The sequence below is a fragment of the Lithobates pipiens genome, unplaced genomic scaffold (genome assembly GCF_037356315.1).
Source record: "Lithobates pipiens isolate NorthernLeopardFrog02 unplaced genomic scaffold, aLitPip1_a1.2 Scaffold_18, whole genome shotgun sequence".
Taxonomy (NCBI): Eukaryota; Metazoa; Chordata; class Amphibia; order Anura; family Ranidae; genus Lithobates; species Lithobates pipiens.
Genome location: NW_027507758.1, coordinates 110,709,284 through 110,852,767, shown reverse-complemented (window position 1 = coordinate 110,852,767; position 143,484 = coordinate 110,709,284). Strand labels below are relative to the sequence as shown.

The 143,484-nt window shown below is 45.1% G+C and overlaps 2 protein-coding genes across 3 annotated transcripts; both read right to left on the bottom strand.

Annotated features, from left to right (window-relative positions):
- Window positions 1-33,412: 33,412 nt before the first annotated feature.
- Window positions 33,413-89,919, bottom strand: KAT14 (lysine acetyltransferase 14). 2 transcript variants are annotated; one of them, XM_077486003.1, is made up of 10 exons: window positions 89,667-89,919; window positions 82,645-82,766; window positions 79,250-79,371; window positions 77,073-77,218; window positions 69,676-70,095; window positions 67,875-68,422; window positions 57,172-57,308; window positions 41,639-41,814; window positions 40,884-41,074; window positions 33,413-35,431 (listed from the first exon to the last, which is right to left on the bottom strand). In XM_077486003.1, exons 1-10 carry the CDS (start codon window positions 89,917-89,919, stop codon window positions 35,258-35,260), a joined length of 2,289 nt encoding a protein of 762 aa, XP_077342129.1. In that variant the 3' UTR covers window positions 33,413-35,257. The 2 variants fall into 2 exon arrangements, with proteins under 2 accessions (XP_077342129.1, XP_077342130.1); XM_077486004.1 differs by lacking the exon at window positions 69,676-70,095.
- Window positions 89,920-90,039: 120 nt separating this feature from the next.
- On the bottom strand, window positions 90,040-92,242 carry PET117 (PET117 cytochrome c oxidase chaperone). The gene is made up of 2 exons (XM_077486005.1): window positions 92,017-92,242; window positions 90,040-90,355 (listed from the first exon to the last, which is right to left on the bottom strand). The coding sequence occupies exons 1-2, from the start codon at window positions 92,110-92,112 to the stop codon at window positions 90,230-90,232; spliced, it is 222 nt and encodes a 73-aa protein (XP_077342131.1). The 5' UTR covers window positions 92,113-92,242; the 3' UTR covers window positions 90,040-90,229.
- Window positions 92,243-143,484: the final 51,242 nt, after the last annotated feature.

Here is a 143,484-nt window from a genome sequence, read left to right as displayed (position 1 = left end):
CCAAATAAAATTCGTAAGTTCAAAGACTCATCTCTTGTATCCAATGCATTACCTCTGAAAAGATCTATTCATATAGCTGTTCCCCTTTCCTTACAGCTTCCAGGAGAGACACTCCAGGTTCAAGCTATAATTGACTCGGGTGCCTGTAGCTGCTTCATTGACCATACCCTCGTTCTGCAACACAACATTCCATTGACACTCAAGCAACGCTAACTTTCCATACGGTTAGCAGATGGATCCAACATCAGTTCAGGCCCCATTACCCATGAGACACAACCACTGTTCGCCAACATTCTATCCGATCACCAAGAATTAATCCGCCTGGATGTCATCTCTTCACCACTCTTCCCAATCATTCTGGGAATGCCATGGTTACAAGCCCATAATCCCCAAATATACTGGATAACTGGTGAGGTAGTGTTTCGGTCCACTTACTGCCTCCAAAATTGTATCAAGATTTCAAACCACCTGGTCCCGGTCATTGCCTGTTCGGGCCCCACATCGGAGCTCCAGAGGTTGGTCCCACCCACATACCATAAATTCCTGGACGTATTTGACAAACGAAAGGTGGACACACTTCCCCCTCATCGGGTCTACGATTGCCCAATCGAGTTATTGCCTGGAGCCGAAATTCCATTCGGGAGGATATTCCCTCTATCGGAACCTGAACTCCTGGTCCTCAAAGAATACATCGATGAGAACCTCAAGAAAGGATTTATCCGACATTCCTCTTCTCCAGCTGGTGCTGGAATATTCTTCGTTGAAAAAAAAGACTGTTCGCTCCGCCCATGTGTGGATTACAGGGATTTAAATAAAGTGACGATTAAGAACCGCTATCCCCTTCCATTGATCCCAGAATTATTCCAGAGACTTCGATCAGCCAAAATATTTACAAAGCTGGATTTACGAGGGGCCTATAACCTAATCAGAATCCGTAAGGGGGATGAATGGAAAACGGCTTTTCGGACACGTTTTGGCCACTTTGAGTATCTGGTCATGCCATTCGGACTCTGCAACGCTCCAGCTACTTTTCAACATTTTGTTAATGACATTTTCAGGGACTTTTTGGATTTATTCGTAATTGTTTATTTGGATGACATTTTGGTATTTTCAAACTCTCTAGAAACCCATCGTGACCATGTAAAGTTCTCCTGAGATTAAGGCAAAATGGGCTTTACGCCAAGGCCGAGAAGTGCGAGTTCAAACGGCAGACCATTCATTTCCTTGGTCTGGTGATATCAACAGAGGGAATAGAGATGGATCCCCAAAAGGTGTCAGCCATTTTATCCTGGCCACCTCCAACTGATAAAAAAGGGGTACAGCGCTTCATTGGATTCTCTAATTTTTACAGGAAATTTATCAAAAACTTTTCCAGTGTTATAGCTCCCATCACGCAACTCACCAGCAAACAAAACCGTTTTCAATGGTCTATCGAGGCCCAAGCTGCGTTCGATAAACTAAAAGGACTATTCACATCGGCCCCAATTCTCAAACACCCTGACCCTGCTCTACCCTACACTCTGGAAGTGGACGCTTCAGAGAACGCTGTAGGCGCTATTCTGTCCCAACGCCAAGGGCTTAAATCATTAATGCATCCTGTAGCGTTCTTTTCCAAAAAACTAAATACGTCAGAAAGGAACTACGATGTGGGAGATCGGGAACTTCTGGCAATCAAACTGGCTTTAGAAGAATGGCGGTACCTTCTGGAAGGGGCAACACATCCAATATTGATCTTTACAGATCATAAAAATTTGGAATATCTCAGAACAGCCAAGCGCCTCAGGCCCCGGCAGGCAAGATGGGCTCTTTTCTTCTCCCGTTTTAATTTTCACATAACCTACAGACCAGGATCCAAGAACAGTAAACCTGACGCATTATCCCGTATGTTCTCTGAAACTGAAGCCTCATCCCCTCCAGACACTATTCTGCAAGCTGGGAACTTTCTATTAACACAAACCAGTTTTCTATCACAGGTTCGGCAGTCGTCTCGAGGTGCAGCAGTCCCTCCAGATATTAACCTCCAAGAAAAGGATGGTCTTCTCTGGCGAGGAAGTAAACTATTCATTCCTCAAAACCTTCGCACCTCCGTCCTACAGGCTTGTCATGACTATCCCCTGGCGGGTCACTTTGGGGGTCACAAGACGATAAATTTAGTTCAAAGGCATTTCTGGTGGCCAAACCTCACATAAGACTGTAGGAACTATGTTAGCTCTTGTTCAACCTGTCTCCGGAATAAGAATAGAAAAAACAAGGCCTGGGGATTGTTGAGGCCATTACCTATCCCTGAAAGACCATGGGATAAGATCGCAATGGACTTTATTGTTGAGCTTCCTCCAACTGAAGGATTCTCCTCTATTTTCGTGGTGGTGGATCGCTTTTCCAAGATGGCACACTTCATCCCCATGAAAGGAACTCTGCAACTGAGACAGCCAGAGTATTCATTAGAGAAATTGTCAGACTCCATGGAATTCCCGGTGATATTGTCTCTGATCGTGGAGTCCAATTTACGTCAAAATTTTGGAAATCATTGTGTGAAGCTCTGGGTATCAAGTTAAATTTCTCTTCAGCCTACCATCCCCAAACAAACGGGCAGACCGAACGCACTAATCAAACGTTGGAACAATATTTACGTTGTTTTACTTCTTTTTCTCAGGAAGATTGGGCCTCGTTACTACCTTTGGCAGAATTTGCATTCAATAACTCTACTCACTCTGCCACAAACCAGTCACCATTTTATTCTAACTATGGTTTTCATCCCTCCTTCCTGCCAACATCCCTACCGGATTCTCCTGTACCAGCCGTCCAGGATAGGCTGAATTTCTTTGTTATCAACAATCAGGTACTTAAAGAAACCCTCTCTAAGGCACAGGAGGACGATAAAAATTTTTTCGACAGGAAGAGAAGGGGAGAATTGGATTTAAAAATCGGTGATCGTGTATGGCTTTCAACCGCAAACCTGAAACTGGCGTGTCCCTCTAAAAAATTGGGACCCAGATATTTGGGACCTTTTCCTATTAAGAAGAAAATTAATTCAGTGGCCTATGAACTTGAACTTCCCGGCTCATTCAAGATCCATCCTGTATTTCACACTTCTCTACTTAAGCCTGATGTACCTAATTCTTTTCCAGGTCGAGAGTTGGGCTCTCCAGAAGCTATATTGGTAGATGGAGAGGAGGAGTTCGAGATCGAAGCCATTCTGGACTTCAGGAAGCGGCAAGGACAAAATCAATACTTGATTAAGTGGAAAGGCTTTGGCCCTGAAGAGAATTCCTGGGAACCCGAAGCAAATCTTCATGCCCAGAGGCTTATACGGGCTTTTCACCGCTCTCAAAGGTCGGTTCAAAGGGGCACCCGGAGGCTGCCTTTAAGGGGGGGCACTGTCAGGGAACTCACCGTACGTATGCCCGTCCCCGTATAGCTGCAGTTCCCCTTCGTTCCAGGCGCCATGCGCGGTGTCCCCGTCAGAGGCGTACGAGTTCCAGGACGAACGGACGTATGCTAATCCGAACACGTGGACGTACGCCAATCCGAACACGCGGAGACACCCGCGCAAACTGAACGGATGTACGTATTCACGCACGGACGGCCACTTCCACCAATCCTGGCTCACTTCCCTCTATATAAACAGGATCCTGGCCTGACACCAGTGCTGGATCGTCTTCAGCTATTCCTGCAAGACCTGATCGTTGCTCCTGTGACCTTGTTCCTGTGAACCTTGTTCTGTGACCTTGTTCCTGTGAACCTTGTTCCGTGACCTTGCTCCTGTGATCCTTGTTCCTGTGACCCGTTCCTGATACCCTCTCCTTGGATACCCCGTGTTACTATCTCCCGGACTACCTTTGACCTCGGCTTGGACTTTCGACTTTGGCTTGCCTCCTGATTCTGTACCTCATTTGCTTACACGTTACCAGACCCCTGCTCGTCCTTGATTACGCACCTGCCTCTTGTTATTGTACCGCATCGCCCGCCAGTTGCCGACCTTGCCTGTTACAGACACGTAGTGCTTCCTGCACACCTGCTGGACTTCCGCTGCCTACCTCCGTGACCAGTCAACACCTCTTCTACCGTGAGGACCCAGCGTCTCCAAGGTCTTCAACTTCCACCTGCAGGCACCTGCACCCTTTCGTTGTCCTCACGCTCCCTGTTCCCATTTCCAGGGGCGTGGAGACCGGAAGCATGCGAGAGGCCACCCTCAGCAGTCTGACTCCGCTGTAAGGTACGTGACACACTCCTTTGTTGCCTTGGTGGTATGTTTTGGGTCATTGTCATGCTGAAAGACTTATCCACAACCCATCTTCAGTGTTCTGGTTGAGGGAGGAAGGTTCTCATTCAAGATTTTACAATACATGGCTCCGTCTATTGGCCCCTCAATGTGGCAAAGTCAGCCTGTACCTTTAGCAGAGAAACCGACCCAAAGCATAATATTTCCACCTCAATGCTTGACTGTATGGATGGTGTTCTAAGCCCTTGTACACACGATTGGAGATTCCGAAGACCAAATCCGTCGGAGTTATTCCGATGGATTAATTCCGGACGAGTTCCGGAAGTGATGTTGCATACACGCGCTCGGACCAAGTTGTCGGAATTTCCGGTTGCCAAGAACCCGGTGACGTAAGCAGCGTACGGCGGGACTAGAAAAGGGAAGTTAATCACCACGTCCGACACCCTTTGGGCTCCTTCTGCTGATCTCGTGTGTATCGCGTGTTAGTAGAAGTTTGGTGAGAGACGATTCGCGCTTTTCAGATTAGTGATTCAGATCGCTACTGTTCTTCAGTTTCTGCTTGTCTTTGCGTATCTGATAATCAGTGCGTGCAGTCAGTAAGTATTTGTTTCTCTTTGTGGACTATATCTTGGTATAGTACACTTTGATTTGCATTTCTTATTGTCTGCTTGCTTCTGCTATTCAGTTCGTTCTTTTAGGCATTGCTGTTTATCGGTGCTTTCTGTTGTCCGTTCTGACCAGCCGACCGTTTTTAAACAATGTTTCGTCTACGTACTCGTCGTAGAGTTTGTGCTGTGCAGGGGCTTCGTGTTGGGGTTCTTACTTTGACACAAGCCTGGTCCATGAACAGGGAGGGGAGGCGTTTGTGGACCAAGAATTGGTTGCATCAGCGTGACCAGTTCTCGCACATGCCTTTGCTCCGTGAGATCCGGGAGAATAATCCTGATGATTTCAGGAATTATCTCCGGATGACGGACCCCGTTTTTCACAGTCTGCTGGCTTTGCTGACCCCTTATATCAGCAGGCAGGATACCTGCATGCGGCAAACCATCACTCTGGAGCAGAGGCTTATCGCCACGTTGTGCTACTTGGCAACAGGGAGAAGCCTTCAGGACCTCAAGTTCTCTACAGGCATCTCCCCCCAGGCTCTGGGGATCATTATTCCAGAGACCTGTTCTGCCATCATTCAGGTCCTGCAGAAGGACTATATGAAGGTAAGTTTTATCCTTTAACATCACATTCTATGTATTTCATGATTGCTAATGTCTTGCATTTCTTTCCTCATTCCTTAATTACCATCGTTGCAATATGCTCTAATTCATATGCTCTGCCCCTTTGTCCTCATGCATATTTGCCTCACTAACTTCCCCACCATGCTCTTCTTGGCCCATGAAACTATAGTCTAGTCACTTACCAATGTCTTTTGTCAGCTCCATAGTATTGCTTTCCCCTAAAATGTCTACAAATGTGATGTGTGTGCTTCAATTCATGCAGAGTGAAGTTTTTTTTTTGTGGTTGTGCCAAACTCATTAGGAACCCCCCTCCCCCCAACTGCTAGCTCAGCTGATAGCAATCCTCTATCTGCTGACTTTACCAAACCCAATACACACTATATCTACCTTTTTGATGCTCACATTTATGGATGAATTCACCAAAGCATGTAGTGCAAGGGCCTGCCTCAATACATTCAAATGCTATCATTTTTTTCCCCCCCATTATTATCTTGATATGTAATAGCAGAATCTCAAAATGTGCTTCCATTTTGGTTTCTTTTTGGGATTATGACACTTCTCACCTGTCCGGTGGGCTGCCAATAGTGTAAGTAAGGAGGGGCATCCCAAAGTATCACACATTATTTAGGCATTCACCTCTCAATCAAGTGGAGAGGGTTACCTGTCCAAAACATCCCCCCCTCATTTTTTAGCAAGGGCCCATCAGATGGGGGGGGGGGGGGGGGGGTGGGGGGGTGATGACTCTGATAAAGGGACCTTATACTTTAGGCTTTAAATACTCAGTTCCCAAAATGTTATACTAATCTTGGCCAAAAATGTTTGTGTCTAATCTGCTTGCAATGTTGATTTTTAAAATTAATAATTTTTGGTCTTGTTTCACTCCACAGTGTCCTTCAACGCCACAGGAATGGCAGACTGTGGCCTCCCACTTTGCCAGTCGTTGGGACTTTCCCAATTGTGGAAGAGCAATTGATGGGAAGCACGTCCGCATCATCCCACCACCCAACTCGGGGTCGTACTATTATAATTATAAGGGGTTTCATAGTATCGTGATGTTGGCGGTGGTGTCTGCAACCTATGAGTTTTTGTATGTGGACGTGGGGCAAAATGGACGGATGTCGGATGGTGGAGTGTTCTCCCGGATGGAGTTCTACTGGCGTCTCCAGAGTGGCAGTCTGGGCTTGCCACCTCCAGAGGAGAATCAGGAAGGACTCCCGTTCGTCTTCGTCGCGGATGAGGCGTTTGCCCTGGCGAACCATCTGATGCAGCCTTTCCCAATGAGGACCCTCACCCCAGACCAGAGGATTTTTAATTTCCGCCTGTCCAGAGCCCGAAGAGTGGTGGAGAACACCTTTGGAATACTAGCCAGCCGGTTCCGCCTTTTTTTTAACGCCTATCCACATGGCGGAATACAAACTCAATCACATAGTGCTGGCCTGCTGTGTTCTACACAATTTTCTAAAAAGACTTTCTGCGAACTATGCGGTCTCAGTTGTCCAACAAGAAGCAGACTTGCTGGAAAATGATAACCTCACGGGCCTTGAACCTGCTCATCCTGGCTTGCCCCCCCAAAGCGCCCGTGAGGTTAGAACCCAATACATGGACTACTTTGTGGGTAGGGGGGCCATTGATATGCCAGACAATGTCTGAGCGGCATTTTCAGAATACATTTTTCTTTGAAACTCCTTCATTTACTGCTTGGCTTGCTTTTAGGTGTCTCCTATGTAAATTTATGTATTTTCTTGTTGTGCCTTTTTCACCAACAGTGTAAACCCAAGTTCAGAGCGAGATGAGGGGACAGTCTCTTCTTTAGATAAGCTTATTATGTTGTGGGTCTGCTACACACACACCTTGTTTTTGGTAACTAATGTATGTAGTGCATTACTGACCAAAATCGTGCTGATTTTCAGCACCATGGCAGGAAAATGGCATGATTGTCCAAATTAACACATCACTGTGGGTGTTTTTTACTAAAGGCACATCCATTATGCACTACAAGTGCACTGCAGAAGTACACCTGAAACTGCACTTGGAGTGCAAAGTGGAGTTACCTTTAGTAAATAACACCCATTCTCACCGCAAACAAAAATTTTACTCCAAATACATCTTTTGGCACAATGAAAAAGGAAGCCACACATTGTTGATAATTTAACTTTTTAATCCAAGCACATTTACATGTGCGTTAAGAAAAGGGTTTTACAACAAACCAACAAATTGTGTGTATCAAAAACAGTCTTTCAGGTAATTTTTTATACACTTTGCGTTTTTGTGTAAACAGGAATGTATCAAAGCGTAACATACAGAACACAGGAACTTACAAAGTTCAACTTTTAAAACTGAGGACAATATCAGACATGAGTATGTACAAACTGGGCTGATATTTCCTTCATCACATGGGGTGTCACCCCTGGAAAATCCAAATTTGGAAGATGCACACAGTGTGTCAACATGTGCTATCTCCCATCATGGGGGATCAATGTACATGTTTTGGGGCTGCAACCCCTTCATCTCAGCCACTTTCCACAAAACACATACATTGATCCCCCATGATGGGAGATAGCGCATGTTTACACACTCTGTGCATCTTCCAAATTTGGATTTTGTAAAAATACAAAAGTTGTGGTTTAAAATACAAAAAATAAAACCCTAGCTAGTTTGGGCTGTTTCACACTCTCCCCAAAACATCAATGATGTTCTTCATTTTATTTTTAACATCATTGATGTTTTGCTGTATATTTTCCAAATCCCGATTGCACCCCATTATCTCCCCAATCAGGATCTGGGCACTTTCACTGGTAAAATGGGATTCTTCTTCCACATCACCTACAAAACAAATCAAAAAAACACACCATGTGTTAAAAATATGGTGATATACATTGATGAGCTTACCGGAAGCTGTGTTCTCCGACACTCACCTGTTGTGGTGACAATTTGTCCAACTTCCATGATCTCTACTTCCTCCTCCTCCTTCCCCTCCTGCTCCTCTGCTTCTGGTTTTGGAATTTTGCCTTCTTTGGGAGGGGTGTGGTCCCTGGTGTCCTGATACTTGCCGAGTCTTCTCTCCACTATGAGAATGTAAAAAAAGAATAATTAGCACACAGAGGGCAGAATTAGGAATATGAAACATTGCTTGAAAGTGTTGTACACTTGTGTTTTTTGGCCTGAGTTCAACGGTGAGAACATTATTGTGGACACTTTGTTAAGCTGGAATAATTACCTGCAGAATGATGTTTCTTACGAACGCATGAAACCATGAACTTGAAAGTGGCCATTTTAAAATGCACAACATGAAATCAAAGGACATGGAGCATGTATGCAAGCAAGAATAATCATATGAACACACAACTACTTACTTTTTTGAAGAACACGCTTGATCCTTCTGTACTGATCGTGCTCCCTCAGTTTCAGGTCTGACCAGCGTTTTTTCAGTTGATCCTTGGATCGGCGTACCCCAAAATTCTCACAACTTTAGTCATGATCTTGGCCTTTCTGATATTTGGGTTTGCGTAAGGTCCATACTTCCCATCATAGTCGGTCCTGTTCAATATGTCCACCATCTCAAACATCTCTCCAAAAGACATATTTGAGGCCTTAAATCTTCTCTTCCTGGATCGGGACGTTTCAGGTTCCGGGCTTTCCTCACCCTCCTCCTCGTTAGTGGAACTGTGATTGCGCACCTGCGTTCTCTCCGCCATGTGCTCTCCCCACTGCGCCGAAAGTGAAGGGGCGGGGAATAGTCTAAAAAAGAACGTCAGGGGCGGGCGGAGTTTCACGCATGCGCACTGTATATAAAACGCGTGTGTCGTCCGTACGATCTAGGAACTGAGGGAGGAGCTGATGCGACGATCGTGCAAACGAAGGTAAAATTTTGAACTTGGTACATCACTAGACTAGACTGCTTCTATCTAGGCCGATGTTGGGACAAGATTAGTAGGGCTTTTCATGGCATTATTAGTATTTTAGGGTTTGTCTTGTGTTGTGTCTTGCAGAGAAGATGGATCCATTCCAAAACCCCAATTTTATGGGTCTATTCCTAGAACTGTACAGGGAGATGCCCTGCCTGTGGCAGATCAACAACCAGTTTTATTACGACAGAAGAAAGAGGAACGCAGCGCTGGAGAAACTTCTTTCTTTGGTGCGGATCATGGTCCCCACGGCAGACATGGCCTATGTGACTAGGAAAATTGGTGTAATGAAGAGTACATATCTCAGGGAGAGAAAGAAGCACCTGGAGTCCTTGCGATCAGGAGATCCAGATGCTGTTTATTACCCCAGGATGGTTTACTTCCAGAGGCTGCATTTTCTGGTAGACCAGGGGGTACCCAGGCCACCACTCTCTAGTCTTCCTTCAAGGCTTCCTTCACCCCCAGCTGAGGCTTCCAACGTCCAACCTGGGCCTTCCAGGCAGCAACATGTGGTGGGGCCCAGCTTGAGACAGGTATTGCATTGTTGAACATATTTCTTGTGTTGAATTTATTGATGTTAACTAGATGTTATTATTGATCAGTAAGTTGTGATTTAACAAAGTGGTTTACATATCAATAGACAGTAGTGACCAAAAATGATTGGGACGAGAATGAAAAATGCTGGGCTCAGAATGATAGTCTGTTCTATTTGGTAACATTCAATTTGCAACAGTCATGAGCTAAAAATGGTGTGATTGATGAGCAAAAAACTAAAAATTATGTCCCATTTTCATACACAGGAAGACCTCAGTCGGGGGGAGGCTGTGGCAAGTGGCAGCCAGGAGGTCGACCAACGTCCTCCTTCTCCTCCTCCTGCCACAACTACAGGAGCCCAGCCACAGCCTGGAAGGATGCCTGGTGGGAAGTGCCTAAGGAAGACGAGAGAGTGATGGCCTGGGTTCAGTCTGGTCTGCCAGAAGATGCAGCCTCTTGAAGAACCACATCCTGGGGACATAGACGGCATCTGATTTTCCTGATCTCTAGGACTTCTGGACCAGACTTCTCTCCCTGAGATATGTACTCCTCAGGCCACCAATTTTTCTTATTCTAATTTGTTCATGTCTGCCCTGGGGGACAAAGGCTGCACCAAAGTAACAAGTTTCTCCAGCGCTGCCTTCCTCTTTTTATTTTATTGAGACCTAAATAAAGGTTTTTTTGTTTGAAGAAATACTTGCATATGTGTTTTCCTTCCAAAAGGCCAGTTTATTTGTGAGCAGGCAGGTACATTTCAAAAATACAAAGTGAAATGAATAACAAGGGGTACCAACACTAAACAACCTCCTGTAGATTAAAAAGAAAATATAAAAAATATAATAATGTTGTTGTGGTAAGTTTACACACAAAACATATCCCAAAAAATGGAAAGATGAGCAAACTGTCAAAAAAGGAGATGTTTATGAAAAAAAAAAATGCAGCCAAAAAAGAATAAACAAAATATACATTTGTGTAGATGTGACGAATTCAAAAATTGTATTGCCGAAATGAGTAAAAAAGAGTCAGGAAATACGTTCTTCTTACAGCATTGTAAAGAACAAGAGAATGCGCTTCATGAAAGAACTTTTAACATTGCAGCGTGACGAATGTGCTATATCGATTGCGAGCAGTAGTTTTACCTGAGTGAGCGCTTCCGTGTCGGAATTTGATTGTGAGCATGCGTGGCACCTTGTCCGTCGGAGTAGGCTACACATGATCGGAGTATGTCCGATCGGAGCATTTTGTCTGAAAATATTTCCGGCAAGTTAGAAAAGTTGGTCCGACGGATATTCCGATGGAAACAGTCCGATGCAGACCACACACAGTCAGAATATCCGACAAAACGCTCCGATCTGACACATTCCGATGGAATCTCCAACCGTGTGTACAAGGGCTTAGGGTCAAAGTCAGCATTTTTCTTCCTCCAAACACAGCGATTCAAGTGCTAAAGAGCTCAATTTTGGTCTTATCTAACCACAGCACTTTCTCCCAATCCTTACCTGAATCATTTCGATTTTCATTGGCAAAGTTTAGATGGGGCTGTACATGTGCTTTATTGAGGAGGGGGACCTGCGGACATTGCAGGATTTCAATCTATGGCGGCGTATTGTGTTACCAATGGTTTGTCTAGTGACTGTGGTCCCAACTGCCTTGAGATCAGTCACAAGCTCACTTTTCCCATGATCATTCTTACCCCAGGAGGCAAAATGTTGCATGGAGTTCCAGACAGAGGGCGGTTATTTTGAAGGGGCCACCACTGAGAAAAATGAGAGGCTACTTCAGTGACAACTGAAAGGTCTGCTTTACTGACAACAGAAATCTTAAGGGTGCCACTTACTGGCCACTGATTGATATGGGGAAGGGTCAGGGGAGCTTACTTTAGCCATCTCCTGGAAACTGGGCTGGGGGTGTGCTTCAATGGTTACCAACAGAAATCGGTGAAAAACTTCACTGACCACCATAGGAAATGGGGTGGAAGTTGATTCACTGATTGTGAATAGAAATCGGAGGCCACATTAATACCCATCTGAGGAAACAAGAGGGGACGTCCTTTGCAACAAATAGAAACAGTGGCCATGTCATTGGTTACTGATGAAATTGAGGCAGGACTGCTTCCAAAGTCACTGATAGGAATAAAAGCTGGCCTTATTGGCCACCATCTAAAATGGTCAGGTGCGGCTTAACTGGCCACTGAGGGAAATGTTGCAGGGGCCGCTTTGATGCCCATTGCCAGAAATGGTGAAGACATTCCTGCGTCTGTGGGGTGCTACACTAGCTACAAATGAAACAGAACTACTACTGTATCCTCTGTGGAAACTAATATTCTACCTTGGGGCTCATGCACTTGGATCATGCAAGGGGTCATACAGCGCCCAGAGCCTGTGTAAATACTTTCCCAGAGCCTGAAGCTGCTGCAAACATCCACTCTTAATTAATTATAAAATGCGACTGTACGCCGTTATGAGATGGGGGTTGTGTAAAGGACCTGCGCATGCACAGATTTATGCCCTGAACTAAAGTAATGTGCATTTAGAGCATATGTATGTGTAGCACCCTCTAGTGTGCTAGAAGTGTAGTGGTTAGGTTTTTGTTAGTGTAGGTAAATTTACAGGCTTGGCTGGCAGCCAAGTCTGTCTGTTTGTTTTAATCTGGGTTGGGAGTAACTCAGGCAGAGCTGAGTGACTCACAGGCAGCATCAGTGAGACATCCAACTTCTTTCCAGGACATTCTGGAAAGGAAGGAGGAGAGGGGAGGTGGTGCTGCCTGGAGTATTATGAGGAGCCCTGACCAATCCTGGATTGGCAGGGGGTCAGCCAAGCTGGGGGAGGAGCAGTTTGGGTGGAAGCTGGAGTGCTAGGTTGTCGTGGCCTTTAAGGGAGCTCCCCAGTCTGGGTGGGTGACCTTGGGCCTGGGCTCAGGTGCGGACAGGACCCTCTCAAGACACAAGGAGGTGTCTTGGACAGGTGGCATGATGATATGGTTATAGCTATCTCATGTGTTCTAGATCAGGAGAAATTTGGGGGATTGCGCCCCCCCCCCCCCCACACTGCCTAGAGTCACCCTTATGGGCTATGGTACGGATATGTATCTCCTGTTTTTATTTGTAAATTGTTTTATCGTTTATTGAACACCTAGTTCACGGTCTCCCTTTTGTTTCTGTTCTTTTCTTTGTTTACAGTGATTGTATACAGTCATCTTGGGGTTGATTTACTAAAATTGGAACACTCAGAATCTGGTGTAGCTTTGCATGATAGCCAATACGCTTCTAACTTCAGCTTGTTCAGTTAAGCTTTGACAATGAAACCTGGAGGCTGATTGGTTTCTATGCAGACCGGCACTACATGTTGCACTTCCCAGTTTTAGTAAATCCCCCCCATTGTTTTTTTTTTTTTTCTCTTTTTTGCATCATACGTTGCAATTTTTGTACTTTCCTGTAATTACTTAAAAACATTAATAAAATGTTATGGGGGGGGGGGGGGGGGACGGACAAATAGCTCTGCAAATCTTTTATAAATATCCTCCTAGGTGTACATATTCTATTTAATAACTGACCAAAGAATAGGGCAGCTTGATACAAATCATTAGCTAGCAGTGCCACTGTTCGCATTTAACTGCTCATTCCAATGGTTACATGCAAATAGAGCCTCTGACCCAAGGTTCAGACAGTGTGCAATCAGGTACAGCATTTCTACTGTAAATGCCAATTAACCGGATTGTATGTGGCCAGACCACAGAGTGCAACTGCGTCCAGAGGCGGCATGTAGCCACCTCTGACCGCAGCAAACTATCTGCCTCTGGTCACCTGTGTGAATGTAGCGTAAGACTTGTCCACCTACACATTTTAGGAAGCAAATACTTCCACTAACCGTTCTTACTTGTTATGCCACGTACACACGATCAAAATTTTGGTCAGAAAAAAACTCTGAGGCCGCGTACACACGGGCGGACTGTTCGCCCAACTTTGTCCGCTGAACAGTGTTTGGGCGGACAGTCCGCTCGTGTGTGGGCTTTCAGCGGACAGTTTCAGCGGACAGTTGGACGGACAAGGTTTTTCGGAATTTCCGAAAAACTGTCCGCTGAAACCTTGTTTCAGCGAACAGCCCGCTCGTGTGTAGGCTTGTTCGTCAAACAAAGTTGCGCGCATGCTCAGAAAGGATTTTCACGCCGAAAGCTATAATGCAGTGTATAGGACGTCGTATTTTTCGTCCCGTCGTACGTGCTGTTCACGTCATCGCGCACGGTTTCAGCAAACTGTTCGTTCGTCGTGTGTGGGCATGTCCGTCCATGCTAATTTTGAGCGGACTGTTTGCTGAAACTGTTGGACGGACAAAGTTGGGCGAACAGTCCGCGCGTGTGTACGCGGCCTGATGGTTTTCCCGACGGGATTTCGCTCAAGCTGTCTTGCATACACGTGGTCACACCAAATTCTGACCGCCAAGAACGCGGTGACGTACAACATGCACGACATGACTAGAAAAAGGAAGTTCAATACCCAGTAGCCAATAGCTTCCATCTAGTAGTTGAATCTGAGTTTTTTGTCGGAATTGCATACACATGATCAAAATTTCCGATAGAAAGTTTTTCCATCGGGAAAATTGAGAACATGCTCTCGAATTTGTGCTGGCAGGAATTCGGCCAGCTAAGGCTGGATTCACACCTATGCACCTATGCAGCTATGCAGCTTTAGTGCTTTTTGCAGATTTGCACTACAGTCCATTTAAAATGGTTTCCTATGGAACACGTTCTGTAGTGCAAATCTGCAAAATGCATTAAAAATGCATAAGTGTGAATCCAGCCTAAATTCCAATGGAGCATACACACGGTCGCATTTTCCGTTCTCATCTGTCTTTTGCTGGCCGAAATTCCGATCGTGTGTACGTGGCATTAGTCTAGTTTGGTCACATGCATGCTTTATGCCAACAACAGGTGTGATACTGGGAAATTTTCAGAAAAACATGATATCTTTTAGACTTGTGCACAAAGGAATATTTTGTTTAGTTTAGTTTTAATTCATAAAATACATAATTTTGTTCTGTTATATTTGTCATGTTACGTTAATTCGTTATTTCTGTAGAGTGTCGATATTCGTTATACTGAATCTCAAATCATGTCAAATTCATTTGTTATATCCGCTATAATTTCTTTCGTATTAGTTGAAATTCATTATTTATGTATGTATTATTCATGATAATGATTCAATGAACACACACAATGACAATATCTCTTCTCCTCTACTCAAATACAATACATCACCCTTCTCACTCAGTTCTCAGGAATGCACTTTGCCAGTAATCCAACCTGCAGCACAAAATTACCGTAATAAGCTGATTGGACTGTAAGATTTACTTTGAGTTGACCTTTTGTTTCATTTTTAACGAATAACCGAATCATGTCAAATTCATTCGTTATATCCGCTATAATTTATTTTTATTTTGTATTAGTTGAAATTCGTTTTATTTTTATTCAGACATTCAGATGCATCTGAATGGCCGAAAGATGCAAAATTTGTCTGAATTTCGATTCATTACGAAACAGATTGCACATGTCTAATATCTTTAAAACAGCAATGTTGTCTAAATGGAAAGTGACAAATTTTACACTGGGTGGCGTTCTGACACCCAAGGACGAATAAGACCAAACTCATGTCCCCCTCCTCCTGTACACCACTTTGTGGGTTATACAGTGAGGGAAAAAAGTATTTGATCCCCTGCTGATTTTTTACGTGCCCACTGACAAAGAAATGATTAGTCTATAACTTGAATGGTCAGTTTATTTTAACAGTGAGAGATAGAATAACAACAGAAATATACTGAAACACGAATTTCAAAAAAAGTTTTAAATTGATTTGCATTTTAATGAGTGAAATACGTTTTTGATCCTCTATCAATCAGCAAGATTTCTGGTTCCCAGGTGTCTTCTATAAAGGCAACTAGCAGAGATTAGGAGCACTCCTTTAACCAGTTGCCGACCGCCGCACGACGATGTACGTCGATAGCATGGCACGGGCAGGCATATTGGCGTACATGTACGTCCCTTGCCTCCCGCGGGTCGGGGGCCCGATCGGGCCCCCGCCCGGTGCCTGCGGCGGTCGGTATTCGTGCGGGAGCGATCCCGGACGAGGGGACAGCCATTCGTTCATGGCCACCCCCTCGCGATCGCTCCCGACGAATAGGAATCCCCCGTGACATCACTTCCTCTCCTGTAATGTAAACACAGGAGAGGAAGTGATGTATTCTCTCCTCCGTGTCGGTATTTTTCGTTCCGACACGGAGGAGAGCGGATCGGTGAGTTGCACCAACACTCTACACACACAGTAGAACATGCCAGGCACACTCACACCCCCCCTTTACCCCCCGATCACCCCCCCAATTACCCCTGCCCCCCAGTCACAGTGACACCAATGTCATTTTTTTTTTTTTTTTTTTTTTTTGCATTGGTGTCATTTGTGACTGTAATAACTGTTAGGGCAGTTAGAGTTAGCCCCCTTTAGTTCTAATGTACCCCCCTAACCCCCCCAATAAAGGTTTAACCCCATGATCACCCCCCGTCGCCAGTGTCACTAAGGCTGGGTTCACATTGCAGCGGTTTATGAGAACGAATGTGATTCGCACCGCACTGCAGTGCAAATCACATCCGATCTCTGTGCGATTCGAGTTCAGCCATTCGCCGCACCCGCCACACCCGCCGCACCCACCGCAAATTCGCACGGGACCCTTTTTTTGGCCCGCAGCAGAATCGGATCGCATGGGTGTTCACACCATGCGATCCAAGTTTGCAGATCGCACTGCGATATGCGAACTGATCTGGGGGTGTCAGTAACATTTCACTGACACTCCCAGCAGTTCGCATAGGGCAGTGTGAACTGCCGCCGGGAGGCATGCGATGCGGGAACCCGCCGCGGATTTGCGGCGTTTCCGCATCGCTCCAGTGTGAACCCAGCCTAATAAGCGATCATTTTTCTGATCGCCGTATTAGTGTCACAGGTGACGCTAGTTAGGCAGGTAGGTATTTAGGTTCGCCGCAGCTTTTTATAGCGCCAGGGACCCCCATATACTACCGCATAAAGCCCCCTGATTGCCCCCTAGTTAACCCTTTCACCAGTGATCACCATATAACTGTTACAGGTGACGCTGGTTGGTTAGTTATTTTTTATAGTTTCAGGGCACCCGCCATTTATTACCTAATAAAGGTTTAACCCCCTGATCACCCGGCGGGTGTCATTTGTGACTAATAACTGTTAGGGCAGTTAGGGTTAGCCCCCTTTAGTTCTAAGGTACCCCCCTAACCCCCCCAATAAAGGTTTAACCCCGTGATCACCCCCCGTCGCCAGTGTCACTAAGGCTGGGTTCACATTGCAGCGGTTTATGAGAACGGATGTGATTCGCACCGCACTGCAGTGCAAATCACATCCGATCTCTGTGCGATTCGAGTTCAGCCATTCGCCGCACCCGCCACACCCGCCGCACCCGCCGCAAATTCGCACGGGACCCTTTTTTTGGCCCGCAGCAGAATCGGATCGCATGGGTGTTCACACCATGCGATCCGAGTTTGCAGATCGCACTGCGATATGCGAACTGATCTGGGGGTGTCAGTAACATTTCACTGACACTCCCAGCAGTTCGCATAGGGCAGTGTGAACTGCCGCCGGGAGGCATGCGATGCGGGAACCCGCCGCGCATTCGTGGCGTTCCCGCATCGCTCCAGTGTGAACCCACCCTAATAAGCGATCGTTTTTCTGATCGCTGTATTAGTGTCACAGGTGACGCTAGTTAGGCAGGTAGGTATTTAGGTTCGCCGCAGCTTTTTATAGCGCCAGGGACCCCCATATACTACCGCATAAAGCCCCCTGATTGCCCCCTAGTTAACCCTTTCACCAGTGATCACCATATAACTGTTACAGGTGACGCTGGTTGGTTAGTTATTTTTTTATAGTTTCAGGGCACCCGCCATTTATTACCTAGTCTCACTAGTGTACCCTTAAATTTAGGGGTGTCTACTTTCCAAAATGGGGTCATTTGGGGGGGGTTTGTGCCATCTTGGCATTTTATGGCCTTCAAAACTGTAACGCCCTTAGAAAGCCTGAAGGCGGTGCTTGGTTTTCGGGGCCCCGTACGCGGCTAGGCTCCCAAAAAGTCCCACATATGTGGTATCCCCGTACTCAGGAGAAGCAGCAGAATTTATTTTGGGGTGTCATTTCACATATGCCCATGGCATGCGTGAGCAATATATCATTTAGTGACAACTTTGTGAAAAAAAAAAAAAAAAAAAAAAAGTTTGTAATTTTCCCGCAACTTGTGGCAAAATATAAAATATTCCATGGACTCAACATGCCTCTCAGCAAATAGCTTGGGGTGTCTACTTTCTAAAATGGGGTCATTTGTGGGGGTTTTGTGCCATCTTGGCATTTTATGGCCTTCAAAACTGTAATAGGTAGTGAGAAGTGAACTCAAAAATTTACGCCCTTAGAAAGCCTGAAGGCGGTGCTTGGTTTTCGGGGCCCCGTACGCGGCTAGGCTCCCAAAAAGTCCCACATATGTGGTATCCCCGTACTCAGGAGAAGCAGCAGAATTTATTTTGGGGTGTCATTTCACATATGCCCATGGCATGCATGAGCAATATATCATTTAGTGACAACTTTGTGAAAAAAAAAAAAAAAAGTTTGTAATTTTCCCGCAACTTGTGGCAAAATATAAAATATTCCATGAACTCAACATGCCTCTCAGCAAATAGCTTGGGGTGTCTACTTTCTAAAATGGGGTCATTTGTGGGGGTTTTGTGCCATCTTGGCATTTTATGGCCTTCAAAACTGTAATAGGTAGTGAGAAGTGAACTCAAAAATTTACGCCCTTAGAAAGCCTGAAGGCGGTGCTTGGATTTCGGGGCCCCGTACGCGGCTAGGCTCCCAAAAAGTCCCACATATGTGGTATCCTCGTACTCAGGAGAAGCAGCAGAATTTATTTTGGGGTGTTATTTCACATACGCCCATAGCATGTGTGAGCAATATATCATTTAGTGACAACTGTGTAAAAAAAAAAAAAAATTTTTTTTTTTGTCATTATTCAATCGCTTGAATAACGAGATCTCACCTCGTGTAGTTTAAATGATCATGAGAATGGTGAGGAATCAGCCCAGAACTACATGGGAGAATTTGGTCAATGATCTCAAGGCAGCTGGGACCATAGGCACCAAGAAACCAATTGGTAACACACTACACCGGGAAGGACTGAAATCCTGCAGTGCCCGCAAGGTCCCCCCTGCTCAAGAAAGCACATGTACACTACAGGCCCGTATGAAATTTGCTAATGAACATTTTAACGATTTAGAGCAGGGGTCTCCAACCCCCGGGCCACAGCCCACTGCCATGCCGTAGCCTGTTTGCAGCCAGGCCACAAAGGCTGCACTTTCAGAGGTTCAGCAGGAGCAGGCGATTAGAGAGATGACATCACCTCTCGCATCCCGCCCTGCATCACAGCTGTTCCACCCACACAGCCGGCCACGAACACAACACTGTCTGAGGTGTTGTGAGAGAGCAGAGAGATGATGTCATCTCTCACTGCCCGCCCCACCACAGTCCAATCCTTAGAGGTGGTGAGCTGCGGCGGACAAGAGATGAAATCTCTCACTGCCCGACCCACATCGCCGCATGTTCCACCCTCATTTGGCAAGTGACAATTCGCATCTGGAAAGTGACAGTCCCCTTCTGACAAGTGACAGTCCCCTTCTGACAAGTGACAGTCCCCTTCTGGCAAGTGACAGTCCCCACCTGGCAAGTGACAGTCCCCACCTGGCAAGTGACAGTCCCCACCTGGCAAGTGACAGTCCCCACCTGGCAAGTGACAGTCCCCACCTGGCAAGTGACAGTCCCCACCTGGCAAGTGACAGTCCCCACCTGGCAAGTGCCTAATTTTACAATGAGTGAATAGCATCATTGAAAAAAAACTGAACAGGTCACATTCTTATCCTTGTGCTGCAAATATTGTAATTATTCACGGGACAATACTGTAACAGCAGTAGAATAAACACGAGTATCTCAGTAGTACAGCCCTAAAGGGAAATGCATGATGCAAAGTCAGCAGCAACCAATCAAATTTCATTTTCCAACTGTAAATATCTGTCATTAGTACTGCACTTTGTACATTTGCTCTTTTTTAAATGCTTATTCAGCAAAACAGTGCAAGGAACTTGAAACATACAGTATCCCTACATTCTGGGCACATAGCCATCAATCAGAATCCATTCAATACTGATATGGCTTAAATTGTATGTCCAGCCAAAACCTTTTGTCTTAGTTTTGAATAGAATTGGAAAGGGTTAGAACTTCTTTCATTTGTTTCCTGCTGTTTGTGGCTCCGTTAGGGAGATTTACCATCACTTCTTACTGATGTTTTTACTAATCTGAAAGTAGGAATGAGGTTCAAGTTTGTGGCTTCCATGGGTCTGAGGCAAATCTTGTAGGTTTCAGATTTGTGATTCCAGCAAATTGTTGTGTAGATTCACCTTAGATCATTTTTTTTTTGGATTCTGAGCTAGCAGGCTAAGGCTGGGTTCACCCAGACGCGGTGCAAGAACCACAGCGATACCTGTGCGGGTTGGTGCACTGCATCAGATTCCGAGGCAGTTTATACTGCGCTCTGCGAACCACTGCAGGTGTCAATATAAAGTTAATTAAACCTCCAAATTGGTTCGCAGAACGCAGTGCGAACTGTGGAATTGGATGGAATCAATCTCATGGGTCTGAACGCGATCCGATTCCAGTGAAAACAAAAAAAAAAGGGTCCTGCACCATTTTGATGCGGATGCAATGCAATTTGGCTGAATTTGCAACGCACAGACATTGCATGTGATAGAAATACAGAAATGCAGTGCAACTCTAATTTGGCCTATTCCTGCTGAATCAGGTGAAATTTATGACCCTGTTGGCAACACCCTGATCATCCAAAGTGGACCCACCCGGAAGCCTAACCAGTTGAGGTCCGGGCCATAGCCGAATGCAGGACGTGCGGGGAGCGCGCTGTGATCACTGAGTCATGGAGACTCGGCTGATCACCGATCCTAGTAAGGGGCCGATTCCGGCCCCTTACCATGTGATCAGCTGTCAGCCAATGACAGCTGAGCACATGATATAAACAAAAGCTCGGTGAGCCGATCACTGGCTTATGTTAAAGGGACATCGGTCCCGAAGAGGAAGGAGGTAAAGATGCCTCCTCTGTGCCATCCAGTACCCCCTGCCAGTGCCACCTATTGTCACGTGCCAGTGCCCACAGTTCCCACCAGTGCCACCTATCAATGCCCACAAGTGCCACCTATCAATGCCCACCAGTGGTGCTAATCAGTGCCACCTAGCAGTGCTGCCTGTCAGTGTAAGCAATCAGTACCCATCACTGCCACCCATCAGTGCCCCTTACTGCCACCTATCGGTGCCCATCACTGCCGCCCCATCAGCGTACATCAATGAAGGAGAAAAATTACCCGTTTACACCTTTTTATAACAAAATATAAAAAAAAAAAATTAAAAAGTTTGGACTTTCAATTTTTTTTAACAAAAAATAGAAACTGCAGAGGTGATCAAATACCACCAAAAGAAAGCTCTATTTGTGGGAAAAAAAATGATAAATTCAAATTCATTTGGGTACAGTGTTGTATGGCCGCACAATTGTCATTCAAATTGTGACAGTGCTGAAAGCGAAAATAGGTCTGGACAGGAGGGGGGTTTAAGTTCCCAGTAAGCAAGTGGCCAGATTGCCCCCTTCACAAACCAGCGCTCCAGTGAGCATTGTAGGGGCAGATCAGAACACTCTCTGCTCAGAGCAGAGGGGAGGAGAACTGAGTGATGACTGCAGAGCGGGGGACGGACCGACAGATGGGATTCATGATGCATCCGCCTAGGTGAGTATAAATCTTTTTTTTTTTTTGTTCAAAAGCCATACTTCTCTTTTAAATATCCATTTTTTCAATACAAGTAAAAGTAATTTCTGAAATACTTTAGATCCTCTTGATGGGAACCATTTTATGGAAGTAATGTGGACTGCTATTGTCAACCTGCTGAAAATGCTAGTTGCCTGGCTATACATAGAAAAAAAAAAGTCAGAATTCAGCATCTGCTTGGTGACTCAGAAGCTATTGAAACCAGAGAGTCAGAGCATTACAGTTATGTTTTCAGCAGGCATTCAACAATGGCAGCTTCCATATTTTTCTAATTTCAATTTTTCTTCCTTTAAAGGAAACTTGTAATGGGAAATATGGAGGCCACCATTGCTGATGTCTGCCTAATACTTTTTTTTAAAGCGGGAGTCCGCCGGGACTCCGCGTTTTTTTTTTTTTTTTCAAAAGCCAGCAGCTACAAATACTGCAGCTGCTGACTTTTAAAATAGTAAAACTTACCTGTCCAGCGCGCCCGCGATGTCGGCACCCGAAGCCGATCTCTCGATCGTCTCTCGGGTGCTGCCGCCGCCATCTTGGGTATGGGAATCAGGAAGTGGAGCCTTTCGGCTTCATTTCCCGGTTCCCTACTGCGCATGCGCGAGTCGCGCTGCGCAATAAGGTCGGACCCGCTGCCTCTGGGATCTGTATGTTTCCCAGCAGGCGGACTTTCGGAAAGGGGCGTAATCTATGCCCTTTTCCGCAGAGAGCTATCCCGGAAGTGGGTGCAGATACCTGTACCCCCTGAAAGGTGCCAATTGTGGCGCCGGAGGGGGGGAGGGTTCCGATGAGCGGAAGGTCCACTTTAACCTTCAGCAGTATTCAGAATAATTTCCGCTGTGTCCTGTAGAGGGCAGCAAAGAACATCTGCAAACATGTACAAGACTTTTAAACCCTTACAGAGCTAAATTTAGTAACACCGAAGGCGCAAGGTGCTGTTTAATGGCATTATGGCACGTAGGGGGTCAGATGAGCATGCACTAAATAAAGGAAGCCTTTACCACAGATATACAGTACTATGCAAAAATGTTAGTCAGGTGTGAACAAATGCTGAAAAATAAGGAATACTTTAGAAAAATAGAAGTGTTAATAGTTTATTTTTATCAATTAACAAAATGGAGAGTATATGGACAGAAGAGAAAATTAAATCAATATTTGGTGTGACCACCCTTTGCCTTCAAAACAGCATCAATTCTTCCATTCTTCTAGGTACACTTGCACACAGTTTTTGAAGGAACTCAGCAGGTAGGTTGTTCCAAACATCTTGCCGAACTAGTCACATCTTCTATGGATGTAGGCTGCCTCAAATCCTTCGGTCTCTTCATATAATCCCAGACAGACTCGATGATGTTGAGATCAGGGCTCCGGGGGGGGGGGCAAACTATCACTTCCAGGATTCCTTGTTCTTCTTTGCACTAAAGATAGTTCTTAATGGCATTGGCTGTATGTTTAAGTTCATTGTCCTTCTGCAGAATCCATTTGGGGCCAATCACACGCATCGCTGATGGTACGGCTTGATGGAAAGGTGTCTTCCTGTATTTCTCTGCAGTGAAGACATCATTGATCCTGACCAAACCTACAACTCTATCTGCAGAAATGCAGCCCCAAACTTGCAATGAACCTCCACCATGCCAGCGGCGACCAACCTGCCTAATGCTACAGGCAAATATTTTAGATTTTGATTTATCAGTCTAGAGCACCTGCTGACCTTTTTCTGCATTCCAGTTCCCATGCTAAACGACTCAACTATGCGCAAAAACATAGGAACTGGGTTGTATAAAAATGGCAGCAGGTGCTCTGGACTGATTAGTTAAAATTTGAAATATTTGGCTGTAGCAGTGTTAATTTTGGTGACAAAAATATTTGTCAGCTGCATGTTTTAGTGACGAAAACTAAATGAAAAATAAAATTTCAACTGACAATTCAAATTCTCCTCCTTCAACAAGTGGTGGTGAAATCCTCCTTGGAGGCCATCCAGTCTCTTTGCTTTCAGGGAGCCAGGGCCTCTTACTCTGACACCGTCCATGCTCACCACCCTTAAGGTCTGGAGAGTGAGCTTAACCACTTGACCACTGGGCACTTAAACACCCTTAACCACTTGCCGCCCGCCCTATTACAAATAGACGGCGGCAAAGTGGTTTCATAATCCTAACCGGACGTCATATGACGTGATCAGGATTATGAGCCGCTGCGCGCCCCCGGGGGCGCGCATCGCGGCGATCGTTGTTGCGGGGTGTCAGTCTGACACCCGGCAACTACGATCTCGGTAAAGAGTCTCCGACGGAGACTCTTTACCATGTGATCAGCCGTGTCCAATCACGGCTGATCACAGTGTAAATGGGAAGAGCCGGTGATCGACTTTTCCTCACTCGCGTCTGTCAGACGCGAGTAGAGGAGAGCCGATCGGCTGCTCCTCTGACAGGGGGGGTCTGTGCTGATCGATTATCAGCACAGCCCCCCCGAGGATGCCCACACTGGACCACCAGGAACGCCACTAGACCACCAGGGATGCCCAGCAGAGGTAATCCTCCAGGGATGCCAGTCAGGCACAATGGATGCCAATCAGTGCCCATAATGGATGGCAATCAGTGCCCACAATGGGCATCACTGATTGGCATGCATTATTGTTTGGCACTGATTGGCATCCATTAGTACAGTATAACACCTGTGTTGCTAATGAGTGCCCACCTGTGCTGCTAATGAGTGCCCACCTGTGCCGCTAATGAGTGCCCACCTGTGCCGCTAATGAGTGCCCACCTGTGCCGCCTATCAGTGCCCACCCATGCCCATCTGTGCCGCCTACCCATGGCCATCTGTGCCGCCTACCCATGCCCATCTGTGCCGCCTACCCATGCCCATCTGTGCCGCCCATCCATGCCAATCCGTGCCAGCTATCAGTGCCAATTTGTGCCACCTATCAGTGTCCATCCGTGTCGCCCATCCGTGTCGCCTATCAGTGTCGCCTATCAGTGTCCATCAATGCCACCTCATCAGTGCCACTTCATTGATGCCCATCAGTGCCGCCTTATCAGTGCCCATCAGTGTAGCCCCATCGGTGCCCATCCGTGAAGGAGAAAACGTACTTATTTACAAAGTTTTGAAACTGAAACAAAAAAAAAAACATTTTTCTTTTAAAATTTTCGGTAATTTTTTATTTGTAGCACAAAAAATAAAAACCGCAGAGGTGATCAAATACCACCAAAAGAAAGCTCTATTTGTGGGAAAAAAATGATAAAAATTTCATTTGGGTACAGTGTAGCATGACCGCGCAATTGTCATTCAAAGTGCGACAGCGCTGAAAGCTCAAAATTGGTCTGGGCAGGAAGGTGTTTAAGTGCCCTGTATTGAAGTGGTTAATAACCAGACCAATTTTCAGCTTTCGGTGCTCTCACATTTTGAATGACAATTACTCAGTCATGCAACACTGGACCTATATGAAATTTTTGTCCTTTTTTTCACACAAATGGAGCTTTCTTTTGGTGGTATTTAATCACCGCTGGGTTTTTTATTTTTTGTGCTATAAAAGATAAAATACAGAAAATTCTGTAAAAAAATGAATTTTTCTTTGTTTCTGTTATAAAATTTAGCAGATTAGTAATTTTTTTCTTCATAAATTTTGGCCAAAATTTATACTACTCCATATCTTTGGTAAAAATAAGTACAAATTGGTGGATATTATTTGGTCTTTGTGAAAGTTAGGCTGCTTTCACACTGGGGCGGTATTCAGGCGTTACAGCGCTAAAAATAGCGCCTGTGTAACGCCTGAAAAAAACCGGCCCCTTTAACTCCAGTGTGAAAGCCGGAGGACTTTCACACTGGAGCGATGCGCTGGCAGGATGGTGAAAAAAGTCCTGCTAGCCGCATCTTTGCAGCGGTGAAGGAGCGGTGTATTCACCGCTCCTAAACCACTCCTACCCATTGAAATCAATGGGACACCGCGGCAATACCGCCGGCAAAGCGCCGCTGCAGCGGCGCTTTGCGGGCGTGTTTAACCCCTTTTCGGCCGCTAGCGGGGGTTAAAACCACCCCGCTAGCGCCCGCACACCGCCGCTAAAACGACGGTAAAGCGCCGCTAAAAATAGCGGCACTTTACCGCCGACGCCGCTCCCGCTGCAGTGTGAAAGCAGCCTTATAGAGTGCCAATATCTGAAAATTGATCACACCTGAAGTACTGACGGCCTATTTGAATTCTTGAGACCCTAACATGCCAGAAAAGTACAAATACCCCCCAAATGACCCCTTTTTGGAAAGAAGACATTCCAAGGTATTTAGTAAGAGGCATGATGAGTTTTTTGAAGTTGTCATTTTTTCCCACAATTCTTTGCAAAATCAAGATTTTTTTTACTTTTTTTTTTCACAAAATTGTCATATTATCAGTTTATTTCTCACACAGCATATGTATACCACAAATTACACCCCAAAACACATTCTGCTATTACTCCCGAGTACGGCGATACCACATGTGTGAGACTTTTACACAGTGTGGCCACATAAAGAGGCCCAACATGCAGGGAGCACCATCAGGCGTTCTGGAGCACCCAGGACAATTCTGACATTTCTCTCCTACATGTAAAAATCATCATTTATTTGCTAGAAAATTACATAGAATCCCAAAACATTATATATGTTTTTTTAGCAAACACCCTGTAGAATACAATTGTGGTCGTTGCAACTTTTTATCTCGCACGGTATTTGCGCAGCAATTTTTCGAATGCTTTTTTTTGGAAAAAAAACTGTTTTGTGCTTAAAAAAAAAAAAACACAGTAAAGTTAGCCCAATTTTTGCATAATGTGAAAGATGAAGTTACACCGAGTAAATCGATACCTAACATGTCACTCTTCAAAATTGCACAGGCTCGTGGAATGGCGCCAAACGTTGCTACTTAAAAATCCCCATAGGCGACGATTGAATTTTTTTTTTACTGGTTATATGTTTTGAGTTACAGAGGAGGTCTAGGGCTAGAATTATTGCTTTCGCTCTAACGTTCGCAGCGATACCTCACATGTGTGGTTTGAACACCGTTTTCATATGTGGGCGGGACTTACGTATGCGTTCGCTTCTGCATGCGAGCACATGGGGACAGGGGCGCTTTAAAAAAAAAAAAAAAAGTATTGTTCATTTTGTTGCAGGGTAATGCAGAGTAATGGCAGGGTATTGGCAGGGAATTGAGGGGTTAATTTTTGGTGAGCAGCGATGTGGGCACTGCAGATGCAGCCCACATCGCTGCTGACACCGATCTCTTCCCCCTCCGCTGTTCCGATCGGTACAGAGAGGGGGAGGGAGGAACCGGCGTTATAACATGACGCCGGTTTGTTTACAAGTGATCACTCCGTCATTTGACGGAGCGATCACGTGGTAAACGGCCGCTATGAGCGGGCGTTTACCGTGATGCGCCGGGTCCTGTGGACCCGGCGGTCACGGATGCTCTCGAGTGCGCGCCCCAGGGGGCGCGCGAGAGCGGAATTCTGGGAGGACGTCATATGACGGCCTCCCAGAGTTAAGAAACCGCCCTGTAGCCGTCATTTGGCTATAGGGCGGTTGTTTGGTTAAATTTTAAATCCCACAACTCACAACAGTTCTCCCTAAATATCCCACTATGGCTGAACCCCACTTTGCCTCATCTATATTCCCTACTGGACCCTCAGGCCTGGGCTAAAAATGTGATCTTAAATACGTCAGACCTTGAGGAAGTACTGAGATCAGAATGTTCTGTCAAACCCATGTCCATTCTGTATGATCATCTATGTATGGTTACTCTTACAGACTTGGCCTCCCTCTGGCATAGGTGGCTGGCTGACATACCAGACCTTGATGGAGACGACTGGTGGGATATCGGGGACTTGTCCTTTAAATAAATTGTCTCCCATAGAGACAGACTTATTTAATTTAAAATAGTACACATGGTCTAATTGACCCCCTACAGGGCTCACAAAATGGGTCCGAACTCTCCTCTGAATTGCAGAAGACATCGGGTGGTTTCACTCAAATTTTTTTGGACTTTCTCTGCTATCGCCCAATATTGGGAGTCTGTTGTCCGCATTATTAACTCTGTCTCTGGAATTGCATTTCCCCCCACTCGGCGCATATGCTTGTTGGGCTTAGTTGAAGATCTAGCGCCTATGATAGCTGAGTCGACTCTGAAAAGGGTTCTTCTGGAACTACTGATGACATAGGTGTGTCCTTCCCTGTAGTGTTAGACCTGCTCCTCTTTTTTTTTGTTGACATTTACCCGCCACAAAAAGAGTACTTAGGTGTAGTATTAAAACACCTCAGAAGGGAGACCCTTTAATAGGGCTCACCAAGCCCCTATGTAACAATCCTGCTAAGCACCTTTAGCCTGCCAAGAAACACTTGGCAACTCGCGTGACCCGGTAAGGAAAGAATTAACCGCTGCAAGTGTCTGTTCAGAGCCTGCTCTATGTCCCACAGCTGCCTTCTGGAAGCACTGCATGCTTGGCCTATACAGCATACATAAGCTGGGTGTGCGCCGGAACATTCTGTGCGTGCATGTGCAAGTGCGTGGTCCCAGTGAACGGGCGTGGTTATATTCGCGTATGATGCGAATCCTTGTGCGCCCAGATAAAGGCTACTGCACATGTGCGGCATGGCCACCAGACAGACAACCGTTTAGTCCAGCAGCACTTTTGTAAATGCACATGCGCAATGGGCACCAAACAACTACGGAAAACAGCGGCACTCTTCCGAACACAAATGCGCCATGGTAAACCAAGGCAAAATGGTGCACCGTCGTGCGCCTTCATAAACATAAGAAACAGCCAGACACAAGCAAAAAAAAGGTACACTTTGGAAACACCCACAGCTAGCCCAAAAACTCCCCCGTATGGTCACAGCACACAGGTGCCCAGCCTCTAGCTAGCTTGACTGATTGTTACAATGACTGGGACACCCCACAATAATAGTAAAGGGGTTTCACTTACCCGTCTAGGCGCAAGGCAGCTTAGAAACTAAGAGCCCAATCTTCAGCCATCACAGTGGGTTCCTGTCACGTGAGTACCTTCAAGGACTGGGTACCCTTTTCATGTTTAGGGTCCACTCCCTTGAACCTGTACAGCACCCTGCAGGAATGCCTTAGCACTGGTGTGTCCAGCATTCCACTTCACAGGGTCCAGCACCCAGAGGCCACATTGCAGGCAAAACCTTGCAGGATCTAGAGTCTTCTTGGCGAGGCTTGGGTACCATTTAACTAAGCCTATAAAGCCTGTGTCAAATCAATCCAATTGGTCAATCCCTTGATTAATTTAAGAACCGTTTGTGAGACTAGAGACCTGGAGCTCAGATAGCTCGAACAAACCGTCCAATCCACCTTGCAGACACTGGTAAAAAACTGAAGTGCTTCCTGTGTGGGAGGGGTTATATATATATATAGGGAATCACTTCCTGTCTGTAGACTTTTGGTAGACCAGTGTCCATTAACCTGGAGATAGAGCATGTCCCAGTAGGTAATGAATAGCCTGACTTTGATTTTTGTTTAGTTTTCCTTTAATTTTGCGAATGGCAATTCTATAGGTGCCATCTATTGGAGGGTATATAGACTACTGCAAATGTAAGACACGACAGACAGTACTAAAAGATGTGCGTTCACACTTTGCATTCACAATTTTGAAAGCACCCAGGATTGGATTGGATTGGAGGTCCATACCCGCAAAAAGCCTTTGTGGGCAATATAGAATTCTGAGCAGTAAAGCTCATATCTCCAGGAGTCACCACCTGGAATCAAACCATATCAAAATTAAAAGTATTGGGACTTCCGTTACAATACAAAAAAAGGAAAAAAAAAAAAAGAAGAAGGGCAGCACAGTGGTGTAGTGGTTAGCACTCTCGCCTAGCAGTAAAAAGGGTCGCTGGTTCGAATTCCAACCACAACTCTACCTGCCTGGAGTTTGCATGTTCTCCCTGTGCCTGCGTGGGTTTCCTCCGGGTACTCCGGTTTCCTCCCACAATCCAAAGACATGCAGGTAGGGTAATTGGCTTTTATCCAAAATTGGCCCTAGTATATGAATGGGGACCTTGGATTGTGGGCTCCTTGAGGGTAGGGACCGATGTGAGTGTGCAATGTACAGGGATAGGGACAATTGTAGACACTCACTCAGGTTGAACTGGAAGGACTGGTGTCTTTATTCAACCTTACTAACTATGCAATTATGTAAAAACAAAAACAAACAGATCAGGCAACCTGCCACCAGCAGTAATCATTTTGCAATTCTGATTAAGCCCCCGTTCACATCAGTGTGATTTGACATGCAATTTAGCATGCCAAATTGCAGCCCATTGCCGGCAACAGCATTGTCACAATCGGTGTGACGCCGACTTTACGGCACTGCACAGAATTCCAAAAGTAGTTCCTGCTCTACTTTTGGCAACTTCAGGGGCAATTTCAATAGATATCTGTGCATGAACCTGCACAGATGTATTTCACATCGCCCCCAAACTTATGCTGTGTACATACGATCGGAATTCTCGTCAGAAAAAGCTCTGATGATTTTCCCATCGGAATTCCACTCAAATGGTCTTGCCTACACACATTCACACCAAATTCCGACCACTAAGAACGCAGTGACGTACAACACGTACGACAGGACTAGAATAAGGATTCAATACCTAGTAGCCAATAGCTTCCATCTCGTAGTTGAATCTGAGCATGCGTGAGTTTTTTCATGTTGGAATGGCATACACACGATCGGAATTTCCAATAGAAAGTTTTCCATCTGGAAAATTGAGAACATGCTCTCAAATTTTTGCTGGTGGGAATTTGGCCAGCTAAATTCCGATGGAGCATACATGGTTGCATTTTCCAGTGAAAAGCTCTCATCGGTCTTTTGCTGGGCGAAATTCCGTTCGTGTGTACGCGGCATTAGTGAAATGCGGGTTTGAAATCGTACATGCTCAGGTGAACGTGCAAGATTTCAAACCTGTGTTCAGTGTGAAGGAGGGCTAGGTCCCTTTTCAAACTTATGCGATGCGGGACTTATGTGATGCGGATCTGCTGAGGGTGTCAATGTAATCTTAAGGCAGGGCTCGACAAAACGCATTTGCGACTAGAAATGGCGGCCTCGCGCCTGGGGCATCACAGCTGGGGGTATCCTGTCACCGCGGACCCTCCCGGCGTGATCGCGTCGGGCCGCGCCGCCGGCGGCCGGTAATTGAGCCCCCGGCTTTGAGGCCTTCTACGATCCTATGGTTCCTTCTGGAATCTGGCGCCCTCTTGTGGTGGCCGTTGGAATTACAACCAGCAATGCTAATAGGCTGGCAGGCCTATTAGCATTCATCTCCTTCCCTTTACTCAGAACCCACTAAACATTATATATATATATATTATTCTAACACCCTAGAGAATAAAATGGTGGTCGTTGCAATACTGTCTGTCACACTGTATTTGCACAGCGGACTTACAAGCGCACTTTTTTGGGGAAAATGTATTTATTAACAAAAAAAATAAGAAAACAGTAAAGTTAGCCCAATTTTTTTTTATATTGTGAAAGATAATGTTACGTCGAGTAAATCGATACCCAACATGACATACTTTAAAATTGCGCCCGCTCATGGAATGGCGACAAACTTTTACCCTTAAAAATCTCCTTAAAAATTCTACAGGTTGCACGTTTTAAGTTACAGAGGAGGTCTGTGGCTAGAATTATTGCTCTCACTCTACCGATCGCAGCGATACCTCACGTGTGGTTTGAACACCGCTTTTATATATGCGTTCGCTTCTGCACGCAAGCTTGGCGGGACAGGGTGCGTTTAAAATTATTTTATTTTTTTTCTTATTTTAACTTTTATTTTTATTTTTTTCACTGTTCTTTTAAAAAAAAAATGTGTGTCACTTTTATTCCTATTACAAGGAATGTAAAAATCCCTTGTAATAGAAAAAAGCATGACAGGTCCTCTTGTATATGAGATCTGGGGTCAGAGAGACCTCACATCTCATATTTACACTAAAATGCAATAAAAAAAAAAAAATTGTCATTTGAAAAAAATAAAAAAATAAAATGTCCCTCTAAGAGTTATGGGCAATGACTTGGAGACAGGTGGGGGGCTGGGGGTTATCTTCTCCTCACTCGTCTCCATGTCAGGCCAGGGACAGGTCCGGATCGCCGTCACGGACCTGGCTCCTAACTTTTTTAGCTGGCTCCTAGATTCCAAGCAAATTTGTCAACCCCTGTCTTAAGGACACCCCGAAACATTGCAAAACGCAGTGCGATTGCCAGAATCCCCATGCAATGTGATTCAGGTGTGAAAGAAAAAAAAGGGGTTCTGCACCATTTTGGTGCAGGTGCGATTTCAGCCATACAAACCGTATTGGCTGAAATCGCAGAGCAAAGACATCGCATGTGATGTGCATAGGAATCCGGTGCAAATCACGTGATGTCTTCACATCAGTATGAACCTGGCCTGAAAATGCAGGTTGTAGGTTGCTTTGTTTTTTTTTTCCCCCAAAGTTTGTTTGTTTTGACAGTTGAAATAAGGTAGCTGACACTGAAAAGTTTGAGTATATGGCCTGAATTAAATGTGAGCTAAACTCACATTTTAAAAAAAATAAAAAAAAGGAAGCAATGTTTAAATATAAGTAGACTGTATCTTCTCTTTCTTAATTTCATCTCTCAAATGTCAGTTTTTTTTTACTATGCTCAAACTTCCTGTTCTAGGGTGGCCAACCCCCAAGGCCACACAGTGGGAGATGAGCGGCGACTGGGGTCTGCACAGGCTAGAGGCGATTCAGTTCGCATTGTGCGCTATACAAGTATTTCATTCATTCATTATCACAGACTGCGGTAGCCGTTCACCTCCTGCTGTGCAACTATGCCCGTGTGTCCTCTTCCGGCTCCCTGGCCACCCGGTCGACAATCTCATCCTATCAGCAGGGCAGGGGATGGGAGGAGCTGCAGATCGTAATGGAGAGCTCCTCCTGCCCTGCTGATAGGATGACATTGTTGGCTGGGCTGGCGGATGAAGGAGCTGGAAGAGGACGCACAGACTGTTAACAGCCTCTTCCCTGCAGGTAGGAGTCCTAAGCAGGAGAAGGGGCAGACTGCAGGGGCACTGTAATATTAAAGGGGACTACACTGTTACAGTGCCTCCTTTGCAGCACAGTCCCCTTTATATCACAGTGCATCCCTTACAGAGCAGTCCCAGTTACATTAAAGGGGACTGCATTATTAATGGGCACTGTAATGTAAAGGGAACCGAGGACTGCTTTAAAGGGGGAACTGTGATGTAAAAGGGGGACTGTGAACACTAATATAAAGCTCTAAAGGGTGGACTATGCTGTAAAGGGGGGTTGTGGTGTGAAGGGGGCACAAGGACTGACTTTGTGAATATCCCCCCCCCCCCCGTCTACCTTAACCGCCATCCTCCCCTAACATGTGCACCCCCGTTCCCTAGGAAAATTGGCCACCATGAAACCGGACCCTGGTGTCAAAAATGTTGGGGACCACTGTATTAATGGATCGTGCACAGGAAAAAAACAGAAGTCTGAAAACAATAGTAAGACTATTGAGCCATGGTATAGTTGATACGATAATTTGAGTTTAGTGTCAAGCTACTACGGAAGGATACAGATGGACAGAAGAGCTTACACTCTCTTATGTTGGCTACACACATTTAATATGGATCAATGCACCCCAAATGTGGTTCACACATGCAGCTGTGCCTTGTCTCCCAACACGACAAGGGGGGTGACCAACAGACCTGTGTGTACAGCTTCACATACAAAATGTGGTTATTTATACAGATTTAAAAAAGACAATGTTCCCTTTTTTTTTTTAAATAAAAAAATAATAAAAATGTACATGTTATTGCAGGTAACAAAAAAAAAAAAGGATTTATTTTTTTCTTAAGAGCGGACATTGCACCCGTGATTAACAGATCATGGGTGCAATGTCAGGCTCCTTTCTTGTAGTTTATTCATTGAATGAATGACTCAGCTGTGTGGGCAGAGCCCTGCTGTTTTTAAAGTGTGTAGAAATCAAGGACTGGTGCATTGTAACATGTTACACTCTAACTATGGGTGGAACATGTGACATGTTACTAAAGGTGAACCTATCCTTTAAATCTTTTAAAGAAAGATAGTCTGTTGAATTACATTTTTGAAAATAACTATTTATTAATACAACTCTAGAAAACAAACACTATTTAATCATCCTACAATGAGGGTAATAGTACTTTACATTCTAATGAAAGCGGTAGCACAGCCCGCTTTGTGATTCTTACCTATAGGTAAGCCTATAATAAGGCTTACCTGTAGGTAAAATGAATATCTCCTAAACATGCACGGTTTAGGAGATTCTTCACCCTGGATGCAGCCAGTGACCTCACCAGTGCATGCGCTCGGAAAGGTCCGGACCTTCAGAGCTTCATGCTGAAACCGATGGATCCTGCGTGCATGCGTGGGAGGGACGTTATCACGGCTCCAGCCACTTACTTACAGCGCCTGAGCCTGTGAACCCGGGAGAAAAACGTCAGCCCTCCTAGCTGTGCCTGCGTGCCACTTTGTTCTAAGGAAAGTATTTCATAATGTGCTAGCATGCGATGCATACTAGCATGTGTTTTAAAAAAAAAAAAAAATGTAAACTCTGTTGCAGTTTACTACCACTTGAAGCTAGGTAGATGCTCACAAAATTATTCAAGGGCACCTTCTGCTTCATGTGTCCTCCAGCAATGGTTTATTATATATTCTGTAGACCCCACACAGTAATGTAAAAAGGGCCACACACTCACTTACCCTTGCTGTGAGGCCCCTTTCACACGGGCCTGAATCTGCTTTCCTCAGCAAGGGATCTGTCCGCTGATCCCCCGCTGGGCAGAGCAGAGCGGGTGGGCAGGCGACAGGACCGTGTCTGCTCAATTTATGCAGAGCAAACAAGGACACAGTTGGCTCTGAGCTATGGGTGGTCGAGTGTAACCCGTTGGTTACAAACAATACCTGCATGTGTATACCCAGCTTTAGATCACTGCAGATATACTGATATGGGGATAAATGCACAGGTGTGCTTAGGCACCCTCATATACCAAGTGCACTACTGTTTTTTTCAATAGGAATTTCAGACAAATAACATAGCAAATCTTCCCTTATTTGAGTTCAGGTCCACTGCACAGTCCGAGCTGTAGTTATGAAAGTCTTCCTATTGCCACATGGATATCCATTTCCTCCTACAGTCTTCCAAATGTAACAGAAACAGTTCATGAAAACATGTAAAAACTGCAATCCCAGCTTCGCCGAGGACTTTTTACTGTTCCCACAGTTTAACACAAGTAGCTGTAGTGAAAAGTCATTTTTAGATTTTTTACCCTATCCATACAGACAAAAATATAATATAGTTATCACCATGTACTGTTTGGATGGGCAGCTGGTTTTAAAAAAAAAAAAAAAAAAAAAAAAAAAAAGGAGTTCACAAAGGTCTCTTCAAAAAAACATAATCCATGTATCATCACCTCCGTAGGCGCAGGAAGAAGGCATGTTTGCACTCTTTGCTGTCTATGGGGTAGTACTTGTCATAGAAATCAAGGATGTACTCTTCTGTCTTGAATCCAAACTTCTGGTAGAGCAACATTGCTGGATTGTTTGCAGACACATGTAGAGTAACGTCCTTCCCCATACAGGTCTGTCAGGAAAAGTGTAATAAAGAACAGATTATGAAAAAGTAGCCCAGAGCGCTGGAACACAAAGACAATAAGAGTACACAACACTCACACAACACTCACACAACATATTTCAACACAATTCTTCACTAATAACTGATTACAAAATTTTGTTCTATTCTGCAGCAACTCTCTTATGACACATTTTTCCATCTGTAAAATTACAGAAAGGTCCCACTTTAAGGGCCCGTTCAGATTTAGGCAGTGCATTAAAACGCAGTGAAGTTAATTTACCAAAATATGGTACAGCTGTGCATAATAGCCAATCAGCTTCTAACTGCAGCTTGTAAAATTAGGCTTTGACAAAAAAAAAAAAAAAAACTGTAAGCTGCTTGGTTTCTATGCAGAGCTGCACCAGATTTTGCACTCTCCAGTTTTAGTAAGTCAACCCCATTATGTCTCATATTTAACATGAGTTGCATAAAAGGTAGCGGTTGGAAGTAGGGTTGCCACCTCATCCTTTTAAAACCAAACACATAAGAAGTACACAGGTTCTGTGGCTGATTCAAGGTGGTAATTAAACTCACTTGGTACCTTATCTGCCTTAAATAAGCCTCAGAACCTGTGTAATTCAGATGTGTTCGGGTTTAAAGGGTCTGAGGTGGCAACCATAGTTGGAGGGCAACGCATTTTATTTTTCCTAATGTAAGATGTTTCTGAACCATGAAATCTGATTATACCCTAGCCTTGACACTGTTGGGGGCAGCCTGGAATGCCGTTACAGCAGGTTTATTCATTAGGGCTATGTAACTGAAGAATGCATATCAGAACCTTCATCTGGAAGAAAGGGTCACGCATACCCCCTGACGGGGGGAGTATGGGTTATGAGAGCTTGGCTTCAAACCACCTGGTGTAATGAAGAATGAAATGCCTTATTACTATGACTGCAAAAAAAAGCTTCAAGGGTCAGCTTCTGTTAAAAGGACTGATTTCCTGAGTTACACCAACATCAGAGGCCAGCTGTTACTGAAAGCGGAGGTCCACCCTAAAGTGGACCTTCCGCTCATTGGAATCCTCCCCCCCCCTCCGGCACCACAATTGGCACCTTTCAGGGGGAAGGGGGGTGCAGGTACCTGTACAGTACAGGTATCTGCACCCACTTCCGGGATAGCTCTCTGTGGAAAGGGGCGTAGATTACGCCCCTTTCCGAAAGTCCCCCGCTGCCTGCTGGGAAACACACAGATCCCAGAGGCAGCGGGTCCATCCTTATTGCGCAGCGCGACTCGCGCATGCTCAGTAGGGAACCGGGAAATGAAGCCGAAAGGCTCCACTTCCTGATTCGCATACCCAAGATGGCGGCGGCAGCACCCGAGAGACGATCGAGAGATCGGCTTCGGGTGCCGACATCGCGGGCGCGCTGGACAGGTAAGTGTCACTATTTTAAAAGTCAGCAGCTGCAGTGTTTGTAGCTGCTGGCTTTTAAAAAAAAAAAAAATAAAAATAAAAAACGCGGACTCCCGCTTTAAGGATGACCCGGGTCAAATAGCAGTGATTTGTGGATGAATGCTGCCCCTAGTGGACACCACAGCATGCTTCTTGGAGGATGGGCAGAAGGAGGACCGCTTCTCATCGGTTTTCGTTTGTCAGAACGCTGAGATAGGCTGTCAGCGGGTGTTGTGCGGGTAATGTCTGAGTGCAGTTTAAAAATCCTGGCCGGCTTGAATAACTTCCTCAAGCCCATTGAGCCCTGCTGAAGATACTGAATACAGAGGATGCCCTTACGCAAAGTATCATCTATGTTCTTTTGTTTTATTTGCTCTGAAGTCTACTTTTAGTGTTTTTATGTTAGCATTTCCACTTTCTTTATAATAAATGAGATCCTTGCTTATTTAAACAGTGTATTTATTTTTATAGCTAGTATTGTTGTTATATCATCTCCGTTCACTTTATCAGAGCTTTTCTAGATTAGCCAATTATAGGAATAGACAAGTCAATACATATCTATATTAAATAGGGTGAATACAAAACCAACCCATATTTATTTCAGTAGCCCATTCATTTTAACAGACTGCCTAATGTACCACACACAAAAAAGTGCATGCACCATTTTTACCAATGCAGCACACCACGACACACTGTAGTGTAATAATGCTGCAGCACTGGTCCATTGGGGTACCAATCATAATGAATGGCACTACAGTGTGTTGTGGTAACTTCTAATACTGCAACACAACAGTGTGAATCACTACAAAGAAACTTGTATTGATTGACACAATCAATCAATCAATGAGAGAAATATGTATGCGCTACTGTACTCATGACCATGCTATTTGCTTGCTTTGAGGCTGACCCCCTGGATTCAATGCTTTAGGCCAGGGGTCTCCAAAGGGCCAGTTCACTGTTCTTCAGTCTTTAAGGGGGCTGGACTGTTGCCAGTGTGAATAGAAAATGTCCTGGCATCAGAGGGAGTAAACACTGCCCCATCCGTGGTTTTTGCAGGAGGAATAGCGGCCTATTGATGGTGTCAGTGAGAGAAATAGTGGCCTATTGATGGTGCCAGTGGGAGAAATAGTGGCCCATTGTCAGTGAGAGGAATAGTGGCCTATTGATGGTGTCAGTGAGAGGAATAGTGAACCATTTATGGTGCCAGTGAGAGGAACAGTGGCCTATTGATGGTGCCAGTGAGAGGAATAGTGCTTCATCACCAATGTCAGTTGAAAAAAGTGTCCCAAGGGCCGAATAGAGGCAAGCAGTTTGAAGATCACTGCTTTAGGCCAATGACCTGGAAAGAAATGCAGATCAAGGGTTTCACTTCCCTGGCTTTACACTTGTTCTGGGCCAGTGACTTAATTTAAAATTTAAAATTTTCTGAATGGTACAATATCAAGAAATATCCACAACTTGCATCTCAATTGCTCTTGCATTATGATACTTAACCATTCTTAGTAACATAAATATAAAAAGGCATAATGGTTAACATATGCAAAGTTTATTACAAATACCAAAAGTTATAAAATATATAAAAGCAAAATATCTACAAACAAATGTAACCAATAATCTTTATCCACACTGAAGTTAATGACTTCAAAAAGGCAGCGACAGTCAGGCAGTTAGCATTTTCACAAGAAGGTCAAATCAGCATGGTAAATAATTGCAAAGTTAGTAATTCTTTCACTATTGTTTTCCTTTGCCTTTTTTAGAAACAGGTGTTTGTTTTGATGTGGTAGGACTATTAAATCAAACCAGCCGAACAAGTGCTTGGGAAGGAGGAGAACGCTCTTGATCCTGTGGACACAACTGGTCATTGCACAGAAAGTATTCGGATTCTGTGATAAACTTTACATTATCTCAAATGTCCAGATGGTGCATCTGGGAACTTATTTTCAACCTTTAACAGACTGAGGCTGGGTTCACACCATCGCCACATGTGGCTCCCAGCAGTGGTCCGGAGTGTCCTGGTTCACAGTTTCAGGTCCGATTTCAGCTCAAATTTTTGGCTGAATTCGGACCTGAAATGGACCAAGGGCTCCTGTGCAAATTCGGACCGAAGCCGCAGCAACATACGTGAACCGGTGTTCTGTCGAGAAGTGCTCCTCATCGAATAGTGCCCGTGCATGCACAGGACAGAGCCGCACTTCAGCTGATTTACGCACATCGTAGGAGACATCTCTTGATGGGAGATAACATTTCACGGCCACAATTGAAGCCTATACAAACAGCGGATAGAGACCATAGTTCTCCCATAGAACCTTGCTGTTGTGGGTCGTCTTTACAATATGATGATGGTCCGGTTTTGTCTGTGTTGCAGGGTGGGTTTTCTATGTTGAAGGGCCGGTTTTGCCTGTGTGAAAGGGCGGGTTTCAACACAGACAAAACTAGCTCTTCAACACAACCACTAGCTGCCCTCCAGCAGCAGCGATGCACAATCTGATGGTCTCCCCCGCTGTTTGTATAGGTTTAAATTGTGCCTGCGAAATAGTATCTCCCATCGAGAGAGACCTCCTACGATGTGCCCATGCGCCCTGGTTATGTCAGCCCAGCTGGTTGGCAAATCAGCTGTTGAGCTGTTCCATACAGTGCATGCACTTCTCAACAGAACACCGGCTCCATAGAGAGCCGGTCAAAATCTCCTGCTATTGAGAATTGGATGCGAGGAACCTGCATCCAATTTGCAATGTGGAGAACCCAGCCTAAATGAAAGTGACAATGTCCCTTCTCCAGAAGTTATCATTATCAATCCATGGTCCGTCAGAGCCTTTGGCCCATTGTCCTAATAGAGCAGGGCTTCAAAGTATGGTGGAGACTGTGACCTCCCCTGTGTGACAGTGCTCAGGCATGAACGGCCAATCACCAACCCCGAACACTATAACGTGGGGACAGTGGTGTCATCCACACTGGTCAGCTCCGACGCCATCCTTCATGGGATCTCACACTGGGTGGACTCCAGCAGTGGGAAGGTGGTGAGGGAGTGTGGCTTGGTGAGTTTACTTTGCTGTATGGGCAGGTGACCGAACCCCCTTCAAATTCATGACCTTCTGCAGCTCACAATCAAAAGAAAATACATAAAGCACATTTCCGGACAATATGTAGCTATTTTTGGAGCACACCTGTACTGTATTATAGTACAGATATATGGCGGCTCTCCTGCACTGGATCACGTACCTAGTACATGATCCAGCACTTCCAGGTTTGGGGTGTGGGCCGCTAGCGGTACACAGGCAGAATGGCAGTCTACCTATGTAAACAAGGAATATAGCCATTCTGTCACTATAGAAGACATGAATCTGCTAAGCAGGGGCACTGGTCCATGTCTTCTAGTACAAGCACCTCCCCCATAGTAAAAGCACTGGACAGGCAAACATTTAACCCTTTGATCACCCCTGATGTTAACCCCTTCCCAGCCAGTGTCATTAGAACAGTGACCATGCATATTTTTTTAGCACTGATCACTGTATTCGTGTCACTGGTCCCCAAAACGTGTCCCGACTGTCCACTGCAATATTGACATCCCACTATAAGTCACTGATCGCCGCCATTACTAGTTAAAAAAATCAAAATAAAATCCCAAAGTTTGTAGACGCTATAACTTTTGCGCAAACAAATCAATATATGCTTTTTGGGATTTTTTTAACCAAAAATATGTAGCAGAATACATATTGGCATAAATTGAAGAAGAAATTAGATTTTTTACAATTTTTTTTATTGAATGTGTTTTATAGCAGAAAGTAAAAAATTTTTTTTATCTATCTATCTATCTATATATATCCCCCCCCCCCCCCCCAATTTTTTTTCGTTTTTTTTGTTTATAACGCAGAAAAAATGGCCTGGTCATGAAGGGGGGTAAACCTTCCACAGCTGAAGTGTTTAAATTTGGTTGAGCTAACAAGATGGTTTCTTCCACTTGAACAAAGAATCCAACATGACAACCGTAAAAGGTCTATGGAATTGTAAGTTAGCCCCCTCAATGCTGGTTACCTGAATGAGATGGTAAATCATAAATGTGGCAATTCCAGATCGCCTCCACTCTGGATGGACAAACAGAAATGAAATGTATGCCTCGTTATACTTCACATCGGGCACCATAAAGCCAAAGGCAACAACGACCTTCTTGTACAGAACCACCACACTGAAATCCGGATACTGGAGACATTCAGAGACATCAATGCCTGGAAACAAGAAAAAGAGAAAAAAAGAATTTACATTGTCATTAACTTCAACAGACAAAAACAAACATGTCACTCTTTACATATCCATACAAGTCTGAGATTTCCTGTGAACCAGCACTTTGTACAATGTTAATCTTTCAAATACAGACTTATCAAGCAGAACAGAAGAATGCTCCTTCTCCTGCACATGAAAGATCATGGCAAGAGCTATCACACTAAACTGAATGCTATCACTCCTCTGGTATCTACAGACCACACCTGTGTTTTCTGGCAACTGGGCAAACCTTTAACAATACAGACCATTACTTTGTTTATCAACAGAGGGACCCTGTGCAAAGCTTCTTTAATGGACACAAGTCATTACAAAAATTGCATTGTACTAAAAAAAAACAACAGGGGTTCTAATCCTTTGCCACTCTTCCCAAACCCCAAAAAATAAAAATATAAATAAAAAGCTGTCTTGACATACACCTCAACCACCATATTTCTTCATCATGTAAGATGTGCACATTCAAGATGGTGTATTGGAAAACTAAAAACAGACACACTAACTTGACGTCTTACCTGGCCAGAAAAATTGCTGACATATGGCATTGATGGTGGGGATGTGGGCAGGACGGACATAGCAATAGTCTATGGGCGATTCAGGTTCTGGTACCCAGTCAGGATCATTTCTATGGCCGTGTGCTCGGATCTGAGACAACAGCTGCAGCCTGTAGGGTCTGGTCTCATAGTCACGCCTAGCAAACAAAAGAATAACGACCTGTTAGTAGAGACTCTCGCCACCTGAATGAGTCAGAAGCAGCCCAGACTGCTGGATTATTTGTAGAAGATGGAGCTGCGCTAAAGGCTGATATATACCCTTATGTGTGCAAATAAAACCACGTTATATATGAAGGAATATAAACACTATACCCCCAAAACCCTGTGACAGAATAATTAACATTAAGTGAAAGAATGAAAATGGGCATAACATGTACAAATATATACGAATGCAAAAATACATAGATAAATAAAAAGTCCTTTCAGTGAAAGAAGGTGTGCTCATGAAGAAAATCACCCAGGTGTCAGGTCTTCATATAATTCACTGTGCGTGCATCCACCACCAGCTAAATTCAAGGCTTACCAGACAGCCAACATATAAGGCATATCCCCCGATGGGATTATTACCGAAGCCCAAGGCGTACCACTTCAAAGAGGAGAAATTATGTCTTTCGTACACCTCCCAGCAAGGAACCACAATGAGGGAGTCCCGCTCTACATTGCTGCTCTGTCAGCGCCGTACCACTCGATCATACGAGTGTATGTATGTGAGTGAAACAATCAGAAGTTCGGAGCCAAAAAAGAAAAAATTGGAAAAACCAACATCGGTAAAATCCGAGGTTTTATTGCACAGATAGAACAAATACAGCAATCAATATGTTAAAATCGTGCTTAAAAAGCATAAAAAACAGGCGGCCAGCTCAAACAATTTGCTCGCTCGTTTATTTTGTTTATTTTCCCATGCAGTGGGGCTGTGCATGGGTCAAATGCTTTGGGTTATACTGCCACTCATTTACATGAGGATTGCATACTGGCAAAAAATAAAAATGTAGACCAGCCCAAAGCAACTCCTCCCACTATCAGCATGCCTCAGTTTTGTAGCAAACCAGTCCCGAGAGTGGGACTTGTGACACTCAATAAACTTCAAGAAAAGGATTTTACAGCGAGTACAAAAATCCTAATTTTCTCTCTCGTCTATTGAGGGACACAGGAAGTCTTTAACCTTTGGGAGGTCCAAAAGCAATCCAGCAACACAGCAAACAAACATGAACAGGCCCAGCAAAACAGCAGAGAATTAGGGACTGCCTACAGTTCCAAGAGCTGTCTGAAGGACCTTAAGGCCTAATCTGGCATCAGATGAGATGCAACATCAACCTAGTACAACTTCGAAGAACGTGTGAACATAAAACCAGATGGCAGCCTTGCAAATCTGGGAAACCGTTGTTACCAAAAAGCCTAAAAATCACTTACAGATCTAGTAGGGTACACAATAGGTGAAAACCAATAATTTAGACTAAAACTTGGATGATGGTCTAGGTAAGCCAACTAAAGATGTTAGAACGAGCCCCTTGTGGGGGTTATAGTAGGGGAGGACCCCGCCAAGCTTATTTCAAATATATACACCTTACTTAGATCGCGCACGGTAACTGGGATTGCGGAGGTAGCTAAACATAGGTGGGAGGTGGATGTGGGCCCATTAGACACTGAAGACTGGGAGGACATCCTCACCAATGTTGGACTGGTTTCCCCTAGACTGTCTGACCGGCTAACCCAACTCTATATTATACACAAGGCTTACCTCACCCCACTAAGACTGAGCAAGTTCCGCACGGCATATGACCCAGGGTGTCCGCGTTGTGGGGATCACCCGTGCACATTTTATCATCTACTATGGGCCTGCCCGGACGTTCAAGCCTTTTGGTTGCAAGTCATCCGCTTTCTGCATGACCACATGGGTTCTCCGTTACAGGCTGACCCCAAACTTTGCCTACTAGGCCTTCTTCCTGATGCTCAGACCAACCGCTGTCATGCTGCCTTTCTACACGAGACCCTGTTCAGTGCTAGAAAGCTGATCGCTAAGCTGTGGTTACGCACAGTACCACTCACAGTTAGAGCGTGGATACTTGAGGTGAATCTGTCACTGCCTTTGAAGAAGGTCATATATGCGCATAGGGGCTGCCCCAATAAATATAATCGGATATGGGATAGGTGGCTTGCCAATCCAGACACATGTGTGGAGCCTGATTAATGTTGTACGGTAGGCACCCTGCTTACAATTGAAATCTAGAAATTATGTGGGCTCTACGTTCCCAGTCTATTGGCGAAACTGACCGGTGGGTGGTGGGTGGGTTGGTGGGGTGGTTTTTGAAGAGAGTTTGACCAACGTAGCTGTAAAGTTTCTCGTTGCTATGTATGACATCTGTATCTGTACACTGATAGCCATGTTACTTTTAAATGTTTTGTATGCTGTATGACTTGCTGATCTTGTCCACCAATAAACTTGTTGTTTTTTGAAAAAAAAAAAAAAAAGATGTTAGAACGAGAAACTGGTCCATCAGGGATTAAAAGAGGGAATCAGTCTTCCTCAAAAAAAAAAAAAAAAAAAACAGTGGCTGAACCACAATCCAGACAGTGGAGGGAAATTTCCTTTTTGTGAACTGGAAGTGGACAGAAGGATGGAACAACAATGTCCTCATTGAAATGAAAAGACTACCCTAATCAAGTAGGAAGTCCTACGTCTCAAGAACACCTTGTCCTTATGCAGAACCATAGAGGGTTCCCCACAGGATAAGGCCACCTGTACAGACACTCGCATCACAGAGGTAATGGCTACAAAACCCACTACCCGGTGAGAGAAAATAATGTCACTGATGGGTTCAAACAGTTGTTTCTGAAGTGCAGAGAGAACCAGATTCAGATCCCATGGAGCCACATAGAGCTATTTGGGAGATCTCCTCTACAAAAGGTCTTAAAGTGTGAGAGACCAACTAGCTATGAAACAAAATGGAAAGGACAGAAACCTAACCCTGATAGTGTTGACAGCCAGGGAAGGACTGAGACTCGCACCAAGTGAAGTATGTACACCCAAGACCATGACGCAGAATAGCAAATTGGTCCTGGGGCATAAGATTCAAACGATCTTGTAGAGCCCACGGAGCATCTGCCAGGAGTCATACCAATCCAGCCTACCACATCTACCTTGTCCTGTCCGAAGCAAATACGATCACTGGAATGCCCTCCATCTTGATTCTATGTAGGAGATGGGTAAGAAGTTTTGGGGGAAGAAAGACATAGATCAGGATCTACTGATCCCATGGAGCCACCTAGCAATACTGCTTCCAATAGAGGAAACCTGTACCTGGAGATAAATCTGTCCAGATTGTTGTTAAACCTGGGGGCCAGAAGGTCAGCATCCAGTGTGCCCAGTACAACTCAGGTTCTAGAACACCTCCGTGGGTAGGATCCTCTCCCCTGGATCCAGATGCTGCCTTGTGAGGACATGTGCCTGATTAACAGCCACGCCTAGAATGTATTTGGTGGCAGACGAGGCTGAAACGTGAAGTTCTGCCCAGTACAAGATCCAATCTACCTATCTTGCCAAAGCGAGGCTTCTGGTTCCTCCCTGAGAATTGATGTACACCACTGCAATGTCCATCCAAATCTGGATTGGTTGGTCCAGTGATGTAGAGACAGCCAGGGACAAGCTGGTCCTCATGATCAATGAATTAGTCTGTGCAGTGATCAGATAAACTTGCCCCAAACTAACAGAATGTTGCATTGTAGTGAAAAGTGAAGTGAAAATGCGCAAATCGTACTGCCTCAAAAGAGGCTATCAGACTTATGACTCTCATGCAAAAGTGACGAGACGGACATCTACTGGAATACAAAAAGGAATAGGATACTGGAGTGTCAAAAGTTTTCCCTCTTGAAAGAACAAGATTAGACCCAGATATCGGAGCTTCAACAAGATCCTAAACATATATAACTCTGCGCTTAGAAGTGGGCCCAAACACGGTTCTTGCCTAAACTCTCATCCTGGTTTATTTGGATAAGTCATGCCTTGCTGCCCCCAAGAGATCAGGGAAGTCTGAATGCACTGAAAACACAAAATAGAACAGAGGGCACATAGGCCTAGTGCATCATCTTCAATTTAAATCTTTAACCACTTCCCTACCCACCCATAGTAATATAACGCCCACAGATGGGATCTCCCATCCTGGGCGGGTGTCATATGACGTCCTCCCATTCTCTGCCACCTGGGGGGGCGCGCTGCGTTGCTTGGGACCCGATGCACGTGCCCGCGATGTCCGCCGGGCACCAGCTATTGCCCGGGAACACAGCAGGACCGTGGATCTGTGTATATAAACACACAGATCCACGTCCTTTCAGAGGAGAGGAGACCGATGGTGTGTTCCCAGTACAGATGAACAAAAATCGGTCTCCTCCCCTTGTGAGTCCCCTCCCCCCACAGTTAGGCCGCGTACACACGCGCGGACTGTTGGCCCAACTTTGTCCGTCCAACAGTTTGAGCGAACAGTCCGCTCAAACTTAGCATGGACGGACATGGCCACACACGACGGACGAACAGTTTGCTGAAACCGTGCGCGATGACGTGAACGGCACGTACGACGGGACGAAAAATACGACGTCCTATACACTGCAATGCAACCTTCCGACGTGGAAATCCTTTCTGAGCATGCGCGAGACTTAGTTGGCCGAACAAGCCTACACACGAGCGAACAGTCCGCTGAAACCTTGTTTCAGCGGACAGTTTTTCGGAATTTCCGTAAGACCTTGTTCGGCCAACTGTCCGCTGAAACTGTCCGCTGAAGCCCCACACACGAGCGGACTGTCCGCCCAAACACTGTTCAGCGGACAAGGTTGGGCGAACAGTCCGCGCGTGTGTACGCGGCCTTAGAATCACTCCCAGGGAACATAATTAACCCCTTTACAGCCAGTCACATTTACACAGTAATCAGTGCAATTTTATAGCACCGGTCGCTGTGTACATGTGAATGGTCCCAAAAATGTGTCAAAAGGGTCCGATATGTCCGTCACAATGTCGCAGTCATGAAGAAAAAATAAATAAATAAATAAAATCGCAGATCGCCCCCATTACTAGTAGATAAAAAAAAAAAGCCATAGATCTATCCCCTATTTTGTACACGCTAAAAACGTTTGCGCAAACCAATCAATATAAGCTTATTGCGATTTTTTTTTACCAAAAATATGTAGAAGAATACGTATTGGCCTAAACTGAGTGGAAAAATGTTTTTTTGTTTTTTTTTAAATGGGATATTTCTTATAGCAAAAAGTAAAAAAAATTTGTGTTTTTTTTCAAAATTGTCACTCTTCTTTTGTTTATAGCGCAAAAAATAAAAAAAACGCAGAGGTGATCAAATACCACCAAAAGAAAGCTCTATTTGTGGGAAAAAAATTACATCAATTTTGTTTGGGTGCAACGTCGCACGACCGCACAATTGTCAGTTAAAGCGACGCAGTGTCGAATCGCAAAAAGTGCTCTGGTAAGGAAGGGGGTAAACAGACGAAAAACAAGCTCTGGACTGCCACACTCTTCAGAAGACCACTTTCTTTTATTGGAAAAATCACATCACAGCTCAACAAACACGAAACGTCAGCAATTTTTCCTTGTTCGCTGTGTTTGTTGAGCTGTGATGTGATTTTCCAATAAAAAAAAAAAGTGGTCTTCTGAAGAGTGCGGCAGTCCAGAGCTTGTTTTTCATCTGTTGCTAGTGGTAATAGCCAACACCCCAGCCGTAGAGACAGTTTACAGCCTGCATGTGTGCTCCTGGAGCGGTGAGATCCCTTCTCCTTCATATTACAAGGAAGGGGGTAAAATCGTCCGGGGCTGAAGTGGTTAATAAGTAAAAGGATAAGTATTATACTCACAAACAGTACAGTACAGCATCCTAAGGCATTTCAAGGTCTCGTCTCTTCCTCAGCTGTACTGATGGACATTTTATCTGTTATGCGCTATTGTCTCATTGCGGACCTAAAGCTGCTGCTGTTATAAGCTATGATATATTTTCAAATAGTCAAAAATGTATCTTCATTAAAAAATGTCTGTAAACAAAACGCAGTTAAACGCGAGTTATTGTGATTACAAGCGGTTACAGGCATTTGGCGTTTCAAATGGCTCTGAATACATTTTTTTGCTTTAGAAAAAAATGCTTCTAAACTCAACTGCCTAGAAATGGCTATAAATGACCCTGTGTATATGTACTGATATGACAACAGAAGAGAGTTCAGGGGCAACTGAAAAAAAAAAAAAAACGGCCAACTTCACCTAAACATCTGTTTACCAGCAGCAGTGTACATGAAGTCTTAACGAGGAAGTAAACCCTGCAAAGGTAAAGCATAATGGACTTCTATGTTTCGAATAGTAGTCCATTATGTGTCACTTACCTGACACAGGAGCCAGCGAAGTCACCGCTGTCCCCTGTAGTCCGGAGCCTCCATCTTCTTGGTGTGTCTCGCTGCTCCGGCGCTGTCATTCGTCAGAGCCGCGATTACATCACTCCCGCGCATGCACACGGGAGCCGCCACTCGCGGCATATCGGCGTTAACTGCGGCGCGCTCAGCATGTGCCATAGACAGCGGTGCCTGTCTTTCGGCAAATATCTTCTAAACCGTGTAGGTTTAGGAGATATTTCTTGGACCTACAGGTAAGCCTTAATCTAGGCTTACCTGAAGGTCAAAGTGGTTTGTAAGGGTTTACAAGGGATTTTCACTATTCAGACAGTTTCACGATAAAGCCACGGCTATGCTCAGACAAAGGGCAGGACCCACCAGCGAGAACAGAGAGCTCTAGAAGGGGCTTCCAACTGCTTATCAATTGGGTTCTTAAAGACTGGCACGTCTATCGAAATTGTAAGTGCCCTTTTAAGGTGGGTCACCGCTTGATTCACAGATGCACAAAATCCTCCTCAAATGAGTGCATCACTAATAACTGTTTAGGGGGAACAAACAGCTTATTAGAAGGTTTACAATTCCCATAGAAAAAAAAAAAAGATGAAAAAGCAGGTGCAGATAGAAAGCCTAAGGCCTTAAAACGACCCATGACTGGAAAAAACTACAAGCAAACAGGCTGATCTCTTAATTTCTGACTTGTGTGCACTGAATCAATAATAAGCCAAAAATGTTTCCATTATCTTGGGAGAGATAGCAACAGACTGTGACTCCTTGGGGGTAAGCTCATCAATAAAGGAATGGAGCAACTCTGAAGAAGAACAGAGACCCTGTTCATGAATCGGATATAAAATATCCAGGAGAGGATGTGCAGTCAGAAAATAACTGGGCTTATTTGGGTCAAAAAATCTTGCAAGACCTTGGTTAAAAAAAACATCAGCCAAAGGAGGGGAGAGGGCCCAACTACATCCAACGAAGCAAAAGACGACTCCAAGGACTAAACAGACTCTAAAAGGCAGATGATAACATGATTTCAGGCTGGAGACGTCAGCACCATCAGTAGGTGCGCTGCAAGCAGCCCCCAAACAGTTAGCAGAATGTAAGCTAATGTATGGGCAACCAGTACAGGAGGACAAGGAAATAAAGGCGCTCCCACTGCTCAGCCTACCTAGCCTACTCATTGAGTCTTAAGACACGAGGCAAGCACTAAGACAGGGGTGCCCAACCTTTTAAAGTGTGAGGGCCACTTAAGCGACTTGGTAACCGGTCGCAGGTCACAATGAGCAGAGCAGGTGGATGACAGGTCCGTGCAGAGCAAACTCTACTTTTTTTTTTAGCGAATCAGATTGGAGGTAGGCGGGTGTAAAAGGACACAAATCTGTTTAAATTTGCCTTTTCATAGAGGTGAATGGAGGGTCCGATTGAGTTGGACTGATTGTGTGAAAGGGGCCTTTCACACTAATGCAGCACAGTGCACCTGTGTCTTTCCTGTGGGTTAGCTACACTTTGCTATAGACTTCTATTACATCCGGCAGGTATGAAGCACTTTCTGAAAGCTCACCAAACCCGCAGGTAATAACAGAAGTCTTTGCCTGAAGGTGCACTGCACCTGCGGATCAGTTTGAAAGAAGCCCAGTACCCACTGCGCAGATATGCCCATATATACACTGCAATTTTAGTAATAAACTGACCTTTAATAAGTCTTCCATTCAGTTATCGCCTGCTGTTGCTGTCCCTGGCAGAGTGTATTTGGTATCACTGCGCCTGTGGCAAGAGACGGTGCTATACAGGAAGCATCAGCTTATACAGCTCTGCTCCACAGTTGCTTGCTTTGCCAGTTACATTAACAACACATATGTTCTGGGATCGCAGGTCTGCAACCCATGATCTGGGCTTGCCAATCTGCCATCCCACAGAAGGAGCTCGCGGGCCACATTAGAGGGCTCCGCAGGCCATTGGTTGAGCACCCCTGCACTAAGGCATTGCCAGAGGCTGAGAAGCTATAAAGTGCTCTATGGCTAACTTTTAGCAGAAATTACTCTCCAAAGAACCCCATGCAGAACCCAGTACCCGAGGGTCACTTTCAGGTTATCCTCACTATTTCCAGTCCAGTAGGGTCCATACACAGTACTACAAAAAACAGGCTGCGGATGACTGTTCTGGTCAGCTGTAATCAAAAAGACAAATCATCCACAGCAATGTAGAGAAGAGTCTTGATTGAAGCGAAAGGCAAACAAAACCAAAAAATAAAAAAAATAATGATATATATATTTTTACCTGCATCTGCATTGCAGCACTGGAACAGGTAAGGACAATTCTTTAATTTTTTTGTTTTGTTTTATGTTTTTAAGCAGAATTGGGAATGCTTAAAGAGGAGTTCCACCCATTTAAAAGTCAGCAGCTAGAAAAAGTGTAGCTGCTGACTTTTAATAATCACTCACATGTCCCACGGTCCAGCAATGCGGGTGCACGAAGCCTCGCTCTTCTCCCCCTCCTCTCCGTGGTGCCGGCATTCTAACTGTGGGCACCCGGCTGGGGCTTCACAGCCGGGTGTGAGCTGCGCCCTTGTAAATGGCCAGGCAATTGTCACAGGTCCCAGAAGAATGAGGGGGAGGAGAGGGGCCAAGAGGTCAACTTCCTTGCAGCGCCAGGGTAGTATATGGGAGCTGGGTGCCTGTAAAAACTGGGTACCGCTCCCTCCCCCAAAAAAATGACATACTAAATGGTGTCACGAGCACTTAAAGCGGACGTTCCATTTTTGAGTAGAACTCGGCTTTAACCACTTGCCGACCGCCTAACGCCGATCTACGTCATCAGAATGGCACGGGCAGGCATAAGCACGTAGATGTACGTGTTTTGCCTCCCGCGGGTCGGGGGCCCGATCGGGCCCCCGCCCGGTGCCTGCGGCGGTCGGTTTTCGTTCGGGAGCGATCCCGGACGAGGGGACGGCCATTCATTCATGGCCACCCCCTCGCGATCGCTCCCGACGAATGGAAATCCCCGGTGACATCACTTCCTCTCCTGTAATGTAAACACAGGAGAGGAAGTGATGTATTCTCTCCTCCGTGTCGGTATTTTTCGTTCCGACACGGAGGAGAGCGGATCAGTGAGTTGCACCAACACATCCCACACACAGTAGAACATGCCAGGCACACTCACACCCCCCCTTTACCCCCCGATCACCCCCCCAATTACCCCTGCCCCCCAGTCACAGTGACACCAATGTCATTTTTTTTTTTTTTTTTTTTTTTTTTTGCATTGGTGTCATTTGTGACTGTAATAACTGTTAGGGCAGTTAGGGTTAGCCCCCTTTAGTTCTAATGTACCCCCCTAACCCCCCCAATAAAGGTTTAACCCCATGATCACCCCCCGTCGCCAGTGTCACTAAGGCTGGGTTCACATTGCAGCGGTTTATGAGAACGAATGTGATTCGCACCGCACTGCAGTGCAAATCACATCCGATCTCTGTGCGATTCGAGTTCAGCCATTCGCCGCACCCGCCGCACCCGCCACACCCGCCGCACCCGCCGCAAATTCGCACGGGACCCTTTTTTTGGCCCGCAGCAGAATCGGATCGCATGGGTGTTCACACCATGCGATCCGAGTTTGCAGATCGCACTGCGATATGCGAACTGATCTGGGGGTGTCAGTAACATTTCACTGACACTCCCAGCAGTTCGCATAGGGCAGTGTGAACTGCCGCCGGGAGGCATGCGATGCGGGAACCCGCCGCGGATTCGCGGCGTTTCCGCATCGCTCCAGTGTGAACCCAGCCTAATAAGCGATCATTTTTCTGATCGCCGTATTAGTGTCACAGGTGACGCTAGTTAGGCAGGTAGGTATTTAGGTTCGCCGCAGCTTTTTATAGCGCTAGGGACCCCCATATACTACCGCATAAAGCCCCCTGATTGCCCCCTAGTTAACCCTTTCACCAGTGATCACCATATAACTGTTACAGGTGACGCTGGTTGGTTAGTTATTTTTTTATAGTTTCAGGGCACCCGCCATTTATTACCTAATAAAGGTTTAACCCCCTGATCACCCGGCAGGTGTCATTTGTGACTAATAACTGTTAGGGCAGTTAGGGTTAGCCCCCTTTAGTTCTAAGGTACCCCCCTAACCCCCCCAATAAAGGTTTAACCCCGTGATCACCCCCCGTCGCCAGTGTCACTAAGGCTGGGTTCACATTGCAGCGGTTTATGAGAACGGATGTGATTCGCACCGCACTGCAGTGCAAATCACATCCGATCTCTGTGCGATTCGAGTTCAGCTATACAGATAGTATGGCTGAATTCGTGTCGCACCCGCCGCACCCGCCGCAAACTCGCACGGGACCCTTTTTTTGGTCCGCAGCAGAATCGGATCGCATGGGTGTTCACACCATGCGATCCAAGTTTGCAGATCGCACTGCGATATGCGAACTGATCTGGGGGTGTCATTAACATTTCACTGACACTCCCAGCAGTTCGCATAGGGCAGTGTGAACTGCCGCCGGGAGGCATGCGATGCGGGAACCCGCCGCGCATTCGTGGCGTTCCCGCATCGCTCCAGTGTGAACCCAGCCTAATAAGCGATCGTTTTTCTGATCGCTGTATTAGTGTCACAGGTGACGCTAGTTAGGCAGGTAGGTATTTAGGTTCGCCGCAGCTTTTTATAGCGCCAGGGACCCCCATATACTACCGCATAAAGCCCCCTGATTGCCCCCTAGTTAACCCTTTCACCAGTGATCACCATATAACTGTTACAGGTGACGCTGGTTGGTTAGTTATTTTTTTATAGTTTCAGGGCACCCGCCATTTATTACCTAGTCTCACTAGTGTACCCCTAAATTTAGGGGTGTCTACTTTCTAAAATGGGGTCATTTGGGGGGGGGGGTTTGTGCCATCTTGGCATTTTATGGCCTTCAAAACTGTAACGCCCTTAGAAAGCCTGAAGGCGGTGCTTGGTTTTTGGGGCCCCGTACGCGGCTAGGCTCCCAAAAAGTCCCACATATGTGGTATCCCCGTACTCAGGAGAAGCAGCAGAATTTATTTTGGGGTGTCATTTCACATATGCCCATGGCATGCGTGAGCAATATATCATTTAGTGACAACTTTGTGAAAAAAAAAAAAAGTTTGTAATTTTCCCGCAACTTGTGGCAAAATATAAAATATTCCATGGACTCAACATGCCTCTCAGCAAATAGCTTGGGGTGTCTACTTTCTAAAATGGGGTCATTTGTGGGGGTTTTGTGCCATCTTGGCATTTTATGGCCTTCAAAACTGTAATAGGTAGTGAGAAGTGAACTCAAAAAATTACGCCCTTAGAAAGCCTGAAGGCGGTGCTTGGTTTTCGGGGCCCCGTACGCGGCTAGGCTCCCAAAAAGTCCCACATATGTGGTATCCCCGTACTCAGGAGAAGCAGCAGAATTTATTTTGGGGTGTCATTTCACATATGCCCATGGCATGCATGAGCAATATATCATTTAGTGACAACTTTGTGAAAAAAAAAAAAAAAAAAAAAAAGTTTGTAATTTTCCCGCAACTTGTGGCAAAATATAAAATATTCCATGGACTCAACATGCCTCTCAGCAAATAGCTTGGGGTGTCTACTTTCTAAAATGGGGTCATTTGTGGGGGTTTTGTGCCATCTTGGCATTTTATGGCCTTCAAAACTGTAATAGGTAGTGAGGCGTGAAATCAAAAATTTACGCCCTTAGAAAGCCTGAAGGCGGTGCTTGGTTTTCGGGGCCCTGTACGCGGCTAGGCTCCCAAAAAGTCCCACATATGTGGTATCCCCGTACTCAGGAGAAGCAGCAGAATTTATTTTGGGGTGTCATTTCACATACGCCCATAGCATGTGTGAGCAATATATCATTTAGTGACAACTTTGTGTAAAAAAAAAAAAAAAATTTTTTTTTTGTCATTATTCAATCGCTTGAGGCAAAAAAATAAAATATTCAATGGGCTCAACATGCCTCTTATCAATTTCCTTAGGGGGTCTACTTTCCAAAATGGGGTCATTTGGGGGGGTTTTGTACTGCCCTGTCATTTTAGCACCTCAAGAAATGAGATAGGCAGTCGTAAACTAAAAGCTGCGTAAATTCCAGAAAACGTACCTTAGTTTGTAGATGTGACAACTTTTGCGCAAACCAATAAATATACAATTATTGACTTTTTTTTTACCAAAGACATGTGGCTGAATACATTTTGTCCTAAATGTATGACTAAAATTGAGTTTATTGGATTTTTCTAATAACAAAAAGTAGAAAATATCATTTTTTTTCAAAATTTGCGGTCTTTTTACGTTTATATCGCAAAAAATAAAAATCGCAGAGGCAATCAAATACCATCAAAAGAAAGCTCTATTTGTGGGAAGAAAAGGACGCAAATTTTGTTTGGGTACAACATTGCATGACCGCGCAATTACCAGTTAAAGCAGCGCAGTGCCAAAGTGTAAAAAGACCTCTGGTCATTTACCAGCAAAATGGTCCGGTCTGAAAGTGGTTAAGTTAGCCATAGACAGATCAAAATTCGGTAGGTTCAGCAGGGGGATTGGTCGAATTTCGATCAATATGTGGCTGTCCCTGTTCAACAGAAGTCTATCATATGACTGACTTCTGTTGGACATGCTGGAAAAGCTGTTGGAATACAATGTTCTGTTCTTCCTCCATCCACCTTGCTGATTGAACGAAAAAAGAAGTGCAGATACAGATAGGCCAATGTGTAAATATATCTGACAGATAAGTGTTTGAGAGAGCTGTGCTCCCCATAACAAGAGGATTTTTTTGTCATTTCACCTGTATTAGAATAATGAAGGAAAAATGTGAAAATCAGTGAAAGGCAATGGGTTATCTTTATTTTCTAACCTTTGCCACAGAAAATAGATTTGGAATCTCACTGGTTATTATGTGATAAAAAGGGGCTCATTCACATGTGTGTTGATTATGAAGAACAAAGCAATGCTCACTAAACACTCCTGTAGCATTGATAATGGGTTTTCGTTGTGTTTATGAAGTCCTGAAATCTTGAAAACACATTTTTCTTTGTTTCTGTTAATTTTTTTTGTAAATAAGTACGTTTTCTTCTTCAATGACGAGCACTGATATGGCTGCACTGATGGGCACTGATAAGATGGCACTGATGGGCACAAATGAGATGACACTGATGGGCACTCGCAGGAGGCACTGATGGGCACTCGCAGGAGGCACTGATGGGCACTCGCAGGAGGCACTGATGGGCACTCGCAGGAGGCACTGATGGGCACTCGCAGGCAGCAATGGACATCCCTGTTTTCTAATGTGCCACAGAGGTGCCAGTCAGTGCCCATTTGTGGGCACTGATTGGCATATTTTTTCACATGTGGATGGCCATGAGCCATGTACCTGGCCATCCACATGCTGGGGGCTTTCATGGTGGTCCTGGGGGCTTCCCTGGTCTAGTGTGGGCATCTGAGGGGGGACTGCACTGATAAACAATCAGCGCAGAACCCCCCTGTCAGGAGAGCCACCGATCGGTTCTTCTCTACACGCGTCTGGCGGACGCTAGTGAGGAAAAGCCGATCACCGGCTCTTCCTGTTTACATTGTAATCAGCCCTGATTAGACACGGCTGATCACATGGTAAAGAGCCACCGTCGGAGGCTCTTTACCGAGATTGGTGTAGCGGTGTGTCAGACTGACACACCGAACCACCAATCGCCACGAAGCGCGCCCCCACAAGATTGCGGCGGCTGTTATTTTGAAGGACGTTATATGACACAGAGTCAGGATAACTGAACCACCGCCTGGCCGTCATTCTGCTATAGGCCGGGTAGGAAGTGGTTAATAAATACCCATATGTGTTGGCGATAGTGCTGGACAGACTGAATCTGTTGCTGCTCCTGGGTGGATGGTTATGTGGGTGGAACTGGAAAGATTTTCCAGTAAGAATATGTTTGATGGTGGAGATAGGTCATAAACCCTTTTGGGTTATGGGCAGCAGCCTTTTTGGTATGGCCTTAAAGTCGTTTCTGTATGTAGAACTGGAAAGAAACGAGAAAAGGAGAGAGCACCGGCTATCCTACAGAATTTTGAGATTGGGATTTGATTGAAGAATTTTTAATTAGATTAGCATCAAGTACATCAAGCCAATGCATTTCGGGAGAAGGGATGCTCTTCTTCAGGGCTGTTGCTGCCCCTGCAACCACAGCTGTCACTCTGACAACCTGCCTTCAGAAAACCTTGTGACGTGGAATTTACTCCCAGTCAACTAGCATGCAGCAAACTGAAGAAGGGAGAATCCTTTCTCCTGAAACACGTTGGCTCAATGTAATTGTTGCTACTCTAAATAAAAATTCTTGAATGCAACTTCCAAATTTTAAATTCTCAATTATCAGCTTTAAAGGCATGTTTAGGTTGTAGTGTGATAGCAGACCTGTTTGTGAGTTCTCCACCACAAGATGGATTTGTATACAGTGGAACCTTAGTTTATGGGTAACACGGTTAACAAGTGTTTTGAAAGACAAGCAACTTTTTTATTTAAATGCTGACACGGTTTGCGAGTGTTGTCTCGCAAAACTAGCAGGATTCAAGCCAATGGGGTGTGCAGTACCGCATCTGGCCAGAGGTGCAGGGGCGCCGGTGACACTCGGAACGTTTCGGAGCCGTTCAGAAATACTCACAAACATTCCATTCCCGGGTGTTTTTGAGCCTAAGTTCAGCCGAGCTGTCCCCGAGTATTTCCGAGGCTCTCTGATACCCCCCACCTCTGGCCACATGCGGTATTGCATGCAATAGAAGTCAATACGGAACAAATTATCTTCATTTCCATTGACTTCTATGGGGAAGCTCGCTTTGATATGATTTGGATTACAAGCACTCTCCTGGAACGGATTATGCTCGTAATCCAAGGTTCCCCTGTACTTTGATCGCTTTGACACATGTATAGGTCCAGCTCAGCTTTGCTGGGACACAAAGCTGGCAATGCTCAATGTCTCAGCTCCTGCCTGGTACAAAAAGAAGGTGAACACAGACAGTAATACAAGCCTGAAAGAGGAGTTCCCCTTTAACTGCACAGAATATCAATACACTGAAAAACATGAATATTAATGTCTTTATTAATGAGCCGATATTACTATTAGATGAAGCTATAGTCTTTGATAGCTTACCTTATATATGGCTTTAGAACTCGAGCAGTGTAAGGACTCACTATGCTAAGATCTGCATGTTGGTCTTCAGCTACACCAAGACGACACAAAAAACTTGCTGTGGAATATTGTAATCCTCTTCTGACTGGCACTGCACACTATCAATAAAGACAAAATACACACATGAAAAAAAGAAGAGCATTGACTGACTGCAGTGGACTTATTTTTGACCATTTTGTCAAATTCTGTGACTTTCAAGGCTTAATGTTTTCAGCCAAGATTGAGAATGAAATATAAGGTTGGACATTAAGATTACTCATCTTGATAACCTCACCCCCACGATTGTTCCCGCTAGATAATTAGCAACCTTCTTCAGTAGACCTCTGCTTGACTATGTCAGAAGATCACCATATATTGTAAGAAACGATTTTTATGCCGATGTATAAAAATGGTCCATACTGAATATTCAGTGGAAAGCTGTGCACTAAGCCTGGCCAACGTTCATTTTCTACGGCTCCCTACACTAATGCAAATAACCCTAGTGTACATAATACATGGTCAAAACAAATGTACACACCCCAGAGAACCACAAACTATGCAATAAAGGATACAGCCACTGCGTGGAAAGAAAAAGCCACGTTTTTGCCATGTTAGGCCCATTGGAAAGACCCAACACAATACAACGTGTTAAAAACAATGCATTCAGACCTGAGCATCACTTTTTTTTTGTCTTTTCAGGTATTTGTATGGGTGTTTTTGAGAGTTTTTGTACAACGTTTTTAAAGCTTTTGAAGAAAAAGATCATCCATTTCATAATTTGTTGCTATTTTTTTCAACTTTTCATCCATTTTATCTACCTAATAAATTGTTAAACTTTTTTTGTAAGGGGTTAATTTATTTAGTTATTTAGCTACCTGGTTTTGCCCCCCCCCCCCTCTTGTAAACTGACCATGGTTTATCATGGCTGCTAAGCCCTGACACTGTGGTCAGTTTATGTGCCTCCGTCATCCGCAGCTCTCCTCTGTCCTCTCTCCCACCCCGCCCCTCCCTGCCTGTCAGCTCTCACCAGTGACCGCCCCTCCCCTCTTGCTGCTGAAATAACTGTGTAGAGTACACACAATCCCCTCTGTTAGAAAACATCCTTTGCTCCAGTGTATGTTCTTTGTAAAAAAATATGCCATTACTACCTTATTTCAGAGTGCTTCTCAGCTCTCCGCGACTCCTCACTGCTCTCCTCCTCCCTGGCTGACATCTTGGCTCTCTCCTCCCTTCCTTCTGGCTGGAGTCAGCAGGGGATTCTCGGCCCCTTCCGCTGTAGCTGTCAGACCAGGAGAGGGAGTAGTGAGGAGTCACAGAGCGCCGAGCGGCACTCTGAAATAAGGTAGTAATGGCTACGATTTTTACAAAGAACACACACTGCAGCATGGGACGTTTTCTAACAGAGGGGCTTGTGTGTGCTTTAGAATCACTTTAACCACTTTCAGACCGGACCATTTTGCTGGTAAATGACCAGAGGTCTTTTTACAATTTGGCACTGCGCTGCTTTAACTGGTAATTGCGCGGTCATGCAATGTTGTACCCAAACAAAATTTGCATCCTTTTCTTCCCACAAATAGAGCTTTCTTTTGATGGTATTTGATTGCCTCTGCGATTTTTATTTTTTGCGATATAAATGTAAAAAGACCGCAAATTTTGAAAAAAAATGATATTTTCTACTTTTTGTTATTAGAAAAATCCAATAAACTCAATTTTAGTCATACATTTAGGCCAAAATGTATTCAGCCACATGTCTTTGGTAAAAAAAAGTCAATAACTGTATATTTATTGGTTTGCGCAAAAGTTGTCACATCTACAAACTAAGGTACGTTTTCTGGAATTTACGCAGCTTTTAGTTTACGAAAAGATTGATTACTGTGCCTATCTCATTTCTTGAGGTGCTAAAATGGCAGGGCAGTACAAAACCCCCCCAAATGACCCCATTTTGGAAAGTAGACCCCCTAAGGAAATTGATAAGTGGCATGTTGAGCCCATTGAATATTTTATTTTTTTGCCTCAAGCGATTGAATAATGACAAAAAAAAATTTTTATTTATTTTTTTTACACAAAGTTGTCACTAAGTGATATATTGCTCACACATGCTATGGGCATATGTGAAATGACACCCCAAAATAAATTCTGCTGCTTCTCCTGAGTACGGGGATACCACATGTGTGGGATTTTTTGAGAGCCTAGCCGCGTACGGGGCCCCGAAAGCCAAGAACCGCCTTCAGGTTTTCTAAGGGCGTAAATATTTGACTTCACTCCTCACTACCTATTACAGTTTTGAAGGCCATAAAATGCCAAGATGGCACAAAACCCCCACAAATGACCCCATTTTAGAAAGTAGACACCCCAAGCTATTTGCTGAGAGGCATGTTGAGTCCATGGAATATTTTATATTTTGCCACAAGTTGCGGGAAAATTACAAACTTTAATTTTTTTTTTTTTTTTTTCCACAAAGTTGTCACTAAATGATATATTGCTCACACATGCCATGGGCATATGTGAAATGACACCCCAAAATAAATTTTGCTGCTTCTCCTGAGTACGGGGATACCACATATGTGGGACTTTTTGGGAGCCTAGCCGCGTACGGGGCCCCGAAAACCAAGCACTGCCTTCAGGCTTTCTAAGGGCGTTACAGTTTTGAAGGCCATAAAATGCCAAGATAGCACAAACCCCCCCCAAATGACCCCATTTTGGAAAGTAGACACCCCTAAATTTAGGGGTACACTAGTGAGACTAGGTAATAAATGGCGGGTGCCCTGAAACTATAAAAAAATAACTAACCAACCAGCGTCACCTGTAACCGTTATATGGTGATCACTGGTGAAAGGGTTAACTAGGGGGCAATCAGGGGGCTTTATGCGGTAGTATATGGGGGTCCCTGGCGCTATAAAAAGCTGCGGCGAACCTAAATACCTACCTGCCTAACTAGCGTCACCTGTGACACTAATACAGCGATCAGAAAAACGATCGCTTATTAGGCTGGGTTCACACTGGAGCGATGCAGGAACGCCACAAATCCGCGGCGGGTTCCCGCATCGCATGCCTCCCGGCGGCAGTTCACACTGCCCTATGCGAACTGCTGGGAGTGTCAGTGAAATGTTAATGACACCCCCAGATCAGTTCGCATATCGCAGTGCGATCTGCAAACTCGGATTGCATGGTGTGAACACCTATGCGATCCGATTCTGCTGCGGACCAAAAAAAGGGTCCCGTGCGAGTGTGCGGCGGGTGCGACACGAATTCAGCCATACTATCTGTATGGCTGAACTCGAATCGCACAGAGATCGGATGTGATTTGCACTGCAGTGCGGTGCGAATCACATCCGTTCTCAAACCGCTGCAATGTGAACCCAGCCTTAGTGACACTGGCGACGGGGGGTGATCACGGGGTTAAACCTTTATTGGGGGGGTTAGGGGGGTACCTTAGAACTAAAGGGGGCTAACCCTAACTGCCCTAACAGTTATTACAGTCACAAATGACACCCGCCGGGTGATCAGGGGGTTAAACCTTTATTAGGTAATAAATGGCGGGTGCCCTGAAACTATAAAAAAATAACTAACCAACCAGCGTCACCTGTAACAGTTATATGGTGTTCACTGGTGAAAGGGTTAACTAGGGGGCAATCAGGGGGCTTTATGCGGTAGTATATGGGGGTCCCTGGCGCTATAAAAAGTTGCGGCGAACCTAAATACCTACCTGCCTAACTAGCGTCACCTGTGACACTAATACAGCGATCAGAAAAATTATCGCTTATTAGGCTGGGTTCACACTGGAGCGATGCGGGAACGCCACGAATCCGCGGCGGGTTCCCGCATCGCATGCCTCCCGGCGGCAGTTCACACTGCCCTATGCGAACTGCTGGGAGTGTCAGTGAAATGTTAATGACACCCCCAGATCAGTTCGCATATCGCAGTGCGATCTGCAAACTCGGATCGCATGGTGTGAACACCCATGCGATCCGATTCTGCTGCGGACCAAAAAAAGGGTCCCGTGCGAATTTGCGGCGGGTGCGGCGCGAATTCAGCCATACTATCTGTATGGCTGAACTCGAATCGCACAGAGATCGGATGTGATTTGCACTGCAGTGCGGTGCGAATCACATTCGTTCTCATAAACCGCTGCAATGTGAACCCAGCCTTAGTGACACTGGCGACGGGGGGTGATCACGGGGTTAAACCTTTATTGGGGGGGTTAGGGGGGCACATTAGAACTAAAGGGGGCTAACCCTAACTGCCCTAACAGTTATTACAGTCACAAATGACACCAATGCAAAAAAAAAAAAAAATGCAATTGGTGTCACTGTGACTGGGGAGGGGGGCAGGGGTAATTGGGGGGTGATCGGGGGGTAAAGGGGGGGTGTGAGTGTGCCTGGCATGTTCTACTGTACGTGTGGTGTGTTGGTGCAACTCACCGATCCTCTCTCCTCGGTGCCGGAACGAAAAATACCGACACGGAGGAGAGATTACATCACTTCCTCTCCTGTGAGGAGAGGAAGTGATGTCACGGAGCATTTCTATTCGTCGGGAGCGATCGCGAGGGGGTGGCCATGAATGAATGGCCGCCCCCTCATCCCGGATCGCTCCCGAACGAATGCCGACCGCCGCAGGCACCGGGGGGGGGGGCCCGATCGGGCCCCCCACCCGCGGGAAGGCAGGGACTTGTATATACGCCCATATGCCTGCCCGTGCCATTCTGCCGACGTATATCGTCGTGCGGCGGTCGGCAAGTGGTTAATATTAGGTTTAGGGGTTAGGATCGGGGGTTACTTTATTTTATTATTTATTTATGATTATTATTAATGCATTTTATTAGTAATTATATTTACTTAATTATTGCATTTGAGCAGAAAAAGCGCTCTGAAATGTGCAACAGAACGTGCTAAAAACATTAAATGCACTTCTATTAGAGCTGCACAATTAATCGTCAAGAATCGTTATCGGGATCTTGACTAAAGTGTTTCACAATTCTTTCTATGCAAAGAATTCTCTCTGCTCTTCTGAAGCCACAGCCCACAAAAGAAAGGAAGAGAAAGACTGGGCAGTCTGCCAAGAATCACAACATTCTTTATCAGTGGAACTTAAGTATAAACATTGTAACAATTTGTCAATGGAATAGACTTTGTGTGTAAGTGAAAAAAGTTTAACCACTTAAATAATTAACCATTTCAGCCCAGAAGAATTTACCCCCTTCCTGACCAGAGCACTTTTTGTGATTTAGCACTGTGTCGATTTAACTGACAATTGCGCGGCCGTGCAATGTGGCACCCAAACAAAATTGACGTCCTTTTTTCTCCACAAATAGAGCTTTCTTTTGGTGGTATTTGATTGCCTCTGTGGTTTTTATTTTTTGCGCTATAAACACATAAAAGAGCGACAATTTTGAAGAAAAACACAATGGGGGTTATTTATGAAAGGCAAATCAACTTTGCACTACAAGTGCACTGAAATTGCACTTGGAAGTGCAGTCGCTGTAAATCCGAGGGGGGACATGCAAGGAAAATAAAAAAACTGCATTTTAGCTTGCAAATGATTGGATGATAAAATCATCAGAGCTTCCCCTCGTTTCAGATCTTCCCCTCAGATTTACAGCGACTGCACTTCCAAGTGCACTTGTAGTGCAAAGTGAATATGCCTTTCATAAATAACCCCCAATATTTAGTACTTTTTGCTATAATAAATATACCCATTTTTATTTTTTGAAGCACATTTTTTTTCAGTTTAGGCCGATATGTATTCTTCTACATATTTTTGGTAAAAAAAAAAAAAAAAAAACGCAATAAGCGTATATTGATTGGTTTGCGCAAGAGTTATAACATCTACAAAATAAGGGATAGATTTATAGCATATTTATTATTATTTTTTTTTGTTACTAGTAATGGCGACGATCTGCGATTTTTATCGTGACTGGAACATTATGGCAGACACATCAGACAATTTTGACACATTTTTGGGACTACTGCCATAAAAATGCATTGATTACTGTAAAAATGTCACTGGCAGTCAAGGGGTTAACACTAGTGGGCGATCGAGGGGTTAACTGTGTTCCCTGTGAGGTGATTCCATCTTAAGGGGGAGGGGACTGACTAGAGGAAGTGACAGATCGTGGTTCCTAGCTAATAGGAACACACGATCTGTCACTCCTCTCAGAACAGAACAGGGAAGTGTGTATTTATACACACTCGTCCCTGTTCTGTGTCTCCTGCTTACGATCGCTCATGGCCGGTGGTCATCCTGACTATCGGCCACGAGCATCAGGACCCCCGCTGTGCAGCAGGCGCGCCTGCAATCCCGACCCCACGAGCCGACGTATAGCTACAACAGCTCGCGCAGGGGAGCCAACCTGCCACAGTATAACTGCGCCGGTTGGTCGGGAAACAGTTAACAAATATGTTATACTTACCTGCTCTGTGCAGTTGGTTTTGCACACAGCAACCCCGATCCTCCGTTTCTCGGGTCCCGCTTTGCTGCTCCTGGCCCCTCCCTCCTATCGAGTGCCTCTTAGCCAGCAGCTTTCTATGGGGGCACCTGAGCCGAGTCAGAGCCCCATGTGTCCTTTCAGATACAGAGCCCCGTCCCGCCCCCTCCTGATTGGCTGAATAACTTTCATTGACAGTGTGCGTCTCAGCTAATAAGGAGGAGTGTCCCAGACGGCTTAGACATTTGCGGACATTGCTAGAAAAAGAAGGGGCTCAGGTAAGTATTAGGGGGTGCTGGGGAGGCTGCTACACACAAGGTTTTTTTTTATCTTTAGAATGCATTAAGATTAAAAAAACCTTCTGCCTTTAAAGATGAACTTTTCCCATAACCACTTGATAAAAATAATGTTCTTTAGCAAGGAACATACATTCTACATGAATAGTTATGCTACCAAAATTAGTGTGTGTGATGTAAATTGCCTCCAGTATTTTTCAAGTGCCTTCAGGCTGGAGGCTGACATTCTGCCAGAGGCCCAGAGCCCCTGAACAGCAGTAAATCGTTAGGATTGGCCTCTACTGTACATTTTTGGCATAGTGTCTAAAAATAGAGAGCAACTGAGCATGTGCAGAGCAGGGTGAGACAGTGTTTTAATGGATTTTAAAACGTATAGGCACTTATTTTTAATTTCTTTATAGCTATACTTGCAAAAGGGGCCAGCCTGAAGTGACCAAGCAGGACTTAATTTTCTGACCAAAGTTCCACTTTAACCACTAGAGGACCAGCCTCAGTTATACTGCAGCAGGTTGGCTCCCCTGGACAAATCACCGTAGCTTTACGTCGGCCGCCTTAAGACCACAAGATGGCGCACGTGCGCCGGAGCCGATGCGCGTGCCCGGCGATCGCTCCTGAGAGAGACAGAATGGAGATCTGTCAATGTAAACCGACAGATCTCTGTTCTGTCAGGAGCAGAGAGGAGACAGATCTCCTGTTCATACTAAGTATCAACAGCGATTGTTCTCTTCCTCCAGGCAGTCCCATCCCCCCAGTTAGAATCACTCCCTAGGACACACATTTAACCCCTTCTTCGTGTTAACCCCTTCCTTGCCAATGACATTTATACAGTAATCAGTGGCTTTTTTCAATGTCAATAGCCCCCCCAAAAAATAAAAAATAAAAAGCGTGTCAAAAGTGTCCGATCTGTCTGCCGCAATCCTGCTAAAAATGGCAGATCACCACCGTTACTAGTAAAAAAAAAAAAAAAATTATAATAAAAATGCCGTAAATATATTCCCTATTTTGTAGACGCTATAAATTTTGCGCAAACCAATCAATATACGCTTAATGCTCCCTTTTTTTTTTTTTTTTTTTTTACCAAAAATATGTAGAATACATATCGGCCTAAACTGGGGAAGACATTTTTTTTTTTTTAATATTGCAAATAGTAAAAGATATTGCTTTTTTTTCAAAATTGTTCTTTTTTTGTTTATAGCACAAAAATAAAAACCGCAGAGGTGATCAAATACTACCAAAATAAAGTTCAATTTGTGGGGAAAAACCCAGTCAATTTTGTTTGGGTACATCATCGCGCAACCCCGCAATTGTCAGTTAAAGCGACGCAGTATCGTATCGACAAAAATGACCCGGTCCTTAAGGGGGAAAATCCTTAAGTGTTTAAAGAAGAGTTCTAGGTATGGAAATTTTTTTATTGGTCCAGGTTTGACATATGTACCTATATATACCGTACCATATATTTGGGATGCCCTCTAGGAGCTCAAAATGACTGTAGTAGACACTACTTCTCCAGTAATCTCCACTTCCAAGGTTCCGTGCCGAGCTTTTGCTCTAGTGCATTGTGAACAGAAGAGGTTGGCCGCTCTCAAGGAATGCAAAGTGCTCTCTGATTGGATGAGGTGGAGAGTGATGTCACCATCCCACCTTCAGAGTCCAATCAGAAAACACTTAGTAGTCATTGAAAAAAAAAATGCAAAATGATCTCTGAATGGCACCCGTGCGGAACGGCTGATCTCCTGTGTTCAGAACGCAGCAGGACAGCCGCTAAACACAGGATCCAGAAATGAGAGGAGATCATTGTAGTAGCAGTTTCTACTACAGTGATTTCCAGCTTCTAATGAGACCCCTCAGGTATGGTAAATGCATGGCCACATTGGTTCAAGCTGGACCAATATAATTTAGGAAAAATTTCCACACTTGGAATTCTTCTTTTAAGGAGATCCTGTCACCAACAAAAACTTCAGGTAAAAAAAAACACACAAAATATTTTAAATACTTACTTGCAATGTTTTTTCTTTCTATAACTGTTTATTTACTTGCAATATACTTTTGATCTTGCTAGAAAATTTCCTACCATAGCCTTCTCTATACTTGTACATCATAGCCCTCTCCCCTTCTGGGAGCGCTAAAAAATTACTGTCTATGCTGATCCAGCTCCTCCATCCCTCACCTTTATCCCGCTACTTAACCACTACAATACAGGGCACTTTCGCCCTCCTTCCTTCCCAGCCCGATTTTCAGCTTTCATCGCTCTCGCACTTTCAATGACAATTGCGCGGTCATGCTACACTGTACCCAAATGAAATTTTTATCATTTTTTTCGCACAAATAGAGTTTTATTTTGGTGGTATTTATTCACGACTCGGTTTTTTATTTTTTGCGATATAAGCGCAAAAAAAGCGGAAATTTGAAAAAAAAACAATATTTTCTTTTTTCTATTTTTAAAGAAATCCAATAAAATCAAATTTTGTCATAAATTTAAGCCAAAATGTATTCTGCTACATGTTTTTGGTAAAAAAAAATTCTGTTAAGTGTATAATAATTGGTTTGTGTGATCACGGACATATGTACGCAAATGATTATGTACAGATGTGTGCAGGTGATCACCTACATATGTGTGCAGATAATCATTGGGACATGTGATTTTAGTGGGACATATGTGGGGGACATGTGTTTTTTTATTTGGGGACATGTGTGGTGACATGTGTGTTTACACTGTGTGGTGATATGTGTATTACACTAGACTGGTGATCAGTTAGTAAAAAGCTGTAAAAACAGCTCATACTCACTGATCACCAGCCGGCTGCAGCGATCTGCTCTCCTCAGCGATGACTTCTGTGTGAGGAGAGGAGAGCCGATTGCCTAGCAACCGGCTGTTTGTTTACATCACATGATGGCCATGATTGGACACGGCCATCATGTGATCAGGAGGGCCAATCACAGAGCCCTCCTGCCGATCCCAGATGCGCCGTGTCCGGGCAACACAAGCACATCGGGATCGCGGCGCTGCGCGGGCACGCGCGTGCGCGATCCCCCTCCTTCTGAAGGACGTTCCTGAACGTCCTATCAGAAGTAGACGGCTCCCACCCGGCCGTATATGTACATTGGCCGGGTGGGAAGTGGTTAAAGTGGTTGTAATCCGCTGGTGGCAAAAAAAATAAAAAAACATCCCTTGCAAGGCAATGTCATGATGTGCTAGTATGCATCGCATACTAGTACATTATGAGAAACTTACTTTAGATTGAAGCCCTTCACCCACTCTTCCTTCCGGGTTCATGGCCTCTGACTACATGAGTGGCCCGGGGGCGTGGTGAAGTCATTGCTGCGTATGCGTGCGGGAGCCGTTGTTTCCGGCACAGGCTTTGAATGTCCGATAGCTGATGTCATCGGCTGCATGTACTCTGAATATCTCCTAAACTGTGCAAGTTTAGGAGATTTTCACAGTACCTACGGGTAAGCCTTACTACAGGCTTGCCTGTAGGTACAAGTGGTGTAACAGAGTTTAGAACTACTTTAACCTTTTATGTAACTTCTGTGGGAAGAGCAAATAGAAATATTACAGAATATGACTTGAGTGACAGTTCTGAGTCTGCCGACATCAGATCCAGGTCCTCTATGGACACAGAGCAGGGCTTGGGAGCGAGCATCCACCAGTGCCCCCAAAGCAAGCGGCTTGCTATTGATGGCCCTGGATAAAGAGGAGGAGCCAGGAGTGCCAACATGGGACCTGAAAAAGAGGATCAGGGCTGCTCTGTGCAAGAGCACACTGCACAGAGCAGGTAAGTATAACATGTTTGCACTTTAAAAATAAATAAATAAATGAGCCTTGAAATTCTGTTTAAAGTGAGATTAAAGAAGCAGCAAATCTATTCAGCTTACACATCTGAGCGTTTTCTATAATAAGTTTCTATAAGAAGACAAGCATTGATAGATTTTGCAACTTCAGTTTAAACCTGGATGGAACTTACTTGGTATCTATCCAGTATTCTCATGTCTTTGCTTGTCCGGGTGTACTCCTGACCAGAGGGTAATGGCCTAGAAACAGAGCCTTCTCTAGCTCCATATACTCCTCCAACCAGTGACAGAGCTGCATTCACTGCCTGGCCCAGGTCAAAAATCGGAAGACCCCTTTCTCGCTTGGCCTTGCGCACCAGCAGTCTTTGCCTGAGCCTCCTGGCCTCTGGAGTCACAGCTACAGCATTAGGACAAGCCTCAAGGCGTTTTAACAGCAGCTTTTCTTCATACAAGCTCATAGGGTGGTGCTGAGAGCTTCTACTTCTGTTTCTCTCAATCGGTTGTGGTCTCCTCTTGTCCTGCATTCTCTCAATGGAGGGACCCCCATGCAGTTCACCCTCTAACCGTTCCATTTTCTCTTCCTCACTCTCTATTTCTTGTTTCACATGGACAGATGACTTGTAGTTCTTTCGACTAATAGGAGTAGAATGAGTAGCATTTGGAGAAGGAATGTATTCAATCCCGGGATCAATGACACCATCAGCATCCATTTCTTCATCATCTGAAAAGGGAGCACAAGAACACAAATGAAAAACATAAAAACACAGAAGAATGTGGCAAAAAACTTGAATAACACTGTGCCCATGCCTGTATATCTTGAATATCTTTAAGGTGGAGAATATTAGATCAACATTTAAACCACTGGGGCATTACAGAGAATTCCTAAGGCAGAACTCCAGGCAAATTTCTAAATCCACAGTTAAATACACGCGTCAACTGTTTAAAGTGCTTCTAAAAGCAATAGTTAAAAAAAATAAAAAAAACACAACATACAACAAATATGTCATACTTACCCGCTCTGTCCAATAGTTTTTCACATAGCAACCCTGATCATCTTCTTCTGGGGTCCCTTGCCAGCACTCCTGGCTCCACACCCATGCTAAGTGCCCTCCATAGCAAGCTACTTGCTCTTGAGGGACTCGTGCGGGCTCAATCCAGTCCATTGACACAGCATGGCTGGGCCCAGCACCCTCACTGGCTGCGATTGACAGCAACAGGAGCTAATGGCTCCCACTGTTGCCTCTGTCCAATGAGGAGGGAGAGAGCCACTTCTCTCGTGCACATCAATCGACCTAGATGGGGCTCAGGTAAGTATTTGGAGGGGGGGGGGGGGTCTGCATGGAGAAGATTTTTTTACCTTAATGCATTAAGGTAAAAAAAAAAAAATTTAAAAATTATTTTGGAAACACCATCTTGCCAGACTTGTTTCAACTCCACACTTACTTTGTTATCTGCCTGTTTTTGGACCATGACTTAGCAGTGTGAGCTTGCTCTCCAATGAGGAAGCAGTTGACACAGGATACTGCAAAACCGGAAATAGAAATAGTGGTGTCACATACCTGGTTGTGAAGTTTAGCATTACTGTTGTGCATTAAATACGCTGCTTTGGCAAACTAAATGTCATCATGTTAAGGTTTAGATCTACTTAAAGAAAAGCTCATCATTGGAAGGCACTGGACCATCTAAGGTCGGAAGCCCAGAAATGACAGAAGCTGTCAAAGGCTAGAATGACATAAGAATGGAAGACATCTAGAAGGAAACAAGTTCCCTGCAAATGCTTTAGCCAAAACTATTTTCTTTACTTTATTGCTCAAGCTCCCCAAAAAGGACACAATTTCAGAACTGCTGATTTTGTGTAAGTAGGTAGTAAACACAGCAATTTTCATTGAGGGAAATTCTCAGCTCACTGGTCACAGAGATTTCCAATATATTTAAGCACGGTATCTACAGTAAAGCCAATTAAGAAGCACTAACCATGGAACAATGCTTGGGGTGGCATGACATCAGGGATTAGATCAGCCTCCGACAGCAGGCTGGGTGTAGCAGAGTGAGATGCTGGTGTTCCAGGAGCTGAAAAATCCAAAGATGGAGAAGGAGAAGGACTAGTCATGGGTGTCCGATCAGAAGAGCTCATAGATGAAAAGTCTATTACTTCCCCTCTCTCTAGCACAAAATCTGGTCTGCGGTTCCGGCTTGAAAACTTCACCGGGGTGGATGATGTGCTCCGATCACCAAAGCTGCTGGCCTCTTTCTGTGCTTTCCTGATGTCCTTTGCTTCTTGTGTACGCAATCGCTTCTCTTTGAGTTCTATGGCCAACTCCACTGGGTTTCCTCTAGATCTCTTCCGTAGGCCCTCCACTGTAATCACTTGGTCCAGGTTAGACTTGCCAGGTGCTGGAGTAACAAAGCACAACATATCTATGACATATTTATGAACTGTGTGCAGGTAACGATTATATAGTTATTAAGGTAACCACTTCCAGCCCTTAGGATGTACCTGTACATCTTCAGGTGGAAGGGATTATATACTAGGATCCTGGCCGCTTCCGCAGCTATGACCCTGGTATCAAAATTTGCAACCAGCGATTCTTTTTCTTGTAAACGTCACCTGAGCAGCTCTATAACTGCCCGATCACTTTTACAGGGTGCGGAAAGGGGCCCCCTCCTCCCACCGTCTCCTTTCCCGGGCTCTCCTGATCTACGCTGAACCAATGCGACCTGTCTCAGAAAGACACCGAAGAGTGACCTAAGAAATCAAAAGTGACGGGGATTTAGTCAATTCTAGTTATGTATATACTAGCCATTCCTGGCTTGATTTCATCTGGAGGTTTTATAAGGCAGAGAAGAGATCTGGGGTTTAATAAGCCCCAGATCTCTCCATAGAGTACCTGCCACTGTCCATGACATCACAAGGGTTGTTGTTCATCCCTTGTGACAGCAATAAAGTTTAATTAAAAAAATATATATATATTTAAATGAAAGTGCCCTGCCATGCTCATGTGCCAATGCGCATGTAAGTCCCACACACATATGTAAACAATGATTGCACCACACATGTGAGCTATTGCCGCAAATTGAGACAAGTACACAGAAACCTGTAATGTGTCCCAGAAGGCTGCAGGGATCGTCGGGCGCATCTGACCGAAAGTGGGAGAGAGTACCTGTCAAAACCAGTGTGGCAGTGGAAGGGTGTGGATGTACAGTGGCTTGAAAAAAGTATTCCTAGCCCTTGAAATTTTCTACATTTTGTCATGTTACAACCAAAAGCATTACATTTAATTTTATTGGTCTTTTATGTGATAGACCAACACAGAGTGGCACATAATTGTGAAGTGAAAGGAAAATGATACCCCTAACTAAAATCTAGTGGAACCACTGGCCTTTAGAAGTCACCTAATTAGTAAATAGAGTCCACCTGTGTGTAATTTAATCTCAGTATAAATACAGCTGTTCTGTGAAGCCCTCAGAAGTTTGTTAGAGAGCCTCAGTGAACAAACCGCATCATGAAGGCCAATGAACCCACCAGACAGGTCAGGGATAAAAGTTATGGAGAAGTTTAAAGCAGGGTTATGTTATAAAAAAAATAAATAAAAATTTCTCAAGCTTTGAACATTTCATGGAGCACTGTTCAATCCATCATTCGAAAATGGGAATATGGCACAACTGCAAACCTAGCAAGAAATGGCCGTCCACCTAAACTGACAGGCCGGGCAAGGAGAGCAATAATCAGAGAAGCACCCAAGAGGCCCATGGTAACTCTGGAGAAGCTGCAGAAATCCAGAGCTCAGGGAGGAGACTCTGTCAACGGGATTCCACTCCACAAATCTGGCCTTTATAGAAGTGTGGAAAGGAGAAAGTCATTGTTGAAAGAAAAGCCATAAAAAGTCCTGTTTGCAGTTTGCGAAAAGCCATGTGGGAGGACACAGAAAACACGTGGAAGAAGGTGCTCTGGTCAGATGAGACCAATATTTCGCTTTTTGGCCTAAATGTAAAACGCTCTGTGGTAGAAAACTAACACTGCACCTCACCCTGAACACACCATCCCCACCGTGATACATGGTGGTGGCAGCATCATGTTGTGGGGATTCTTTTCTTCAGCAGGGGCAGAGAAGCTAGTCAAAGTTGATGGGAAGACGGATGGAGCCAAATCCAGGGTAATCTTAGAAGAAAACCTGTTAAGAGTCTGGAAAAAAAGACTGGAGACTGGGGCAAAGGTTCACCTTCCAGCAGGACAACCACCCTAAACATACAGCCAGAGCTACAATGGAATGGTTTAGATCAGGGGTCTGAAACTGGGGGGCCCTCCAGCTGTTGCAAAACGACAAGTCCTATGAGGCATTGCAAGGCTGACTATTACAAGCATGATTCCCACAGGCAGAGGCATGATAGGACTTGTAGCTTCACAACAGATGGAGGGCCACCAGTTTGAGACCCCTGGTTTAGATCAAAGCATACTCATGTGTTAGAATGGCCAAGTCAAAGCCCAAACCTAAATCCAAATGAAAATCTGTGGCAGGACTTGAAAATTGCTGTTCACAGATGCTCTCCATCCAATCTGACAGAGCTTGAGCTATTTTGCAAAGAAGAATGGGCAAAAAGATGTAGATGCGCAAAGCACTAGGGACATCCCCAAAAAGACTTGCAGCTGTAATTGCAGAGAAAGGTGAATCTACAAGGGATGCTGAATACAAATGCACGCCACACTTTTCACATATTTGTAAAAAAAATTGAAAACCATTTATCATTTTCTTTCCACTTCACAATTATGTGCCACTTTGTGTTGGTCTATCAAGTAAAATCCCAATAAAATACATTTATGTTTTTTGTTGTAACACAAAAATGTGGAAAATTTCAAGGCACTGTATAGAAGCAGAACTTCCCCTTTTAGGTGAAGTTCCGCTTTAACTCTACTGGTAAACTGTAAAGGCTTTTTAAAGTGTCACCCATGGATAAATGAATGTACCGTAGTGTGTCACCATTCCACAGATGTGCGCAATTTTAAAGCATTACATGTAAGGTATCTATTTACTCAGCTTAACCTCCTTTATATTTTACCAAAAAGTGGGTTTCATATTAAGTTTGTGTGCAATAAATGAATTTGCGTGTTAGTGATCCTGAAATTTTGTGTTTGATAAACCGCTGTGCAAATATCCTGCAACATAAAATAAGTTCAAAAGCCACCATTTAGTTCTCCACTGCCGTTACTTTCAGATAATGTTTGAGGGTTCCAAGTGATTTTCTAGCAAAAAACAATGTTGATTTTTACATCTAAAGTCAAAATTGGCCTCAGCAGAAAGTGATATTAAGCACAAAAATAAAACGTAATGTATTGCAGCTTACCATTCATTAGATGTGATGGCTGCATTCATTCCCCCCCCCCCCCTTCTGTTTTCCCCTGGTGACCTGTACAGTAACCCACCTTCTGTATTAAGAGTGCCTCCACTCTGGATGAAGGAGCACAACAGACAGCAGCAGTGTTAGTCTGGGGGGGAGGGGACTGTTAAATGAACTAGCAGATTTAAATACACTAACAAACTGAAGCCAAATGCCAGCTTTCGCTTTATAAGCAATTACAGCAAACATTTTTCTTCTGGAGATAAAGGTTTTACATAAATAAATAAAAGCTGTTCATTGAAAGTGCCCCTGTCGGTGGTAAAGGGTTTGTCCCATCCTTTTAAAATATGTCTGTAGGAGAGCTTGTTCTTTTGTAAAAAGACAGGGTTACTGGCCAGATCACTAGGTTACCATAGGAGAAAGCAAGCCTAAAAAGGAAGGTTAATGCAGCCGTCACTTCTAAGAATTGGTAAGCTGCAATATAATAAAATGTTTACTTTTGGGTTTAATAACATTTTAAAGAGGTTGTAAACCCTCAAGGTTTTTCACCTTAATGCATTCTATGCATTAAGGTGAAAAACCTCAATTCATGCAGCAGCCCCAGCCACCCTTTTACTTACCTGAGCCCTGCAATTCCCACAGCGGGAACGAGCACAACAGCCCTAGTCGTTGTCTCGTGTTATGATAGGATAGATTGAAAGCAGCGCAGCCATTGGCTCCCATTGCTGTAAATCAAGTCCAATGATGTGGGTGGGGCCTAGACCTGCTGTCTGTGTCATTAGTGCCCCCGCATGGGTGTCCTGAAGGAGAGTGCTTCTCTGACAGGGCACTCGAGAAGAGGAGGAGCCACGAGCGCCGCTGTGGGATCCCAGAAGAGGAGGATCAGGGCCACTGTGCAAAACCAACTGCACAGCAGAGGAAAGTATGATATATGTTATAAAAAAAAAAAAAGAGGGTTTAGTAACCCTTTAATGCTATATTCCAGTTATAAAAAATAAATAAAAAGTCAATGCAGCTCTATAGTGATGAACACATCATTACCCATATTTCCTAAATGCAAGCACTGTATGTACCTGAATGTGACTTGGTATTAGGCTCTCGTAATCATCTGCACAGAAAAGCTCAGATCGGGAGAGAGAAAAGCAGCAAAAGAAGCCGAAGAATTGTACTGCAGTGCCGATGTGCTACCAAGGAGCATGATAGGAGGAGGGAGCAGCATGACAAAGAGATGAGCTTATCAGCCTGCTGCTTCTCCTTTCACTGTCCAGTCACAGGCCAGAGGAGGGACAAGATCTGTGTTGTGTAACGGTAACATATTAAATTCAAGTGTCAAAGCTGTGCAAATCTCATGACTGAATGAAGAGAAATACAGGTCCTTTGTCAGGTAAAACAAACAACACTTATATGGATTTAACTTGCGTATTTAGCGGTTTGCCTGGAGTTCAGCTCTTAATTGGACACAATGCACTAGTCTTGGTTGGTTAAACTGCAAACAGTCGATCACCACCAATAAATATGTTAAATGACGCTAAAGGAAGTTTCAAAATTCAGACAAGAGTGGCTTATATGTTCAACCACTGCAAGTGTATTCATCTTTTTTTATCTTAATCTTGCGAAAAAAAACAAAAATGTATTCAACATGATGCGATTTATTTTTGTACTGCTTACAATGATCAGATACACAGACCAACACACATTTTGGTTCCTCGAGTGTTAGACCTGTTCCTGTATATATTTCACCCGCTGATTCCAAAAACAGCCCTTTTATTCCCTATCAGTTCTATTTTTCTAGATACAGCATAAATGCCATATACCAATGTTTCTAAACTACGGTCCTCAAGTACCCCCAACAGGTCACATTTTCAGGCTTCCTACATTATTTTTCACAGGTGATTTGATCAGTGTCACGGTCTTAGAAATAGGGGTGCAACGGATCGTCACCGATCTGTGATCCGAACGGGTCACCCCGCTTGGATCGGCACATGCCGCGATCCGTGGTCTCGGCCTTAGAAAAGGCAGCGGCTTCGGCCTTGCTCCGAAGCAGCGCCCATCTTTCTACACCCAGGCCGTTTACAATGTGATCGCTCCGACGGAGCGATCACTTATAAACAAACCGGCGTCATGTCATGACGCCGGTTTCTCTCTCCCCTCTCAGTACTAATCTGTACAGTGGAGGGGAGAGATCGGATGGAAGCAGCCATCCCGCCAATACTCTACGATACCCAGACATACTCTGCAATACTCAGCCATGCTTAGCCGTACCCAGCCATACTCAGCCATTATTACAGTGGGGGAGATTGTGTATATTACAGTGGGGACTATATGGTGGTGGAATTTTCACAGGTTTTTGCAAATTCAGTTATTATTTTCTGATCCGAAAAATGATCCGATCTGATCATTTTTTTGATCTGTTGAACCCCTACTTGGTAATAACCACAGCTGTTTCATCTCAGGGAAATCCTGACAACATGACCTGTTGGGGGTACTTGAGGACAGGAGTTAAAAACATTGCCATGTACCACCCTTCCACTTTGGTTGCCCATCAAAAATCTGAATATAAATATAGCAAAATGCATGAGATATTCAGGCAGCACCATCGTGAAGTAGTCATAACCTCTATGGTGCAGGATCTGCAAAAGTGAAACAATACGGGTGGCACTATACACACACCTCCTATGCAATCATAACTATAATATAGGTAGCCTACACTTTAGAATCCAATGATTCCGATGTAAATTTACAGTTTTGAGTACATAAAGACTCTCACGATGACTGCTAAATTGTGCACCCTCCCCCCTTACATATAACAGACTTTATTGGCACAATGTGGGACACAGATGTTACAAAAATTAACAGTTTATTGAAGTCTCATTAAAATTGTGGGGATATTATCCCCCAATTCTTATAAAAGCATACAGACAATACACATTACTGGACAGGGAAGCATATAGACCAATATAATAAATTGTATATGAATATGCAACACCTAGTTGTACAGCAGGCTTCTCCAAATCCAGATTTAACGTCAACCCGTTTCACAATGGAGTGGTTTCATCAAGACAGTGGGTATGCCAATTGAAGAATACATTTCTGACCACTTGAAAAATAGCACACACAAAAAAAGTCTGTCAGGCGGACATAGGGTAAAAAAAATGCCATCAACTATCCATGTATGTTATGGAATATGAAAAAATATATTTATTTCAACAGCATTGTCTTGTGTTTAAGCAGGATAGATGGACATACTGCACCAATATATTAATAACGTCACCCGTGATCGGTAAGGGAACAAGGATGCCAACTCACCTCTTAAGACAGAAAGGATGGACATGCTGCCCAATATATACGGTAAATTACAGATACTCGTACCATCTGTATTTAGTGGAAAACAAATGTCGGTCCCCCCACACCTGCAAGTACACATCAACCGTCATGGTGGTTATGGCTAAGGCCTTATAGGCGGAAACGCGTCAACTGGCTTAATCTGCCTTTCTTCACTGTGACTATTCAATAAAATTAAGAAATTTTAAGAGAAACAACCAGAGCGTGGATCAGCAAATGGGAGCTCTGCTATGTGGTATATGGGTAGTAGCAATGACTTTTCTGTTTATATATCAAGCGTCATGCCGCCATCAGAAACACAAAAACACAAACTAGGTAACAGAAGAACAACTGAAAGCAAGATTCTTCCAAAAAGTGACTAAAAAAAATAAATAAAAATTATATATTCGACCATATCTAAGAAACTAGAGCTGATCCACTCTAGCCAATGCCATTTTCTGAATCAGTGCTTCAAATAATCCCAAGAACAGGTCTAAAAAGCAAAGCAATTTTTTCTTTGTTGGGCTGCGTAATGTATGAAGTGCCACAACCAACTTGAAGTACAGGGTTGGTTATAATTTCCTATAACAGGGTTCTCAGTGGTTGTGGCAATTGCCAGGCTGAATATTGGTTCTGGCCACAAAGTGGCTATACAGGCATACTTTTAGAGCATACCATACCTTGTAACTCCTGAAAAATAAGAGAATACACCTCACCCTCAGGTCTCATGGCTGGAGGTTTGTTGTGAACGAGCTTCCACCACCCTGGCTCTCCAAACTCCTGAGCTCCAGACCGGAAGAACATGGGGCTTCCCACAGACAGACATCCCGCAACTGTGCTCCACCAGGTAGAAGTCTTCTTTCTATAAACAAATGCATGGACATTTCTCCAGTGTACACACCCAACACACCTCCTGTTATACTAGTAAAGCAAGTAAATCAGAAGGAAACAATATGCACAAATACTAATACAGGTCCATAAAGACAAAGATGAATGAGTTTGGGGTAGAGGAACTTGACTGGCCTGCACTGAGTCCTGACCTCAACCCAATAGAACAACACCTCTGGGAAGAATTAAAGCAGAGATTGCGAGTCAGACCTTCTCGTCCACATCAGTGCCTGACATCACAAATTCACTTCTGGAAGAATGGTCAGACATTCCCAGACACTCCTAAACCTTGTGGACAGCCTTCCCAGAAGAGTTGAAGAGGTTATAGCTGCAAAAGGTGGGCCAACTCAATATTGAACCCTATGGAAGAAGACTGGGATGCCAGTAAAGTTTGTGGGTGTGTAAAAGGCAGGTGTCCCAATACTTTTGGTAATATAGTATATATTAACTGAGGAATGCTTAGCAGTACAATGTGTTACAGGAAACTACTGTTGTGCGGGTGGAGGAATCGTTTTTATTTATTTTCTGTTCAGCCCACTGGCTGGACTAACTGACCTGTTCTTTTGGGGTGCAAATGTGGCAGTGTGTACACTCTCTGGTCACTCTCTGGGCACTCTCTGGTCACAGGCACTGAGCACACTTTAGGCAACAGGAGGCGACAGAGTACACACTGAGCATGTGCAGCCTGAAATAAAGACAGCACCTCCTCCCAAGGCACTAGGGGGTGCTGGTCCCAATGCCTGCTCCGTGCATAGCCATCACTGGCTGCAGAAGATTTTAAAAAGGCTTCTTATAAATGGGGTTTTGGATGACATTCTTTAAACAAAAAGGGAGCTCCGGCTGGAAGGATGGGATACCATAAAGTTCTGTTTAGGTGTATGTGTATATATTATATACACACACACACACACACACACACACATCTTCAAGATGAAAAGCCATACAAAAATACTTAATGTAATTAAACAAAGTAAGATACTTAAAAATGGTTTGATTGACATTTAAAAAAAAACTCAAACTTTAGGATTGTGAATCACATGAATATTACCAGAAGTTGTATTAAAATTTATTAAAGTCACAGGTAGATGTACCCGAAGCACCTTTAATGCCTCATTCACACCAAGCTTAAAACTCCAAAACACTGAAGGAGAAAAAAATAAAAATAAATCAATTATTCTCTGTGGAGATGGTTCACATCTGCACTACACGTCGCCTGAAGCTCAAAAAGGGTCTGAAGTATTTTTGTAACTCAAATTGGGCAGATTGGTTCTATAGAAATGCTTGGAAATGCTTCACTCAAGTTGTGTTGAGTGTTTTAGCGTATTTTGTTGCACGTTTTGTGAGCTTTTTATTGCTCACATGCAATAATGAAATAAAAATAATATTAAATTAAGTTAAAAACCCCTAACCTTAAAAAAATTAAATTGATATAAATAAAAATATTATAATTTACACACACACACACACACACACACACACACACACACACACACACACACATTATATAAATATAATCAAATAAAAGTAAGCCCTACAAAAAAACAGGACAAAACTAAATAAATAATAATTATTATTATTATTATTATTATTAAATAATAGCAGATGAAAAAGCAGAAAAACACAGCAACAATTGAAGAAACGGATTATATTTTTCTCTATTGGCTAATAAAAACAAAAATGGCAAAGCTCAAACGATTTAAAAACACGCATACAACCCCTCCAAAAAAAAAAAACATTTAAAAACGTGACAGGTGCGAATGCGGCCTATGAGGAAGTTTCCCCCACAGTGGAAAGATATCTTCTCACTTCCTGTTGAGTCTACAGGACAGGAAGTGAGGGGAATCTTCATAATAAGCAGATGCGGCAAGAAAAAATAAAAATAAATAACTGCCATCAGTTTTGGCTTCAGATATACAATTGATAACAGTATATCTACCCACAAAACTGAAAACTAGCCTAGTTAGTACACATTATCAGTACACATATACACATTTCAAATTCTCACCTGCTCCCCAGTAAGAAGGTCCATTGTTTCTCTATAAATGAGCAGATGTCTTCCTTCCATCTAAAGTAACCCTGGCGGCCAGATCCTTCCAGGGACAGGTTGTACATGGCCAGCATAACCACCTGAAATATGAGAATCATATCATTCAGACCATTTGGTGTGCTGATCAGTTTATTTGCTAGATAACCACCAATAGGAGTTATTTTAGGAATAAACGCTCAGAAGAAAAAGATGAAGAAGGAAGGATAGAGAAGGAAGGATGGAGAAGGAAGGATGGAGAAGGAAGGAGTAGTACAAACTAACTAGATAACGGAATGAAAAATACATTCTATTACTATGGGGTGGGAAAATTCAGAATTCAGGAGTCGGTCAGGTCATTCTTGGAGCCAAATTAAAGCTAAACCTAAAAACGATATAATTCGATTCCATTTACATGTCACCCCTTAATGCACCAGTAGCTGTTAGTCCGGATATTGTAGTGCCATGCCCCTACAACAGCATGGCTAAGGCTTGGTTCACACTAGTGCAAATGCATCCAATTAGCACAGCAGGAGATTGTGACCGGCTCTCTATGGATTTGAATTGGAGCCCTGCGCGTATTTTGGTCCATTTAAGGTGCTAATTCAGCCAAAAATTTGGACTGATATCGGACCTGAAACAGTGAACGAGGACGCACCGGACTCCTGCTGTGAGCCGCTGCGTGCTCATATGTGAACCCAGCCTCAAGCACTTAGTGCTGTGGGAGACCGATAAAATCACATAGTCTCTAAATAAAGAGGAGCGCTACTCATAAAAATAGGTTATATGCTGCACAGTAATGTCAACTTAACGACATTTGGATACATTTTTATTTTTTTTACTTACCTTTTAATGCTTGTTGCTATGTGGTCCCTTCTAATCTTCCCCTTCCTCACCGCAGCGCCTCTGCTCGCTACTGCTCCTGGGAGATGCGTCATCATTTCCCAGGAGTCAGTGGGCATCGCTGGGGGCTAGATTGCCATAACAATGGGGTGGGCACTTCCGACGACACGCATTGTGATTGCAACCTGTGTGGTTTCCAGCGCCGCTACGTGCTGTTACTGCGCATGTGCGAAAACGGGCGGTGCATGCTGGGAATAGAATACAGCAGCGCCGTATCCCGGAAGAATATGTTTGTGGGCTTCTCCTGCCCACAAGTAAGATGGGAATCCCCAAGAAGGCAAAATCAAAAAGTATTTTTTACAATAAAATAATCATAAAGGCCGCGTTAACAACAAGGAGTAAGAATTGCTAGATATGCATTATGCAAGAGTAAGAGTTATTTAAAAAAAAAAAAAAAAAAAAAAAAAAATCAAAAATGTGGGTGGAACCCCGCTTTAATTTCAGTGTGAGCAGTTTTCCGTTTTTAAGTTGCTAGATGAACAAAAATCTATTGCATTTCTTAGATAACACACAGGATCCTTGCATCCAGCCAAGCCCTACACGTTGAGGCCTCTCTGCAGACCACACTGCAGTTGAACAAGACCCACACGACCTGTGATTGGACAATAAAAGAGCAAAAACGCACCAATAACACCGCTCTGCAACCTCCTCCTCTCAGGAAGTATTAGATGAACAACACTGTAGTCCTTAGTTGGCTTAGGCTTCATTCACACTCGTGCGACTGGTCATGTGACTTTGGACATCAAAGACAGATGACAAGTTGCAGCCCATTCTTTTCAATGGCACCTGTTCAAATCGGTGCGACTTAATCTCTTTGCGACTGCTCTATAGCCGAATGATGGCTACAGCTGTCAAATTCGGTCCTCCCGTGCTCGCGCTGCCAGTGTGCCTCGGCAATGATCTGTGATCATTGCCTCCGAGTGCATATCGGGGTAAAGAGCCAATCACAGCAGCTCTTTACCATAAGATCAGCTGTGCCAAATCACAGCTGATCACAACGTAAACAGGATTTGCTGGTAATCGGCAATCCTCTCCTCGCGCTGACAAATCAGCAAATCCACAGAGGGGACCTCTGCCCTGAAAACCAGGGCTCTGATCATTAGTGTCCTAATTATCAGTGCAGCCCCAACAGTACTGCCAATCTGTGCCAATTAATGCCGCCTCATCGGTGAAGGAGAAAAATTACTTGTTTACAAAATTTTATAATAGAAACTAAGAAAAAAAAAACATTTTTTATTTTGTTTTTAACATTTTTTGGTATTAAATACCACCAAAAGAAAGCTCGGTCTCAAAAAAAAGAAGGATAAAATTTAGTTTGGGTACAGGGTTGCTTGAGCACACAATTGTCATTCAAAGTGCAACAGCGCTGAAAGCTGAGAACTTGCCTGGCCAGGAAGGGGGTGAAAGTGCCCAGTAGGCAACTGGTTACAGTGACAACACTTTGAAAAGGTGTCGGCACTATATTGGTGTAACTTTTGATGCGACGTTGGTCCAGAGAAAGTAGAGCCTCGGATCAAAGTCACACCAAAAGTCACATCAAAGTCAAAATGGAAATCATAGGACTTGGGTGACGTGGTCATGTGATTGGAGCCTTACAGTTCTCACCCACCCTACGTGCAGAAGATTACAGGAGCCCAATATGAAGAGGTCCAGTTTCTGGACTGATGAACATTAAATCGGTTGTATACCCATCCTGACGACTTTTCCTTAAATGGACAATTGCAGGCTTTAAAATTATTTGCGCTATATGAATGCCTCCCTTCCATGTAAGCTGTATATTTCAGGCTAATGATGTCACCCACGCATGCGCCGTATGTCCTATTTTTCCGCTAAGCAAAGACCCTGCCGGAAAAATGCAGGGTCTATTCCAGGGCTGCGTCATTTCCTAGCGTCGCCGTCAGCCCCAACATCACACGATAATTGCTTATACTTCTTCCACATTGTGAAGAGGCTTGGATATCGCGATTACTGCGCATGGAGAGGAAAAGCTACTGCGGGTGGAAGTCAATTAGAAAACAGACGTGGAAGATCACAGTTACTATGGCGCCGACTAATATTGAGGATGAGCGTTTTGAATATAAAAGGAAAAATTATGGTAAGCATGATTTTTGGGCATACTCTTAGTGCCCAATTTACTGCAAATTGATATTTGAATTCGAATATTGTTTAAATCTTGTATAATTTAGAGAGTTTACTACCGCTTTAAGTTTTTTTTTTTTTTTTTTTATTTTTTTTTTTTTACAGCTGCGTTGAGAATAGCATATGGACCTTTCCCTGTCCAGATGCTGATTTTGTTTTTATTTTTATTTTTTTTAAAGATGTCTTTATTTCCATATATGGAGTAAAATTTTGGCTTAACATCAAATTTCACCTCTGATAATCATAATTAGCAGAATAGGTTCAATACCAAGAAAAACGAAAAATATAACATCCAAGTTAACCTAGGCCCATTCTAAATCTATTCTTTATTTTACCTGCTGCCAAGTCAGCCTTAAACGCTCAAAATGCTCTTTGCCGTCTTCTGCGCAGTCACTGCATGTAAATTTGAAGAAATTGTCGCCTTTCAGGTGACTTGGTTGGTCACCTCTGAGCTGGCCTAAAAATGAACACATGACCGACAACATCCTTAGTAATCTGGGTCAACAAAAGAAAGCGTTTGTCATCAAAGTAAACCTACAAAGATTTAAACTGACGTACTATTTCTAGTTCTACATTTCACAGGAATCAGTAGGGCAAGTCAGGTTTACAAAAGCTCATTATTATTTTGTATCATGAATTAAAAAATAAAAATTAAAAAATAAAAATAAAACACACTACAAACAAAAAATAAATAAATAAAAAAGCACAAAAATAAATAAATACAAAAAAATATATATAAAAAAAAACAAACAAACACACACACCCTTCCACATGCCTAGGCAAAAGTTATTTGGTCTCTGAATACCAGAATTATGGGCGTTTTATGTAATTCTAAAATGCAAGAAGTCTATCGTTTGCACTAAAAGGTTTCTGTATGGGGAAAATTCCCTTAAAATAATATGTTCAGCTTACACAATACTGTGCATCCCATGCATTAAGGTGAAAAAAACTTCTGGCAGAGCTAGTGCTTTCTATTGGCTAAACAAAAACATCTGAAGCTGTAAAACACTTGTACAGGTGCCTTGAAAAAGTATTCATATCCCTTGAAATTTTCCACATTTTGTCATGTTACAAACAAAAACGTAAATGTATATTGTTGGGATTTTATGTGACAGACCAACACAAAGTGGCACATTATTGTGTTTTCATTTTTTTTTTTTACAAATAAATGTGAAAAATGTGGGGTGCATTTGTATTCAGCCCCCTTACGATGATAACCCTAAACTAAAATCTAGTGGAACCAATTGCCTTCAGAAGTGACATAATAGAGTTCACCTGTGTGTAATTTAATCTCAGTATAAATATGGCTTTTCTGTAAAGCCCTCAGAGGTTTGTTAGAGAACCTTAGTGAACAAACAGCATCATGAAGGCCAAGGGATGAGGTTGTGGAAAAGTTTAAAACAGGGTTAGAAAAAAAAAAAAATCCCAAGCTTTGAACATCTCATGGAGCACTGTTCAATCCATCATGTGAAAATGGAAAGAGTATGGCACAAGTGTAAACCTAGCAAGACATGGCCGTCCACCTAAACTGAATGGTCAAGGAGAGCATTAATCAGAGAAGCAGGGAAGAGGCCCATGGTATCTCTGGAGGAGCTGCAGAGATCCACAGCTCAGGTGGGAGAATCTGTTCGCAGGACAACTATTAGTCGTGCACTCCATAAATCTGGTCTTCATAAAAGAGTGGCAAGAAGAAATCCATTGTTGGAAAAAAAAAGCCATAAGAAGTCCCATTTGCAGTTTGTGAGAAGCCACGTGGGGACACAGCAAACACGTGGAAGAAGGTGCTCTGGTCAGATGAGACCAAAAATGTAACTTTTTTTTATCCTAAAAGACTAAAATCTAAAGGAAAATCCACTTTGCAGTGCAAGTGCACTTGAAAGTAAAGTCGCTGTAGATCCGAGGACATGCAAGGAAAAAAAAAAACAAAAAAATAAAATAAAAAAAAATGCATTTTAGCTTGCACATGATTGGATGATAAAATCAGCAGAGCTTCCACTCATTTCAGATCTTCCCCTTAGATTTAGAGCGACTGCACTTTCAAGTTGCAGTGCAAAGTGGATTTGCCTTTGGTAAATAACCCCCTATGTGTGGTGGAAAGCTCTGCACATCACCCTGAACACACCATACCCAACGTGAAACATGGTGGTGGCATCATGTTGTGGGGATGTTTTTCTTCAGCAGGGACAGGGAAGCTGGTCAGAGTTGATGGGAAGATGGATGGAGAAATATATAGGGCATCTTAGAAGAAAGCATGTGAATGGCCCAAAGTCCAGACCTGAATCCAATTGAGAATCTGTGGCAACACTTGAAAATTGCTGTTCATAAATTTTCTCCCTCCAATCTGACAGAGCTTGAGCTATTTTGCGAAGAGTGGGGAAAAAATGTCACTCTCTAGCTGTGTAAAGCTGGTAGAGACATCCCCAAAAATACTTTCAGCTGTAATTGCAGCAAAATGTGGTTCTCCAAAGTATTGACTGCTGAATACAAATGCACCCCACACTTTTCCCATATTTGTAAAAAATAATAATAATTTGAAAACTGTTGATCATTTTTCTTCCTCTTCACACTTATGTGCCACTTTGAGTTGGTCCATCACATAAAATCCATTTACATTTTTGGTTGTAACATGACAAAATGTGGAAAATTTTAAGGGGTATAAATACTTTTTCAAGGCACTGTATACACTTCTAAAATGCTGGAAAAAAAAACCACAGTAAATAAAAAAAAAAAAAAAAAAAAAAATCGATACGCTCAGGTGTGAATGGAGCCTAAGATTAGATATACACATATGGCCTTGCTTTTGTTTTCCCTGTCCATGGAAAGGTGTAGAGACTTCTATTTGTATAAGAGTAGTTTATGAAAGTCCAACATTTTTGTTTCTCTATTTTGGACAGCAAATAAGAGACAAGAACTCTTTCTGGGTTTTAATGTTGAGCAGAATTTCAATCATTTCCCAAGTTAACACAGGAAAGAAGCAATAAAATTAGGCAATTAAAACCGACAGTTTCTGACCCTTCCTCAATTCTCTAAAAGAGCTTTTATTCCTGTTTCCAAAATGGACAGATTCTGCTTACTTCCTGTCCTGGTGACCCCACAGGAAGCACAGGGCACATACCCCCGTGGGGTAAATTTTTGTTGGCTCAAACTTCACCTTAAGGGCTCATGCTTGCATGCATAATTAAAGAAGAAGAAAAAAGAAAAAAAAAGAAAAAAAAAAAAAACACACAACCACTTATGGAAAATTATATAGGCATTGTGTCCTACAGCAAAAAAAGAAAATGAAAGGAAATCCCTCCAAATTGAGCAAATTCCTGGTTGTCACCAAGGCCACCAGAACTAGTGCCCCTATTGGAAGATTTCCCTCTATTATTGTTCTGTCCAAAACAAGAAAAAAAAAAGTTTTGCCACTATAGTCCTACACTACATTACCAAAAGTATTGAGACACTGGAGATTTTATATATATATACACACACACACACACACACACACACACACACACACACACACACACACACGTTAATGTCATCCCAGTCTTGGCCTGTAGGGTTCAATATTGAGTTGGCCCACCCTTTGCAGCTATAACGGCTTTAACTCTTCTGGTAAGGTTGTCCACAAGGTTTAGGAGTGTGTCTATGGGAATATTTGACCATTCTTCCAGAAGTGCATTTGTGAGGTCAGACACCGATTTTGGGACGAGAAGGCCTGGCTCAGAGTCTCCGCTCTAACTCATCCCAAAAGTTAATGTCAGGACTCTGTGAAGGCCAGGCAAGTTCCTCCACCTCAAACTCATTCATCCATGTCTTTATGTACCTTGTTTTTGCACTGGTCCAAATCATTTGGTGAAGGCGGGATTATGGTGTGGGGTCGTTTTTCAGGGGTTGGGCTTGGCCCCTTAGTTTCAGTGAAGGGAACGCGTCACCATAGCAAGACATTTTAGACAATTTCATGCTCCCAACTTTGTGGGGACAGTTTGGGGGGTTGCTCCCTCCTGTTCCAACATGACTGCACACCAGTGTACAAAGTAAGGTCCCATAAAGACATGGATGAGCAAGTTTGGGGTGGAGGAACTTAACTGGCCTGCACAGAGTCCTGACATTAACCCGATAGATTACCTTTGAAATGAATTGCAGAGACTGCGAGCCAGGCCTTCTCGCACACATCGGTGCCTGAGCTCACAAATGCACTTCTGGAAGAATGGTCAGACATTCTCAGACACTCCTTAACCTTGTGGATAGGCTTCCCAGAAGAGTTGAAGCTGTTCTAGCTACAAAGGGTGGGCCAACGCAATATTGAACCCTACGAACTAAGACTGGGATGCCATTAAAGTTCATGTGTGTGTAAAGGCAGGTGTCCCAATACTTTTGGCAAGATAGTGTCGTTTAAAGCCGATCTCCATGTTTTATGTCACTTCAAATAGTTTGTTTGAACAAGCTGGCCCAAACAAACTATTCACGTCAAAATGTGCTGCAGTGTCTTTAAGTGCTGTATATGCTGCATGTAACTTTAGCTACATACTATGGTGGGTTCTTACTGCGACACAGACTTCCCATCTTACACTCAGAACAAAACCGAGTCGGTCTGAGTGGTGCTCAGCCATTCATAGGCTGCCTTGTATTCTGTGAATGAATACAAAAAGCTTCCTCTGATCGGCTGAGTGGGAGGGGGTGGGCTGATGACATCAGGTTCTCAAACTTGGGCAGAAGAAGCTTTGTATTTATTCATAGAATACAAAGCTGCCTATGAATGGCTGAGCACAAGCTCAGCCAGACTCTGTTTTGCTCCAGGTGTGAAATGAGAAATCTGTCTCACAGACGGAACACTCCATTGTATGTAACTGAAGTTACATGCAGTACATACAGCACTTAGTGAGGCAAATAGTTAGTTTGGACCAGCTTTGATCAAACTATTAAAGGTGACAGAAAACATGGAGATCAGCTTTAAAGTGGTTGTAAACCCTTACAAACCACTTTGATATTGCTTGGACCTACAGGTAAGCCTTAATCTAGGCTTACCTGTAGGTCCAAGCAATATCTCCTAAACCTATATGGTAGACAGCGGCGCGCAGGCGCACTGAGTGCGGCATTCTCAGCGACGGAGCTGCCGCGCGTCGGCTCCCGTGCACATGCGCGGGAGTGACATCATCGCGGCTTCGCCCAATGACAGCGGCGGAGCTGCGAGACCCCACCAACAAGATGGATGCGGCGGACTACAGGGGACAGTGGCGACTTCGCTGGCTCCTGTGTCAGGTAAGTGACACATAATGGACTACTATGCGATGCATAGTAGTTCATTATGCTTTGCCTTTGCAGGGAATGAAAGAGGAAGTAAACTCATCAGGGTTTACTTCCTCTTTAAGCCCAGGTTCACACTGCTCCGACATGAATGTCGCACAACTTCCAATCCAACTTTGCCCTGCAACTTCAGTCCAACTTTAATCCAATTTAACGTGACTTTTTACACTCTATGGCAGGGGTCTCCACACTGTGGCCCAGGGGCCAGATGTGGCCCTTTACTTCCTTTTATCTGGCCCTTGGGGCACCATTTCATCCACTGATACCAACAATTGGGCATAATTCCCCCCACTGACACGATTGAGGGGGTTACATTTCCTCCCAAAGACACCAATGGGGGGGGGGGGGGGATTGAATGACGCCAACAATAGGGCCCAATGACAATGGGAACAATTCCTCTCAATGATAGTATGATAGATGGGGTCCAATGACGGGGCATAATTCCTCCCACTTACACCAATAATGGGGCTCAATTACTCTCACTGTAACAAACATTAGGGCGTTATTTTTTCCCCACCAACCCTCGGACCTTTTCTACTCCCACTGGCCACAGTGCGGCCCTTCGAATGTCTGAAGGACAATAAACTGGCCCTTTGTTTATAAAGTTTGGAGACCCCTTCTCTATAGTATTGAAGTCGTAACAAAGTCAGACCAAAAGTAGTGCAGGAAACTTTTCTAAAGTCGGAGTGACTTGTTGGATCACTTAAGACAGCTCATATAGGGAAACATCTCATGTGATCTGTGCTCTCACAAGTCAGATCCGATGTCTTAGCAGGGTGAACCGAGTCAAATACATAACCCCCATCCCTCTAAATGCAGCCCACCTAGTCTGATAATTACCTCCAGCCCACAGTGATCCTTCAATGTATGGCCCTGCTTGGAGCCCCACCACACAGAAGACACACAATCCTTACCGGGTCCTTGTCAGCCTTCATATGTGCACTGTGGCCCCATTTTTTTCCATGGAAAGACACTCTGCAAAGGCCCCGGGGGCTGTCATGAGTACAGCTCCCATTTGGAATGAATGGGTCCGTGGTGCAGGATGAAGAGGACCCAGTAATGACCCTTTCTGAAAGGCTGTGCAACTTCGAGGAGGGTCCCACAGAGTAATTTTTTACCAAAACGGTGGCCAATGAATCAGCAAACATACTCAAAGTCATGAAAGGCAGCTCCTCTACACCCCTCATGACAGCCTTCCTTTAAATATCCCCTGAACTCATTAGATCTGCACTCCATGAAATGGAATTCACAATCACAAGATTCATTTTGTAGTTTGCCGTCTTACTTTTCATAAGCAACTTTCTAGAACAGTGGTTCTCAACTCCTGTTCTCAGGATCCACTAACAGGCCCGGTTTGCAAGATAACTGAAATACATCACTGGTGATATCATTTGCTGCTCAGTGATTGCAGTATTCTAGTCTGCATCTCCCCAAGTAATACTTAGACTCCTTTCACACTGGGGCGTTTTTCAGGCGCTTTAGCGTTAAAGCGCATGTTAAGCGCTTGAAAGAAGCCTCATCTGCAATCCCAATGTGAAAGTCCAAGTGCTTTAAGAGCCCTTTCACAATGTTAGCACCCGAAAACCGCTCGTAAAACGCCGCTTAAACTAGCAGCGCTTTACCAGAGTTTTTCGAGCGCTATTGGGGCGCTTTTAGCTCCTTCTAGTGGCCAAATAAAGGGTTAAAAGCGCCCACAAAGCGCTGCTTCCAAAAGCGCTTTTCAGGCGCTTCCGATTGATTTGAGTGGGAAGGGGAGCTTTAGGAGCGGCAAATTCACCGCTCCAAAGTAGTTGCTTGCAGGACTTTTTTTGATGCCCTGCCAGCGCAGCGCCTCAGTGTGAAAGCACTCGGGCTTTTACATTGGGATTGCAGTTGCGGCCTCTTACCTCTTACCTTTTTTTTTTACGCTAAAGCACCTGAAAAACACCCCAGTGTGAAAGGGGTCTTAAAATCTGGTCTGTTTGTGGGTCCCGAGGACTAGAGCCACTGATCTAGAAGATGGAAAAAAAAAAAAAAAAAATGAAAAATAAATAAAGGCTACAAAAGAGAAGCACCCCATACATACTTTCTGGGATCCATTTCTGACACTTGTCACAGTGAAAAGGCATCTCCTCCATCCATGGTGGGTCTACCTCATCGCCAACATCACTGTTTAAAGAATCTCCACTTTGATCATGAGACAAGTCTACAGAAGCCTGGTCTTCAGACTCTACCAGCAACAGAGTCTCCCCTTCCACTTCCCCTTCCTCCAGACCTTCAGAAGCCGATGTCCTGGTAGCCTCATCGTCCATAGGAGTGATATGGGCTGATGTATCCATGACCTACGCTCAGCAGATGACGGGATCTGGCTAGAACAAACGTCTTAGGTCTTTATATTACGGACATTTAGCTCCCTATTGTACAATACAATCAGGCAGCACAGACCACACTGCACACACTTTCCTATAGTTTAGGCACTTTTATTAGGAGGCCATGAGGTCTTTTTTTTTTTTTCACAATGACAACCGAGTGTGATCGCTATGTAGAACAAGGCCAATCTGAAAATGTATAGAAAAGTCACAAATGATAAAAGTCGGCTGTCCTTGTTTCAGGCAGAAGTCCAGTGTTACGATTTGTTGGAAATTTCACTTAAAAACCCTTCTCACGTTCAGACTCCAACTGTTTGGTTAACTCAATATGTTCATTAAGAAGGCGCATGTTGTCTTGTTTCCGTCTCTGCCTTTCCAAATCCTGAACTACACCTTCACGCAGTCTCTGAAAGAAAATTAGAAATACAGTCCATTTTAGATGACAGTTGACCAGGTTATTACCCTCGTCACCCATTTATTACATATGTACGGAGTCAGAGAGGGTGGGCTTCAACACATTATTGGTTTCTGTACTGGGAGCGAGTACGCAGCACAGACACCAAGCTGTGAAAGACAGCTCTTGGTCAGTACTAACATTCGGGGACTGGCAAGACCGATCACATGACCGCTGTGAAAGCCAATCACAGTGATAACATAATTAGGCAGGCCCCCCATCCCCCTGGGTGCAATAGCCCAGTTAACTGGATGGCAGGAAAGGGACAGTATATGTGAACCTTTACCTTGTAAAAATAACCCATTCAGTTTAAAACCGTACAAGTCTTGGCCATTAAAGGCAGGCTCACAGCCAAAAAACGGACCAGGCTGGGGTGGATATGCTTCTATGCACAGCGTGGTCAGTTTTTAATAGGCAAGCAAAGGAACTGGCAGGGATGCCAGAAATACCACACAAAGGAAGCAAAGAGAACTGGATACTTTTTAAAAACAAGTACATGGTACAACAGACACATAATTTAGAAATATGAAATGTTGGGGTAATATTCTTTAATAATAACTTAGTATACATGAAGATTTAACCATCTGGGTACCAGCCTATTCTTATTCCCTTTGTTACAATGGCCATTTTTCAGTACTGTGATAGTTTAACAATTACTTGATCACAGAAAGCTGTACGTAAATAAATGTATTTTTTGGAGATAACTAGATCTTTATGTTGGTGGGATTTAACAAACATTTGGGATTCAAATTTTTATTTTTTTTTTACAAAAAAATAACACACTTAACCTTCCAAAGTGTGGGTTTGCTGACATGTACCTTTAAAACAACCCCCCCCCCCCTCCCCCCAACAATAATCTCATACACATTAGTAGTCAGTGGCACTTTAAACACCACAAAAAATTAAAATAAATAAATAAATTTACGCCACACACACACGTCACTATTGGTGGCCAGCAAACCCCACCTCCACATGCTGGATTATATTGTCCCTGCTTTTCAAACATTCATTCCTTGGTTGTGAATGGGTCGCATAACTGTAAACACTACTATTTTCACTTGTGATAGCTGCAAACAAATGGCTCATAGCGACCACAAGGTACAGAGCCACTCTGACTGGTGCTGTACATTGGAACAGTGATTTGAGCTGTCCAATGGGTGAAACGGCTACTCAAGCAAGTTTTCTGAAGCGCTGTCCACGTCACTTTTTTCTTTAGCTGACTGAATCTGCAGCAACTGTTAAAGGCAGCCAACTAGCTTCCCGCTTCAGCTTGGTAAGTTGAGTTTTGAAAATGAAAGGCAAAAGCTGATTGGCTGCCATGCACAGCTGCTTAAGTTTTAGTAAATTCCCTCCAAAGAGTTTTATTGTGCGGTAACCAATCAGATTGTAGCCTACATAGGTCAGATCAATACAGCATAGATACTGATTGGCTGCTGTTAGTTCCTGTACTACAACAAGTATTAGGCAAGGGTGTCGATGTATACAGTAGAGGGGTGCTGTCCATACACTGATAGGGGGTGTATTGTCCTATCAGTAGAGCTCCCTCCTGCCTGACCTTCACCAGTAACCTCCTATGTATCTGCAGAGGCACACAGCACCGATGAGCCACCGACCTCTCTCTCCAGGTTCTGCGAGATATGTACTCCGATCACCGTCCCCACACTCAGCACCAGCGAGATGCCCAGGACCACCTTGGACCGGGTAGACATGCCTGCAGCGGGGTCGGAAGGGGCGGAGCGATGCTGGAACGCATGAGCGTGAGACTGGAACGCAACGCTGCGTGCGTACAGCCTCTATCAGGTGTTATGGCATCATCTCCGGGAGATCCTGTATTTGCCATGCTTGTTTCTGGCAAGGTTTAGAACATATTTATAGTTCTTTCATTTCTGGGAACACGTGGAACGGATTGCAATTATATAGTACTCGTTTATTGGCAAACATTTATTTACAATTGTTCATTTTTTTTAACCACTTGCCTACTGGTACTTTTACCCCCTTCCTGCTCAAACCAATTTTCAGCTTTCCGCACTGTCACACTTTGAATGACAATTGCAGGGTCATGCAGCACTGTACCCATATGATTTTTTTAAAATAATTTTGTTCACACAAATAGAGCTTTCTTTTGGTGGTATTAAATCACCACTGAGTTTTTTTAGATTTTGCTAAACAAACAAATAAATACCGAAAATTTTGAAAATTAAAACAAAAAAACATTTATATAGTTTGTTATAAAATTTTGTAAACAGGTAATTTTTCTCCTTTGGAAAAACAATAGACTACCGGCGCAAAAGGAACCAACAAATGATATCCTAGTTTGCTGCAATCAAATATGAATATCAGCCTGTGGGTTAAACAAAAAAATAAATAAATATATATATATAAATATGTATCACGCTAACTATCACCACTCCTAAACATTTCACCTATACCAACTCAAATTTAAAGTGCCGCGCATATATCAAAACATATATAGTTTCCTCAATGCATATGCACCCATAGTTGCCAACTGTCCCCAATTTCGCGGGACATTCCCGGGATTAGGACATTTGTCCCAAATTAATTTTGTCCCGGGAAATGTCCCGCGAAATTCAGTTTGTCCCGGGAAATTGAAGGTTTTTTGGCACCGGCCGCTAGAGGTCGGTGTCTCCGCCGGCCGCCATTTTTAAGAAGACCAGAAGTTGGTCTACACCTGTGGCGCCACAGTTAAATGTCTGCGCGTGGCAACCGCGGCATGTCGGGGGCCAGTCTGTCAATGTGGATGTCGGGGCGGGGGCCAGTCGGATGTCGGGGGCCAATGACAGTCATGGTATGTGGATGTCGGGGGCCAGTCTGTGAATGTGGGGGCCAGTGGTATGTCAGGGGCCAGTCTGTGGATGCCGGGGGCCAGTCTGTGGATGTGGGGGGCCAGTCTGTGGATGTGGGGGCTAGTCTGTGGATGTGGGGGGGCAATCTGTGGATGTCGGGGGCCAGTTGTATGTCGGGGGCCAGTCTGTGGATGTTGGGGGCCAGTGGTATGTCGGGGGCCAGTCTGGACATGTGGGGGCCGGTCTGTGGAGTATGTGGGGGCAGGTCTGTGCAGGATGTGAAGGGGCGGTCTGTGGATGTCAGAGGGGCACCAGATGTAAGGAGTGGCTCCGTTGATGGACACAGATGTGAGGAAGGTACCTCTGATCGGGCACCTGATGTAAGGACAGACTCCGCTTGGGACACCTGATGGCATCTGGTGGCAGGCTAGTGACGCGCGCATGGCTACCACTGATTCAGCATTATAGTGAGTTGAATGATTTCATTTTATATTACAATGTAATAATAGAAATAATGCGCTTCAATCATCCTGACACCATAACAATAATGGCACCGGGATGATTGAAGCGCCAACACCAGGTATTTGGAGTATCTTTATCTGCTGATTGTCAAACTCTGGAAAACACATATTGCTATTGTGGTGTAGGATCGGGGGGCTGCTGTCCCTCCTTTCCCTCTCCCCCCCCTTTCCCTCTCTCCATCCCCCTCCTTTCCCTCTCCATCCCGCATTCACCTCAGACTCTAACCACACCCTTTGAGCCCCGCTCACTATTTCACGTAAACCACGCCCATTTTCCGCAGCATGCCAAATTTTTACCTTTTCCTATGCCACACCTATAAACGCATGCTGCGCCCCCTAATTATACCACGACTCCGCCCACTGCCAAAAAAGTGTCCCGATTTTTTTTTTTACAATGTTGGCAACTATGTACACCATTAATGAAGACATATATATTCATACAATTCAACAACAATATATAAAGTGCAATTCGGTGTTATAAAAAATACAAAAAAGGAAAAAATAAAAAAACAATAATAATTATAATTTGCTTCAGTGCAATGAATGTCCTAAGTGAGTGATGGCTTCTGTGCAAATATATTCCTCTATAACAGTGTCTATAACAGGGGTCGCACCCGGCACTAAATCTCCGGCCTGTCAGTGGGTCTTTGTTTAATAATGTCATCAGCAAAAGTGTCTGTGTAATATAATAAAAATGCAGCTATATACCAGCGCAGCTCTGCGCTCAGATGATTTGCCGCTTCTACTTGCATACTAGCTCATTATGAAATACTTACCTTAGAACGAAGCTCCCACAGGGCCGCATGGTCACAGCTCAGCGAGCTGACATGTTCCCTCTGCGTTTCTTCTGGGTTCGTGGCTCTGTTGCTGTGAGTGGCTGGAGCCGTGATAACGTCACTCCAGCGCATGTGCGTGGGAGCCCTCTGTTCCCTCAAGTTCCGGCATGATACACCGGACCTTCATCTGACCTTTACTATGTGCTACTGACGTCAGCGGCTGCATTCAAGGTGAATATCTCCTAAATAGTACAGGTTTAGGAGATATTCATTTTATCTACAGGTAAGCCTTATTAAAGGCTTACCTGTAGGTAAAGATGACCAAGCGGACAATGCAACCGCTTTAACTAAGTATATACTGTATCTGCATTTTTATTACATAACCCAGACACTTTTGCAGATGATATTATTAAACACTGGGCATGCATTTTCTTGTATCCTCCATCTACAGCCACTTCTGTATCCCCCCCCCCCCATCCACAGCCACCGTTATACCCCCCCCCCCCATTCACAGCCACCTCTGTATGCCCCCTCTGTCCAGAGCCACCTCTGTACCCCCCCGTCCACAGCCACCTCTGTAAACCCCCCTGTCCACAGCCACGGCCGTACCCCCCCCCGTCCACAGCCACAGCCACCTCTGTATCTCCTCGCTGTCCACAGCCACCGCTGTATTCCCCCCTGTCCACAGCCACAATGCTGTACCCGCCTGTCCACAGCCACCGCTGTACCCCCTGTCCACAGCCACCTCTCTACCCCCCCATCCACAGCCAGACTGTACCCCCCCAATCCACAGCCACCTCTGTATCCCCCCCTCACAGCCACCTCTGTATCTCCACCCCCCTGCCACCACTGTCCCCCCCCCCGTCCACAGCCATCACTGTATCCCCCCACACAGCCACCTCTGTATCCCCCCCTGTCCACAGCCACCACTGCCTCCCTCCCCGGCCACTTCTGTATCCCCTCCTGTACCCCACCATCTTCATTTATTAGCAGGCATACCTCCAAACTTTTTGAGATGGGAATGAGGGACTCCTATCAGCAAAAGTATGCAGGCATAGGACACACCCCTTGCCATGTCCCTTTAAAGGAGAATTGTACAAAAAAACAAGATTGGTTAAACCCAAAAGTGCTTTATTACCACTACTATCCCTTCATATTGGCTTTTGGAATTTACAAATGCAGCCATTTAGAAATTGGATGAAAGTTTTTGCACCGTGAACAGGTTTTGAATGATAAAAATGTGCATTTTATATACAACTATATAGATCAGATCAAAATGAGGGACAAATGAGGAGGAATGAGGGACAGAGGGACATTGCTCCAAGTCAGGGACAGTCCCTCAAAATCAGGGACAGTTGGGAGCTATGAGCAGGTGAATGCGGCCCTCCATGCATTCACATCTATTGAATCTAGCCTTTGAGTGGAAAAAGGTTGCTGACCCCTGGTTTATAACATAGTATGTTCACAACTACTTTTCAGATTGATCATGTGATGTGTCCCAGGAGGTCATGGGCGGGGAGGGGGTTGTTCAAATTTCTGTAATTCTTGCATAGGTAATAAGTGGGAGCGTGTACCTGTCAGGAAAAAAGGTACCTGCTCCCAGAAAAAAAAAAAAAACACCAGTAATGCTACAGTGATACCTCTGCATACATGTTAAACATACATGTACATCTAAAACACACTACAGTGTCCCAAAAATAGAATGATAAAACCTAATACATGCAATAAATAGGTGGTGGCTTCATGTACAAGGTATTGCTCCACTGCTTTTTTTGAATTCTTCCCCTGAGGGTTTTATAGATTACAGTGCCATACTTCTTTTAGATTGTGACCCAAAGTTAAGGATAAAGCAGGTACAAACATCTCTTTGAAAAAGGTGTGTCATTGACTTTATTGCTGTATTCCTCAGAACGAAGACATACAAAATATATATATATATTGTCTTTCAGTAGATCATAGATAGGAATGCTATATGTCAGTTTTGTCTGCATTTTCTATAATTATATGTAGCCATGATTTTTGCTGATTTTTTCGCTATAGTTAAAGTAATAGGCATACTGTAAATTAATCTATAAAGGTTTTTTTGGGGGTTTTTTGTTTTGTTTTTGGTTTTTTTCACACGTACATAATCACATACATTTTACGGCATGATTTTGGGACCTAGAAACCCCATTATTTATGTGGTTTGTTCATATCTACGTGGTGCAGTTTAGTCTGGTATTAAAGTGACCTTGTCAGGTGGAAAAAAAAAAGTGAAACCTAATACAATGCCTCTTTTTCTCATGCACATGATACTGGACTAAAGCTGGAATTGCAGCTTAGTCCTAACTAGCTTTACAATTGTCCCCTTCCACCTGCTAACATCTATGCTACCTAACCCTAGAAAGATGTATATACTTACCTGTTTACTTATTTACCTATTTTCATGCTGCTCTGGTTTGGTCACGTGATTTCTCCGGTGTCAGCCAGGGCAGCTACAGGGGAGAGGAGGTAATGGCAACAATGGCTGGGCCATTGAAGCCTATAGGTGACATCTCCATTCAAGGCTTTACTAGCTGTTGTTGGAGTACTCTCTCTTCTCCCCTGCAGCAGGGCTGGCTGACACAGGGAAGATCACATAACCGGACCAGAGCTGCCTATAAAATGGTAAGTATATACATTTTTCTTACACAGGATAGTTAGCATAGATGCTCCCCTCTGTGCTGTCATGATGCTGTAACCTCAATGGTTTTTCATGTTGGATGTTTTTATACCAATAAAGCAATTTTCCTTATCCTTGGAGTGCGATTAATCATTTTGTCTAATGCATCAGTTACCCAGATCACGGACTAGACCTGTACCTGATCATTAAGGGAGGTATTACCATCACCTGGAGCGGTGTTACTCCCTGTTTGTAGTTAGCATTGATGTTAGGAGGGGAGAGGGGGGCAATTTTAAAGGATACGGTCACCTTTTATAACACGTTACAAGTTACACCCATATTCAGGGTGTAAGTCCTTGTACACACAGTCGGACATTCTGACAACAAAATCCGTCAGATTTTTTCAGACGGATTTTGTCCGAAAGTGGTGTTGCATACACACAGTCGGACAAAGTTGTTGGGAAATCCAATCGTTCGGAACGTGATGACGTTCGTGCCTTGCGACGAGACTACGTTGCGGCTAGTAGCCAATAGCTTTGGTGTCGTAATTTGATCTGAGCATGCGCGGCAGTTTGTCCGATCGGAATTCTCTACAGATGATCGGACAAAGCCCAGCTCTAAAACTTTGTCGGTCGGATATTCCAACGGAAACAGTCCAATCGGACATTTTCTGTCGAAATATCCGACTGTGTGTACAAGGGCTAACATGTACTGTGCTATGAAAGGACCAACCCCCACTCCCTCCCGCTTCTCCTCCACTAGCTGTCCCAATTTTAAAAAAGTATGTGCGCGTGGAGCTCCGCCCGCCCAGACACGTCACTCATTCACAGTGTTCTCTGAATGAAAATTGACAAGTGCCGGCAGCCTTAGCAGTTGTTGGCTTGTAGTTCTCAATGAACTACCATAGCGCTTTGAGCACTGCAGTAGTTCATTGAGTCTTCCTGTCAGCATGTATCGGGTTGTTTGTATGGGGTACGAGCAAACAGATACACTGAGAGGTCTGCAGGAGGCCTGCATGGCATCAATGATCTGCTCATTGCTGCTGCAATGCTTTACAGGCTCCTGCAACAAAAAAATAATAAATGCACTTTTTTTACCTGCAAAAAAAATTTATTTTTTATTTTTATTTTTATTTGCATTTATTATTTTTTGTCAAAAGGTGAACTTATCCTTTACTTAGGACTAGGTCTGGAATTCCACGAGACATGTTTTCATCCCTAGAATCAACGGGCAATTTTTCAGGTTTGGCAGCAAACTCAGTAAACTGCTAGCCAGGTCACTGAGAAAGAAAGCTTCATTTCCTAAATAGACCCGTACAGATTACACAGCTATTTCAATCTCCAGAAACAACTACCAGATTTTGAGAATTCTACCAGTGAATTTACAACATACCATACAACATCAATCAACCTCAAAGCAAGAGAAAAAGAGTAAAATACCTACACAGAATGGGCCCACCTTCTCTTCTACCAGAAGATATACCTGTAGACAAGTGTTGGGCTGCAGTATATCCATCAACCTAAAGATGGCACTGTTCCTTTTCTTCAAGCTGGCAGGAGACCAGACCATAGAGAACTAATTTGTCTACTGCTATGGACTCCAGACAGCCAACTTTGGGAGGACAGTTTATCTTATTCAGACATCCAACCTGCAAAAACTCATTTCAGGATAGTGGCAAACTCATTTCAGGGAGGTGGCTCTCCAGGCCATGAAATGGAATCAGTATACAGAGGTTTACTTCTTCTGAGAGAAATTAAAGGAACATTAAAATGGAAGTAAACCCTTCCAAACAACTTTGACCTACAGGTAAGCCTAGATTAAGGCTTACCTGTAGGTCCAAGTAATATCTCCTAAACCTATATGGTTTAGGAGATATTTGCCCGAAAATGGGCACCGCTGTCTACGGCGCATGCGCCGTAGACAGCGGCGCGCATGCGCACTAAATGCGGCAAGTCCAAGAATGGATTTGCCAAATTTGTCGACTCCCGTGCGCATGCGCGGGAGTGACGTCATCGCGGCCTCGCCGTATGACAGCGGCGGAGCTGCGAGGCGCGACTCCCGTGCGCATGCGCGGGAGTGACGTCATCGCGGCTTCGCCGCTGTCATTGGTCGGAGCTGCGAGACGCCACCAGCAAGATGGACGCGGCGGACTACAGGGATCAGCGGCGACTTCGCTGGCTCCTGTGTCAGGTAAGTGACACATAATGAGCTACTATGCGATGCATAGTAGTCCATTATGCTTTACCTTTGCAGGGAAAAAAAGAGGAAGTAAACCCATCAGGGTTTACTTCCTCTTTAACCACCACGACCATCTTCATCCCTAACTTCCGTCTCCAGTATCATCCTCATTCTATTTCACATTGTATCCAACTCTTCCTCATCCCTGAATTCTTAATAAATATCTGTTCTCATTCCCCTCCACAGTGTAACTTCATCATCTTCAACCCCAACACCCCTTCCATAATCATCATCTTTGTCCCTCCCCAAAGTCATCCTCATTCCTCTACACATTGTAACCTCATCATCCACTTCAATCTCCATAGTCATCCTTATTGATCTTCCTCATTCCTCTTATATTCATCCCCATCATCCTTATTAGACATGTGCATTCCTTTTCGTCCGAATGCATTTTCGTCCGAATTTCAGCTATTTTCGTTTTCGTTTTGACAAACGATAACGAAAGCACAAAATCCGAAAAACTAAAGATCCAACATAAATAAATGCTTTATTTTCGTTTCCATTGTTACAACAGTTCGATATAGAATAGGAGATTCGACATGACTCTGACAATAACAATGTCTATAGAACCTGTGGTCAAATGTGCCCAACCTTACCTCTATTAGTCCAAGATTATATAGAGAAAATATTCGACAGAGAAAAAAGATTCTGCAAGTTACTGTCCTAAAAAGTGTTTGGGGACCCGGGTCCTGCCCCAGGGGACATGGATCAATGCAAAAAAAAGTTTTAAAAACTGCTGTTTTTTCGGGAGCAGTGATTTTAATAATGATTAAAGTGAAACAATAAAAGTGTAATATTCCTTTAAATTTCGTAGGGGGGGGGGGTGTCTATAGTATGCCTGTGAAGGGGCTCATGTTTCTGGTGCTTAGAACTGTCCCTGCACAAAGTGTCATTTATGCAGGAAAAAAAGTCCTTTAAAATCACTCGCAGCTATTATGAATTGTCGGCTCCCGTAATACAGAGAACACTCATTGAAAGTCATTGATAAAAAAATAAAAAAATAAATAAATAAAAAAGCGTGGGGGTCCCCCAAATTCAATTACCAGGCCCTTCAGGTCTGGTATGGATATTAAGGGGAACCCTGCCTCAAATTTAAGAAAAAATTTGACGTGGGGTTCCCCCTAAATATCCATAACCAGACCCTTCAGGTCTGGTATGGATATTAAGGGGAACCCCGCGTCAAATTAAAAAAAAATTGACGTGGGGGTCCCCCTAAAAATCCATACCAGACCCTTTATCTGAGCACGCAACCTGGCAGGCCGCAGGAAAAGAGGGGGGGACGAGAGAGCGGCCCCCCTCCCTCCTGAACCGTACCAGGTCACATGCCCTCAACATTGGGAGGATGCTTTGGGGGTCTGTGACCCCTCAAAGCACCTTGTCCCCATGTTGATGAGGACAAGGGCCTCATCCCCACAACCGTGGCCGGTGGTTGTGGGGGTCTGCGGGCAGGGGGCTTATCAGAATCTGGAAGCCCCCTTTAACAAGGGGACCCCCAGATCCCGGCCCCCCCTGTTTGAAATGGTAAGGGGGTACAAAAGTACCCCTACCATTTCACAAAGAAAGTGTAAAAAATAGTTAAATAAGACAAACACACTTTTTGAAAAATTCCTTTATTAAAAATAAAAAAAATAAAAAAAAGATTCCAGTGGCGGTAATCTCATCCAGCACCCCTCTGATGTAACACAGGCAGGTTTCCATTACATCAGAGGGGGGCGGGGTCACCCATACCTCACAGGGAACCCCGGGTTTCCCCTTGCGTCAGAGGGGGCGGGGTGGCCCCACCCTCCGTATATAAGAAACGTCAGGCCGCCGGAATCCTTGCAGACAGAAGAAGGATGTATTCGCTGCGCTGGATGAGATGAGCCATCGCTGGAGAGATGACCGTCCGTCGCTGGATAGCAAGAGTGGATTACCACCGCTGGAATCTTTTTTTTTTTTTTTTTTTTTTAATAAAGGAATTTTTCAAAAGTGTGTTTGTCTTATTTAACTATTTTTTACTTTCTTTGTGAAATGGTAGGGGTACTTTTGTACTCCCTTACCATTTCAAACAGGGGGGTCCCCTTGTTAAAGGGGGCTTCCAGATTCTGATAAGCCCCCCGCCCGCAGACCTCCACAACCACCGGCCACGGCTGTGGGGATGAGGCCCTTGTCCTCATCAACATGGGGACAAGGTGCTTTGAGGGGTCACAGACCCCCAAAGCATCCTCCCAATGTTGAGGGCATGTGGCCTGGTACGGTTCAGGAGGGAGGGGGGCCGCTCTCTCGTCCCCCCCTCTTTTCCTGCGGCCTGCCAGGTTGCGTGCTCAGATAAAGGGTCTGGTATGGATTTTTAGGGGGACCCCCACGTCAATTTTTTTTTCAATTTGACGCGGGGTTCCCCTTAATATCCATACCAGACCTGAAGGGTCTGGTTATGGATATTTAGGGGGAACCCCACGTCAAATTTTTTCTTAAATTTGAGGCAGGGTTCCCCTTAATATCCATACCAGACCTGAAGGGCCTGGTAATTGAATTTGGGGGACCCCCACACTTTTTTTTAAAAAATTTTTTAATCAATGACTTTCAATGAGTGTTCTCTGTATTACGGAGCCGACAATTCATAATAGCTGCGAGTGATTTTAAAGGACTTTTTTTCCTGCATAAATGACACTTTGTGCAGGGACAGTTCTAAGCACCAGAAACATGAGCCCCTTCACAGGCATACTATAGAGACCCCCCCCCCCCCTACGAAATTTAAAGGAATATTACACTTTTATTGTTTCACTTTAATCATTATTAAAATCACTGCTCCTGAAAAAACGGCCGTTTTTAAAACTTTTTTTTGCATTGATACATGTTCCCTGGGGCAGGACCCGGGTCCCCAAACACTTTTTAGGACAGTAACTTGCAAATTAGTCTTTAAAATTAGCACTTTAGATTTTGAATGTTGGAGTCCCATAGACTTTAACAGGGGTTCTAAAGTATGCTGTATACTAGCTCCGTCGAATCTTCTTTATACATTCGACAGACACCATAAGCCTTCAAAGACGGATTCAACCGTAATTCATGTGGATTTTCGGACGAATGCAATTTTTGAACGAAAAACAAAATAAATAAAAAGTAATTTCGGGAGTAACTAAATAAATTAAGTTTTTGGACGAAAACGAAATTACGAAACGAAATATTTTACTCTGCACATGTCTAATCCTTATCCCTCTTCAGAATGATCCTCATCTCTCTCCACAATTGTAACTCCATCATTCTCATCTTTCTCCATAACCATCTTCATCCCCAACTTCGCTCTCCATAATCATCCCCAAACCTCCCTGCTTTGTAACCCATCATTCTCATCCTTGTATGCTCTATGTCAGGGATATGCAATTAGCGGACCTCCAGCTGTTGCAGAACTACAATTCCCATGAGGCATTGCAAGACTGACAGCCACAAGCATGACACCCAGAGACGGAGGCATGATGGGACTTGTAATTTTGCAACAGCTGGAGGTCCGCTAATTGCATATCCCTGCTCTATGTGCTCTTTCTTCTATTTACTCTTATCTATCACCACATGATCCATCTTCATCCTCATGCCTCAAGCAGCATCTATCCTTCCCTCTCTCCATAATCACCCATCATCCTCATCCCCACCATCCTTTTCACCATCTTATTCATCTCTGTAGCTCCCCTCTTTCCTTATGACATAGGACACTCTCCTGTTGTCAGGGTGTATGACCTGTACTGCAATGTAATCTATGGTGTAAGATGTGTTCTTAGTACAGTCAGAGAAAGTGGCTGCCATAGCACACTTACCTCCCTCTGTGTTGCTCTTTCCTGCACCAGAGAAGGTGGGCTGGGTGTGACCTCTTCCAAGGCCAGCCACACCATTTCCACCCAATCTAAATGGGAGCCTAGGAGCAGGCTCCCCCTCAGGGGTGTACTTAGTAGGAGTGAATCCCCAATGAGAACGCGCTAATTAGATACGGAGGGGGGAGAAAGTAGGAAGTGGAATTTGTTTCATCGGCATGTATTCCTCTTTGACTGTGGCTGCGGCCGTTCTTGTGCAGCTGGGGCTGGCAGCCTGGATATCTCACGGGTGTGCGGGAGCCGCAGCCAAAATGCGGGAGGCTCCCGCACCTCGTGGGAGACTTGGGATGTCTGCTTATTGGATACTGAAATCCTGCCAGATTTGGGTAACCATCTAGACACAGAAGCCTTAGTAGAAGCTTATGTGTAATTTGATGTGCCCACAGTGTGAGAATGAGATAGGGACAAAGTCCCTGATCTATATACCGTATTTTTCGGACTATAAGGCGCACCGGATTATAAGGCGCACTAGCAACGACCGGCTGATAAAATGGATATTTCCATATATAAGGCGCATCGGACTATAAGGCGCACCGGATTATAAGGCGCACTAGCAACGACCGGCTGATAAAATGGATATTTCCATATATATAAGGCGCATCGGACTATAAGGCGCACGGTCGATTTTGTGAGAAAATTTAGGCTTTTACGTGCGCCTTATAGTCCGAAGGTTAACGTCAAGAGACTTGATCTGTGACTCCATGCGCGCCCATCTGACAGATACTGTTAACAAAGAACTCCAGCGATGTCAACAGGTCATATATAAGGCGCACCGGATTATAAGGCGCACGGTCGTTTTTGGGAGAAAATTTTGGCTTTTACGTGCGCCTTATAGTCCGAAAAATACGGTAGTTGTATATAAAATGCAATTCAAAACATGTTTCACGGTGCAAAACCTTTCATCCAATTTCTAAATTGCTGCATTTGTAAATATCAAAAATCTGAATAAAGAGTCCTGCAGCCATACACCCCTGAAGGGGGGGGGGGGGTCAGCGGAGGGACGGCATGACAGGTGCAGGACAGCCCTGTCGCCGTTTTAATTAGCAGCCCGGGGGGGGGGGGCGCTTTAAGAGGAGGGGTCAGGCGGAGCTGAGGGGCGGAGCTACGGCATGGTACGCGATAGCGGCGTACCATGCTTTCACTCGGAGAGCGGAGGAGGAAGCGGCGATTGCACGCACCCTCCCGCTCGGACCCGGACTTCGTAATGGTGGCAGGTACAGACACGTTCCTCTCCCAACTGCGGGCAGCGGTGAATAGTCAGGGCGCAGCATGGCTCCGTGAGCAGATTGCGGCCATGGCGGCAGAGGGGGGGAGCACTGACGGCGGGGGAGCAGGGGCTACACCTCGGGCTAGGCGTTCCCGGCCGCCTGAGCGGTACAGCCCGGAGGCCGGCCCGGGTGGGCCTCAGCGTGCGCTGGCGGGCACTCCCAGGAGGGATGTGGGCTCAGGGTCGGATGGGCAGCGCCAGGATCCCACAGCTTCCACCCCGGGGCCTACAGAGAGGAGTGCGGTGACGCGGAGAGGAGTGCGGAGGAGGGGCAAGGACACGCCAGCGAGGGTGATGGACATGGCGCAGGGTTCGGCACCCCCTGCGCGGCGCCGCTGCACAGGGCGGCCGTTGGGCACAGGAGGAGAGGAAGAAGGAGGCAGCCAGCCTGGACGGCGGGGTCAGGACATGCAGCGGGTGGGGGCCCCTCCAGTTGCCACGGCCCCCAGTCCCAGGCGCATGGGTAGCAGAGAACGTGTGAGTCAGGAGGCCGGGGCAGTCACCGCCGGGACGAGAGCAGGGAGGAGTCGCCTAGCCGTGAGGTGCAGGTCCCCTTCACCGATGCGGGAGAGCAGGGCTGGTGGTCGGGTGCAGAGGGCATCTCGCGTGCAGCACCGCAGACCCTTGGCCATGGAAGCTGGTCCATCAGTGAGTCGCACGCCACGCCAGGAACCACCGGTAGTCAGCGGAAGATCCGAGGGCGAGTTGTCGGAGTCGGATGAACATGGCGAGGATGGTCGGTCGTCGACTGTGGGTCCGCAGGAGGCGGCTGCGAGGTCCGGTCCTGGGCAGCCCGGTGAGTGTGATTCTTCTTTTTCTTCTTTGTTGCATGACTTGCTGGCGCGGAGTAGTTGTCCGGGTTCCAGTAGGGTGGGGGGGTGTCGAGGCTGGGGGGTCGGCAGTCAGCCCCCCGAAGGATAGGGCACAGGAATCCAGGGTGGGGCAGGAAGGCCTGGGGGGTTTGTTGTTGGGCTTGAAGGAGCTGGTTCAGTGGTTTGAGCCTGGGGCCGTGGGGGGACCGGCACAGGCTTGGCCGCAGGCGCCTGGGCCGATCGCGGCCCAGGCTGGGGGGGTGGCCGGGGTGCAGGCTTCTGCACCTACGGTTGAGGTGGGCACGGCTGCGGTGCCGTTGGCGTCGCCGGTGGGCAGCTCGGCCAAGGGGGGGGTAGCAAACCCGCAGAGAAGGGTGCGGACTCGGTGCGGTTGGCGGATGCGGCGAGGAGCGAAGTGTACGTATGCTTCGAGGGCCCGTTAGGCGCGCATCTCAAGCCGGAGGTGAAAGAGAAAATATGGAAAGGTGAGTATGTCGAGCTCTTCACCCTGTTGCCACTAGAGAAGTTCAACCTGGACAGGTTGAAGCCCGAGGAACGGAAGAAGGAGGATGAGGAAAAACGCCGCTATAGATTGATTCCGCGTACCTTTGCTAATTGGCTTCAGGCTTTTGCGATCCTGGCAAGCGTCGTGGGAGAGAAGACGCCGGAGCACTGTTCGGCGCTCTTTGTGTATTTGGAGGCCATCAGTGAGGCGCACAGGACATACGGAGGGACGGCGTGGCTCCGTTATGATTAACAATTTAGACAGAGGATGGCAGTCCGACCGTCTCTTCGCTGGGATCATAAGGATATCAGCTTATGGATGAAGCTCATGACGGCAGCGCGGGCCCCAAGACAGTTTTTTCAGCCGGGGTCGGAGGTTCGACAACCTCGGGACAGCCGACCGAAAAACGTTGGGGTTTCTGTTGGCAATTTAATGAGGGGACGTGTAAGTTTGGGCCCACCTGCCGGTTCAAGCATGCATGCTCCGGATGCGCGGGATCTCACGCATTTGCCAAATGCTTTAAAAAAGGGAAAGGGCGTCCCGGAGATTCTGCGCACAAGAGGGACGACTCCAGTGCGGGTGGAAAGGATGGTACCTTTCCTCAATAGGTACCCCGACCGGGTGGGGGCCTGCTTGCTGGAGGATGGGTTTAGGTTTGGTTTTAGGATCCCTTGTTCACTGACTTCAGTGCCCCATCTGGCAAAAAAATTGAAATCTGCGCTGCAGTATGCAACTGTTGTTTCGGCGAAATTGGAGAAGTAGGTGGCATTGGGTCGGATGGCCGGCCCTTTTCGGGAGATGCCTCTCCCAGACCTAGTGGTTTCCCCGCTGGGGGTGGTTCCTAAGAAAGAACCGAATAAGTTCAGATTGATTCATCACCTGTCCTTCGGTCAACGATGCCATTGCTCCGGAGGAGTGTGCGGTGACGTACACTCTTTGACGCGGCCGTTGCCTGGGTTCGGCGTTATGGCAAGGGGGCGCTGATGGCGAAGTCGGACATCGAATCGGTTTTCCGGCTTCTGCCGGTGCATCCAGAGAGTTTTCGACTTCTGGGTTGTACCTGGGAGGGGGGGTTTTATGTGGACCGGTGCCTTCCAATGGGATGTTCGATTTCGTGCGCCTTCTTTGAACAGTTCAGTTCCTTCTTGGAATGGGCCGTCCGTGATGTGTCGGGTCTCAACTCGGTTATCCATTATCTGGATGACTTCTTGTGTGTGGGGCTGGCAGGGTCCAATGTTTGTTCGGTCCTTTTGGGTATGCTTCAACATCTCGCAGAGCGGTTCGGGGTCCCGTTGGCCCCCGAAAAGACGGAGGGTCCTACGGATTGTATCACGTTCTTAGGGATCGTGATCGATTCTGAGAAGATGGAGTGCAGGTTGCCGCTGGACAAGCTAACGAGGCTTCAGGAGGAAATACGCGGGACGGTAGGATTGAGTAAGTTGCAACTACGTCGGTTGCAATCGTTGCTAGGGAAGCTGAACTTCGACTGCCGGATCATGCCGATGGGGCGTGTGTTTTGCCACCGGCTGGCGGCCGCTACGGCGGGAATTTGTGCCCCGACCCATTTTGTGACGCTCAGTCGGGACCTCCAGGAGGACCTGAGGGTGTGGCAGGGGTTCTTGGAGTACTTTAACGGACGGGCCCTTTGGATGTCTGGGCCCATCAGTAACTGCGATCTGGAACTCTTCACGGATGCGGCTGGGTCCACGGGTTTCGGGGCCTTTTTCAAGGGTCAATGGTGTGCGGCTCGCTGGCCATCGGAGTGGGCGGAGGCTGGACTCCTGAAGAACCTGGTTCTTTTGGAGCTGTTTCCCATTGTGGTGGCTGTTGAGATTTGGGGGGAGTCATTCCGTAACATGAAGGTGAGGTTTAACTGCGACAACCTGGGTGTGGTGCAGGTGGTCAATCGGCTGACGGCAGCCTCTGGGCCGGTTGTCAAGCTGTTGCGGCATCTAGTGCTACGGTGTTTGCAGGTTAATTCTTTCCTCTATGCTGTTCATTTACTGGGGGTGGACAACACGGTTGCTGACGCTCTGTCTCGTTTTCAGTGGGACAGATTTCGGGGACTGGCACCGGAGGCGGAGCGTCATGGGATCGAATGCCCCGAGGGCCTGTGGGCCATAGCGCTGGAATAGCGGCTCAATGGATCAGGCAATATGTGAGTAAGGCTACGTGGGGCGCCTACTCAAGGGTTTGGCAGGACTGGTCGGCTTGCCTGGAAGCGCTCGGCATGGCCCCGGGCGATGCGGGCATGGCTTAGGCAGTGTTTTATTTTCTTAGCGGGGCTATGGAAAAAGGGGTTTCGGCAGGTTCAATTGACAGCAAACTGGCTGGGCTGGCGTTTCTGTTTAAATGGCGGGATCATACCAAGGAATTCTGGTTGAGACAGGCCATCAAGGGATACCGTCGGGCGCACAAGCAGAGGGACGGGAGGCATCCAGTCTCTTTTGACCTCCTTCACGGTTTGTGCCAGGCGGTGGGGAAGGTTTGCAGTTTGGATTACGAACTGGCGCTGTTCCAGGAAGCATTCACTCTGGCCTTCTTTGGGGTGTTTAGGATCAGTGAGCTGGTCAGCCCGTCGAAACGGGTGGCTGGGGGGTTGACCAGGGAAGACGTTCAGATCGACCGTGACTCGGTTGGTATCCGGGTACGGCGGTCAAAGACTGATCAAATGGGTCGGGGGCTGCAGGTGGAGGTGGTAAGGATAGGGGACTCCGATATCTGTCCGGTCGGGGCGGTGGAAAGGTTTTGGAACATGCGACCTCAGGTCGCAGGCCCTTTTTTGTTGCACTTGGATGGCTCTTATCTTTCCAAATTTCAGTTTATCGCTGTTTTAAAAAAATGTGTGGCGGAGGCAGGTTTTGACCCGAGGAATTTTTCCTCTCACTCCTTTAGGATTGGGGCGGCTACGGAAGCATCCAGGGCGGGTTTGAGTGATGAGGCGGTGAGGAGAATCGGGCGGTGGGATTCAGACAGGTTTAAATTGTATGCCCGTCCGCAATGGTTGGCGTAATGTGGTACACCTTTATTTGGGGGGTAGGTGGGGTGTTTGTCGTTTGGTTACGGTATGTTAATCCAATTTTTATCTGCAGGTTATGGTGTGGGCCTGGTGTGGATCCTGGGCCATTCCTATGTTTTTTGGGGTGCGAAGAGAGCTGACATTCGGCCGAACGGCAGACAACTTCGCATACCCAGGCAGGAAGCACAGGTTCGCTGGATCGGGGTCCCTGGCATGAGATGGAACAGAGTCCTGGGCGAAGTTCACAGGTTTTCTCGCCTAGACAGGCCTCCAGATGTGTTGCTCTTGCATGTGGGGGGAAATGACATGGGGGTCAGGTCCATGAGAGATCTCATCAGGGACATCAAATGCGACTTCTTGCGTTTGAAATCTGCATATCCTAACATGGTGCTGGTCTGGTCCGACATGGTGGGCAGGATGTCATGGAGGTGGGCTTTGTCCGATAAGAAGGTGGATCGGGCAAGGGTGAAGGTGAACAAGGAGGTCAGCAGATTCTTCATTAGAAACAGGGGCCTTGCCGTTAGGCACAGGGAGCTGGAAATAGACACCTGGCGTTATTTGAGGAGTGATGGTGTGCATTTAAATGAGGTGGGGACGGATCTGTGGGCCTTGGGTCTCCAGGAGGGTATCCAGCGAGGGCTGCGTGTGTGGAGGGGCCTGCAAGGGTAAGGTTTTACCCCTTTCAGGCTGTGGCGGCGCTTGGGGATTTTTGAGTAGGAAAGGGGAGGTTTTCAGGTAGAAAAGACTGTTGTACCCATCCATGGGATGGGGGTGGTTAATGTACTTTCGGGTTAAGAGTTGTTAACCTGGAAGGGTTAAAAGGGGTAGGTCACTGCGATGGTTTGGGTATAGCCTCCGAGACAGGGGATACCGTCTGGAGGTCAAGAGGTCAAAAGTGGGAAGTCATTCGCAGTGACCAGTGTGTTGTTATGCTGGTACCCATGTTTAAAGGCTGGGAATGTTTACATTTGAAAGTTATTTATGGTATTTTATTAAACTATATATATTTTTGTTAATAAATTAAGGCCAGTTGGCCATTTACTCCATACCTTGTCCGTGGTTTATTAAAGGTGGGGATCAGGTTTTGGAGGCGGGTGTCTGTCATGGGTGGGAGGTTACGGATACGCATCTAGGGGGGCTTAAGTCCTTACAAATGTCAAGGAATAGTAGTGGTAAAAACGTTTAAAAGTGTTTTTTCTTGTTTTCTGTATAATTCTGCTTTAAGGGGTGTGGCAGGGTGTGTGTCCTATACCTACATACTTTTGCTAATAGGTGTCCCTCGTTCCCATTTTAAAAGGTTGGGAGGTATGTAGAAGTACCTATTGAATTTAGCCAGTAGAGCTTTAATTTATATAAAAAGAGAGATGAAAGTTTATCTCTTTAACAGCTGTTTTTTTTGTCCTGCAAGAAGCATCTTTGGCGCACGTTTCGAGCACTTAAAAAAGCCCCTGTCCATTGAAATGAATTCAAAAGCGCCTGAGAAGTGCACAAAAAGCACTTCAAAATTGTTCTTTTGAGTCACGTGACCGTGAAAAAAAGCACACCGCCAACGCCGCAAAAGCGCCTGAGAAGGGCCACAAAAGCGTTGCATTTTTCAAGCCACTTAATGTGAAAGGGGTCTAAAGCAGATCTTCACTGTATCTGAGCACCACAAACCAAAGTTTATATCAATAACCAATACAGTATTATTAACCAATAATTAATTTTTAATATTCAAAGCAAACTCCCCCATCCATCCATGTCTCCATGCTTTATTTTGTTGAGAAATCACTTTGAAAAACACCTCCCTGGCATGTTTAGCTGCAGCCATCTTGAGTAAGGGCAGATGATTCATGTAACATTTACTTCCTGGAATCCATCTTGTTTTTTGTTTTGTTTTTTTGATTGAAAAATAATAAACATGTTATACTTACCTGCTTTGTGCAGTGGTTTTGCACAGAGCAGCCCAGATCCTCCTCTTCACGGGACCCTCGCCAGCGCTCCTGTCCCCTCTCTCCTGCCAAGTGCCCCCACAGGAAACAGCTTACAATGTGGGCACACGAGCCGAGCCACCGCTCTGTGTGTCCATTCAGACACAGAGCCACTCTCTCCCCATTGGCCCTGCCGCCTCTCTCTCCCCATTGGCTCACTGACTTTGACAGAAGTGGTAGCCAATGGCACCTGCTGTGTGTCTCAGCCAATTAGGAGGGAGAGTCCCAGGGCCGAGTCTCTCGTGCAACATCACTGGATCGAGATGGGGCTCAGGTAAGTATTAGGGGAGCTGAGGGGGTCTGTTACACAAGGAATGTTTTGTATCTTAATCCATAAAATGCATTAAGATTAAAAAAAAAAAAAAACTTATGCCTTTAGAACCACTTTAAAAGTAAACAGAGACTCATCTAATTTTTCTCTTGCTAGGAATCTGAACTTTCTGACAAGAAGAACATTTATGTTCACATAGCTTGCAGGAAATCAGTGTATTTTAAGTCAGCTGGTTAATGACTATACTGTACATCTCACAACCACTGTCTAAACTCTTATGGGGGTTTGAGTGGACTTTCTCATCCCATGGGTGCTTTGTGATTTCAGTGCATTGAAGGGTTTTCACTCTGTTACTAAAATGGAAAATAAACTTTCATTTTATACAAATAAGTCATGGACATATAGACCTACTGCCATTAGGCTTAAAGGGAAACATTTTGGAATGCTTAGCTTATGGAAAAAGAGTTAAAAACAAGTAAGGCAAGTCCTTGGCCCTTAATATCACCACTTCTGCCCTGCTGTTTTTACGCATACGCAGCACTTTTTAATTTCTGTGGCATGATAGAGCTTATTGGAGTTAACCTTACTGTGTCTTATTCTTCGTTATACATGGCTAATTACCATCCTTTTTTTGCCGCCTAGGTGACCTTCTTTCAAGCTGAACTACGCACGATCTTTCATGGAGCTAAGGAAAATACATGCGTTCAAAATGATGACCTTATTACCTAAACTGCTTTACTTGTTTCGTTCACTGCCAGTACCCATTAATAGATTTGACACACTTTCAATCCAAAATTATTACATTTATCTGGGGCCCTAAGAGCCATAGGCTGGCACGTACTACCCTGTTTACACCAAAGGCGGGCTAGATGTCCCGGATCTCTGGGCATATTATAAAGTGGCACAACTAATGCAGTTGTCTGTGATCTACTCACGGCGTGAACGATCCAACTGGGTATATACAGTATGGAAAGACAGGCAATACCATCCTATACTATTGACTTTTTATTGTGGCGCCCTCCTAAGGATAGACCTCCCATTATAGCACTTTCACTATCTCATTCCTTTGCACTTTGAGACAGCATGCATACCAATCCTGTACTGGTATCTGACTTTACTTCCTTAGGTTACTTGTTTTATAATCCTAATTTCCCTCTAGGTATGAACATCAGAGCCTTTACATAGTGGACAGAGAAGAGCTTATGCCACATAGGGCACATTTCCACGAATAGAGGCCCTTTTACACTTTCTCATTGCACTGGAAATTTAGAGATGCCCCCTTCTGAAGAGTTATTTTTTTTTTCCAAATAGCCCATTTGTTACAGACCCTCCGATCTTCAGCAGAGACCCCATCCCTAACGGCTTATGAACAGTGGTGTACCAAAAACCAGGGCTCCAGGGGTGGTATTTCCATGGCGAATGCATACCTGCTCACCTCACCTCATGTCAGAAACATCAGTACATACTGGCTTGGAGGAGGGGCCTTAAATTTGCGCGGGAGATGGAGGCCTGGTTTTCAAGGCTGCAGGTTTCTTACAAGGGCATATTGAATGTTTCATTGATAGAGACTGGTATCAAAGATTTGACGAGATGGTATTTGCTCCCTACTCACCTAGCCAGGATGGATGTACCCAATGGCATCGGTAGAATGCTTTAGAGGATATTACCACCTACCAAGATTAGAAGTTATTGGAGCAGGGAATTGCAATTGTAGAGCTGAAAGATGCAGCGCTCTCAACAGAAGCAACCCAATCCTAATGTGCAGTCTGCAGCACAGGTGCCAAGGCTCTGTGTGTCTTCTCACACTAAATAATATATAAGAGGGAAGAGACGGCTACTCCAAAGTCCTTGAGGCAAACATTTATTGACTACATATAAGCATTAAAAAGCAAACATCTGACATTTTTCGGTGTGAGCCTTAAATATACCCATGGCTATGACTAAGACTCATGCCAAACCACGTCAGCTGTTTGCTTTTTAATGCTCATATGTAGACAATATATTTTTACATCAAGGACTTTGGAGTTGCCGGCTCTTCTCATTTATACAGTATGCAATTGCACAGCAGCCTCACATAGGTTCTCTCAATAATTTTCCATTGGGACCACCACAGCCTATGTTTTATTTTATATTGTTGGCAGCCAAGATCACCATTGTAGGGTCATGGAAAATACCCTCTGTGTCCATTTGTCATCTGAAGCAAAAAACTTTGTGGATCATGATAAATGAAAAGAAAGGTTGATAGTGTGTTTAATAAAAACAAGTTTTATTTGAACAAACTTCACTATGTGAAGGTCTTCTACTCCACTACAAATACAAGATGGTGTTACCATATGAGATACCTAGTTCCCCCTCTTCTTTCTCCTTTCTATCCTTAACTTACCTTCTGATCTCTCTCTTTGGAGACATTCTCATTCTTCTCCTTTTGATTTTTTTGGCTTTATTTTTATGTTTACACTACAGCCAGCCTTCTGTACATACAGTATAACCTCTGATATGCCGATCCTCACAAATTATCGGAGATGGCTCACTGTTGTGCACTGACTCTTTTGGATACTCTTGATGACTTGATGTAGCTGATGTGTTGGTCCTGATCGGTTTGCTCACCTTTTTATACATTGTACTCAGGGATTATGGGCTGGTGTTCATTTCGCCCTTCCATTCTCTATGTACCTTGTGATATCCCACTTATATGGCTGACTGTATGCTATTTATTTTGTTATATGGTTTTGTTTATAACCAATAAAAATCTTTTGAATGTAAAAACAAGCAAGGCACAAGGTAAAAAAGTAATTGACACCTCAACAGCCAATGCCATGAGATTCTGAACAGAAATATACAGTATGCAATACATAATGCCCCACTGAAAGCATCAATAAAAAAAGTGTAGGCAGTCTGGCAAAAAATAGGCATTATTTTAACAGTTCGTAGCTCCACAAACACAATAAAACATTTAATAGTTTAGTAGTTAGGAACAACATAATTGGTTATCATGGGTAGTATGACAAATTGACCATTGTACCCAACACTATCCTCATAATATGAAAACCAAAAGTTTATGGAGGAGAACCTAAGGTGTCACGTTTCTTATCTCTCTGTGAGTGTTAGCTCTATCTGACATACACCTTAAGGCTCTGCCTTATATCTTATTCTATATGTGCCATGTAGACTGTCATTATATTGTATTGCAAAACCAGTTTTCACACCATGCAAATAGAAGGATGGTGTATTGGAGAATACTGATGTTAGCTGCAGGCAGCGAAGGGCAGGATTTATTTTTGGCTATTGTACTGCATCTAACAGACCTTTTGTTGATGTCCATCCTTTTTCTCAAATGTAAGATATACTAAACGTATTTTTAAGAAAGGGATCTACTTACACACTAAAACAGGGGTGTCAATCTAATTTTCTTTGTGGGCTGCATCAGCATTATGGTTGCCCTCAAATGGCCAGTTCTATCTGTAAGACTATAATGTATCTACTCTTTATCACATTAAATAATTGCATCTGAATTTGAATATTACTGGTTATAGTAATAACTTAAGATTTAAGATGTAAAGGGCAGGTCCAGACTGACCCGGAGCCCACTCACACTCTGTGAGCAAATGATGCAAGTCTGAAAAGGAGGGTCGCACACTGCTGGAATCATCCATGAGTAATTTTATTGGAGCCTGCCTTGTCGAAGCAGCCTCCAACATAGTTTCTTGTGGGTGATACAAGTGGTCTGCGACCCACCTTTTCAACTGGCATAGAGTTGTGTTATTCTCATAATAATTATAAGAAGATGTCCAGAGCACCCCTCCCCCTTACATCAGATGTCAAGAGCCCACCCCCACCCCCCCATTACAAGTCAAGATTCCCCCAACCTCCCTTACATCACACTGCACCCCCTTACCTTGTGCTGGGCTAGTAAGCAGAAAGTACAGGGTCTGGAGGAGGACCAGAGGAGGGCTGGTGTCAGCTGCTGGAGTCTGCTGAATACTGAGACCAGGAAAGGCAGGAAGGAGGGGGTGCTGCCGCCGCACAGGGAGGCACAGCATCTGTTGGAGTAGTTGTGTCCTCCTCTCTGCTGCTGACTGCTGAGAGGGTGGGCGGGGGCAGAAATTAGTTATAGGGGTAAAACTTGTGCACTACTATGTGTAGTTAAAGATAAAAATAAACCGCTAGGAAAATTATAGCTAAAAATTGGATCAGATAATCACCTCCCAAGATGGTAGAATGGAAACTTGAAGTGAATAATACTTTACCATACAAGAAATGTGTATATATTAACAGAGGTTGTCCTGACAAATATAATAAGATATGGGACCATTAGTAAAACCATAACAGCTTGATATGACAACTAAGGAATGTGCCTCTGAATATAATTTTCTTTTTATTTGTAGTATACCCACTCATAGAATTCATACTCATGGCAAAGTGTACCTGCTTTCTTACATACAATATTTGTAATATGCAATGTAACATTTTTCAAGTTTCTGCATGAAGCCAATATAACATGTATGCACCGTTTGCTTAATAAAAACCTTTGTTTAACGTAAAATAAAAAAAAGTTTAAAATAAACCATCAAACTCCAATAAATATAGTATCAAAGTAAGCTCAAAAAACACAAAAATATAATAAATGTGAAATAGCTGCAACCACTTACACTGCGTAAACAAATGCAAAAAAGAAAGGGGAGTGGTGCTCTTATTCAGTATAATATGCCATAAAATAAAATAAACAAAACTAAAATAAAATAAAATGCAACAAAAATTCCAAATAAAGCCCAATGGTAGGAATCAGTTTATATAGAGATGGATATCTCATAAAAAGGTAGCTTGATAAGAGGAAAACAAAACATTAATCCAACATCGATTATAAAATGTATAGATTGGCTGCTCACCTCCAGCAATGACCTAAAAGGTCAAACAAGGCTCATCAGACAGCGAATGGGGAATCCTGCTGCTGGATCTGTGAAGACCTTCAGGTTCCAAGTGAAGACGAAATGCTGCCTGGAATCTTAGCACCAACACATCCTGCACTCACCAATGGGTAGTTCCATATATAGAAAAGAGCTTGCTCCAAGGCATAAATATTTCTTGTGTGAATGGCACTCAAAGAAAACAAAAAAACAATCATAGTGCAATATTGCCAGATAAAGTAAAACAGAAAATTTCCTATCAAATACTTACCGTAATTTTCCTTTCCTGATAGACTCCATGGCAGCCACGTGTGGGTTAGCCCTGCCTCCATAACTACCCTATAAGACACCTCTCCCATAAATCTTTGCTCTAGGCTGCTATCCATGTTCTGTAACTAGCCTACTCCAGACATTTGGGAGGGAACTCCTGCTGCCCTGGAGTCAGGGGCATCGGGAGGGGGTGGCTGAAGCCTCGAATGTGTCCCCCTATAGCACTGAGTGTCAGCTCTGCAGGGTAGGCGAGAGCGCCGGGACCAACCTGATCCCGAGCGCCGCCGAGCGTGGCCGAGTGCGGCCGAGCACGGCCGAGTGCCAGAGCAGGTCCCGCCTTCTGGAGCCTGCACGTCTATGATGGACGTCCAACTGGTCCAATGCCGGGACAGCGGGACGTGTCACGTCCATCATAGGCGCTGTTGGCTCCAGAAGGCGGTAATTACAAAGAGGCTGCCGCGCCACATCCCCTCTTGGCGCTCGGGCGAGCCGCTCTCCTCTCCTCCTCGGCTCCTCCTCTGAGGACTGGCTGCTGTGACACCACGGCTCAGACAGGTCAGTGTATGATGTTAATGTCAGTGTGTGTTAATGTCAGTGTAGGTAGGTCAGTGTAGGAAAGTCAGTGTGTGTTAATGTCAGTGTAGGAAGGTCAGAGTAGGTAGGTCACTCTAGGTAGGTCAGTGTATGTAAATGTCAGTGTAGGTAGGTCAGTGTGTGTTAATGTCAGTGTAGGTAGATGTCAGTGTAGGTAGGTCAGTGTGTGTTAATGTCAGTGTAGGTAAATGTCAGTGTGTGTTAATGTCAGTGTAGGTAGGACAGTGTGTGTTAATGACTGTGTAGGTAGGTTAGTGTGTGTTAATGTCTGTGTAGGTAGGTCAGTGTGTGTAAATATCTGTGTAGGTAGGTCAGTGTGTGTTAATGTCTGTGTAGGTAGGTCAGTGTGTGTTAATGTCTGTGTAGGTAGGTCAGTATGTGTTAATGTCGCTGTAGGTAGGTCAGTGTATGTAAATGTCAGTGTGTGTTAATGTCAGTGTAGGTAGATCAGTGTATGTAAATGTCAGTGTAGGTAGGTCAGTGTAGGTAGGTCAGTGTGTGTTAATGTCAGTGTAGGTAAATGTCAGTGTAGGTAGGTCGGTCAGTGTAGGTAGGTCACTACCGTTAGTGTATGTATATGTCGAGTGTATGTAGGTCAGGCAGGTGAGTGTAGGTAGGTCACTATTGTCAGTGTAGGCAGGTCAGGTAGGTAGGTCACTGCCATCAGTGTAGGTGGGTTAGTGTATGTAAGTCACTACCGTCAGTGTCACGGCCCAGCCAAAAAAAAACAGCGTCGCGTACAACACCCGACCCCCCCACCCCGTTTCCGTCTTGGACTCTGGGCTGAAGCCCCTGGTCCTTTTGCCACCTAGCAACACCCCTGCCTGGAGTCTATCAGGAAAGGAACATTACGGTATTTCATAGGAAATTTTCAATTTTCCTGACAGACTCTATGGCAGCAACGTGTGGGAAATAACTCGCCATACACACCCGGGTGGGCAAAATGTTGAGAAAAGAAACCAAAAATGTATTTAACATTGTCAACCGACAACGCTTTTAAACCAAAACTAATAGATGACAAGGCAGCTGGTTCAACACAGGAGTGAGAAACAAATGTGTTAATAGAAGACCAGGAGGCCGCTCTACAGATGTTATCGGAAGCGACATGCCGAGAAGCTGCCCAAGAGGTTGAGATACTCCTAGTCGAATGAGCTGTCACTGCCTCGGGAGAAGCCAAGCCCTTTACTCTGTAAATCCTTTGAATGGTTTGTACAATCCAAGCAGAGATGGTTTTAACCAAAGACCGCATCACTTTGTCTTTACCATGAAGCAGTATAAAAAGAAACTCTGAGGCCGCGTACACACGGGCGGACTGTTCGCCCAACCTTGTCCGCTGAACAGTGTTTGGGCGGACAGTCCGCTCGTGTGTGGGCTTTCAGCGGACAGTTTCAGCGGACAGTTTGACGGACAAAGTCTTTCGGAAATTCCGAAAAACTGTCCGCTGAAACTGTGTTTGAGCGAACAGTCCGCCCGTGTGTAGGCTACTTTCGAAATGAGCAAACTGTTCCCGCTCGGAGGAAAGTCTGCTCATTTCGAGCGTGTGTGAAGGTAGGCGGGGCCCGCGACGGAGACGTCGCGGGCTCCGCCGCCTGGAATGGGCTTAAAGGGGAACCCCAACGCCGAAAAAAATCGGCGTGGGGGTTCCCCCAAAGTCCACAACAGACCCTTGTCCGAGCACGCTACCCGGCCGGCCAGGAAAGGGGGGCGAGCGAGCGCGCCCCCCCTCCTGAGCCGTACCAGGCCGCGTGCCCTCAACATGGGGGGGTGCCTTGGGGAAGGGGGGGCCGCGCGGCCCCCCCACCCCAAAGCACCTTGTCCCCATGTTGATGAGGACAAGGGCCTCTTCCCGACAACCCTGGCCGTTGGTTGTCGGGGTCTGCGGGCGGGGGGCTTATCGGAATCCGGGAGCCCCCTTTAAGAAGGGGGCCCCCGGATACCGGCCCCCCACCCTATGTGAATGAGTATGGGGTACAATGTACCCCTACCCATTCACCTGTGAAATAAAGTACAAAAAAAAACACAACACAGGGAAAAAATATTTTATTGCACAGCTCCGGGGGTCTTCCGTCTTCGGGGGTCTTCTCGCCGGACTCCTCCGCTATCTTCGTGTAGCTCTTTTGCTAGCGGAGGAGTCCGGCGTTCTTCCTCCCCGCCGCCGGCCTCTTCTCCCGACTTCGGGGGTCTTGTCCCCCTCTTTGGTTCTTCTGCCGGGCCACCGCGCCTTCTTGTAGCTCTTTTGCAGGCGGTGGCCCGGTCTTCTGTCGCCGCTGCCTTCCGTTCTTCTGTCGCCGCCTTCGGTTCTTCTGCCGGGCCACCGCGCCTTCTTGTAGCTCTTTTACAGGCGGTGGCCCGGTCTTCTGTCGCCGCTGTCGCTGTCGCCGTCGCCGCCTTCCGTTCTTCTTCTTCTTCTTGTTCTTCTTCTTCTTCTTTTGCTAGCGGAGGAGTCCGGCTTTCTTCCTCCCCGCCGCCGGCCTCTTCTCCCGACTTCGGGGGTCTTGTCCCCCTCTTTGGTTCTTCTGCCGGGCCACCGCGCCTTCTTGTAGCTCTTTTGCAGGCGGTGGCCCGGTCTTCTGTCGCCGCTGCCTTCCGTTCTTCTGTCGCCGCCTTCGGTTCTTCTGCCGGGCCACCGCGCCTTCTTGTAGCTCTTTTACAGGCGGTGGCCCGGTCTTCTGTCGCTGCTGTCGCTGTCGCCGTCGCCGCCTTCCGTTCTTCTTCTTCTTCTTGTTCTTCTTCTTCTTCTCCAGGAGATGTTGACACGTCGCTCTCTCCGGCCGGAATGCCAGAGCCGCGCTGTGCGGTCACTTATATAGTGACAATGGGGCGGGGTCACATGGTATATGTCACATGGGTTGGTCACATGGTGACCCCGCCCCCTTACGATGTCATAGTCCCCATGTGACATCAACCCATGTGACCAACCCATGTGACATATACCATGTGACACCGCCCCATTGTCACTATATAAGTGACCGCACAGCGCGGCTCTGGCATTCCGGCCGGAGAGAGCGACGTGTCAACATCTCCTGGGGAAGAAGAAGAAGAACAAGAAGAAGAAGAAGAACGGAAGGCGGCGACGGCGACAGCGACAGCGACAGCGGCGACAGAAGACCGGGCCACCGCCTGTAAAAGAGCTACAAGAAGGCGCAATGGCCCGGCAGAAGAACCGAAGGCGGCGACAGAAGAACGGAAGGCAGCGGCGACAGAAGACCGGGCCACCGCCTGCAAAAGAGCTACAAGAAGGCGCGGTGGCCCGGCAGAAGAACCGAAGAGGGGGACAAGACCCCCGAAGTCGGGAGAAGAGGCCGGCGGCGGGAGGAAGAAAGCCGGACTCCTCCGCTAGCAAAACAGCTACACGAAGATAGCGGAGGAGTCCGGCGAGAAGACCCCCGAAGACGGAAGACCCCCGGAGCTGTGCAATAAAATATTTTTTCCCTGTGTTGTGTTTTTTTTTGTACTTTATTTCACAGGTGAATGGGTAGGGGTACATTGTACCCCATACTCATTCACATAGGCTGGGGGGCCGGTATCCGGGGGCCCCCTTCTTAAAGGGGGCTCCCGGATTCCGATTAGCCCCCCGCCCGCAGACCCCAACAACCAACGGCCAGGGTTGTCGGGAAGAGGCCCTTGTCCTCATCAACATGGGGACAAGTTGCTTTGGGGTGGGGGGGCCGCGCGGCCCCCCCTTCCCCAAGGCACCCCCCATGTTGAGGGCACGCGGCCTGGTACGGCTCAGGAGGGGGGGCGCGCTCGCTCGCCCCCCTTTCCTGGCCGGCCGGGTAGCGTGCTCGGACAAGGGTCTGTTGTGGACTTTGGGGGGACCCCACGCCGATTTTTTTCGGCGTTGGGGTTCCCCTTTAAGTCCATTCCAGGCGGCGGAGCCCGCGACGTCTCCTTCGCGGGCCCCGCCTACCTGTACACGCGCTCGAAATGGGTGGATTTGCCTCCGCCTTACGTGGGCGAGTCCGTTCATTTCAAAAGTTGAGCGAACTGTTTGGCAAACAGTTCGCTGAAACAGTCCGCTCAAAAAGTGCCGTGTGTGGCCATGTCCGTCCATGCTAATTTTGAGCGGACTGTTTGCCGAAACTGTTTGACGAACAAAGTTGGGCGAACAGTCCGCCCGTGTGTACGCGGCCTGATTGTCTGAAGGGAACCGTGACCTCCAAGTACTGATTCAGAGTGTGGCCCACATCAAGAGAATAAATAACCTGACTTTCCGATGACCTGAAAGTGGGAAGTATAATCTCTTGAGGTCACTTTAGGGTTTGATCCTAACATGGGAATCAACACCTCTCTATCAGGGAAAAAAGTTAGAAAAGGCTCCTCCGAACCTAAATGACTAATTTCAGAAATCCTTTTGGTTGAAGTCACAGCTACCAGGAAAGTAGTGTGAGATCTTTTGCTGAAAGAGGTTGTCAGGATCTGATCCGATATTGGAGAGGAAATCCAGAACAAGAGGGAGATCCCATTTGGGAAACCTTGGCTTCCTCTGAGGCCTAAGCCTGATAGCACCCTTGAAGAACTACCGGACAAGGGAATGATTTGCCCATGAAACCCCTGTGAAGGCCGAGATGGCTGATACTTGCACCCGTAGAGAGCTTACTGCCAGAGACAGGTCAAGCCCCGATTGCAGAAAACTTAGGATGTCTTGGACTGCTGGCGAGTTACAAGGATTTGATCAGGAAGACATGTGATCAGTGAACCTGGATCATATCCGTTCATATACTTTATTAGTGTTTTTTCTTCTGGCATTCAGAAGGGTCGGATTGGCTTCTTCCGGGCACCCTAGGACTTCGAGCCTTCCCCTCTCAAAAGCCAAACCCTGAGTTGTAGGTAGGATGTAAAAGGGTGTAGAGTTGTGCCTTGAGATAGTAGATCTGGCCTGAGAGGTAGGGGAACTGGATCTTGATAACTGAGGAGTGTTAAAAGAGGGAACAAAGGCCAGTTGGGCCAGAAAGGAATCACAGCTATGATCTCCTCCTTCTCTGTTCTGAGCCTCCGGAGAAATTATTGCCAGTACCGGAGGAAAGGCATGGGCTTTTTGAAACCTCCACTGGTCCGTGACAGCATCTATCCCATACGCCTGAGGGTCTTGAAACCTCGAATAGTAATTGGTCATCTTGTAATTGCATGGGGAAGCAAACAGGTCTACCTCTGGAGATACTCCCAGGGTCAGGATCCATCAAAACACCTCTATGTGGAGAGACCACTCGTTGTTGTTCATTTGAACATGAGATAGAAAGTCCACCTCTACATTCTGAATCTCTGGAATGTAGATGTTGGACAAGCTCTTCTGAGCCTGGCTCATTATTGGCTCCACCTTCTGAAGCAGGAACCAGCTGCGAGTTCTGCCCTGTTTCCTTACATTGGCCACCGCGGTTGTATTGTCCAACCTGAGCATTACTGATGAATTCATAATTAGATGGCAGAATGACAGGAGTGCCTGAAAGGCGACCCTCAGTTCCAGTATGTTGGAGACAATCCTCAGAGAAGGAGAATTCCATCTGCCCTGAGCCACTTCTGTCAGGCAATGTGCGCCCCAGCCCCGATTGTTGGCATCTGAGGTTATCGTGACCCATGTGATGGGAACAATTGAATGGCAATTGCGCAGAGATTGGCCCATGGGGGTAAGCGAATTTTCATGGGCAGTTTTTCAGTGCATTATTTCTATTATTACATTGTAGTAATAAATAAAATAGTACAACTCACCTTAATGCAGAATTAGTGGGAGCCCTGAGTGTGTCACTTGCCATGTCGCCTGCCACCAGATGCGGAATGTCACTTGCCATGTCGCCTGCCACGTTGCCTGTCACTAGATGCGGAATGTCATTTGCCACGTCTCCTGCCATGTTGCCTCTCACCAGATGCGGAATATCACTTGCCACGTTGCCTGCCACAAGATGCGGAATGTCCCTTCCACGTCACCTGCCACATTGCCTGTCACTAGATGGTGAATGTCACTTGCCACATCACCTGCCACGTTGCCTCACACCAGATGTTGAATGTCACTTGCCACGTCACCTGCCACGTTGCCTCTCACCAGATGCAGAATGTCACTTTCCACATCACCTGCCATGTTGCCTGTCACCAGATGCAGACTGTCACTTGCCACACTGCCTGCCACTGCATTGGTGGCAGCACTGGTCCATCTAGCACAGAAGGGTGCAGAGTGAAGGCAGGAGAGTGGTGAGAGATGATGTCATCTGCTCCCTGCCACACTTCCGACTTTGAGGCTGACAGGGTGGAAGAGCAGCGATGCGGGGGGGTCGGAGAGAGATGATGTCATCTCTCTGCTCCCTGCCGCACTTCTGACATTGAGGCTTACAGGGCGGAACAGCAGCGATGCGGGGAGTGGAGAAAGATGATGTCGCCTGCCATGTTTCCTGCCCACTCGCTATCTCTTCCGCCGGTGCTTATATGCCGGCTGCCCGGCTGTCTCATGCCGCCCACCTGCCCCCGTGTCCCGGCTAAAGAAAGGCCATGATCCAGTAGTGGGCCGCGGCCTGGGGGTTGACGACCCCTGGTCCAGATAGTGGTGGCAATGAACCCCTTTGACCCGAAGAAGAGCAACAGATAGTAGAACTTTGGAAAAGACACAAGGTGACGTTGTTAGACCAAAAGGGAGACATGTAAATTGAAGGTGAAGAAAAGGCAATAGTGCTGCGCTCCCAAAGTGAAATGATGTAAAAAAGTAAAAAAAATTTTAAAACACTGAAAAAAAACTTATTATAAAGTAAATAAGTGTGGCCTTATAGTGCGTGATCTCCTAAAAATGCACTCGGGTCTAGCCCCAAAGACTAAAATAAAAACTGCTCATATATAAATCTACAATTGAAATATATCCACATATAAGTGAAATATCCAACCAACATACATTAAACGTGACGTGATCAGGAGGGGTACCCCCAGCTAAGGTGCTCACAATGTGTTTATCTAAAATCACATAAATCTAATGTGTATATACATAAAACAGTTACTTCATGAACAACAAAGTGTCATGCACGGTAAAGTGTAAATAGTGATCAAAAATGCGTTAAAGTGCTAAGTGCATATGGTAAACATAGAACAAGTTAAAACACACAATAATCCAGCTAAGTGAAAAAAAAGTCCAGTGAGAGTATCGGATGCAGTCATAAAGTGACTCAGTGCTTGCAAAGTGCAAAAAACTCTTTCTCCACTCCGGTGATTCCACGTGTTAATACGCACACTAGGTAATTACCTCACCGCTGTAAGGTATACAGCGTATCTGCAGCCTTTTCAGAGGTACACAGGGAATCAAGGGGGAGAACTTCAAATAGCCACACTGTAGTCACCATCCATGTAACCGCTCCATAGGTGGATTCCAATATTGCTCAAAAGATAAGTATGAGGGCGACCATAGTATAGTAGGTTTTAAAATCACAAAATTTATTCACCAATTAAAATTACTCACAAACAGCCGAGGTGAGTCAGACAGTAACAGCAAAGCTACGAGTGAACCGCTCGGATGTAGGCGTCACGTCTGGTCTCCGTATCCTATGCGTTACGTCACTTCCCGTGACTTTAACTGGATCCCAGTTGAGGGAACCAAAGCATATTCAAAGCCCAAACTTGGATCTTCTAGATCTGATTCGCTATCTGAGAGAGGAGCAGAAGGACGACTTGGCTGGGAGGAATCTCATGTCTCTTGGGCTAGATCTTCTCACAATATAGGGCGTAATGGCATTGGTGGGGAATCGCGAGGCTGATGAGCCTCCCTCTCCTGTAGAGATTCTCTCACAACCCACCTTAACATAGATTCAAGGCGCTGGTCTGCGCCATCCCTCTCATCTGCAGCTTTAGAAAAGCAGTGATCACAGAGAAATTTGTCAGCCGGAACAGGAGCCCTACACCCCCACCATGATTTTTCTGACCTCTTGCTAGAGCAAGTTGGGGGGGGGGGGGGTTGCGGAAGATCTCTACTATGCTGTTTGGATCTGGAAGGAGATCTATGATGGCTGGACCTGTACGAAGATTGCCGGTGGTGCGACTTTGAAGAACCACTCCCTTTACGAGAACTACTTTGTGGATCAGACCTAGAAGGGATGTGAGAAAGAAAGCAGAAAAGAGAAGACAGGAATCAGCTGGTGCCGTAATCCCCCACTCTCTCCCCCCCTTGAACAGGCAGAAAGGTATAAACTACAAACATACCTTTTACAACAGTGCTGGCTACCAGGAGGCAGTGAGGGATCCATGGTATCAGCAGGAAAACTGGGATAAATAGGAGTCCGCTGCCAGGCAGAGAACCTACCCACCCCCCATAGAGCCAGTGCTTACCTGGAACGCCACACAAGAGGCCCAGGAAAGTTGCCGCAGAGCCCACGATTATTCCCATGGCTCTGTCGGCTCTTACCAGGATTTAAAGGTGGCGCCGAGTGACATCACCACCGTGTCAGACACGAGACGCTTGCACGCATGCGTGAACCAAGGCTTGGTTTCGTTTCGGGGTCCGCGCATACGCAGAGTGCAAGCCAATACCCGGAAGAGAGAGGGCATCGGCTGGAATGCAGGAAGAGCCAGCGCCATGCCCAGAAACACCAGCAGAGGAAAAGATAAGGAAAGTAAGGTACATACAACATACAAACAATGCTGCCATGCATATGGATACAATCATATCACTCCACCTATGATCACCTGGGCCGAGGGAACAGACACACACCGGACTTTATAGCAGATAATGGCCGCCTGATAATGATAGGCAAACAGGCCGTGCACGCTCTGATGATCAGAATTTTTTTTTTTTTTAAATATGTTTTTTACTTTCTTTCTGTTAGTAAATTTTGTAACTAAGTCATTTCGCCTTCACTGATGTGCGCTGATGAGGCATCACTGATGGGCACTGATAGGCTGAACTGGTGGGCATTGATGAGGTGGCACTTATGGGCACTGATGAGGCTGCACTTATGGGCACTGATGGGGTGGCACTGATGAGGAGGCACTAATATGCTGCACTTATGGGCACTGATAGGTGACACTGATATGTGGCACTGATGAGCACTGATAGGCGGCACTGGTGGGCACTGATAGGCGGCCTTTGTGGGCAGCATGGATAGGAGGTACTGATGGGCACTGATGGGCATTGATGGGTGGCACTGATGGGCGACACTGATGGGCATTGTTGGACAGCAGTGGGCATTGATGGGCAGCACTGATAAGTGGCACTGATTGCCAGCACTGACTGGCTTCGCTAATGGGCACTGATTGGTGGCACTGGTGGGCACTGTATGGTGACACTGTATTGCTATAATGTAATCAGGGCACTGATGATCAGTGCCCTGATTACATTCCTAGATGTCCCCATGTGTGGAGATGCCGCTGATTAGCTCTCCTCATCACACACTCTGTCAGTGTGAGGCGAGGAGAGCCGACTACCAGCACTTCCTTGTTTACATGTGACTGGCTGTGATTGGACACAGTCGATCACATAGTTAAAGAGCCGCGGACATGTCCTAGCAACACGGCGTGGCCACGATCGCCACACTGCGTGCTCCCCTGGGCATGCGAGGGCGACTGTTCTGGGACGCCATCACATGACGGCATCCCAGAACGAGAGCCGCACCACCCCGCCGTCATTTGATAGTGGGAGGGCGGCAAGCAGTTAATAAAAGAAGCTGCTTACATCAGGTAAAAACAAAATCTGCAGTATAAAATAGCCCTCTAAGGGACTGTTTGGATTTACCTGCATCACCATGAGCCTGTAAACATTTTAATCCACCTGGCACTCTGGGTTCAGACATCTATGCACCACCTTGAAGTAATAAGTCAGACAACTCAGTGCATTTATATTATATTAACGTTTATTGTAATGCTTCAAAGAAGTTCTTGGTAATAGATCAACTGAGCTTTGGATAACAGTCCTAGCTCAGTAGAAGAATTCCTCTATAGTAATACAAATTAAGGCAGTTTGGCAATATAAGAATATTATATACATGTATGTACAATGAAATACCACTTGAACATGACCTGAAAGGATAAGCAAGAGTTAGGAATTAATACTGGCAATACTTCTAAAGGGAAACCCAGGCCAGCCTTACCCTTTAATCCTAATGAGAGATCCACCAAACAAGAATGGTAGGGGGCCCTTTAAGCAGTAATGACAACAATGTCCCAGTTGCAGGCCTGATGGTCTTCACCGGCAGTCGGAGCTCATTAACTATATACAATAATGTGCTGTAACAAGGTAATGGTATTTCTTGGAATGGTCGAAGCTAAAGGTGTCTATTTACAGTGTTCAAATAGAAGTACAGTAAAGTATTGCCAAGGTAAAGCTGTCTGTACACAGTGTCCCAATGAAGCAACAAAGAAAGGTTTGCAATGGTGGGCAATTGCCCTCTCTCCAATGACCAGAACGATTCAGAGCCTTCTGAATAGCGACTCCCAGAGAGGTGTCCTTGCAGCGGATCTGCTGTGATGATCACCTGGTGCGATGCATGAAGCGTGGGTTTTTCCAACTGCCAAGTTTATGCTGGACAGATGTCTGATGAAAAGCAAGCAGTGCTGAGCCCTCCTCGACCAGGATGGAATGTTGTGCACTGGGTTGTAGGCCGCACCTCACCCTGCCTGTACAGAGAGGTCCATTACACACGAGGCCCAGGAAGAAGAGAGCGCGGGCCGGTCTCTGGCCTCTTTTAAAGCTCTTTCCAGCAACCCCTCTTATCGTAGCAAAGATCCCTGGGATATGTAGTCCGAGTGTATAGTTATGTGGGGGAATAGCCATTCAGAGGAACTACTAATCCCACAATCCCTTTGGTATGGCCCACAAATACAATCTATGGAATGACAGTGAAACGATGTACTTTACAACCGTAGTCCACATTGCTACAATAACAATTATAGACAAACTTACAAAATCTGCAGGGGATCAAATAGTTATTTTCACCACTGGTTTACTGCTGCACTAAATTGTTTATCCAACCTCTATATTGCTGCATTTGTTATTGTTGAAAAGCTATTTAATAAGGTAAAAAAAAATGCCACCTATCATTGTCGCCTATCAGTGCCACCTATCAGAGCCCATTAGTGTTGCCTATTAATGCCCATCAGTACCACCTATCAGTGCAGCCTCATCAGTGCCTACCAGTGCCATCTTATCAGTGCCCATCAATGCAGCCTATCAGTGCCCATTAGTGCAGCCTATCAATGCCCATCAGTGCAGCCTCATCAGTGCCTACCAGTGCCGTCTTATCAGTGCCCATCAATGCAGCCTATCAGTGCCCATTAGTGCAGCCTATCAATGCCCATCAGTGCAGCCTCATCAGCACACATCAGTGAAGGAGAAAAATTACCTGTTTACAAAATTTTATAACAAACTATGAAAAGTGTCTTTGTTTTTTTTCAAAATTTTCGCCCTTTTTCCGTTTAGCAAAAAATAAAAAACCCAGTGGTGATTAAATACCACCAAAAGAAAGCTCTATTTGTGTGAAAAAAAATGATAAAAGTGTAATTTAGGTACAGCAGTGTATAACTGTGCAATTCTCATTCAAATTGCGACAGCACTGTAAGCTGCAAATTGGCCTAGGCAGGAAGGGGGTGAAAGTGCCCAGTAGGCAAGCGGTTAAGTGTCATCCTAATTTGGCTTGCCCCCATTCTTCTTATATGATAGAACAGTATTGTATAATCTGTGTGAGCTAAGACTATGTTACAATAAAGCACCCGCTTCTATTGTGTGTTGCCATTCTTTTTTTTTTTTTCTTAAATAGTTCTGAGTGTTCCTCTAAACATTTGCATATTCAAACACCTTACGTTCTAAATAGTATAGTATACAATACATAAAATAAAATTCTAGATCAGGATGCCTTCATAACAGTCACAGCAGGTGCACAGACCTAGGAATAAGAATGCACGCCCTTATTCTAAGCACTCTAGAGGCACTACCCAGTCCCAGACTGATATAACTAGAGAAACCGTTTAGTCAGCCGGGTGTGGCTGTGTATTCATTGCCTTCATTGTATTCATTGCCTGTATCCCTTCAAACTTCAGTAATGTAAGAAATATGGATCACCAGGAATAGGGAAGTGTTTGTCCATTATTGCTATCAGTTAGCTGATAAAATTGAAAAGCACACAAGGAGATTTGGTAGTACCGGGCTTTAGGGCTCATTCACATGGGCCCGTGACAGCAAGAAGAGCCCTGTTTTCCCCTTTGAGGCCTGATTTACACTTGTGCAGGTTGCAGTTTGCATATTGCAGGTGCATTTTGTGTTTTTCAATACACATTTTTAAGCCCAGGTTCACACTTACTGCGGGAATGAAATCACTTGTGCTGCATGGCAGGGTACATGCTGATTGGAGGAGAGAGCAGAGTAGCAAAGAGACAAGCTCATCTGTGTTTTTCTTTCATTGTTCATCCACAGATTTGGAGCGGAGAGGAGACCAGTAATTAAAGTTGTAACGACAGCATTAAAAGATAAGTCTCACCTCTCTGCCAGCCAGGAGTATGCTATGTAGCAGAACTGTTTAAATCTCAGGGCTGGGTGGATGGTAATAAAATTGTCTGGCATGTAAGGCGGCTACATTGAATACAATATTACCTTGGATTACAAGCATAATTCGTTCCAGAAGCATGCTTGTAATCCAAAGCACTCTCAAAGCGAGTTTCCCCATAAGAAATAAAGGAAACTCAGATGATTCGTTCCACAACCACTGCTGGTGTATGCAGTACTGTATGTGGCCAGAGGTGCGGGGGCGCTGGTGTATGCAGTACTGTATGTGGCCAGAGGTGCGGGGGCGCTGGTGTATGCAGTACTGTATGTGGCCAGAGGTGCGGGGTGCTGGTGATGCTCGGAGATGTTCGGAGACACTCGGGAACTATTGACACGCCTACCCCACCCAGCTGGGAGTGTCTCCAAGTGTCTCTGAGTTCTCCAGGAAGCACTGGGAGCCACCAGCGCCCCCGGACCTCTGGTCATATACCGTGTTACTCGTAAACTGAGGTATCACTGTATATTTCATCTGTGTTTAGCTGTTTCTCTGGAGTTCAGCTTTAAATGTGTAAAAGGATTTGAGCCTTGAACCTTTTTGGTGAGATTTTCCCTCACTTCCTGGATTTGAGTCTCCATCTCCTTTGTGAGACTTTCTGTTAGGCCCCTTTCACATGGGCTGACTGATCGGGTCCGCCGGTCTGTTTTTCATGCAGACCTGATCGGACCATCCATTACACTGTATGGAGTGGCTGATGTAAACAGACATGTGTCCAGTTTACACCTGCTTGCATCTGACCCGCCAAAAACAGACAGATAGGGGATCCATTCCCCATCCATCTAGTGGATCGGATAACAGTTGAATGTAAACGGACAGGCAGTCCGTTACATCTGACCGCCCATAGAGGAAAGTGGGCTTTGGCTTGTCATCTGCCTCCTCAGTGGTGATGAGATTCTCTGCTGAGAAGGCAAATCCACTGGAGGAGTCCGTCTATGTGAAAGGGGCCTTAGGGTTACACTCTCTGCCAGGGTGTGACAGATTCTCACTGGAACAGGAACTAAAGAGAAGGCTCCCCAAGGTAAACAAACACTGCAATCAAAATCTGGCAGAGGCTCTAACTCTTCCACGCTTTATTGAAAACATTTTGGCTGGGGTAGGCTTTAAAATCTACAAGTACAACTGCTTCTACCATCTAAGGGGACACAAAGGTTGCAAAATTTCATCTAACACTCTGAGTTCAGAACTAATGAAATAAAATTGTTAAAAAGCATAATTTTACATTTTATGTGTCAAATCAAATCATATTCTAAGGTTCTATGACTGTACTGACTATACACCGCTATAAAGAGAGGTGTTTTACAAGACATATAGCAGACAGATGGTTATGCACAATCTAGGTTGTAAGAATTAGAGTAAACAGATAGCAGGGTTCAATGTTCTTTAACAGATATATAAATGGTTGATATTGATTAGTTTAATTGTTTCATAGCAAGCAAAAATGACCGGGTCGTTGAACTGGCGTCTATGTTCATAAGGAAGATTTTTGAACCTGAATTCTTAGCCACCTGTAAAATCCAAAATTATAGCTGTGGATGAAATAAATGTGACTGAAATACCAAGCCTAGTTGTTGTACATGTGTTTTGTTACAGGAAAGAAATTTGCAAAGTGTATGACCTGCCTTAGGCCGCGTACACACGCGGGGACTGTTCGCCCAACTTTGTCCGTCAAACAGTTTCGGCAAACAGTCCGCTCAAAATTAGCATGGACGGACATGGCCACACACAACGGACAAACAGTTTGCTGAAACCGTGCGCGATGACGTGAACGGCACGTACGACGGGAAGAAAAATACGACGTCCTATACACTGCATTATAACTTTCGGCGTGTAAATCCTTTCTGAGCATGCGCGGAACTTAGTTTGACGAACAAGCCTACACACGAGCGGACTGTTCGCTGAAACAAGGTTTCAGCGGACAGTTTTTCGGAAATTCCGAAAAACCTTGTTCGTCAAACTGTCCGCTGAAACTGTCCGCTGAAAGCCCACACACGAGCGGACTGTCCGCCCAAACACTGTTCAGCGGACAAAGTTGGGCGAACAGTCCGCCCGTGTGTACGCGGCCTTACACACAGGTCTCTTCCCCATCCCAAGCCTGTGAATGGATAGTGTTGATGGTCAGCAGATACTATTCCCCTAATACCCATGAGTCTTCTTTGGCTCAAATGTTGGTCTTTGGAATATTGGTGCAAGAAACATCTACTATGTATGCCCTTTGATGAGTAATATTTTGGCGAATCCCTGAATAACCTAATCGAGGATATCACTGGGGGAAGGTGCACCCTTCTGCTATAGCAAAAGAGGACTAACCCTCAGTGTGAAAAAAGCTCTACCTAAGGCCGGCCATACACGGTTCAAATCTCAGGTGGTTCAGCAGGAACCAGGGCAGGCTGAATGTCCAAAGCTGAGCGATTGATCAACTTGGGTACAACAAGCCTGATGGATTCTCTTGCAATTATCACTAGTGGCTGCTATAGCCGCAAGCAATAATCACTGTCTTCTCCTGGAGGAGATGGCTTCTCACACCCTTAAAATCCCTCTCCTATTGTTGCAAGAAAGGGAGTTCTTGTAGGGTCCCAAACGCCGGTAATGAGGCATACAAATGCGGCAACAAATGTTAAATGGGTTCCCTAGTAAGACAGGTCTGTCCAAATGAGGATGGTTCTCTCACCGCGTGGTATTCCCTCGGTAAGGAGCAGAGGTAGCCACTCAGCTGGGCACTTTGAAGAAAGTCCAGTGTATGTGAGAAATTAGAGGTGATCTCATGGTGTGTCATAAGCTGGTAATTTAAATTTTTTTTTAGTAATCTAAAGATATCCTGGTGTGCGAGTGCCTGAAAAGTTGTTGTCCCCAAAAGAGGGATTAAAGGACTGGGATGTGGTGAAAAGGTGGTAGTCCTAAAGATGGAAAAAGAGTTTGGGACTTTATATGAAGCATGCGGCTGAATTCAACAACATAAACAGAAAGTTTTCTTTTGCTCAGGTGTGGGCGCCTTCTCCCCCAAATCAGCCATCCACGTGACATTGCCGATTACCCATTGGCCACATTGGAGTATTTATACTCCCCCCCCATATGGAATAGATGGGTCCCTGCTGAGCAGTTTGTCTATGGCCACTTAGTACTAGTTAGGTCACACGGGAGTACTTGTTACATCAAGGTAATATCAATTTGTTCAAATTTTAGTTAGTTTGTATTTTCACACTATTAGCCCTATGGCTTGGTTGCCAGTGCATCCCTCATTACTATGCTGCACTATCATATCTTTATATCTTATGTCTAACAGTAGATCACCCATTTCTCTAATACTTATACCCAGGGCCGGGACAAGGGGTGGGCAGGAGGGACAGCTGCCCCTGGCGCAATAATTTATTGCAGGGGTAGGGGGCACCCTGACCCTAACCCTAAGGGAAAGGGGGGCGCAGTTTGGCATCTTTGCCCTGGGCGCTGGATGACCTTGTCCTGGCACTGCTTATACCCAAGTTGTTATTAGTACACTAATATGGATTACTATGTGATCTTCTTAGTTCCCATCACTTTATTTTGCTTACTTAAAGTAATTTTTAATTATGATTGTATGTAAATTTTATGTATATTTTCTCTTTATACCATCTGTGGTTCAAATTAGGGGTATATTATATATTTAATGTTTTTATCAATAAATATATCTGCTCATACATAATGCGCAATGGGAGATTCTCTTTTATCCCCTATTCACATGTGCTGTGTGTGAATGTCCACATTGAAAGTCAATCTTGGGCATATAGGATTAGAAAGAGATACCAACTATTACCATTTGAATTTGTGGAGAGCCTACCACCACTATACCTCTAAAGTCCAATACCATCTATATAGAGGTAAGAGCATAGTGAGCACATGGTGGCATGCATGAAGAACGCACAATAGAGAACTTTCATTGAGGATAGTGATTGAAGTATTTTATGTACTTTTTGCACAAGTTCACGATTTTGGCTTTTTTGCACGTTTTTATGAACATTTTACCACCTTGTTTATGAATACTTGGGACTTTACTTTTGATATTGCGAGTGATTTATTTAGTGACTATTCACTTTAATTTTTACCACTCACCATAGTGGTTTTGATTTTCACTATTTTGCATTGTATTTGCACTGAATATTGCACAGTGATACGTATGCACCTATGGTCATTTATGTTTAAGCTTGCTGCACACGTTTATTGTTTACAGTAATTGCATAGATTATTGATATTATTTGCACATTTATTATATTGCACAGTAAGTTCAGTACACACAGTGAATAATTCTAATACTTGCATAGAAATTTGCTCAGTGTTATATCAATATACCTCTATAATTTAGCTTTATCAATGGTGCTGATCATTTTCATTATTTATTTGTTATTGGTGCATTGTATACACTCTAGAATGATCAAGCAGCAGTTGAGTGATTTGTTATAGTTTACTAGATTCACTTTGATAGCACGAGTGACCATCTATTACCATGTTCATTATCCTGTTGTTTTTATTGGCCTTTACCAAGCTATGTATGAACCTGTTACAATACGTGAGCATAGAATTTGGAATCTGTTGGTTTCGCTCTTTCCTGTTATCATGCTGTTAATGTTATGTACCATTCATGTTACCCACGTTATATTTATTACTATATGATTGTTATGTCGAATAAACTTTATAATCATGCTACTGGTTCATGCTATGTTACTATGTACATGCCATAACACTATTATTATACTATGTGATTGGGTTATCTACCATTATATACCCACCAGTCACTCTCTGTTCATGTTCTTCAATTCGGCCGCCATATAAAGTCCCAAACTCCCTTTTCATACTAACTTAATAGGTATACCCTGGCCTCATATAAAGTCCCAAATCCCTCCCTACCACCCCTCCTTTTTTTCAGTCCAAAAGATGGATCATGTGGTTTCAATTGTAGCCCCTGTAATTAAATGCTGTTGTACCTACTTTGGGATGGTATTAATTGGGAGTCATGGGAGACTTGATAAAGGGATGTCAATAATTGCCTTTTCCAAGTGTACTCTCTGCCCCTCTCTTCACCTCACTTCATAAACATTTATGTAGCTGCCAAGGGAGGAACAAAGGTAATAGTATAGAGTGCCCTTTAAGACAGTGGTCATCAACCCTGTCCTCAGGGCCCACTAACAGGCCAGGTTTTATGTATCACCTTGGGGAGATGCAGACTAGAATACTGCAATCACTGAGCAGCAAATTATGTCACCTGTGATGTATTTCAGTTATCTTGCAAACCTGGCCTGTTAGTGGGCCCTGAGGACAGGGTTGATGACCACAGCTTTAAGAGACAATCCCATGTACACAATCCTTTACCCACAGTTGATCCAGAAGAAGGCAAAAAACCCCAGTAAAGCATGATCCAATTTGTTACAGCAGGGAAAAAAATCCCTCCCGATCCCCCGAGAGGATTTTCCCTGGATCAACTTTACCTATAAATGTTAGTATTCAGATATATTATGTACATGTAGGAAATAATCCAGGTCGTTTTTGAAGCAATCTACTGAGCTGGACAGAACCAGCACTTGATGAAGTCTATTGCACATTTTTACAGCTCTTACTGTGAAGAAACCTTTCCATATTTGGAGATTAAATCTCTTTTCCTCCAGACAGAAATTGTGCCCTCTTGTGATGACCTTAAAGTGGATAACTCAACACCGAGTTCACTTTATGGACCACTTAATCCCCCCCTTAATCTCCTCCTCTCATGAGAGAATAAATTCAGTTCCTCTTATTTTTCCTCATACAGTAGCTGAGCTGAATTCCATGCCGCTTATCAGTTTGGTTGCCCTTCTCTGCACTTTCTCCAGTTCCCCAATATCCTTTTTGTGAACCGGTGCCCAAAACTGAACTGCATATTCTAGATGAGGTCTTACTAAATGCACATATATTCTGGACAGTAAAAAGTTGATGGTGGAACAAGAAGCAGCACCTTCTAAGTGTAGTAGGTTTAGTACTTTAATCAATAAAGAACATGAAAAACACTCACAAATGAGTGAATATATCCAGCATAGTTTATTAAAGCATCCGCCCTGTCCCGGTTAATGCCAAGTGTCGATGGCTTGCTGTAGCTGTTTGCGATCCAGCCACACTGGTGTATTCCAGTGCTTCCGGAAAGCTGAAATGGAGAGCAGCGGTGCAGGGAGACACTCAGGGATGACGTCACTTCCGTGTACAGGCTCAGTGAAAAGTTGATGCTGGTTGTAGTCATTCAGGGGATCTAATATCTGCTTACAGGAGGAAAGAACAGGGGTTCAGTAATTAGTGTGCTGCTACTTTTTCATTGTCCTATTGGTAGACTGGCAGGTCAAACCACAAGATTGGCTGTAAAATAGTTCACCTATATGTATTTTGACTGTACACGTAGCTGTGTGCTAATTGGTCCCGCTACATGCATACTGTATGTGGATTAAATTGTATTTTTTTTTTCTAATTCAGATTTAAAAGAGGCAAAATATTTAAAATATTAAAATTTAAAAAAAATGTATTTATATATTTACAAAAAGGTTAAAAAGTAACTGTCTCTTTAAACCTAGCAAAACATATGTGTTTATTTTGTTGAGAACAAAAGACTGTCTCGAAGAACAATGAATGGATAAAGCTCTTTAAGAAGAACTTTCTGACCAGGTTACCAAGGTCTTTCCATCAAGTAATTTATTACTCTAGACAATATGTTTAATTACTGTAGCATGCTGGAGTGTATAACACTTGCTCACTGAAGCAACCAGCAGAGGAAAGCATACTATATTTTTCAGAAGTGGTATATTCTTGCTGAATAATGCGACTTCAAAACCGCACTGGCGTGAGCCAGGGCTTAAAGGGAACCTGAAATCTGTTATACAAACATTAAACTTTTACAAATGTATAGTTTGCTGACCATATGGATTGCAGTTTTTGTCTGAACTCCAGACACTCTCCATACTCCTTGCCCCTCCCCCCCCCTCCAAATAATCACTTTGTTACAAAAAAAAATCCAATTTATAAGCCCAAATATTTACCTAAATATAATGTGCCAAATATGGTAGAGGAGGGGGAAGGAGGACATAAATAAAATAGATTTTAGTTTATAAATGAATTTGAAAAAGAATGCCCTCTGAGGCCGCGTACACACGCGGGGACTGTTCGCCCAACTTTGTCCGCTGAACAGTGTTTCGGCGGACAGTCCGCTCGTGTGTGGGCTTTCAGCGGACAGTTTCAGTGAACAGTCCGCTGAACAAGGTTTTTCGGAAATTCCGAAAAACTGTCCGCTGAAACTTTGTTTCAGCGAACAGTCCCCTCGTGTGTAGGCTTGTTCGTCAAACTAAGTTCCGCGCATGCTCAGAAAGGATTTACACGCCGAAAGTTATAATGCAGTGTATAGGACGTCGTATTTTTCGTCCCGTCGTACGTGCCGTTCACGTCATCGTGCACGGTTTCAGCAAACTGTTCGTTCGTCGTGTGTGGCCATGTCCGTCCATGCTAATTTTGAGCGGACTGTTTGCTGAAACTGTTTGACGGACAAAGTTGGGCGAACAGTCCCCGCGTGTGTACGCGGCCTGACTCTCACGGAAGGCAATATGCCCAAGTGACCAAGTTGCCTTACACATCAACTACCCATGGACATCTTGGCACAAAAAAGTCATCTTAACCACTTGTTGCCCAGCCTATTGTCAAATGATGGCTGGGTGGGACATTCGTCATTCCCGGTGGATGTCATATGATGTCCTCCCGGAACATGCCTCGTGCACGTCCATGGGCCATGCTCCGCCACGATCTGTCATCGGCTGTGTCGATGACAGAACAGTGTAGTGGCTCACTGCCAGTACCATGCGATTGCTGTGATGAATCACAGCAGATCACATGACAATTGTAAACAATGGATGGCTTTCTTTCATGCCATTCATTCTGTACAATTGTGTTGCTACTGTGATTGGCCACAGTGATTACATGATACAGACAGGGCCAATCACAGCTTATCTGTACTGTGTGATTAACTGCGGTCAATTACAGCAATTCACATCAAAACACACTGGATGAATCAGTTTCATTCAGTATAAATGGTTATTTATACCAGTGAAATTCAAGCAATTATAATGTGTAAAAAAATTAAAAAAGATTTCCTGATCACTTTCCCAGAGTAGTACAGTTTTACTATGATAACACTGTATTGCTCTGGTCACAGAGTTTTAAAAATACATAGAATTTTTTTTTTAACCACTTGCCGACCGCCGCACGACGATATACGTCGGCAGAATGGCACGGGCAGGCATATGGGCGTATATATAAGTCCCTGCCTGCCCGCGGGTGGGGGGCCCGATCGGGCCCCCCCCCGGTGCCTGCGGCGGTCGGCATTCCTTCGAGAGCGATCCGGGATGAGGGGGCGGCCATTCATTCATGGCCACCCCCTCGCGATCGCTCTCGACGAATGGAAATCCCCCGTGACATCACTTCCTCTCCTGTAATGTAAACACAGGAGAGGAAGTGATGTATTCTCTCCTCCGTGTCGGTATTTTTCGTTCCGACACGGAGGAGAGCGGATCGGTGAGTTGCACCAACACTCTACACACACAGTAGAACATGCCAGGCACACTCACACCCCCCCTTTACCCCCCGATCACCCCCCCAATTACCCCTGCCCCCCAGTCACAGTGACACCAATGTCATTTTTTTTTTTTTTTTTTTTGCATTGGTGTCATTTGTGACTGTAATAACTGTTAGGGCAGTTAGAGTTAGCCCCCTTTAGTTCTAATGTACCCCCCTAACCCCCCCAATAAAGGTTTAACCCCGTGATCACCCCCCGTCGCCAGTGTCACTAAGGCTGGGTTCACATTGCAGCGGTTTATGAGAACGAATGTGATTCGCACCGCACTGCAGTGCAAATCACATCCGATCTCTGTGCGATTCGAGTTCAGCCATTCGCCGCACCCGCCGCACCCGCCACACCCGCCGCACCCGCCGCAAATTCGCACGGGACCCTTTTTTTGGCCCGCAGCAGAATCGGATCGCATGGGTGTTCACACCATGCGATCCGAGTTTGCAGATCGCACTGCGATATGCGAACTGATCTGGGGGTGTCAGTAACATTTCACTGACACTCCCAGCAGTTCGCATAGGGCAGTGTGAACTGCCGCCGGGAGGCATGCGATGCGGGAACCCGCCGCGGATTCGCGGCGTTTCCGCATCGCTCCAGTGTGAACCCAGCCTAATAAGCGATCATTTTTCTGATCGCCGTATTAGTGTCACAGGTGACGCTAGTTAGGCAGGTAGGTATTTAGGTTCGCCGCAGCTTTTTATAGCGCCAGGGACCCCCATATACTACCGCATAAAGCCCCCTGATTGCCCCCTAGTTAACCCTTTCACCTGTGATCACCATATAACTGTTACAGGTGACGCTGGTTGGTTAGTTATTTTTTTATAGTTTCAGGGCACCCGCCATTTATTACCTAATAAAGGTTTAACCCCCTGATCACCCGGCGGGTGTCATTTGTGACTAATAACTGTTAGGGCAGTTAGGGTTAGCCCCCTTTAGTTCTAAGGTACCCCCCTAACCCCCCCAATAAAGGTTTAACCCCGTGATCACCCCCCGTCGCCAGTGTCACTAAGGCTGGGTTCACATTGCAGCGGTTTGAGAACGGATGTGATTCGCACCGCACTGCAGTGCAAATCACATCCGATCTCTGTGCGATTCGAGTTCAGCCATTCGCCGCACCCGCCACACCCGCCGCACCCGCCGCAAATTCGCACGGGACCCTTTTTTTGGCCCGCAGCAGAATCGGATCGCATGGGTGTTCACACCATGCGATCCGAGTTTGCAGATCGCACTGCGATATGCGAACTGATCTGGGGGTGTCAGTAACATTTCACTGACACTCCCAGCAGTTCGCATAGGGCAGTGTGAACTGCCGCCGGGAGGCATGCGATGCGGGAACCCGCCGCGCATTCGTGGCGTTCCCGCATCGCTCCAGTGTGAACCCAGCCTAATAAGCGATCGTTTTTCTGATCGCTGTATTAGTGTCACAGGTGACGCTAGTTAGGCAGGTAGGTATTTAGGTTCGCCACAGCTTTTTATAGCGCCAGGGACCCCCATATACTACCGCATAAAGCCCCCTGATTGCCCCCTAGTTAACCCTTTCACCAGTGATCACCATATAACTGTTACAGGTGACGCTGGTTGGTTAGTTATTTTTTTATAGTTTCAGGGCACCCGCCATTTATTACCTAGTCTCACTAGTGTACCCCTAAATTTAGGGGTGTCTACTTTCCAAAATGGGGTCATTTGGGGGGGGTTTGTGCCATCTTGGCATTTTATGGCCTTCAAAACTGTAACGCCCTTAGAAAGCCTGAAGGCGGTGCTTGGTTTTCGGGGCCCCGTACGCGGCTAGGCTCCCAAAAAGTCCCACATATGTGGTATCCCCGTACTCAGGAGAAGCAGCAGAATTTATTTTGGGGTGTCATTTCACATATGCCCATGGCATGTGTGAGCAATATATCATTTAGTGACAACTTTGTGAAAAAAAAAAAAAAAAAAAAAAGTTTGTAATTTTCCCGCAACTTGTGGCAAAATATAAAATATTCCATGAACTCAACATGCCTCTCAGCAAATAGCTTGGGGTGTCTACTTTCTAAAATGGGGTCATTTGTGGGGGTTTTGTGCCATCTTGGCATTTTATGGCCTTCAAAACTGTAATAGGTAGTGAGAAGTGAACTCAAAAATTTACGCCCTTAGAAAGCCTGAAGGCGGTGCTTGGTTTTCGGGGCCCCGTACGCGGCTAGGCTCCCAAAAAGTCCCACATATGTGGTATCCCCGTACTCAGGAGAAGCAGCAGAATTTATTTTGGGGTGTCATTTCACATACGCCCATAGCATGTGTGAGCAATATATCATTTAGTGACAACTTTGTGTAAAAAAAAAAAAAATAATTTTTTTTTGTCATTATTCAATCGCTTGAGGCAAAAAAATAAAATATTCAATGGGCTCAACATGCCTCTTATCAATTTCCTTAGGGGGTCTTCTTTCCAAAATGGGGTCATTTGGGGGAGTTTTGTACTGCCCTGCCATTTTAGCACCTCAAGAAATGAGATAGGCAGTCGTAAACTAAAAGCTGCGTAAATTCCAGAAAACGTACCTTAGTTTGTAGATGTGACAACTTTTGCGCAAACCAATAAATATACAATTATTGACTTTTTTTTTACCAAAGACATGTGGCTGAATACATTTTGGCCTAAATGTATGACTAAAATTGAGTTTATTGAATTTTTCTAATAACAAAAAGTAGAAAATATCATTTTTTTTCAAAATTTGCGGTCTTTTTACGTTTATATCGCAAAAAATAAAAATCGCAGAGGCAATCAAATACCATCAAAAGAAAGCTCTATTTGTGGGAAGAAAAGGACGCAAATTTTGTTTGGGTACAACATTGCATGACCGCGCAATTACCAGTTAAAGCAGCGCAGTGCCAAAGTGTAAAAAGACCTCTGGTCATTTACCAGCAAAATGGTCCGGTATGTATTTATATATTTGACATACTGTTACCAGTCAGTGTCCCTGGTCAGCGGCACACCCCATGTATAATAACGCTGTACTGCACTGGTGATAGTATGTAAAAATAAAAAAAAAAATATATGGAAAAAATGTTTTTTTTTTAACTTTTTGGTCTTTTTTTCCCATTTATTTAGCAAAAAAAAAAACTGAACAGGAAGGGGATGAAAGTGCCCTGTATTGAAATAGGTAAATTACTAGGCTGTTGGAATCACTCTTCAGATAAACAAAAACCACATATATCCGCACAAATCCCATCTTTGTTGGCATTGTCATAATGACACAGTACCCTTTCTTACATCTGCTAGAGCTGCCCCCTACTGAAATCCTTCTGGGGAACAAAAACATCTCAGATCCATCCACAAGTATATTGTTCCTTCCTGTTAATGCTCCCCCCTTCCCCAAGGCTCAATCTTCTGCAAAGAAATCTCTAAGTAGATTCTTTATTTCTATGACCCAAGCCCTCATCTCCATACATTGGTACACCAAAGTGGTTCAGACTATTCCAGAGTGGGCTGCCGAGGTCTGCTGACTAATGAGTGTCACGTACCTGGTGGAAGGAGCCCGGAGTGCAGGGAGCGGCCTCTCGTAAGCCTCTGGCTCGAGATCCCCTGAGAGTGGGAACAGGGACTCTAGAGGTCAGAGGGCACAAGTGCCGAGTCAGTGATGGTAGGTTTGGCCCTGGAGCTGGCGTCAGACAGCGGCGGGTGCAGGCAGGTGGTTCTGGAACAGCTGGTGAGCAGTCAGCGGCTGGCAGCAGGTGCAGGAGATAGTACAGGAACGGCTGGCAGGCGGGCAACAGGCAGCAGCGGTCACAGAAGGCAGACTGGAGCGGCTTGCAGGCGGCAACTGACGACAGCGGTCACAGATGGCAGACTGGAGCGGCTGGCAGGCGGCAACAGGCGACAGCGGTCACAGATGGCACACTGGAGCGGCTAGCAAACAGCAGGGTCAAACACAGGCCGGGTCGTCAACGGGCAGGCAGCAGAAGTACCGAAGGAGAAGGCAGAAGTCCGAGGGTCAAGGCTGGCAGCAAGCAGGAGTAATCAGGAACAGGCCGGGTAGATCAGAGGCAGGAACAATCAGGTTAGCAGAGGTAACTCACAGGAACGCTGTAGACAGAACAGCACCGGGCCACTAGAACGGATTCCTTAAAAAGCCCTCTGGGCACCAAGAACGGTCGCACGGCGTGCCCGCGCGCGCCCACGTGAAACCGTGCAACCGTTCGTGACCCCGCGCACCCGCGTGCGCACGTTCGCAACCTCGCGCACCCGCGTGCGCACGTTCGCAACCTCGCGCACCCGCGTGCGCCCGTTCGTACCTGCTCGCACCCGCGTGCGTCCGTTCGCGCTAACGCGTGCCCAGGGAGACCTATTAGCGCTCAACGAACCAATTCTGTGAATAGGTCTTCCATGGGCCGCTGGATCTCGGGAACGACCATGACAATGAGTCAAGTCTATCATAGTCACTGAGCTATGACTAAGCACTGTTAAGTGTGAAACGCGTCAGTTTGTTTGTCCCATTTTTTGCTGTGGCTTGTATCTGTTGGACTTTTTACAAAAAAGGCTATATTCCGGAGTGCGGCTGTCCAGAACTTCCTTTTTGCCTCATGTTTCTATCATAGTCACTCCAATGATTATTATAACAGTCTTTGTCTTTTATGTTTTTAATAAAATAAAAAAATGCATAAAATGAATGTTTTACAACAGCAGTGCACCAAATATAGGCCAAGTTTTAGGTTAAAGTGTAAGTTCACCGTTTCAGAAGAAATGACCCGTTGTACCCACTGTGTGAGTGATGAGCTGTCGGTGTCATGCAGCTGGGGCACCAGTCCAGGGATTTTAAATCCCAGCTTATCTCCCTCTTCTTTCTGCAGGGCTTCCGGCACAGATCAAAGTGAATCTGTTTGGCCAGAGCGTGCATATTTTTTTTCTGAAAAGGTGAACTAACCCTTTAAGTAAATGTGATTTACTAAGATTGTCATTTCTCACATCTAGCTTTTTATCTGTTGTGAGCCAGCAAAAAAGCTTCATCACAATTTACCTAAGCTTATATAGCTTAAAGTGATTGTAAAGGTCCGCATTTAAAAACAAAAAAAAACAAACATGTCATACTTACCTCCACTGTGCAGTTTGCGTTGCACAGACTGGCCCTGAACACCGACTTCTGGGGTCCCTCGTGGCTCTCACGGCTCCTCCTTTTATCAGATAACCCCCTAGGAGAAGTGCTCTCCCGGAGGGGGGGGGGGGGTTACTTTGCGGGCGCGCTCCTGAGTCCAGCATTTGTGTCCATAGACATGCATACTGGACTCGGCCCCGCCCTCCGCATCATTGGATTTGATTGATAGCAGTGGGAGCCAATGGCTGCGCTGTTATCAATCAATCCAATCATGAGCTGAGAACCCTGGGCAAAGTAAAAGCATGTCTCCACCAGGGGAAATTCCAGGGCTCAGGTAAGTAAAATGGGGGGCTAGGGGGCCGGTGACTGCCAGGTGTTTTTTCACCTTAATGCCTAGGATGCATTAAGGGGAAAAAACAAGAGAGGGTTTACAACCCCTTTAACTCCAGCCTAATTGTTTTTTTTGTTTTTTTTTGTTTTAGATTAATGCCGCGTAC

What these genes read in the sequence shown, in the direction of transcription:
- KAT14 (XM_077486003.1), bottom strand. Translation starts at nt 89,919, where the DNA reads ATGGATACATCAGCCCATATCACTCCTATGGACGATGAGGCTACCAGG. An exon ending in TAAGGCTGACTTGGCAGCAG is followed by an intron (nt 79,372 to 82,644) that starts GTAAAATAAAGA and finishes CTCATATTTCAG; the next exon opens with GTGGTTATGCTGGCCATGTA. An exon ending in TCCAGCCATGAGACCTGAGG is followed by an intron (nt 70,096 to 77,072) that starts GTGAGGTGTATT and finishes TTGTTACTCCAG; the next exon opens with CACCTGGCAAGTCTAACCTG.
- PET117 (XM_077486005.1), bottom strand. Translation starts at nt 92,112, where the DNA reads ATGTCTACCCGGTCCAAGGTGGTCCTGGGCATCTCGCTGGTGCTGAGT. An exon ending in CGCAGAACCTGGAGAGAGAG is followed by an intron (nt 90,356 to 92,016) that starts GTCGGTGGCTCA and finishes ATTTTCTTTCAG; the next exon opens with AGACTGCGTGAAGGTGTAGT.